Source organism: Neovison vison, chromosome 6, assembly GCF_020171115.1.
Source record: "Neovison vison isolate M4711 chromosome 6, ASM_NN_V1, whole genome shotgun sequence".
Classification (NCBI taxonomy): Eukaryota; Metazoa; Chordata; class Mammalia; order Carnivora; family Mustelidae; genus Neogale; species Neogale vison.
Window position 1 is genome coordinate 163,182,941 of NC_058096.1, and position 144,179 is coordinate 163,327,119.

Genomic DNA, 144,179 nt, shown 5'->3' on the forward strand with positions numbered 1-144,179 from the left:
TGAATTTTTTGCTTTTTTGTTATTATTGAAGAATAGTTGACACAATGTTATATTAATTGCTGATTACAACATAATGATTCAACAGTGTCTAAGGGTTCCTTTTTCTCCACATCCTCACCAACACTTGTCCTTTCTTGTCCTTTTGGTACTGGCCATTCTGACAGGGGTGAAGTGATATCTCATTGTGATTTTGGTTTGCATTTCTTTTGGGTAGCCCTTACTATGCTTCTCCAGTCATTCTATTTTGTGCCATTAAATTTTTTTTAACTAACACACAGCTTAGTTCTACATATTTCTCATCTGAAATTGTATCTTTTAAAACAATTAAACTGCTCATGTTTATTATAAATACCTATATATTTAAGCTCATCCCTGTCATTTATTTTCATTGTCTACTTCACATGTTTCTCATTGTTTCTCTCCCTATCTCCCTTTTCTTTATTGTTAATAACGTTTTCTTTTTTCCCTTTGGTGCTTTGGAAGTTCCAAATCCTATTCCTTTTTAGTTGTTTAAGACAGAGGATTTAATTCTCATCACTGAAAGGGAAATATAATTTTAATCCAAATTTGTAACCTTCCCTCTTCTCCACAGGACAAAATCTGTACCCCATTTTTACCTGTTTTTAAATTTCCAGGGACTGTCTCTTGCTGTCTGATTGCTCCGTCCTCACGGTAGCCTGTTCCTGGGCCATCAGTGTGTCATTCCTGGTGTCAGCCACAATGCGCGTGTGTGTGCATCCCCACAGTATGTGTGTGTCTGTCTGTTTCTGTGCCTTCCATTCTCTGCATTGGGATCTGGCTCAGGTTATTTTACTCTTTCTCTGTTGTACAAATGGTTTCCTCAAAGGTCTCATGATTCTTGTCTGTTCACATTTTAAATGCAGAAATGTGTGGATGGGTGCCTCGGTTTCTACTGTAGATCCCTCCTCCAAAGGAAACGATGGCTGCAAAGCATGTATCCATTAGTGAATGGCATGATGGGATTTACCTTCAGGATGCCTGCGAAGGAGGTAGCCAGGCCAGCGGGGGCCTCATAGGGAACCTTTACCCTGAGGTGGAACCGTTTCCCATAGCTCATATCTGGGCAGAGTTGTGTTTCTCTTTTCCTCTCCTTCCCCCCAACTCTTGCCTGTTGAGGTACCTGTGGTGTCCTCTGGCTAATATTCTATACTCAGTATCTGAGAGAACAGCCCCTCATCCCATCCTAGACCAATTTCCAGCATTCCTTAGGAGTCATTTCCATAGCAAACCACATCCAGCCTTCTATATACTGGGGGTAAGATTAGTCTGAATGTGTGGAGACTATCTTGTAACTAATTTCCCTCCTAAGTGCCCCAACAGTTTCCCCTCTCTCCAAATTTGGATTTTTTCCATCTAACCATTGGGAAGACCTCTTCCAAGCCTACTGCTATACTTGTTTGGGGTGCAGCTTTCACTATTTTCATTTTTTCTATCAACCTACCCCCCCATCTGAGGCACTGATGGTTCCCTTTCAGTGCTATTAAGGATTAATTTTCCTTCTTGGTGGTGGGAAGAAGACCTATGTGCCTGGTTTGCCATTGTGAACCACAAGTTTAAAGAAGGTTTAGGATGCCACAAACAGGTAGCAAATATTTTTAATATAAATAATTCCAAAAGAGACGTCCCCTTTTCTGGTACACAAAAGTCAAATAAACAAAACCTAAGAGTATAAATAGTGTTTTTCTGCAACAAGAATGAAGTAGTAAGCCCTATTGCCCAACAGAGGTTGGGTGTTGGGCTGTGTTTGTATTGGCAGCATTGGTCATGTACACTAGCTGCCTCTATTAAAATGTAACTATTAGCAAATGAAATTAAACACTTCAGTTGCCTAGTAACTAATCCAATCTGAGTAGGAAGCAAAAATAGCATAGATAAATTTAGAACTTTTAGGCCACGTGCCAAGCAAAATATTCTTGCTTCTATCCTTTTGATCATCTGCCATTTGAATGGAAGGAAGAATATTTTAGTGTCAAATAGGCAACATTTATATTGACCTTACTTGATAGAAGTGAATACCCCTTGGTGACAAAACATACATGAGAGATACCTCTAGGCACACCAGCCCTCAAAATTGCCAAGGAGAGGCAGGAGCAGGAAGAAGCTCTGATTAACTACCAGGAATTTATTTTTTCTGACTTCGTTTAAAAAGCCAAAGGGCATTTTGTGATTTAAGCCACATCAGTATATTAGAAGAAAAGTATAAACCATCTGCTTTACCCATTTCCATATAAAAATATCATTTTTCCTCCCAAAGCAGCTTTCGACCAAGACACAGCAAATTAAGAAACAGTGTAAGATTATGTTGTACATGAAGTATTTACTGGAGTCATGTAATAGTAGAGTTTAAAGACATACCATGACAAATAAGTTGACACTAAATGTGATGTCAGTTACTTCAAATTTGACTTTTTCTGTCTCTTCAAAAAAAAAAAAAAAGTGACCAAAAAACCACTAACAATTGCCTGTATTTACAGATGACATACCTCAGCATACAAAGTAAAAAAAAAAAAAAAAGAAAGAAAGAAAAGAAAAGTTATTCCTTCAAAAATAAAATAATGTAAAGCTTAAAACAAGAATTGTAAGAATAGTTCAGCGAAACCCTGTTGGATTCTGGACTCACACTCATTGCTTTGCCATTTCTGTCCCCCTTCTTCTCTCATACACACACACACACACACACACACGTATACATATATGCTTGCACATTTTCCCCCAGACCATTTGAGAGTTAGTTTATCTTTAAATATTTTAGCTTCTATTTCCTGAAAATATAACCAAATACAGTTATTCAATTCAGGAGATTTAACATTGATATAATAGCATTGTATTGATACAAGTATAGTAGAATTGCACTGATATGGGGTCACAGTCCATATTCAAATTGTGTCCTTTGCCTCAGTTATATCCTTTCAAGCAGTGTCTTTTCCCTCCATCCAGGATCCCATCCAGTCGTGCTCATTGTGTCTGGCTGTTGGGTCTCCTTGATCTTCTGTAATCTGAAACAATTCCTCAGCCTAGCTTGTCTTGCCTGGCATTAGCATTTTTAGGAGAATAGGGGAGATCCTTCATTTGGGGTATTTCTGATATTTTGTCATGATTAGAATGAAGACACATCTTCCCATCAATAACTACAATCTTCTTTTGGGTACTCTAAGTCCTTAATAGGATCGTTCAGTAGCTGACGGCCGGCAGACCCTGCAGCCCAGGCCACACAGGCAGTGTGCACTCTGTCTAGCCTCACTACTCAGCACACAGTAGGCATTTTCTGACACAGTACCCAGGGGCTCTTTCCAAAATAGGCGAGCGGCCATTTCAGCTTGAAACCTATATTTTCTCTCCTCTTTATAGGTGTTTCAGACATGTAAAAGCTCCTGAAACAAAAGACCACATACATTAGCAAAAACACTGAGGCTATCTAAATGTTCTTCCGCTGCTGATAGTTAGCAAGTTACATTTTTAAACTGAAAGGTTGGCTGAAATGAAGGTCTGAGAGTTATGAGTGAACATCACTGGCAAGGCAGAGACATTTGTCAACAAGACTTAGGAGAGATGGTCACCTCCAGGCCGGCGAATCAGCACATAGGCTGCCCATCTTCAGGTCAGGGCTTGCCACACACAGGTGATGGGTTCGGTCCGGAGAAGCTTCTGTGGGAAGTGTGGCACATCTGTGTCAGGGTTAATGTTTACACATGGCTGGATCTGCAGGAAGAAATTGTCCAAGAACTGCTTCTTTCTCTTGTCCTTGGCACCGAAGAGGTTTGTGTCTGTCTTCTAGGGCTGCGGCAGCATCTGGGCCCACGGACACATTATAGATTCTGAACAGGATCCCACATCTCCTCTCAGCCTCTCTCTCTGCACTCTTAGCTTAGTGCCCGGCTTCCTTCCTTTCTACCTCTCTTTTCTTCTCTTCCTCCTCTTCCTGTCCTTATGCAATTATTTCTGGTCTTCAAAATCCCAGCCCTGGGACATCATCACAGAGCTGATGCATAGTATATCAGCATAGTATAGAGCTGTCTCTACACTATGATGCCAGGTCTTGGGGCTTCTAACCATGATATTTAGTGCATCCCTCTATTTTATAACTCGTATCTTAGCCCTACTTCTGAACTTAGGTTCTCACCTGCTCTTTTTCGGCTTTAATGAGAATCTCCTGAACAGCTTCCTTATGCTCTGTGCAAAGCCAGGGATTACTGCAGAGATCAAGGAGAGAGTAGGCAGCTCTGTGAATTGTTGCTTCCCATTCATTCACTTCCTTTCATCCATCCATCCATCCATTTATTCATTCAGCAAGCATGACTTGAGTCTCTGTTATGTGCCAGGCACTGTTCTTGGAGCTAGAGACACAGACACAGCTCAGACCTGAGTCCCTACACAAAGAGCTTATGTCCGGTGGAGGGTCAGGCATCATACTAGTAAGTAAAGCCAGGGAACGGGGAACAGGTACAGTCATGAGAATCAAACAGGCTAATGGGAAAGAGAGTGGGGAATGGTTAGGTCACTCACCAGCTCCTTCTGAGGGATGTCCTCTCTGACTGTGGGCTTTGAGCCTTGGTGCTTTTCTGCTCAGACTGCCTGCCTGCTCCATCTTCTCCCTTGGGCTGGATCTAAGATGAGTGTGTGGGGGGATGCCAGCAGGGCCCCAGGAGCTTCTGACTGATGATGTATTGGAGATGCTAAGTCATTTGGAGTTTCTAGGAGACAAAACAGGGTTGTGTACATCTTACAGGCAGAACTGGGTCAAGGAACTGAGAAGGAGTTCATTTGAGAATCTGACCAATTATTTCCTGAATAATAATTTTCTTCAATTATTTCCCGAAGAAAAAGACTTAGTTTGTCCAAGGGGAAGCTAAGAGGGCATTATTATTTGTTTAACCTAATTTTTCTATGAAAAAGAACCAGGATAGGTATTTGTTTTGCTTATGCTTTCTAGCCATGATGTAACTATACCATGGAGTTAATTTGGATGATGTTCTGTACCTTGTAGCAAGTAATTACCATTCCATTCACATCTGACCCTATAATTGAACCATACACAAGTCTCTCTTATGGTATTTATCTTTCATAGCAAAGGTAACAGACTGAAATTATGGCTGAAAACCAGATAGGTGTTATTTTTGTCACATCTCGTGAAAAAGGTCATGCTTTTGGGCTACTAAGGTGTGAATTTTTTTAAAGCCCATGGGGTTAGCCTGGACTGGGAATGAGAGGCAGGAAGAGCTACATCTCTCCAAGGGCTTGATTGGTAACAAGACCCCAGGCCAGCATGATGGACTCTTCTCCTGTGGTGTCATCCTGAGCTGGTCATGTCACAGATGTAGCTGTGAGCCGTGTTCAAGCATGTATTAGGGCAAAACACATGGACCCTTCCTCACGCCTGCTCTGTGCAAAGCCAGGGGTACTGCAGAGATCAAGAGGGGTGCGGGCAACTCCATGGAACAGAGATGTTGCTTCCCACTCATTCGTTCACCCTTTCATTGCACAAGCCTGTCCAGGGTATCTATGCTTTCATCAGGCCGGACTTCAGCCACTCATTTGGTAATTTGTTGAGGGGCAGGAGAGCAGCAAAAAAGTGCAGGTCCAATGGCCTGTGGTGGCACAGAACAAGCACAGCCAGCCAGGCCAGGCCACCAGCCCATATGCTTTCACCGAAGGCGGAAGCTTCCCCCTTCCCCACAGCATGAACCTCGGATTTCCGTGGCCATGCCATGTCATGAGAGCTGCAGGCTGCTGCAGCCCAGGCCAGAACCCCCAAGGACGTTCAGGTTGAACTTCAGTTGAAGTTCATTTCTTGGGGAAATGCCAGCTGAGGACACGAAGGGAGGACGTGAGGTGCTTCTCTCCTTCCCTATCCTTTGCTCTCAACTCCTGATTCCAAAGTCCTGGAAATGGAAAGGCCAATGGAAGGGCTGAAATGAACCCCAGCCAAGGTGGGGGACAACAGAGGCCTCCCTAGAGATGCTGTGGTCAGCAGAGTGAAACCAGATGGTCAAATTTAGAAACAGAAAGTTCCTCAAGAAGCAGAACCCGGGAATGGCCCAGTGCACAGGTTTAGTCACAGGAACACATGGCACAATACACAGAGAGGACTCCTCTACCCTGCCTGGACTCAGACAGCTGCACTTTGCAGCCTTGGGTTTCTGAACAAAGCCAAGCGTCCCTGTGATTCCCTGCTGACCTGGATCTCTCCCCTACCCCCAGCCTCCATCCCGTAGGTCTGCCACCATTTGTCTCTCCTTCTCCTGGATCCCAGCGCCTAACTGGGCCATCCACAATGCAGTGTGGACCACTCACATTGTGCCTCACCCCGGAGCAGCCGCCTAATTAATCCAGAGAGACAGACCCTCCGAAAAAAGAAAGAAGAAAAAATCAACAGTCTTCCATCTCTGAGAGCCTTATTTTGATTTTTCTGATACAATATGGAAGTCTCCCAAAACATCCAAGTGTAACCCTGAGGATCCAAAGAGAAGGAAGCATGGGGGTGGTGAGCACCGTCCCATCGGAATCCAGCAGGGAGAAGCACTGTCCCTTGGTAATTATGAGCAGCCGTGAGCATGGCATCCGCTCTTTGTCAGAAGCCTGTGGTGACGGTCTCTCTGCAGAGAGACAGCTCATGCGAGCTGCCAATGGTTAGATGGCTGCAACATACCTCCTGAGGGAGATGTCGCCCATAGCACCATGTGGAAGGCCAGAGCTGCTGGGGTTGTGTTATTGTCGGTCCTCTCAGATGCTGGCACAGAGTGTTTATCATCATTTTATAGACACAGCTAACAAAAGCTTCCCTCACGAAGGGAAATTAAATGTTAAGGTTTCACGGGTGGTGGTAGCGGGGTGGGTCTGGGAAGCTGCAGAGGGTTGGGAAGGACAAGGGAAGTGTCATTTCCTTTCCTTTAGGAAAGAAAAATATGGGGTAAGCCATAAACATAGCTCCATTCCCAAGCCAGCAATTCTTGCACGTAATCTGTTTTGTCAGGCAAGTCTTCAGTACAGATTAGAATGAAATGCCAAGTAATTTCCACCTCTCGGCCACTCATGTCTGTGAACAATGAAGAGTGTTTTGATGCATGTCAGTTAATGGCACTTGTATGCTTACAGATTTAGTCGTAGCAGAAAGGACTAAGGAGTGGGGGAGGGGGTTGGGGCTATCGTGTGTGTGTGTGTGTGTGTGTGTGTGTGTGTGCGTGCGTGTAGGACAGACATGGGCAAGTGTTCCATAAACCCTTTCTGACTACTTTGGTTCATGACAACCCAAATTGAAAGTGAACCAAAAACAAAATCAGGCCGAGATAAGGTGACCCTTTGTTTTTAATGAGGCTGAAAGCATCAAAGATGATTTCCAAGACCTGAGTCTGCTCAGAGGAAGGGGTCTGTGCATTTAGGATGCTTTGTCGGGCAGATTCTATTTCCTTGGAAAGAAAGGGGGCAGCTGCGTTGCTGGGGCCAAGCCTCTGGTTCGGAGGGCATCTTCCTCACAGATCTCGACAGTTGCACCTGAGTCTGTCTCCATCCTCCTCGGCTTCATCCTGACAGAAGCCAGACCTTGCAAAACCCACAGGTCGAGTCACATCATCTCCTTCCCCCGCCCACATCACTGCCCTTGCAGCTGTGCATCCCGAATCCCCAGTGTGGGGTGAATTTGGAGGGCAGGAGAGAAATGAGCACCCACAGAAGTCCGTCTCCCCGGGATTTTAATAAAACCTCGCCCTTCTCAGGACTGGCATGTGCGGCAGCTTCCTTCACTCATCCTGTTACTCAGTTGGGCCAGGAGGACGAGGTTTGCACTTACCCTGATCTTTAGGAACAGGAGCTTTCGCTGGAAGTTGCAGGCCGATGTGATGGCTGGGTAGGTAACTGTTAACACTTCTGTCTGGCGGTCATGGTGAAGAAGTCTCTGTGCTCCACGTCTAGTAGGTTAAATGGGTTTTTCCTTCAAGGGAAAAAGCTAGCAAAGGCCCATTAACTTGACCCAGGTGCTTACATGTTCCCTGCTTGCTTTTTTAATCACTGGTTACCAAATCTGGTAGCGTCCGGCCCAGTTTTCTCACAGCCAGCAAGGAACTCTTGCAGAAATGCTTGGGACATGCAGAAACCTTCTCTTCCTGTGACCTGCAGGAGTCCCAAGGGCCAGGAGAATTAAAACAGATGTGTCAGGCTCGACTGTTCTCACCATGAGTCGACAGTGTTTACACCCTGGGCTCATCTGGTTCAGTCCCCACGGTGAAACTCTGAGGGGTCACAGTACCGTTTTACCCCAAGGACACTGAGCCCCCATGACTTTCACCAGACTGCACAGAAAGAGGAATCAAGCCTCTGGGTCTGTCTGACCCCAGGTCCCAGTTCTCTGCCAAAGCCTTACTTTTAAGAAAGCTTTCCACTATAACTCAGAATTGAGCTTATTTGCTAAAAACAAAATGGTTGGGAAAAGAAGTAGCTCTCATTATGCCTATATACTGGTGCTGAATTGTTCTGGAAGTTGTAACGTTGTTTCCTTTGGGTTAATGTCAAGCACAGTGTCTGCAACCTGACTGTTGGACAGAGGATTGTTTTGCCTGTAGGAAGTCTGTACTTTCTCAACTGCATTTCAGAAGCAGCATCAGTAGTTGCATTCTTAGATAATCCAAAAGGCCCATTTTACTGCCAGTTCTGGGCTTTTTAAAACTCAGATTTAAGGCAGTGTGTCTAAAGCAGGAATAAATGGAATGGCATGATTTGGTCTCCCTCTGCACCCAAGGAGTTTGGGAAAGCAGTGAGAGTAGGCAGACTGCCAACCTTTGAGAACAGGAAGGGCAATGTCTCCTGACAACACTGGAGGGCTGGAGGACTGGGGCCAGGGCCCAGGTTCTCCCCCATGACTGATCCAGAGCCCCTTCTTCCTCCTCCCCTCACTCCCCTCTGAGATCCAGAGGAATGCATTGTTTTCTCATTATTTGGGGAGTGAAAACAGACCTCTCTGTCATCAGGGGCACACATCAGTGCTGGGGGGGCAGGCACAGAGGTGAGACCTCGTCTCTATTTCCTCACACATAAACCAGGGGCAATGATACTTCCCTCCCTGGGTGTCTTAGAGGGGTATGGAGGGCACCTGGACCACCTGGCACAGTCCAGCTTGGGAAAGGGGGCATTCCAGAAACTGCCATCTTGTCCAGACATCACTATCCCTTCTCAGCAAACTTGAAATCAGTCTGTCTTTGATAACCACTTAAGATCCTTTGACATTTGGAGGGAGTAGGAAGGTGGGAGTATATGGTGCTGGAGGTGAATATCGGGGCCCAGCCTGCAAAGACCGTTTGAGAGGCAATGCTGAAAAGCAGTGCTCTTGGGTCAGAGAACTCCAGGGCATCTCCTCAGGCTCTTTCCTCTGGGACCCTTCATGATCAGAAGGACTCTTTAATTTCAAAAGCAAAATCTCTGGCAAAACACCAAAATAGAACTGAGCACCTCAGTCAGCAAATTGCTTCCTAAGGAACTGTCTCCACGGGTGGAAACACTAATGGTAACTAAGGGAGCAGAGGGAGTTGGGGCCCAGTAGTCCTGCCTCCACCAAGGCCCCACCCCCCATGGGGTGGGCAGAGAGACTTCTGGTCCCCAGGGCACAGGAGTGGGGAGAGCCCAGGAGAGACATTCCTCCAAAAGGATTGCAAGATCTTGCTAAATTGTATTGGCAAAAGCCTGAGAAATGTCCAGAAATGAATTCTAAGGGTGTTAGACTAAGGAGGATGGAAGAGAGAGATTCTGAATTTATGTGTTAGAGCAAGCAGCTGGAAGTGGCTCTAAAAGGTTGCTTTGCTGATTGGCCATAAGTTGGACTCAATGGCTCTACATTCAACAAGGTTCTAGAACTTCCCTGGCATAATGCAGAAGGAAGGACTGAAAGGCTTAGGAAGCCTAGCAGGTTGGAGTAGATTTATCATGGGTGCCCTGCATACCCACTTCCTCACCATCCCCAGAGTAGGCTCAGAGGACACTCTGCTAAGGCCCTAAGAAATATGTTAGTGAGGCGGCACCAACTGCCTTGAAGAGCTCTGTGGGGGCCGAGATCTGTAGGCTGGGCATGCTGGTGGGGATTCTGGGGTCACTGAGTGGCAGAAGCCAAGGACAGAACTTTACCTCCAGAGACAAGGTCATAGTAACCTAATGGGCATCAGAAAACTTCCCTGATATTGCCATCCAGCTCTCCTACCAACATTCATCATATCATGTTTCCCTTTTCCATTATTTTTCTGTGATTTCGCTATAGAAACACCTGAACATTGTGTAGCCCGTGTTGGCTGTGAATCGACTAGATGCCTCTACTTGGATCCTTTTTAATTTTTTTTCCTAAAGTTTGATATTGGAGAAAAACACTTCCAAGGACATGATGGGTTCTACCAACAAGTTATCTTTTCACATAATGAACTCTGAGCCCCGGGGCATTATTTAAAAAGAATGTTCCAAAGCATACACTGCTCCTCTGGGGATCCTCAAGGCAGAGCTCTATAGGACCTCTCTACTCTGGCATTTGGGTTATTTCTGTGATGCGCTGCTGGTGACAGTGATGGTGATGATGGTGACTGTGACTGTTTATGGAGCCTGTGGATTATCTCTTTTTTTCCCTCTGACAGCCAAGGAGAAGTGTTGTGCTGGTCTTTATGTTACAGATGAGGAAACTGTCAGCTAATCATTGATACTTTGTCTCACTAACCCCTACATTTTACCCTTCCACCCCAGGTACCACGCAGGTTCTCTATGGGAGTCCCCTCTGAACTCCAGCCACACTACCCTCTACTTGATGAGTACTAGGTGGTCAGACCCTCAGAAGCAACCACAAAAGGTGGCCAGTGTTTTACAGTTAACTGTGCTGAGGCATTGGTGGGGGAGGGTGGATTTCATAAGTAGCAAAGCCTCATGTAGACATACTGTTTTGTTCAATTACAATAATCTGGTTCCGTGTTCTGTGGGATGCAGCTGAAAAGCAATGCTGAAAAGGCATAGATGGGATAGATGAATGAGTGCCTCAGGGTCATTTAGGGGTGAGTGATGGTGACTCTCACCTTCTGATTCCAGGACTTCCCTAGAAGAAGCAAGATCATAATCTCATTATACCTGCATAATCTGCCCATGGTCCTATTAACAAGTAATTTACACTGGAAGAGGCAATAGAAGTGGGGTTTGGAAATGTCTGCCAGTGCTCTGGGTGTTAGTATCCTTCTGGCAGTAGCCTGCTCAACTGAACTTCCTGGCCATTCAGTCTGAGTCTGTGTTGTGGACAGGCTGCCTTGTTCTTCATTACCGTTTCTTTGCTGTCTGAACCCATTGTGGGAGTAAAGAAAATAAAAAGCATTAACTATAAAGCTAGCCCCTAGCAAATTTTTATAAGGATTAATAGGCAGCTCCCCAGAACAGTTTTCTTTAAGACCCACTGCCTCAGTTTATCCCATCTACAAAATGGGGACAACACTGATCTTTTTTGGAACCTCTTGAGGACAAAGGGAATGAAAGTCAGGTATATCCTCAAATGAGAAGACAAGCTTTGCAGAGGGTCTTCTCTTTCCAGCCCTTTCTTCTCAGGTTCCTTTGAAAGCCCCCTGACCTCCCACACTTCTCCTGAGCCCCCAGGTCTGTAGCTGTTGCGTCTGAGAGTGAGAGGACAAAGGAATAACATCAGCAAATTTGTGGGCTTGGTGCTTTGTCTAAAGAGTATTGTATTGCCATCCTACCTGGGTTTTGTTTTATTTTCTTTCTAAGAATGAGGAATAGGGTGAGGGGAGGTTGGAAGGAACAGAGCACCTGGACCCTAAAACAGGAAACTCTTCATCCTCTTGCCATTGTGCTTAAAAGACCCATGAAAGCATATCTCTAGAAGCATTGCATGAAGCAAGAGCTAAGAGGCACTTAAAGGTTCCGTGATAATGTTAGCTGTGCCCAACAGTACGTCTTAAAAAATACACAAGTGCAGGAGAGACTTTCCCACTGATCATGCCCACCACCCCTCCCAAATCTTTTCAGCCCAGACTTAAAACAACAGGTTAGCAATGAGGTAGGCCTTCTTTGGTGTAAAGCAAGCAAGCCCCCATGAAATTCAGCTGAGTCCTAATGCTGCTTTTGCTGAGTCTGCTGTTGAGAGGGTGACCAGTTTCTGGAAATTTTTGTAGAATGAAGGAGGCTGGACATCTTATGTTGTGTCCAGAACAAGGATGGAGATGCTCAGCAGTACCTACAGGTGGGTAGGGTTTTGTTTTGTGCCTTGGGACAGGGTGTTTGTACCTTATGACAAGTTGGTTGCAACCTGGCCGTGGGCAAGACACATGATGTTTAATTTTGAGTCTTAAGAGTATTATTATTCCCATGTTAGCAGGAAGGAAACTGAGGCACAGAGTGACCTGAAGCATGTGGACATATTATAAGGCTAATGAATGCAGCAAAGTCAGATGGGGCCACAGCTGTGAGGATGTGGCTTCCCAGCCATCCTGATGTCCACTTTTTATTGCGTCGACATTCATGGGGAAGGGGTCCTCAATCTTTCCATGTCCTGGATGGACCTCTTATCATGATGCTGTCTTTAAATCCTTATATTAAGATACCTAGGGTTTTAAAGGAGCTTAATTTGAAGTCTCATGGATATTCTATTTCATCCATAAAAAATTACATAAAGAATTTTTTTAAAGAGTGTTACTAAGGAAGTTGCATGGACACCCCCCTGATTTCTACCCTCTGCCTTGGTCCATCTCACCTTCCTGTTCCACTGTAAAACCCCTACCCCATGGCAGGTGAGCCCATTCATTTGCCACCAGGCCTCATAGGCATTTTTGAGGTGTAGTGCAAAGGGCCAGGGTCCCAGAGGAATTCACTAGCTCCAGCTGATCTTGGGCTCCTTTAGGAGCTAATAGAAGTGGGTCCTTGAGCTACTCCAATAATGACATTCTGCAAAAGTCATATCCGTGATGTGCTCGGTCTAGAGTCTAGGGAGTGGGCCTTCCGGGAGGCAACTGCTCCCAGCCCCCAGAAACTGTCAGAAAGATTCAGACTCGTAATGTGTCCTTCTGTTTTGCTAGTGATCTCTAAATAATGGCTGGGAGATCTCCTAACAGACTGTGAATGTGACATTGCAGCAAGCCATCAAAGGTGGGCGAGCCCAGGTTGAGTGTGTGCACCAATATTTCCCCCAGCTCAGGGCTGCCAGTGCAGAGGAGCGGTGACTCATCATTCTCAGAAGCCTATTCTTGTTATCTTTTCTGGAGTGTTTTCTGTTGTTGTAGAGGTAGCTCATTCTGTTCTACAGAACCTCCCCTCATTCCTGTGTTAAACCACATTTCATTGAAACATTTTCTTCCTCCAAGACTACATTAGTTGCTGCATTTTGTAAGAGATCATTTTGGGAGAAGTCCTGGAAAGAAGAGAATGCAAATCTGATGTGATAGAGGCCAGCTACTGTGGGAAGGATCAGGACTTCCAAAAAAAAAAAAAAAGAAAAGAAAAGAAAATCAGGTCTGTGAACCAGAACTGGCCAGCAAGGCCTTTGAAGTCTCAAGGTTTTCAAACAACAACTTCTCTTCTTCCCTGAGAAAAGCTGCTCGGTCAAGCTTTTCCAATATATATATTTTATCTGACGAGAGAAATTTTGTCCCCTGCAGTGGACATGACAGGAATCAAGACAGGAGGGGCACACAAAGCAAAAAACAGCCCACCTGACCTGGGCGGCGGGGCTGGCCCTCAGCCACTGCTGTCTGGGCGGCAGATGCTCGGGCACAGTGGGAGGGCTTCTCCCCAGTCCTGGGCCGGCAGCACGGGGCAGAGGAGAGGTCAGCAACCCTGTAGATGCCTCAGCTCTGGCCATTGGGCGATGGGGCTTTGTGTTCTAAAGAAAATGGAGACAGGACTAGCTTGTTCATTTATTAATAGGCGTTTGTCACACACCAGGTTAGGAAATAATCCCCCTATTGTCATTATGTCTTAATCCTCCTCTTATCAATATGTCTTCCGAGGCTTGCAGGGTAGGGAGGCGCTTTTCAGAGAGAAATGCGGTTGGGCTTCTTTTTATACAATGGGGCATGGCCCTAAAACAGAATGTGTTTGAAACGTATTTAAGGTATGGAGGAAACTTGCCTTTTCAGTGGAGTTCTAGATCTCTTGAAGAAGTCACTCCTTCCGGGTTTTTTTGTATCAATAAAGGTTTCTGTGTATTGGGTTTCTTTAAAGCCAGTTTTTTTCCTGTATTTTGCTTGGATCCTAAAATATTAATAAGCAGCATCATTTGGGAAAGGCAAGCAGCTGATAACCCTTTGGAAGCTCTTAGTGCCTCAAGAAAGTCTTACCCACGTCTGATAAATTCATGGGGGACTTCACCCCCCTGGAGCATTCCCTCCCACACCCCTCTGAGACAAGCCTAGTCACTAAGATGACCCCAGTTTTTAAAAAATGCAGCAGCCTTCAAGCATGGTCAAACTCAATGAAGAATTACGAAAGCAGAGTCCCGAGAGCAAAGTCAGAAACAGGCCTCTTTCAGTTGTTTGTCAGTTAAATCTTCTAGAGTAGCACAGCATAAGCACTTTCTGTCCCTCTGCCGAGACCTGAATGCTGAGTACTTTTCTAGAACTACTGAAGGACTGGAGGTAGCCAACTTTAATTCAGCTAAAAAGAAATGGGGAAAAAAAAGACAAACCCACAACTAAGACACCAAAGTCCGCATAGAAAAGAAGAAATCCATGATGCTAGCTAGGTAGCATTCATGGCAAAAATGAATCTTCTGGCAGTGAATCAACCACTAAAAAGAGCTTCCTGCAGCACACGGCACAGAGCAGCCTTCTCAAAGGCAGTCGTGTGCTTATTCTTCTGCTCCCAGCCTTTATTCCCCCTTCCCCCCACCCCATCCCAAGGCTGCACTCCAATACAGCAATTTAGTGCAAGGAGGAGCTTTGCCTCTGTGAGATTAATCACCAACAGGGGCCACACACGTCTTGCTGGGATGTGTGATTGATCCTGCTGGAGGAAATGCAATGGGAAGCTAATGTTGCCTGGTACTCAGTAAGCAAAGTTCAGAGATGTTTGCATTTTGCTAGGTAAGCATGACTCTCTCAAGACCCAACCTACATGGACTGCCCACTCAGCAGGAATTCTTGCCAAGGCAACACACAGTTGTGCCTCAGTGGACTTGCCTTAGCCATGGAAGCCAGAAAGTCAGAGCTGCTCGTTTTGCAAATAGCAGGATTCCATCATGTATTAATTATAAGAAGTATCACAAACCCATTCTATTCAAGAGACTGGCAAATGAAAACTGGATTAAGATCTGTACAGTAGACTTGAGGTGTATCGGATTTTTCTAATCTCTGGAGGGTGCCAGATGCTAGAATTTCCTAGTTTTTGCAGAAAAAGAGTCCTCAGGTTTTATAGGGATTTTTGTCACATTCTCCCTTCCCTACCCCACTCCCCTTCAACCTCAAGTATAGGATTTACAAACAACTAAAATGAAAAGGAAAATATTGTGTTTGGCATAGCTGTAACTTGGAACAGATACATGCTAAAGAGAGTTGGTAATTCAAGAGGTCTACCTTGACTCAGATGCCAGCAGAACGAAACGTATCATGCCTATGTATCATGCCAGCGTATATTGTAGCCTAGGGGGCTGGAGAGCCAGGAACTCTGGGCTCAAACCATGGCTATGTGGCCACTTCCCAGCTACAGCTTTGGGTAAGTTAGTTGCCATTTCCAAGCCCCCATCTTATTTATCTTTTTTAAATAATTTAGTACTTTTATTTCTCCACTTTCTTAAAGTGGGAAATTGGGAAAATAGTACATCTCACCTCAATCAGAATTCAACCAGATAATGAATGTGAACCATCAAGCCTGGCAATGAGTACATAGTTAAGTCCTCTACTAATGATTGGACTTGATTTATTAGAAGACCCAGCAGGATCTAGGAGAAATGAAGTGGTGGTTGGTACCTGGGATGCCAAGGGAGGCATATGGCTCTTCCCAGTAGCAAAATACTCTTCTTGCATCAAGAGCAAAATCCTGTCTTGAGACTTCCAGTGCCAAACATGTCTAATCCTCTGCCCTCAAGGTTATCATAAAAGGGTCTTAAGTGCTCACCTCAGAATCACACTCGGCTCTGTCCAAACACAGGGGCAGTTTGAAAGCTGCACCATTGCTCAAAAACCACTCATTCCCATACATGGGATGGTCCGTACACATAACTGCACATTCCCCACTCACTACAACATACACATCCTTCCATCACTTTAAATTGCAGCGTAGTTATCTAACCAGTAACTTCTGGATGTTAAGACTATTTCTCCTTTTTTTTTTTTTTTTGCTATCAGTATCTCTGCAGTTACTTTTTTTTTTTTTAAGATTTTATTTATTTATTTGACAGACAGATCACAAGTAGGCAGAGAGGCAGGCAGAGAGAGCGAGAGAGAGGAGGAGGAGGAGGCAGGCTCCCTGCCTAGTAGAGAGCCCGATGTGAGGCTTGATCCCAGGACCCTGGGATCATTACCTGAGCCGAAGGCACAGGCCCAACCCACTGAGCCACCCAGGTGCCCCTGCAGTTAACATTCTTAAACAAACATCTTTGCATACTTCTTCTTAGAATAAAGTCCTACAAGGGGTATTGTCAAGTCAATCATACTTGTTTAAAGGAACTTTGTTTCATTTTGCTAAATTATTTTCAAGAAAGAGGGTAATTAACACTCTATAAACAATAAGTGAAAATGCCAGTCTCCTCATATGCATGCCAACAGGACTTAATAAATTTTAATCTTTCAGTAGCATTTTGAACATCCTAGAGCAGTTGAATTTGGATCATTAGATAAAGCAAAACACCTGAGGACATTTCTGTATTTTTCTATAATGGCCTTGAACTATTTAGGGGAATTCTTTTTTTACTCTCTCTCCCCCCTCCTCCCTTCTTGCTTTCCTGCCTGTCTGCCTCCCTTTCCTTTTGAATCATAGCTGCACTGACATATTTTTCATAAAGTTGAGTAAGAAATTCAAACAAGACTACTGAGAATAACTAGTGCTGTCTTAGAAAGTCAAACATTCGCGAGTCTCTGAACCAGGCATCCACGCTGGAAATGCCTGCACAAGAGCAGAAGACTACCCAAGAGAGCACACAGCAGCCTTAGTCGCCAAGCTAAGGAACTGACCTTACTGTACATCTTCAGGAAAACGGATGTGTAAACAGTGCCATATTCCCACAGTGGACTTTCATGTGGCAGGGAAATGCATGGGAAATGGCTGAACCACCACTAAATGCAACCACGTGGATAAATCTTGGAAACAACTTTGAATGAAAATAGCAAGTTGCAGAACATTAAGTCCAGTATGATGCAATTTGTATAAAGCTCAGAAGCAAACAAACTTAAATAACATATTGCTTAGGGGGACATACATATGGGATAAAAGCATTTTTTCATCAGATAAATTAAAAACTAAAGAAAGGAGTGCCTGGGTGGCTCAGTCGGTTTAGTGGCTGCCTTAGGCTCAGGTGATGATCCCAGGATCCTGGGATCAAGCCCTACATCGAACTCTCTGCTCAGAGGGGAGTCTGCTTCTTCCTCTCCTCGCTCTGCCTTTGCCTGACACTCTGCCTGCTTGTGCTCTCTTTCTGATAAATAAAATAAAATTTAAACACACACACACATGCTAAAGAAATCCACACATAAGTCTTAGCAGGGCTTGGACTAGAGGTCGAAGCTCTCACACTGATGCAGCAGGGACTCGGTGGGGTCGAGGGCGTTCAGGGGAAGAAATGATTCAGGCTGGTGTATGATTTAACAGCAGTGAGTAGGACTTCGTGCCCTGCACTCATGTTGAGCAGCATGCCAGCTGCCTTACCCCTGCATTTGCACATATCCCTCACAATCACCCTGCAATGTAGAACCAAGTCCCCTGTTTCTAATGTCAGGACTGTGAGAGTCTTAAAGCCTGAGTACCTTGTCCAGGGTCAGGTGGAAGCAGAGCCAGGACTCAGTCCCCAGGAATCTCACCAGAGACTGCTGTTTACCCTGGAATGCCTCTTCACACCCACCCGAGCTCCCAGGGTTAACACAGAAACCAGGGGTAGGGACACTAGGAAGTTCTCCAGATTTCTGTAATTAGCAGGCGAGAGAGCGGAATTTACATCTGAAGACCCTAAAAGACTCCCCAGGTGGAATTCTACCACATATTTTGCATATGTGCTATAGTAAACTGTAAATGACAGTGAGTTTTGACAAATTCCACAATCTATGCTACGATTAATTTGTATCTACCCAGTGCCTGCTGTGTGTGTGTGCTAGCTTCATGCAGAGTAATTAACAGGTATTAACTCACTGAATCTTCACAGCAATTCTATTCATTGGGTACTGTGGTTATGCCCATTTTGCAGATGAGGAAAGTGAGTCCAGATAGGTAAAGCAATTTGCCTTAGCTGTTGCAGAGGTAGAAAATGGGCCAGCTGGGATTTGAGCAGGACCCTCTGGGGCCTGGAGGCGCTTTCCCCTTGTCGGCTGCATGCTGGACAAAGGTGCTTGCAGGAAGGGGTATACCTCCTCTAATAACTCATGTTAATGATCCCAGTAAGCTGTAAAGAGGTTGGCATAAAAAATAATGGGTGATATGTATTTGCTCCATTCAGCCATCTTCAGGCCTTGGAGAGCCTAGGAAAAAGACATGCTTAGCAGATTTTTCTTTTTAACCCTTCCCATTATCCTGTTCAGCTGGCAGCTGGGTGAGGCCACTGGAAAGATCCTGGAAGCCTGCTGAGAGCCTTGATATTCTTGTCTGAATGACATTGGCAATGGCAGCTGTCCAAACACTGTGGCTGACTTTCAAACCATTTAATTGAAACCATATTTAAAATTTTTTAAAAAGGAAGAAGAAGAGAAAGAGGAAGAGGAAGAGGAAGGGGTGGGTGCCAGAATAGGAGAAAGATCTTGGCAGAAATTCTCATCTGCACTTTTTCCACCATGGGCTTGACCAGACAGGGCCACAAAGCTGATACAACAGGATTAGCAAAATTGCATTGTTGGACATAGGCACAGCGTGACATGTGCTACAGCAAAGGCATTTGGCAGGATTAACCTGCCAAGGATAAAGATGTAGCAGACAAGGGGCTGAATTAATGGACTGGCATGACGGAAGCGGGGAAATCTATTTGCATGCAGTATTAACTGTGCTAATAAACTCTGGGCTGTGCGCAGCAGGCCAGGCAGTCCCCGAACCAGGGGTTTTATTTTGAAGCCCACCTAGAAGGCATCAGCCAAGATGAGCTAAAGAAAGCCGAATTCACAGCTTGCGTTTGGGTTTATTTTTGCCATCATCATAGAGTAGACATGCTGTCTTAAATGCCTGTAACGGTATTTGTGACTACTGACTGTGCCAGATGATCCTAATTCCTCGGAGCTTTGGTGCCAAGGGTCCTCCATTTAGAGGGTTATTGTCTATGAAAAAGCAAGGGAGAGTTGTAAGTGCAGCATACTCTAGAAAGTACCCCCCTGGAGTGGGTGTTTTGCCTGATTCATGTGTTCTGATTCCCTGAACATCAGGATGGGAACAAGGTGAGCAAATGAATCCACCCCAGATGCAGAATTTGAGGAGGTGCTCACGGCCTGCATCTGAGAGCAGGTAACTCCTTGCTCCCCTCACGCTGGCCCTTGCTGACTGAAAGTGACTGCAGGAACAACATAAGATATACCTGCTCAAGTCATGGGTGCACTTAAGTGCACTTAACACGGACACCAGTGCAAGCTGGGTTATGGAGGTGAGAGGGGGAGGGAGCCAGTAATGCTTGTGTTGTCCACCAGGTTACTGCTGTGAGCAAGTGGGGACCTCTGCTCCTTGGGGGGCAAGAGAGCAAGGTATTGCCCACCAACTCCACTGTGTCGCCGGTGGGGGCTGCTTGAGGATGCTAACTCCCTGACATCCAGCTGATGCACTCCTGCTCCGGATCCGAGGAAGCCCCCCAGGCCTACCACATCCTATATATGGGAATGCTGGTGCTGGACGCTAATAGCACCTGCCACGTGGGTGAGATTTAATTTGCCTCTGAAGATGCTGAAGCTGTATCAGATTCCCAAACAGAGCCCTGGATTTAAAGCAGTCATCCCCAAATCTGGTTTATGGAAGTCCCTGGGGTGGGGCGTGGATACCTGAGCTTCAGTCCCAAACTGGCAGAAACAGGATCTGGAGTGGGGGTGGGACCCCACGCCAGCCAGAAGGAGCTGATCTCCAAGGCTGAACGAGTCTGTTGACCCTTGTTCAACGAGGGGAGGTGGTTGATGAGGAACCACCTGCATTTCTGTTGCTATCATCTTTTCCAGAAGTCACAGGGAGAAAAACAGTTCATTGATTTGAGACCTCTGATGTTAGAAAGCTAGATAAATGCCATGTGCTTGGAATTGCCAACGCAAGTGGTCATTATGTGACTAAAACCAAAACAAAACAGAATTAGCTGCTTGACCCAACCAAGTGTGTAGTGAAGGACTAAGAGCAGCAGGCCAGAGTAGAAGATAATGAGATAAAAGGCTTTGGTTACAACTGGTGCAGAATTTTGGAACACCAGAAATCTTAACATGCCCCCGGGTCTTCAGGAAGGCAGAAGCAGGTAAGAAGGCCCTGCGGTGGGAGAGGACTGGGTGCCCTCCAGCAGGGCTATTCCATGGGGCTGAATGACACTCAGAGCCCCCAGTCTTGGGGAAAGTGGGGGTTGTCCAAGGCCACTCACCAGTTCACATGCCCTGTTAGACATCTCGGTCGGCCCAGGGAAAGGGATACCTTCTCGAGCTCACAAAAGCTTTCATCCACAGGAAACGCCCGACTGTTTACATTTCAGAAGGCACCATATGGTCTAGCCCTGTGTTCCAAGATCTGAAAGAAAGGGAGTACGGCTGAGTCCTCAGGGAGAGGAGGTGATGGTGGACAGGTATGGGGACGGAGATGCCAGGACCTGTGGGATTTCACACGGAATTTGAATTTTATTCTGGGTGTGATGGGAATGGAAGAAGGGTTGGAAGTAGCAGAGTGACACACTGTGATTCATATTTTAAAAGGATCTCTCAGGCTGCGGAGTGAAGAGTGACTCACAAAAGGACAAGTTGGTTGTATATTGTGTGTCCTGGTGAGAGGGTGGGGGTCTGCTGGGGGTGCAGGGTGGGCATGGAGATGAAGAAATGTAATTCAGAGACAAAATATTGGGATTTCTGGACACCTGCGATTCACAGGGAACAGGAAAGACAAATAGTTACCCATTGGTGTCCACAGCTGCCCAGCTTTGCAGGACTTCCTCTCTGAGTGAGAGCTCGTCGAAGCTGAGAGCCCTTGTGTTCCAGGTGCTGTGCGGTACCCAGCTACCACGTGACTCCACGGTGGCCTCTGCCCTTGGGATTGCTGTCTCCTAAGACTGAAGCCCGGATCAGAAATGGAAACAAAAGGTACAAAAGTCATAAATGCCAGCCCAAGAGCTTAGGCTGAACACGGGGCCAGGAGGACCTTCTTGAGGACTGAACCTGAAGCTCACGTGAAGGAAGAGAAGTGTGCTGGGTAGAAAGAGTCAGGGGCATTCACATGTGATGTATACCATGGGTATTCCTGCTCTATAATGGGTGGGGGCAGGCAGGTAGGGCAGGTGGGGAAGTGAGGAGCCCAAGGACCTGAGACTCTATCCTGGGCACAAAATGAGCCCCGGAGAAGTTAAGTTACATTAGACTGACCCTCTGGAAGAATCCCTGTGATTCCCTGTGTATCAGCATGGGGTCAGCCTGGAGGCGGGGAGCTGAATTAGGAGTTCCAGCAGTCAGTCTCCTAACATAAATAGCGCTGTGTATGCTCCTAAGATTCTTAGTGCCATTTTGACCTGTCTGAGGGATTCATCTAACTGCTTGGGAAAGAGTCATTGGAACACAAGAGTCTCAGTTTAAATCATACATTCACCCAAACAGTATTTATCAGGTATCCCTCATGTAGCCAATGCTGGGGACCCAGTGGCAAGCTTCGAACTGCATGGAAGAGATGTATGCTGTATAACAAGTGGCTTGAAGGAAAAGTACCAGATGCCTGAGGAGCATGTCTTGGAGGAGTCTAGTCTGGTCTGGGAGATGGGAGTCAGTGCAGGAAGTGACTTTGGAGTTGAAGTCTGAAGGAGGAGTTGGTATTAAACTGTGGAAAATGGGGAGACAGGGTTCCAGATGAAGGAAGAGGCTTGTGCAAAGGCCCTGTGGTGGGAAGGAATATGGCATAATTGAGAAATTAAAAGAGCACAGAGAGGGAGGAAGAGGGCAGTGAAGGATAAGGGGAAAGGAAGAGGGCCAGGCTGCTCTTGCACGGGGCCAGCTTCTTCAAGCACGTAAAGTTAAAACATGAAGGTCACTTGTGGCTTCTTTTTTGTAATTTTTTTTTAAGATTTCATTTATTTATTACTGAGAGAGAGAGTGACAGTGAGAGAGAACATGAGAGGGGAGAAGGTCAGAGGCAGAAGCAGGCTCCCCATGGACCTGGGAGCCCAGTGTGGGACTCGATCCTGGGACTCCAGGATCATGACCCCGAGCTGAAGGCAGTTGCTTGACCAACTGAGCGACCCAGGCATCCCACTTGTGACTTTTGACACAACCATTTCTTCATCTCTCTTTGACCCCCTGAGCACTGGTGGGTTCTGAATAGAACCAAGAAGAGGTGGCTGCAGATAGCTGTGTTCATGGCCCCTGCTTCTCACTTACTTCCAAGTCACCTTTTGCCCCATGGATGCAGAACGGGATAGTGCCTCCCTAGATTCCTGGTGTTTTGACTTCATAGGAGTCTGTGCCAGTTTCAGCTGGCACCAATACAACCTTCCCACGCACACGGTCTTAGCCAAAAAAGCACATTAACTTTGCCAAAGGCTCTGGCCACTGAGCAGTAGCAATTAATAGTCCTCCTGCTTTATTTTACGAGGAACAAATCTCACTTTCTAGAATTTGCTCATTCTCAGAGTATCCTCAAGATAATCTATCCTCAAGATAATCTACTAGACAGTCCAGCACCACTGGAAAGAAAAATTTAAAAACCGTCCTCTACCCAAAACTCAGAAAGGCAGCCATATAACTCAGCACCCAGAATGATCGAATACACATGTATATCAAGCATTTGCTGTATGCAACGTTTTCTAACCTTATTACATTGTTTTGCAGATACTAAAACTGAGGCCAGAAAGTTCTGCCACTGGCCCTATGAACATGGGAAGGGACAGAGTCTGAAAGCACACCCTGGGGTCTGGCACAGGGAACCCACATGTGGTGGACACCTCAGCTTAGCAGTTCTGTGGACCACAGAGGCCCCAGTGTAGATATTATGGCCTAATATCCCAGCAGGGATTCTTTGGGTATAGACGTTAAGAATCTAAGGCTGTAGCGATTTACATGGCCCAGGTTGGTTGATCAGTTACTCAAACTTTCTGCCTTCCCCAGTTCTGGCAAGAAGTTTGGTGGAACTTCTGTGCCACATCCAGTGGTAGGAACTTGCCAACTTTGCGTCCCTAAAATAAAGCAGGTTCCAAGATAGATGGAAGAAAGGAAAATATGTTTCTTGTTTGGGTAGCTAAGAACCACGCAGCAGGCAGGAACCATTTTGGGCCAAAGAAGCTGTTCATTTAAAAGTGTTTATCGACACCTGGAAATAGGGATTCAACTTCAAATGCTATTTGCCTGTCAGTTTATGTTACAGAATTTCATAATGGTGATAAAACCCAGGCAAATACCAAAATGAGAGTTCCAAAGTCATTTTTGTGCTCAGACATTCCATATCTGCCCACTGAGCCTGAGGGATGGAGGGCCAGGCAGGTCACCTGCTGGTGGGAAGGCAGAGTGCAGTGATGGCTAATGGTTTTCACATTGACCACCAGTTGCTTTTCAGTCAGCCTTGGCTTTTGTTTGTTTGCATGAAAGCTCCAGATCCTCAGTGATCACCCTTTGTGCTTAGAATGTGTTTCCACCCCGTGGAGGATGAGTCAAGAAATATTCTCTATCCTTGGAGGATTCCGTTCGGACTCGGGTTATTCTCAGTGGATGTGGGAAATATTCTGCGCAGCCTTCAGGGTCTGGGACAGACAGATGGAAAGGGAGGAGGTAGGGGGTCTTGGCAGAGTTACTACCCAGAACATGAAGTGAGAATTGTCTCTGGTTTCTGTGTTTGGCAGTGCAGTAGTGGGAGTCCCTGCATTCCTGCCATGTACATTTCATGGAGGAAAACTCTTTACAGCAAACTTTAACCTTACAAATGTTTGGTTATTATTCCACCTTACAGGGCAGAGATATGCAAGCCGGAGGGGTGGGGGTGTTTCCCTTTGAGGATCTGTGCAGGGCAGTGGATCCCCTTCCCAGAAATGCACCAGTGCTTGGGTCCAGGGGCTGTGACTCCTTGCAGCCACTGGTACCACCATGACTCTGGGGGATGGAAGGCTGGCAATGGACATGACAAACAAAAGTCTGTGGCAAAAGAACAGAAGGGGAAGGACATGTTGATTCTGCAAGCATTCAGTTCTAACCCACAGCTGCCTCTGTCCCCTCTCCACATGCCAGCAACAGCACTGAGGAGGTGACCTGCAGGACCACCAGCCACTCCAGAGACCTCCAGGCATGGTGTGGTGGGGCAGCTGGTGTTGTGAATCAGGCCGTTGCCAATGAGAGAACGGCTACTTCACAACACCAGGGTCACACCTCACCACGGGCACCGGCTGTCACCCAGACTCCACATCGGCTTGTCTCAAGGACGTGTCCAAGCCCTCCAGAACCCCAGCCTGCAGCTGTGGCTCCTCCTGCGTGTGCTGTGGACTCTGCCGCACAGGTGCCTGGGGCTGTGTGTTCCCCGGCACAGACAGCTCCACTGAGAAAGGAAAACCACTCCCAGCAGCACTGGCATCCTCAGAGGAAGTGGTGCTGTGGGCTTCCCACTGTGAAATGGGGGCTCAGCCCCTCAGAAGGATTAAGTGCCGCTGAACTGAACATTTCCTTCCTTCACATGGGGTGAACTTGGGTCTTGGTTTTGAGATGTGGTGGTGGGAGTTTTGAAAGGGACAGGCAGTGGGAAGTGAAGTCCTAGTCATGGAGGGTGGCCTCAGGGGACACTGCTGGAGAAACAAAGGCCTTTGGTAGCCACACAGACAGGGAGCACATCTGTTTCCTAGGTGGTCCCAGGTTCCCTGGAGAGTAAATGCCTTTCTTTGAGTAGGAGAGTGCTGCCCACAGCTCTGGGTCAGGCGTGTGTTCCCAGCTTGGCTGGATTTGTCTGACACTCTGGTCTTGGGAATGTGGCCTGTCACTTGTGCTGACAGGTGAGCTTTCTTTACATGGGGCCTTACAGCCAGGGACCTGAAAGAGTGGGAACGAACAGAGGTCTCTGGAGCTCATGTCTTTTTATGCCCGACTTATATCTTACACATGACACCGTATTTCAGAGCCAAGCGGGGAGTTTAGAGATGGAGTGGCTGCATTGCCCAGTGTCCTTTCTGAAGCACTAAGGGAAAGGAAGAGGTCTACCAATGGCTCGCTGTCACAGCCAGAGGTATACCAGAGCCCGTCTGGTTAATCCAGGCTCTGGGTCCCCTCAGTGCTTTACCACCGTCCTGTAGGAAGCAGAGGGATGGACAAAAACAAGCATGGTGGAAACACTGCACAGAACAAGGTTACCTGGAGCCTGAGTTAAGCAGAACAGCCCTGGGTCTCTGTCCTGTTGGAGTTCCGGGACGTGAGGCTACTACTTCCATGACGTCTGCCCCTCACCCATCCCTAAATCTCTGTGGCATCTCTGAAATGTGTACTAAGTTATGCTTAGGACAAGTATCTTAGGGTTAAGAGTTCCAGTTTTTTAGAAAGGTCTTCCTGCTTTCTCCTTAAAGCAGATAAACTGCGTGTCTCTGAGAATCCATCCACCTACCACTTCCCCTACCATCAGTGGAGTCCAAGCTGGGACACCTGGGTGGCCCAGTCCGCTAAGTGTCTGTCTGCCTTTGGCTCACTCAGGTCATGATCCCAGGGTGCTGGAATCGAGTCCCACATGGGGCTCCCTGCTCCACAGGGAGTCAGCTTTTCCCTCTTCCCCTACCCCCTCATTCTCTCAATCTCTCTCAAATAATTAAAATCTTAAAAAAAAAAAAAAAAAAATGGAGTCCGGGCTAGTGACACGCACGGCCTGGTCCACAGTGGCAGCTGCAACGCATCGCAGTGGTGGAATCCTGGGCCCACCGTACACCCCACTCATCACAAGTTTGGATGGGGGGCAGGCAATGCATTAACAGGCCCTTCAGAGGGTTCTTCAGAATCCCAGCCACCCCCTTTTTCTCCCCACTTCCTCTCCGGCTTCCATTTCAACCCCTTGCCTTTTGCATGTCATGCCCAGAAGGATCTTTTAAAGATGCACGTGAATCCCTCCACCCCTGCCTTGAAACTCCTTAAAGAGCTGGCCTCACTCTAACTGTAGTTAGACCCCACCAGTGGCTCATACGCCCGAGCCACATCTCATACCAGCCCTTCCTCCCTCTGCCACACCTGACACAAGACCCCTCCCTAGGTCCTCACACTCCCTCCGGCCCTAGGGAGTGGGATAGAAGGGGAAGGGCATGTCGTCTCTGTGTGCATTCAGTTCTAACCCACAGCTAGAAGCACCTTCCGGCCCCATTGTGTGGCTCAGCCCCGTCTAGAGTGCTCCAAGCCCTCCCCATCCTCCCCAGGCTGGTGTCTAACTGCCCTGCAGTTTTCAGACAGAGCCCAGCTTCCCGCGTGCTGACTCTCCAGCCGGGGAGGCCGGGAGAGGTAACGTTCAGTGTACTTAGTAAGCTGAATTCCGCTTTTTCAGAGCACTCCTTTCATTCGGCCGTGGTGCATCCATTCCTGGGCCTTGCCAGCGGAGTGTGCATCTTCTCCCCACCGTTTGCTCCTTGAGGGCAGCGACATTCAGATTTGCTCATTGCTGCCCCTCCAACTCATCAAGCAATAATCTATCGTTCAGTAACACGAATGAGCATGGCTTGAGCTGCGAGGGTCCTTCAAGGTCACACTCTAGCTCTCTTGTCCATCGGAGGTCCGGGTCTTTTTTCCTTTCAGGGACACAATAATAGCAGCAGGCACTTATAGCAGAGACAACAGGATGGGCAGTGCTCTGAGCATTTCGTGTCCATTTAGCCACTTACTGCCTCAGTTTCCCCATAATGGGCAGGTCACTATCAGCCAGGTACGGAGACCACACCATCCATACTGCTGGTAATGAGTAGCACTGCTATTCAAACTGCGGTAGTCTGGCTCCACAGTCCACACCCTGAGCCACGGCTTCACACTGCCGAGGAACCGGAGTGCAGGGGACAAAGCTGAACGTGGGAGTCCCCAGGGCTTGCTCCCGGGACAGAGCTAAGCCTTCTCCATTCTCGGAGGCTGCCACTCTGTTTAGCCAGACAGACCAGGCCATATTCTCCCTTGTTAGTGCCTTTCTAAAAGGTTAGATTCTAACCTTGTTAAAAACACTTCATAGTGGAACCTGATTAAAAACCTAATAAAATAAAAAAAAATGGGGTCAAGTCCAGAGAGAGAGAGAGAGAACTGTTTAAGAAGCAGAGGAAGCTCTACTTTCTTTTGTTGTTAAGCCGTGAAATCATGTGAGGTTTTCACAGTTCCCTTCAGAGGTCAAGGGCTGCAGAGGCAAATGTGTGTACTTGGAGAACCGGGTGCTTCTGAGGCCAGCTGAGGCCCAACCCCAGGCCTGTTTACCCAGTGCTTAGCCCCAGGCGTTGCCCTATGCCTCCCCTCCCTTGCTCTCTGCACAGTATGGCTTCTTCTCCAGAATGCATCCTGCCTCACTGAGGATGGCCTGCCCCCATTCAGCACGTCCCAGATACTCCACTTAGGGAGACTTGATGCCACCTGGGCAGAAAGAAACTGGAGTGTGCATCCCCCCACCCGCTCCTGAAACCTTGGTTTAGCGACCTGTACCATCTAAAGCTTTATATTCAGAATCTTTGTAACTCCCCGGAGGTTCTGTCGGGGGCCCCACTGCAGACAGCCTTGGTGCCACTGGTGAGAGGCACACTTCTGCCTCCACCACCTTGTGCTTTCAAGCTGGCCGCCACCTGTTGACCCTGGTCAGTGCTTCCGGGGAAAGCTAGGTTTAGAAAGGACATTTTCTGAGTCAATACTTCACTATCGAGAAGAACAGTGGCTCAAAGTGTGAGCACCACTGGCTTCTTCACCTGGTAACCAGACGTGCAAATCCTCCATATCACCCCCCATCCTTGCTAAATCAGAAACTCCGGGCAATCTGTATGTGAACCAGCCCTTCGGGAGATTCTGAAATGCCCATTTCAGTGCCAGATGATAAAAGGGCACAGTAATGGAGTGCCCTTGCCTACCATCCACAGTGGTGTGGAAAATAGGGCACTTAGTATATGCTGAATAATGTTTTTTAGACCCACTTTCTGATTTTTATTTTATTTTTAGAGATTTTATCCATTTATTTGACAGACAGACTTCAAAAGTAGGCAGAGAGAGAGAAAAAGAAGCAGGCTCCCCGAGGAGCAGAAAGCCTGATACAGGGCTTGATCCCAGGACTCTCGGATCATGACCTGAGGCGAAGGCAGAGGCTTTAACCCACTGAGCCACCCAGGCACCCCTAGTTTTCTAATTCTTAAAAGCAAGTCCTCAGATGTTCTGGAAGGGAACCTGACCCTTCCCTTCTTCACCTGAATAAACATGCCCAGAATACCCTTTTCTCTTTCACAACAGGGACATTGGAAGGTGAGTTATTTTCCACCAATTTAAAGGCTTGGTTTTTTTCCTACAATTACTGAGAATGAACTGAATTCTTAACACAGTATATGGCATATTTTAAAGGCTTTACATTTCTTTAATCTGCTCTCACAACCACCCCATTTTAAGAAGGAGAGGTTAAGCAACCTATTCCCACCCCAGGAGAGTCATATACATGCTAGAACAGAGCCAAAGCAGCGGTGGGAGCCCCATGGTGTCCCCAGACCCACACTCAGACCAGCTTTTGATTTTCTACCTCCACAAGGAACAGTTGGGGGCCAGGAAAGTTAGCTGTGCCTGCTCAGAGCACCTGTGTCTGTCTGAGCAATGACAAGCCATTTATGATTGGCAGCTAACCTGGGGAAACCCTGACTCCAAAATGTAATGCCATAGAGACAAAACATGTCAGGCAATTGATGAAAATGAATTTGCTATTCTTTTACCTTGAGGTCAGTTTTTGTTTTTGTTTGTTTGTCTTTTGATGAGCAGATCTTCTTGTTTTGTTTTTCTTGTTTTGTTTTTCTTGTAGTCATCACTAGATGTTTACCTTAGGCCCCATGGATGGTCTTTTATGTATTCCTTGTGCAAACCACAGCCAAGGACACTTTCAGCTCCATGCATCTGTCTCTTGGTAGGTACTGGCCCCAGGGAAGTGGCTTAAAAAAAAAAAAGATAGTAACTGGAGAGTTTCTCTTCATCATGCAACAAAAGTTCCCACACACTGTAGTGAGACGGTCTGCAGGAAAGCTATGCACATACACCCTTAGCGGGAATTTCAGGAAGAGTCCAAATGGAACATTATCACCATCATAGCTCTGTTTTTTAATAGTTGGAAAGTGGAGTTTCAGGAAGGTTAAGTAACCTTCATTAGGCCACACAGCCTAGCCCTCTGGGGCTTTCTGCTCCAGAATGGAGACAGTGACCCAGCTCCCCCGCTGGTGCTTACTGCCTGCAGGCATTGGCTGTGTGGTCTCCTTGAGACACCCGGAACTCTGGGAAGGGAAGCAGTGTTGTCATTCCTGTTCTTCGGGTAAGGAGTAGGCTCAGAAAGGTCAAGAAACTTGCTCAGGATCTCCCAGCTGGTGAGTGGACTGTCAGGCTCCAGAGGTGTCTTTTTCTGACCCTGCTGATGGGCTTCATCCTCCTCCTCCGTGGGCAGCTCTCCCCCTACCCTGCCAACAGGCCACACTGTGGGATTGCCTGCCTTCAAAGTGTTCCAGCTGTCTTTGGCTTGAAACACTGGAGCTTGGGGAGAGAAAGCACTGGAAGGGGGTTGGGGGGAGTCATGCCCTCCTGTAGTGAACCTCTAAACTTGTTCCCTGGGGCCTGACTCAAATGGAAGAGGGCGTGGGGGTGTGTGTAATTGACTTTTTGACTGTGAAATTCACTTAATTCTCTTCTGTCTTTGCCTGTGCAATTTCTTCTTGTACATTGCCTGGAGGAATACCCTTCAATGTTCAGAGGCACAAAACAAGTAAACACTGTTTACTTGAAAACAGTTAAAAAAACACTGACCAGCACCAAACCATTCAAAATAAGAAGTGTTAACGGATAGGATAGAATGTGAAAGTCCCTTAGGGTTAATCCCCAGAGATTACCACTTATTTTTTAATGACTTCTTTTATTACAAAAGCCATACACATTGAACACTACATCAGAATGAATTAAAAGCAAATGCATGCTTCATTGCTCAGACTTCCTTGGTAGGCACAGGGTCTGAGACCACATCCATGCATACAGCTTGCCACATGGTTTACCATGTCTCCCCCCCATTGAGCCCCTTGATTTTTGACTCAGAGTATATAGGTTAGGCAAGCACTGACTTGTAGTCCTTTTGAAACAAATCAATCATGAGGCTCTGACCTTCACAGCACACGGCCCCCTGGCATCCACCTGCACCCTGCACCCACCTTCCTGCTTCCTGCTGGTCCTCAGACTGTCTGCCCTTAAGGCCTTTTCACACACCCTTCCCTGCAGAGGCTTCTGGTCCCCCCAGGTATCAGCTTGACTCTCTCCCTCCTCTGAGAGCCACCCTGAACTTACCCACTGAATGTGTGTGTGCCACTGGCCACAGCACACCCCTTCCCTCACATCTCCTTTTCACCTTTAGATTCTGACATAATTGCCCTGTGATCTGGTCTCCTCCCACTAGACTGGAACCCCCTGAGGGCAGGGATGATTTGTTCACTGATAGAGTCCCAGCACTGTGCCTGGCACACAGTGTTCAATACACGTTCATTGGATGAGCAAATGTTGGACCCATCTTTGTCAAGGCCGAGGAGTAAACAGTCCTTCTGCTCTGTCCCCCAGCTTCTCCACCCCACCCCTCTGCACTTCTCGCATCAGTAGCTTCCTCTCAGCTGCTTTCATGTGGCATTTAAGCTCTGGGAAGCTCAAGGTTTGTGAAGTCCACTGCCCTCATTTTATTTGTAAGAACCCTTACGCCCACAGGTGAGGGCTCTTGGCAAAGGGAAGAATGACTTCCGTGGGGCATTGTCACCAGAGATTGTCATAGACAAGCCCAGGAATTTTAGATGTATTTTGCCAGCCTTAAGGACACACAAAATAGCTTATAAGTCTGCCTTCTCTGAGCTCCAGACCAGGTCAAATTACTCACATGGCACATCACTCACACGGCACCCTGTACTTTAAAACACTTTACACTCATAACTAAGGAAAGAAATAACTGTGATTTTGCAATATCCTCTTTCTCCACTAAGCAGTAAGCTTCAGAAGCCCAGAGTCAGTGTCTATTTCACTCTTTGGTCTCCCTGGGACCTGGCACAATGCCAGGCATATGTAGTAGTGTTTTGAGGACAGCTGACTCACTGTCTCCTGTAGTGCTTTGCTCTGTTCTGGCACACTGGGATGATTGACACTTTGCCCATTCTGCTAAAGACATCCAGTGCCCCTGCCCTCCCAGATCCATGAAACAAATTCAGAGACTACTGCCAAATGGATAGCATTACCAGCTTGGGAATAGAGTGTCTCCGTGAAGATGTCCCTATTTCTCTCTGTGGAGTGGTAGGAGTGACCTAGGAACTCAAAGAGAGACCTACACTCTCACTTGCAGCCAAAAGCACTCACAACTCCTCTAACCAGAACTGTTACATCAGAATTATCACCATAACAAGAAGTCTGGAGGTAGGGAGTCCAGGGTTGATGCAGTGACTCAACGATGCCATCAAAAACCCAGGCTTATACCGTTCTATTCCACCACCTCATGGTCACAAGAGGGCTGTTACCGTTCAAGGCATCGACTCCACATTCCAGGAGGAAGAAAAAGGAGGCAAAAGGGCCAGAAATCTCTCTCCATTCAACAGGACACATACCTTTCCCAGAAACCTCCACATAGCCGACTTCCACCTACATCTCAGTGGCTTGAACTCTATCCTGTGGCCACACAGGGCAACTAGAAAGGTGAGGATTCACCTGCTGAGAGTGGGCAAGCTGAAGCGGTGAGGGAGGAGTGCGTATTAGTAGCTGTAGAATTAGCCAGCAGCATCTGCCAAGACTAGGAAAGTTATTTTTTATACAACTGTTTTTGTGGGCTTTTGTGTTACAAAAGCAATGAGTACACATTGTTACTTTAGAAAATAAAGATTTAAAAATCTCTACAGTCCCATCACACAGAAATAACCACTGTTTATTCCTGGTTCATTATCCTTCCAGTGGGATATATATATATATATATATATATATATATATATATTTTTTTTTTTTTTTTAACATGGATAAACCACACTATGGGATGTCTTGTAATTAGCCTTTTCACTTGATTTGGTGAAAAATCTTTCCAAATCATTAAATATTGTTTACAGAATCACATTTTCTGTCTCTCTGTTTCTTGAATTAGGTACCATGGTTTGTTTACTAGGCCCCTTCATGTTGGCCCTTGTGATGTTTATAAGGGCATCGGGTGACAAGCCGACCCTGGTGACTCTCCTTGGAGCTAAATTTTTGTTCAGCACTTCCCCCTTCCCAGACAGTATCATAAGGGAATAATCTTGGACATGCACCATCTGGGGAGCTTTGAGATACCCTACCAAAGAGCTTTGGCCTGGACAGATGGTTTCAATGTATCTCCCCCTCCCCCCCAGCAGATTCCAGTGCCCCTCTCTCCACCAATCTTTCACCAACCCTGACAAAAAGACTGAGGCAACAGGGACAGTAACCTGACCCAGTCCCCTCTTTTCTCAGCTGACGGGACAAAGGAATGACTTGCACTATGGTCCCACAGCTCAGCCAGCCCTGGAACCCAGGCCTGGGCACTGTATCAAGCCACCTCCTGGAGCACCCATGGGTAGAGAGAAGCACTGGGATACAGGAGAGTCCGAAGGGCCTCGCGAGGCAGGAAGAGGGGCCAAGCATTCTCAAGAGAGGCGTTGGGGGCACAATGCCCAGTAGGTCATGGGTATGAGCAGTTCTAGGTCAGGGAGTCACCCTGGCAAGACAGATTTGCCTCTGTCATACCACCGCAGTGCTATTCTAGCTGTGGGACCCTAAGCTGCTCACTTCCTTGTCTCTGGGGCCCATAAAATGGGGGAAAGAGGGTTCGGGTCCAGATTCTCTTGCCAGCCATTCATGCCTGTTAGGAACTGAATTGTCTTCCTTAAGTTCATATGTTGAAACCCTAACCTTTAGTGCCTTCGAATGTGACTATACTTGGAGATAGGTCCTTTAAGGAGGTAACTGCAGTCAAATGAGGTCCTAAGGGTGGGGCCTTGATCTGAAAGGACTAGTGTCCTTTTTAGAAGAGGAAGAGATACCAGATCTCTCTCTCCCTGAGTATGCACTGAAGAAGGATGATGTGAGGACACAGCAAGAAGTTGGCTATCCATAAACCAATTTAAAAGGCCCCAGAAGAAACCAAACTTGTCATCCCCTTGATCTTGGGCTTCCAGGCTCCAGAACTGTAAGAAGTAACACTCTGTGGTTCAAGGTCTCCCATGCACGGCACTTTGCTATGGCAGCCCGAGCAGACTAGTCTGATGGGAGACTAGTCCCCCAAGGTTCCCCATGCGCGGCACTTTGCTATGGCAGCCTGAGTGGACTAGTCAGGTGGGGGGATTGTTGTTGCCTCTTTGGCGTTCTGAACCACAGGTATCAGATACTGAGAAAGTGGAGGCAGATTCTTTCCAAGCCATGAATACTTGGTGTGGCAGATGCTGTGGACACCCACACACTCTCCAGGTGGACTCTGGTTCCCGTGGTCATAATGAGCAGTTCCCTGCATGCTGACTGCCTTCCCCCTTCAGTTCTATACCTGAGGCTCTTCCTGGGGTCCCCTGAGCCTGCTCGGCCTCTGCACAGACCACATTGGCCGGGATCAGCAGGGAGACAGTGCCCCTGGGGCTGTCTTCCACCAGTGAGGAAGAGAAGTCAGAATGGTCCCAACATTCTGTACAGTTCTTCAGACTGTCCCCAGCAGGTTCAAGCACATATTGACCCACTCACTGATGCCCCTTTATTGGCTCATACTCCTCCTCTCCCTTACTCCTCCCATTAGCTCCTGCTTCTTGAGATCTCTTCTCAAATAAACCCCTTGTCCTAGTACCTGCCTGATTCAAGGGGACTCAAACTAGGCACATAGGATATCAACTGCTGTATTTTGAACTCATGACATACTAGGTGCCTAAACATACACACTATCCAGATAGAATGTATTCTTTGGGGACAATGAGCAGCCACTGCAGCTGTAGAGCCCAAGTCCTTATCACGGGGACTATGACAGCTAAATTAATGACCACCCCCACAGAAATGGAACCGGGAGTGTTCAAGCTGCACAGACCTGGGTTCAAATCGCAGCTCTGCCTGCCTCTCACAAGCAGGGCTATCTCAGGGTAAATAACTGGCTAGGTCTCCATGTTATTAACTGTGGGAGTGGTAGTAACACCAGTCTCACAGGATTGGTGAAAGGCCCAAGGCAGATAACATGGGAGAAGTGCCTGGCCCACAGGGTGTGCTCAGCAAAGGTAGCCAGCTTTTGTTTCTGAGGCAGCTATGGAGATGTACTGCTCAGCTCGGCTTCCAGAAAGAACTTGCTGCTCCGTGGCAAGGAGCACAGTGAGCTGCACTTTCAGCTGTGTCTCAGTCTCCAAACCGGCCTCTGCTCAGGCAGCCCCCAGCCTGTGGCTGAGCACAGCAGAGCCCCAAGGCCAGCCCTTTCCTTGCAACCTGAAACTTCTCTGAGGGGAATCTTTGCTCAGGAGCTCCCCACTAGACCAGCTGAGACTGCATCAGACCTATCTGGCAGTTGGAAGTTCTCCTGCCCAATTCTGCTTTCTCCCCTTTTTACCCTTCACTGGCATTGTCCCTCCACTCTCCCCATCCACACTCCCAAAACCTCTCTCATTCCTACTTCCCTCTCAGGTGGGTCCTCTCAAAAAATGACGCTAAGGCATCTTTCCCTTCCTCCCTTATTTCTGAATAGACCTATTACACAAAATAGCAGCGACACAGAGAGGTTTTCATAGGTTTCCATCTGAGGGTCCCTAGTCTTTTAATCCCAGGGGAATCCCTCCAAAAAAATTAGGATCACTCAGGGCCCTTCCACTGCAAACAGCAGAAATAGACCTTAGTTAATTCAATAGGAAAAGGAACAAGAACTTATTGGAATGCCATGGAATACTCAGTTATTTAAGGAAAAGCCATTAAGAACCAGACTCCAAAAGGATTGGGACCCAGTAGCTCACAATCTCCAAGAATTATGAGCTCTTTTTTTTTTTTCTTTCAGGACACCACTGTTGACATCAATAAGCTCCAGTCAAAGTTCAGTCCTTGTAACACCCTACTTAAGGTTCAAATTCCAGGGAAAATGTGTCTAATTGGCCCAGGAGGTGGGGGAGCACCTTGCAAATCAACAATTTTTTTTTTTTAAGATATTTTCACAATGCGTCATTTTATTTTTCTTTTCTTTTTAAAGATTTTATTTATTTATTTGACAGAGAGAGGGATCACAAGCAGGCAGAGAGGCAGGCAGAGCGGGGTGAGGGAGTTGAGAGGGGGAAGCAGAGAGCTTGATGTGGGGCTCGATCTCAGGACCCTGAGATCATGATCTGAGCTGAAGGCAAAGGCTTAACTCACTGAGCCACCCAGGCACCCCTCAACTCTTTATTTATTTATTTTTTTAACTGATGAACAGAACCCCTGACATTCATCCAAAGCAAGACCAAGGTGTCTTCAGGAGGTGAATGGATCTACCATTGTAGTAGTATTGTAGTGAATGGATCTAACATGGCTGTTAGTTTTGATAGAACCAAACAAAAGAAGCGATGCCCACACTGCCGCAAATCATGCCAAGAGCTCAAAAGCAACGCATTGCTTATATATCTCCACCCCCCCACTCCTGCCCAACCACCAACCATTCCTTCCCTTAGTGTTTTGAGTTTCTTGAGCTCAGTATCATTGTACCTGATCTTAACATTTTCATCTCCCCCAAAGTATCAGATGTGCAGTCAAGAGGAACCTACTCAAACTATTTCAAGAACACCTGCTTGGGCATTAAACTGCCTCCCTTGCCTCCAAAAGAAAAGCAGCCCTTCCCTAACCCCTCCCTCCACTCCCCACCCTGATGCAAGACATTCCTGACAGCACCAATTGCATCCTTAGGCTCTCGGGAATTTTGGCAACCTTTCAAAGGTTTCAGGATTTATTAAGATCTTTAAAGGCTATTTCACCATGCTCTAACTTTTCAGATTAAGCTCCTTACCCCAACCCTAAAGTACTTTTGAGAGTTGAGGATATTCATTAACATGCAAGAAGGCTTACAGTTGGGCCAGGAGGGCCCCAGCAGGTGAGGGTGTGCCTGTCCATTTTCTTTAGGTAGGGATTCACCTTCAAACGTGGAAGGCTGTTGCCTGCCACAACCTGTGATTCTCAGTCCAAGGACTTGTGGGGTTTTGCTTTTGTTTTGACTGCTCACAGGTCAAGCTGCAAGTGTAGAGCTAAAGCCTCTGGGAGGAGCAAAAAAATCTTCCTGTCACCCAAAGACAGGAAGATTCGCTGCACAAAACCACCACCGTCCTTGCCCCTTGGGAGGGTAACAAGATCTCCCAAAGTTCCTCAGGAAACAACCCCTTGTCCTGAACTCCCCTTGTCTGCAGAGGTCATTTCTGAAACCTCACCAGCTGCCCCCTCTTCCCTACTTCACTGCCCCATTCTACCGCTGATTCCTTAGATCACCTCCCCCCAAATTACTTGCACATAAAACCTTGTCTTAGTTTATATTCCCCTAGAAGCAGACCTCAAGACAAAGCCTCTTTGAATCTGTTTGTTTCTCTCCAGAAAGACTTCGAGAACAGCAGCACCCCTCCGCTGCTGGTGGAGGTGAGGGAAGGAAGCATCAGGCAGAGGCCCCCACCAGCAGGGGAAATCCAAGTGCAAAAGCTACCGCCTTGTCCCCTGAACCACCCAGGAGACCCGCCTCTGTGTACAGAGCTGCAGGTTCTGCCCTCTGGGCCTGGGAGGACCCAGGAGGCTGCTTCTGGGAATAGAAGGGATGCAGATGCCAACAGCCTTTCACTGCCTATAGGCGTATTTCACACTGACAGACTACCGGGGGTGTAGGACTATTTTTATTTAAAACACCGGTTGCCATGGTAACATCCACATGACCCAATACTTATTCTAAGTCACACAGAAAATACCCTTGGGAAGGGAGAGAGAGAAGCCCTGTGAGAATGCAGTGCAGCTCTGGGACTCAAGCAGCCAGCGGCAGCTCCTGGGAAAAAGAAGGCCACCCCAGCTCCTGTGTCTGAGATCATGCTCTTCCCCCTGCCTGAGTCCTCCAGGACTTTCACTTTGCAATCAGTGAAGAGGTTTAAAGGCCTGTGACGGGTGCGATGATCTGCCGACGGGCTATAACTCCTTCTAGAAGTCAGAAGCTCCCCTGGAGTGACCTACTTCACCAGTCAAGACGGGTGCTAAGAACGGGCCCTGGGCACAGGGTGGGGACACTGGCAGGGGAACCAGCGCCCAGCCCTGCTCAGCTTTCCAGAGTCTGCTTGGGCTGCAGGGAGTTCACAGGGCTGCACACAGCCTCTGGGGCAGAAGAATGGGGGCTGGGAAGGCAGGGCGTGCTGTGCCACCTGGAGGGCACCTCCAGGGAGAAAAGGAAACCCTGGGAAAGGAGTTTCTCCAGAGGGAGAGCTCATTCTGCAGCAGCCTCTACCTGCATGCCTCCCTGACCCCGGTGCATTTCGGCTTCCTCGCACCTTGAGTGGTTTCTTTACCTCCCCGTGAGCCTCAATCCCCGCTGGCAATGGTAACAATGAGGCCCTCAGAGACATGGAGGACCCAGGTGGCCTGGCCAGACCTACCAGGCACTGGTCAGAGGCCATGTAGCTGTGCTGGTTCAGTGCAGTAATTAGTGTACTTCATAACTGTTAACTTTAATATGGGGGGGGTGGGGACCACCCTTAAGAAACACCAACAAAGGCAAATGACACTATGCCCTTCCCTTCTCCAGGCAATTCAGTAGTGATAACAATTAAAACAACATCTCACACTGATTGAATACTTAATATATATGAGAGTTCCTGGCTCATTTGACCTTCTCAGTAACCCGAGAAGGAGCACAGTAACATGGAGTCTGCAGATGACAAACTCCAACAGTTTTCCATCAGTGAGCTTTGAGTAACTAAGTAACTGCTGAAGCCGCTGCCACGCTGTGGAGCCTCATCCTGAGCCCAGATCTGTCTGACTCCGCAGTAAGTGCTTTTCTATCCCCATCATGCTGTGAAAGTAACCACCTCGGACTGCCTGGCCCAGGAAGATGGTAGCCAACGAGCGGATGTTGGAAGTGCACATGGAAGCAGGGAGGGGCGGATTCTGGCTTTGTGAGTGATGATTGAGCTGGAGGGTGTTAAGGGCTGGCCGCTGGTCTGTTGGTCTCAGCTCTTTGTCCACTCTCGTTATGGTCTCTTCACTGTCCAGGTCTGGTTTGGCAGCCATCATGACCCCTCCACATGGTCCACATCTATCATTCTATTCTGAGACCCCAAGGAGGGAGGAATGGCCCAGGAGGTACTGTTGAAAAGGTACTACTATATTTTGAGGCAGGTGAGACATTTGACCTGGGTGAGGAGCGTAGGGATGCTGAAGTCAATGCCCTTCTAGGCTCCAGCCCTATGAGGCAGATAGGGGCTCTTGTGGGATGGCTCCTGCTGGTTGGGTATGGCCACCAAGAATGCCACAGAAGTGCAAGAAGGTTTAGGACTTTAGCAGGACCATGACTTCCTTAAAGTCTTTGTTTTTCCTACTTTTAAATGGATGTGATTTGTACCTGTAGCAGATGCTTAGTGTCCCACTCACAGCTGCTTGGCTTCCTCAGGAAGCTGCCTAGGGATGATTTCACAAAGTCCATGGCTTTCTTCCTGACAGCATCCTCCAACCACAGCAACGAGCTCAGCTGAACACTTGGTGCAGGCCACCACTGCCCAAGAGTTAAGTCTCCAAAAGCAGCCTTAACCAGTGAGGATGTGGCTGGCAGAGATTCTTTCAAAGAGTCCTCACAGGGCTAGAGCCCTAGGTGCCCACTATGTAACCTGCACATTCATGCCCACCCACGTCCATTTTTCTCCCTTCTCTCTCACTCCCCCACACTATCATCATGCTTCCTGAGACCACCTCCCAAATAAATCACCTGAGTCTTTGTCTCAGGGTCTGCTTTGGAGAGAACCCAAAGTAAGGCACCACCTCATATGGTTCAGGGAATCGTGAATGAGGATGCATGCCAAGCTCTGAGTACAGGGAACACTGTAATGACATCTCACATCTCTTGTTATATATCATACATATTTGGGGGCTGGAGTGGTGTGTTTGGCTGCAAGTTTACTTTGTACATTTTGGGGCTGTACATTCCCTGAACTAGAAAGCCCCCAATCTGGGATCTGGTTTGGCTCTAGTGATCAGCCACCAAGTTCTTGATCCTCACATGGATCCTTGAGAAAGACTTTGCCTTCTATGTTGGTTTTTCTAATAGAATTCCCCTATAGCCCAAAGGAGAAGTTGGGTGGAGTAGAGCAGGCATCAGACAAAACGGGCAGTTGGTGATCTCTTCTGTTACCCTGCAGGCTCATGGCGCCTTCTTGCTGCCCAAAGAGAAACCTTCCCCCATACAGGAGAGCCCCTGGGCTTCCTCAGTCTAACTTACCTCCGCTACCTGAAATAGAGCTGTACGGTGAACACCCGTGTCCTGCTGCTCTCCCTCACCGCAGGCACCTCAGCCCGAGGAGCAGGGCAGGCATGTACCTGGCTATTCAGGGGAGAGCTGGAAGCCAGCCATTCCTTCCTTCACACTTCCCCCAGCCTTCAGGTTTCTTTTGACTCCTGCTTTCAGCTGCAACTTTCATATGCTTTTTAAATTCTACTCCATAATGTTTCCATATCTTAGAAAAATAGAACCAAGGCCACACCCCTGCCAACATGTTGAATAAGAGTCACATTTCCTGCCCTCTAATATAAAACCCCTTGATTTTATTTAAGCTGTTGGCTTTTGTGTCCTCTAATTCCATAGGCTGCTTTGTGTTTTCAGAAAAGAAAAAAAAGAGAGAGAGAGAGAGAGAAATCAGAACACATGTGACAGGATATTTGAATCAGAAAATTAAAAAGAGGTTTTCTCGTCCACCCACAGCACCCTCTCCTATTTAGAGCAGAGAGCCTCAAACTTTCGTTTAGATGAGAGCCACGGGGAAGGGAGGAGCTTTTTAAATGCAGCTCCTTAGTCCCACTCCAGGAGGCTGATTTTAGGCTTTGAGATTCTTTTTTTAAGCTGGGACGCTGGTCATTCCAATAAAGGTCATATTTGGACTCTCACTTTGTTCCTTTAAATCATAGTTTCTCAAAGAGAGGTGTCCCCAGAACACCCCCATGTCCACCTCTGCCCTAAGCTCCCAGAGACGTTCAGAGGATCAGAGAATGCCGCCTCTTTGCCTGTCAAAGGCAAACAAACAGCTTGAAAATCTGATGCTTCACAAAGAATGATGTCCTTCAAGGATTGAAAGCCCACAAATGAACCAGTTTGTTCATTTTTATTCTATTCTACTGCATGCATATGATTTTTTAAAATCCATGATTATTTATAGATATCCTAGGACTATGAGGTACCTATCATGCCCATTCCCTAAAGATGAAATTTATTATATCAAACAGTAACAGAAAAAACACTCAGGCTCCCCCTTGGAAGGGTTTGGTATAGACATAGCAGGTATATATCCTGCAGAAAGAAGTCCTTGGGGGCTTCCTGGCATCAGAAGGGCAGCATCTCCACCTCCATCCAAGATTCTTGGTTAATTCTGCTCAGAAATATTCCACCTGCACAATTCCCAGGCTTCTTGTTTGACACTCAATTGTCTCCATTTGGATCAAGACTTAGGAAAAACACACACACACACACACACACACACACACACACACACACATGCAGCACACACATATACATGTATGTGTATACATGTATACATATATGTATGTGTGTATACATGTATACGTGTGTGTGTGTGTGTGTGTATCAGCATCAAAATAGCTAATAATAGAAGAAATTTTTCAAAAATTTCAGACAGGCTCATAGTGATACAGTGATCACCTTTCAGAAGACCCAGCCTAGCCTACCACCACCACCCAGAGAGGCTAATCTATTTGTTACCTACAGGCACCTAAGCAAAAGCTTGCTCCTTCACACTGGATCTTGAGAGAGATTCTAGGGGACAAAAGTTTATGCCTGCTTTAGATTATGTTGCAGATTTAACTAATAGACAGGGAAGGAAGTTAGGAAGCCCTGAAATTCTAGTTAGAAGGAGTTAGGCAGAAATACATTTCTGTCCTCATCAACCAACTCTGTCACAGATACGGAGGGAGTCATAGACTCACACACAGACATGGAGGATAACCTCTCATTAGGCCTGCTAAGTCCCAAAGGAGGCATAGGCCCCTTTCCAGGAAGGAGTCATTCTTAGAATTAGAAGATTTGAGCACATTATTTTTAAATTTTCTACCATGTTTCCATCAGTTCTCATGAGATGGGTGTCCGGGAACACTGCATCACTGTTTCCGCTGGCTAAGGGAATGAAGAAGTAGGACATGGAAGGGTTCTTTATTGAGCTAGTTTACTCCTGGAGGTCACCAGAGCTTAATGCCACCCCCAGAGACACTATGGGAGCTGGTGTAGAAAAAACATTTGAAAGAACCGGAGTATCTGTTACTTGAGTCCTACTCCCAGGGGCTGTTAATTTCCTGGAGCCTCAGGCCTGCCCACCACAGTTAGGAAAAATGTCTTCTGCCACCAGACTAAGTTAAGTCGTCAGGTGACAAAATGTAGATGCAGGCAGCTGGAAGTCTGATGGGAGGGTGGTTAAGAGCAAGGGGACTGGGCACCAGCAGAGGGCGCTACAGATTCTCAGGTTAATAGAATTATTTTACTTCTTTGCTGTTATTGTCAGTAAGACCAAGGGAAGGAAAGAAAGGGATGAAGGTGAGAAAGTTCACTCTAGTCACCATATTTCTAATGTAGCAATTCTCAAGATGAACTGGTATGAAAACATTGTGATATAATTTCACATGAAGCCAGAGCATACTGCTTTTTTAGAATATAAGTATAGAAAGAAAAGTTAAGTAAAATATGTTTGTCATATATAGGAAATGAAGTAGTGATCCCCAAATTGATAAGTCTTAAGTAAACTGACTCCTGGGACAGGTGGCAGATCCTGAGAAGTTTGGTGGTTAATAAATAGCTGCATGGGTTTTAAAGGTTTGGAAAACACTGCCAGTGTGAGTAAAAGCTGCACAATTACTCCTAAGTCCCTGTCCCCCAGAAGCATGAGCTCCCTTGCACTTCTGGGCTGACTGCAAGTAAAAATTCCATGGACCTCGCCAGGTTTGGAGAAACCTCAAGGGCAAAAAAGCAGAAAGAAGCTGTGGGACCATTCATGCTGTACATAGAGGTTCACTGCTCAGATATCCTTTAATGAACCTGATGCAAGTCATCTCCTGTTATTGCATCCTCGTATCTACCACAACACTCACCCCAAAGCCATGCTGTCCCTGGTTGCTTCCCTCTAACAAAAGTACGAAAGAGCCACTGGAACCAGATCATTCTTACCCAAAGCAGGAATCCTCTAAAAGGCAATCTCTGTACACGAACTCCCCATTGCCCGGGCCGAGATTACCTGGAATTATACTGTAGTCTGAGGAACTCCCTGCCTACTTTTGCTTCTTCCCCTTTATGCTTCACAGAATTTTCCCCTTATAAACCTTTTGTTCATCTAACCCTGCTTTGGCATCAGCCTCTAGGAGTACCTGAAGTGACACAAAGCTTTGAGAACATTATTAGTTGGCATGGAGCTGTCCAGAGCCATAGTGCTGAAATCAGAAGTAGGCCAAGGAGATGTAATACAGGAAAAAAATATATCTGTATTCTCCCTCCTAGCTGTGAAATCATTAAATGGTGTAAATATTCCCTTGGTTCTTCTTAGCTGGGGGAAGTAGCTGATACTTTCAAAAGGCTTCTTTAAATGCCATGAGGTATAAAATGAGATTACCACAAGACCACATAGAATAGTTTCCATGAGTGTTGCTCCCAGGAACACAAATGCTGCTAAAATCTGCAAAGTCACTCTCAGTTGTTCACAGCTCCAAAACCAGAAGTAGGGTGGCTTCTACCCCTTCTGATTTCCAGCTTCTTACAACTGTCTTACAGCAACGATGCCTGACAGGAACCCAGTTGGCAAGATTAACTGGAAATGAAGCTCCCTATTTTCAGCCTTCAGAGTGCAAACTGGAAAAGAGAGCACTGGAGAATGTGAATAAGGCTAAGTCCCACATATGATTCCTGGGATGAAGGGCAACCATTTAATGTCACTAGATGGCACTGTCTCATGTGGGGTCAGGTGTCCTTGCCCCACAGAGGTGGTGACATAGAAAAGAGAGGGCACTAAGCTTGGATTCTGTCGACAAGACTTAAGTCTCACCTCTGCTGGAGACCGGCTATGTGACCTTAGGAGAGTAATATGATCTCTCTTAATCCCAATTTAATACCTAATTTGTAAAGGAGAGGTGGGGGCTGGACCAGAGATTCTCAAACAGTGTTCCAAGGAACCCTAGGAGGGTATCAAAGAACATTTAGAGGTTACCGTGAGTCTAAAAGCGGAGAAGAGACCAGGACCACCTCAACTAGAGTAACCTCACCTTTATCTGATTCTCATTCTAGGGTTTTCCAGGTTTTTCACTGAAACTTAAAATAAAAATTTGAAAAACTTATGCCCAGATGGTCTTTAAGACCTTTTCTACCCTTATCTTGGAAAGGTCTGTGGGACTGTTCAAAATCTGATTCCTGCCTCACAGAAGTATATGAACTTTGGAAGCTACCTAACTTCTCTGACTTACACTTCTTATCTGTAGAATAATGATATTATCACTAAATAACTACCTGTGATGTTATTTCAGGTGATTTTCACACACACCAAAGCCATACCCATCCCTCTAGGAGAGTTGCCATCACTATCCCCATTTTATAGTTGAGAAAGCTGAGGTTCAGAGAGTGTGAGTAACAAATCCCATTATTCAGCAAGCAAATAGCTCAATATCCGTCAGACTCTAACATCTATGTTTTCTCAACTCTATTGCCTGTATGTTTTGATATGAGGATGAAATAAAATTATAAATGCTATAATGTTTTAAAAATCATGATATAAAGCATAAAGAACTACTATTCTATGGATTAAAAAAAAATCAGACCCATCTATATATTGCTTAGAAGAGACTCATTTCAGATGTAAAGACACACACAGACTGCAAGTGAAAGTATGGGAAAAAATATTCCATGAAAATGGAAACAAAAAGAAGGTTGGGGTGGCTATATTTATTTCAGACAAAATAGAATATGAAACAAAGACTGTAATAAGAGACAAAGAGGAGTATTACAAAATGATAAAGGGATCAATCCCACAAGAGGACATAAAATTTATAAATATTTATGCATCCAACATAGGAGCATCTAAATATACAAAGCAAATTAACAGAGCTAAAGGGAGAAATAGCATTACAATATTAAAGGGGACTTTATTATGCCACTTACATCAGAAAGATCATTCAGAGAGAAAAATCAATAAGAAAATATTAGCCTTAAATGACACATTAGACAAGATGGACTTAACAGATATATGCAGAACATCCCATTCAAAAAGCAGTAGAACACTGATTCACATTAAACATTCTCTAAGATAGACCATATGTTAAGCCACAAAACAACTCAATAAATTTAAGAAGACTGAAATCCTATCATTTAACCATGTGGTATGAAACTAGAAACCAATTACAAGAAGAAAACTGAAAAATTCACAAATATGTGGAGATTAAACATCTTTGTGAACAACAAACAAGTCAGAGAAATCAATAGAGAAATTTTTTAAAAATCTCGAGAAAAATGAAAATGGAAACACAATATAGCAAAACTCACATAGCAAAAGAAGTTTTAAAAAATTCATAGTGCGGGGGACGCCTGGGTGGCTCAGTCGGTTAAGCGGCTGCCTTCGACTCAGGTCATGATCCCAGCATCCTGGGATCGAGTACCACATCCGGCTCCTTGCTCGGCAGGGAGCCTGCTTCTCCCTCTGCCTCTGCTGCCTCTCTGTCTGCCTGTGCTCGCTCTCTCCCTCTCTGAAAAATTAAAAAAAAAAAAAAAAAAAAAATTCATAGTGCGGGGTGCCTGGGTGGCTCAGTGGGTTAAAGCCTCTGTTTTCTGCTCAGGTCATGATCCCGGGGTCCTGGGATCGAGCCCCACATCAAGTTCTCTGCTCAGCGGGGAGCCTGCTTTCCCCCCTCCCCCACCTACTGTCATCTCTGTCAAATAAATAAATCAAATCTTAAAAAAAAAAAAAGAAGAAGAAAAGAAATTCATAGTGATAGGGCACCTGGGTGGCTCAGTGGGTTAAAGCCTCTGTGTTTGGCTCAGGTCATGATCCCAGAGTCCTGGGATCAAGCCTCACATCAGGTTCTCTGCTCAATGGGAAGCCTGCTTCTCCTCTCTCTGCCTGCTTCTCTGCCTACTTGTGATCTCTGTCAAGTGAATAAATAAAAAATCTAAAAAAAAAAAAAAAGAAAGAAATTCATAGTAATAAATACCTCCCTCAAGAGACAAGTAAAATCTCAAGTAAACAGCCTAACTTTACACCTTAAGGAACTAAAAAAAGAAGAAAAAACAAAGCTCAAACTTAGTAGAAGGAGGGAATAAAACACTGGAGTAGAAATAAATGAAACAGATTAAAAAGAAAATAGGAAAAGTCAATGAAACTAAGAGTTGATTCTTTGAAAAGATAAATAATACAGAAAAGCTTTAGCTAGATTGACCAAGTAAAAGACAAGAGTCAAATAAACAAAATCAATAATGAAAGAGGAGACATTATAACCGATACCACAAGAATACAAAGGATCAGCAAATTATATGTCAAAATTTAATAATCTAGAAGAAGTAGATAAAATTCTAAAAACAATCTTCCCAGACTGCATCATGAAGAAATAGCAAATATGAACAGATGGATTACTAGTAAGGAAATTGAATCAATAATCAAAAACTTCCAAACAAACAAAAATTTAGGACCAGACAGCTCCACTGAAGAATTTTACCAAATATTTAGAAATATTGGTGTTAATAAAGAATTAACACCAAACATTTTCAAACTCTCCCCCCAAAAATAGAAGGGGGGGAACACTTTTTAACTCATTTTATGAGGCCAGAGTTACCTTGATACCAAAACAGACAAGGACACCACAAGAAAACTATAAGCCACTATTCCTAATGAACATAAATGCAAAAATCTTCAAGAAAATATTAGCAAAATGAATTCAACAATACATTAAAAGGATCATAAACCATGATCATTTGATATTATTCCATGCAAGAATGCAAGCAGATTCAACATCTGTAAATTAGTCAATGTGATACATAGTAACAAAATGAAGGATAAAAATCATGTGATCATCTTAATAAATGCAAAAAAGCAATTGACAAAATTCAACATCCATTTATGGTAAAAACTAGAGTGCTTATAAAGAGAATGTAACGGGGCACCTGGGTGGCTCAGTGGGTTAAGCCTTTGTCTTCAGCTCAGGTCATGATCTCAGGGTCCTCAGATCAAGCCCTGCATCGGGCTCTGCTCAGCAAGGAGCCTGCTTCCCCCTCTCTCTCTGCCTGTCTCTCTGCCAACTTGTGATCTCTCTGTCAAATAAATAAATAAAATCTTAAAAAAAAAAGAGAATGTACCTGAGCATAGTAACAGCCATTATGACAAGGCCACAGCTAAAAACACATTCAATGGTGAAAAACTAAAAGCTTTATCTCTAAGATCAAGAAAAAGACAAATATGCCCACTCTTGCCACTGATATTCAACATACAATTGGAAGTTTTAGCCAGAGCAATTAGGCAAGAAAAAGAAATAAAAGGCATCCATATCAGAAAGGACAAAGTAAAATTGTCACTATTTGAAGGAGATGTTACAAACCCTAAACCCTAAAGACTCCACCAACAAACTGTTAGAACTAATCAACCAATTTAGTGAAGTTGCAGGATACAAAATCAATAGACAAAAATTTATTGTGTTTCTATATACTAATAATCAGCTATCAGAAAGATATATTAAGAAAACAATCCCATTTACAAATGCATCAAAAAGAATACAATACCCAAAGGAGGTAAAAGACCTTCACACCAAAAACTATAAGACACTGATGAAAGAAATCGAAGAAGATATATATCAGTAGAAAGACATTCCATGCTCATAGATTGGAAGAATCAATATTGTGAAAATATCTGCACTACTCAAAACAATCTATAGATTCAATATAGCCCTTATCAAAATTCCAATAACATTTTTCTCAGAAATAGAATAAATAATCCTAAAATTTGTATGGAAGCTCAAGAGACCCTGAACAGCTAAAGCAATCAAAAGAGTAACAAAACTGGAAATATCAAACTCACTGATTTCAAACTATACTACAAAGCTATAGTAATCAAAATAGTATGCTATTGGCATAAAAACAGACACATAAATCAATGAAAAAAAAAATAGAAAGCCCGGAAATAAAATCATACACATAAGGTCAGTTAATTTACAATAAAGAGGCCATGATATACAATGGAGAATGGATAGTCTCTTCAACAAATGGTGTTTGGACAATTGGGCAGTCACATGCAAAAGAATGAACAATACTATCAGGGCACCTGGGTGGTTCAGTGGTTAAGCATCTGCCTTCAGTTCAGGTCCTGATCCCGGGCTCCTGGGATCGAGCCCCATGTCAGGAAGCCTGCTCAGCAGGCCTGCTCCTCCCTCTCCCTCTTCCTGCTACTGCCCCTTCCTGTACTCTCTCTCTCTGTCAAATAAATAAATAAAGTCTTAAAAAAAAAAAAAAGAAAACAAAACAAACTACTATCTTACACCATACACAAAAATTAACTGAAAATGGATTAAAGACTTAAATGTAAGATCTGAAAGCAGTAAGTTTGGTCTTGTCAATGATTTTTTTGGATTTGACACTAAAAGCAAAGGTGATACAAGCAAAAATAAACAAGTGAGACTACATTAAGCCAAAAAGCTTTTATGCAGCAAAGGATACCATCAACAAAATGAAAAGCAGCCTACCAGGGTGCCTGGGTGGCTCAGTCAGTTAAGTGTTTTCCTTCAGTTCAGGCCATGATCCCAGAGCCCTGCAATGGAGTCTTGGGATCAAGTCCTGGCACTGAGCCTCCCACTGAGCCCTGCACTGAGCCCACACTGGGCTCCCTGCTCCCTGCTGAGCAGGGAGCCTGCTTCTCTCCCTCTCCTCCCCACTCCTGCTGTCTCGCTATACCTCTCTTTTTTTTTTTTAAGATTTTATTTATTTATTTGACAGACAGAGATCACAAGTAGGCAGAGAGGCAGGCAGAGAGAGAGAGGAGGAAGCAGGCTCCCCACAGAGCAGAGAGCCCAATGCGGGGCTCCATCCCAGGACACTGGGATCATGACCTGAGCCAAAGGCAGAAGCTTTAACCCACTGAACTACCCAGGTGCCCGTCCCTCGCTATCTCTATTGCTATCTCTGTCTCTCTCTTTCTCAGATAAATAAAAAGTCTTTTAAAAAATCTATCAAAAATGGGATAAAATATTTGCATATCATATATCTGATAAGAGATTAATACCTACAATATAATGAAAACTCATACAATACAATAGCAAAACCCCCAAATAATCCAACTGAATAATGGGCAGTAGATCTAACTAGACATTTTTCCAAAGAAACTATAGAGATGGTCAACAGACACATGAAAAGATGCTCAACATCACTAATTATCAGGAAGTTGCAAATAAAAATGAGATATCACCTCACACCTATTAAAATGCCCGATGTCAAAAAAAGAAGAAATAGTAAATATTGATGAGGACATGGAGAAAAGGAAACCCCTGTTGCTCTGTTTGTAGGAATGTAAATTGGTACAGCCATAAGGGAAAACAGTATGGAAGCTCCTAAAAAATTTCAAAATAGAACTACCATATGATCCAATGATTTCACTTCTGGGTATTTATCTAAAGGAAATAAAAACATTAACTCTAAATAAATATGTATCCCCATGTTCATGATAGCATTATTTACAATAGTCAAGATATGAAAGCGACTTAAGTGTCCACTGATTAATGAATGGATAAAGAAAATGTGATATATATATGTGATATATATATGTGTGTGTATATATGTGTGTGTATACATATATATGTGTATATCTACATATATATACACGTGTATATATACACACATATATACACATATATATGTGTATATATGTGTACACACATATATACACATATATGTACACATATATACACGTGTATATATACATATATATATGTATATATATATACACGTGTATATATAAACATGTATATGTGTATATACACGTGTATATATGTATGTATATACACATATGTGTGTGTATATATGTATACACACATATATATACACACACAGAGATATACAATGAATATAACAATATAATACAAAAACACAACACAATATAATCCAATACAACAATACAACGAATACAACAATACACATATATACAACTGATGGGGTCCGTGATCAAAGGAGAGAGACTGATACAAAGCGAAGGTCAAACAAAGCTTTATTTCGTGTCAGCACCGAGAATCAAACTGACCAGCTGAGGCCGTCTCTTATGGAGAGAGCGTCCGCCCCCAGCTTCACAGACTAGCTTTTATAGAGCAAAGGCCATGTGGTTGAGCCTGGCCAATGAGATTGTCTCCACCTGGCCTGACTCGTCCTTACATTCTCGGCTCTGTTATCTCCACCTGACCTGACCCGTCCTTGTATTTGGGCTCTGTTATCAGGGACTGGTCGACCATATTTTACTGGGTTCCCAGACTTGCTTTTAAGTAAGTTTCGGGGTGGGGGGGGCGGGCAGGTCAGTTTAAGTTTTACTGCACAAACAACAAAATGGCTGTTTAACTGAGATGGAGTCACTCTGGCAAAGTAGGCCCCTACACAACGAAATATTCAGCCATAAAAAAAAGAAGAAAGTCTTGCTCTATGCAATAACATGGATGGAACTTCAGGGTATTACGATAAGTAAGTCAGACAGATAAAGACAAATACCCTATGATCCCACTTAGATGGGGAATCTAAACAAAGAAACAAAATGAGCTTATAGATACAGAGAACAGATTGGTTGTTTCCAGAGGTGGGGGATGGGTGAAATGGGTGATGGAGGTCAAATGTACCAAAAAAAGAGAGAAAGGAAGGAAGGAAGAAAGAAAGAATTATTACTCTGTTTTAGAGTCAGAATTACTTTTGTTCAAGTGAACCTAATTCCCTTCCATGGTACAGTATCATGTTAAAAATCTCTCTGGATTATAACTCACTTTAAACAGGATTTACAACACTTGCCCATCATTAATTCTGGATTCAGTTCATGCACCACATCTGACAAGCTGGGCCCTGCCTCTTCTTTCTACCATGGACCTCTGCCACCTTTGTACAAGTGTCAAATGGTGGTTAAGGACTAGTTTGGTTCTGGCGCCAGATGGCCTAGGTATCAAGTGGCTCTTGCATTTACAAGCATTTTGGCCTAGTTTAAGTTACTTATTTTCTTTGCCTCAGTTTTCTCTACTGGCAAATGGGGATGCAATGAGTTTAACCAGCGGTTCAGTTTGAGGGAACAATGCTCCACAGAAGACTTCCCTCACTTCTGACTCCAACTACAAGCTGGAAAAGTTCCCAAACTATCCCCAGGTTCAACAATTTGCTGGTAATATTCACAGAACTCACTGAAAGCTTTTATACTCACAGTTTATTACAGTGAAAAGATACAAGTTAAAATTAGCCTAAGGAAGAGACTCACAGGACTGAGTCTGGGAAGGGATCCAAATGCAGCTCTTCCAGTTGTCCTCTTTCCATGGAGTCCTGAATGGCCTTACCTTTCTTTAGCCATGATGTGTAACAATACACCAATCAGGGAAGGTCACCCAAACCTTTGATGTTTGAGTATCTACTGGGGCTTCACGAAATACTGATTATGTGGCTAACCTTTAGTCCTCAGTCCCTTCTAGAGGTTGGGCTAATACCTTTAGTCCCCAGTTCCTCCAGAAGTCAGAACTGATAAAGCATGACCCAAAGTCCCTATCATAAGTCACATTGCTGGACTGCCTGGTGGCCAAGGCCCCCAGGCAAACAAAGGCACTCCCATCAGGCAGGCAAGACATTCCAGGGACCTAAAGATCAGCCAGAACTTTCAGGGGTTCATTGTGAGGATTAAATGAGTTAACATGAGTCTACTCAATGCAATTCCAATATCCCAAGTACTCTGAAAACTGGGGTTTTCTCATAAATCATTTAGTGGCAAAACCTTCATCCCAATTAGTGAGAATTTTCATTTTTCCACAGAAATATCCCACATTTTCCTACAGAGAGATCACTTGCGTGTGATTTAGGAAATAGTGCCACAAATCCCACTGGGATGTAACAGTATAATCAGCATCTATCACACATTACTTTTCTAAAACCCAAAAAGCACACCTGGCCCTAGGGACTTGGATAAGGAGTTGTGGGCTGTAAATGTTGGTACTAATAAATTTTTAGCATATAGTAACCATTCAATAAATGCAAACTATTATTTTTTACTATGATAAATAAAAATGTAGTAAAAGAAGAAAACAGTCCCAGAAGTGGTCAAGATCACTGATTGAATATCCCTCTGGCAAAATTTTACCCTAACAAATTTTCACAAGGAAATTCCAGGAGGATATGTGGTGAAAATAAATTTTGTAGAAGATTAATCTTGCTGGGTTTAGTGCCATAACTTTCTTTTTTTTTATTTTTTGACATAGCAAGTAAAAATTAAACATTACCATAGCCAAGTTAAGCAGGGATTGATTGAGGACTGGGGAAGCAGAGATGGTACCATGGTAGTTTTGAGGGTTTGCCACAGGCTTTCAGCCCTTTATGTTTATTGACAAACTTGCTGTATATTTAGTTCTGAACTTCCTGAAACTTGCCATCTGGAGAATTTCTTAGCACTTCCTACCAATTTCTGGACAATTCCATTTGTTGCTTCATGAGGCTACCAATTAAGTATTTACATTATTGTTTTTTCCTCTCTAAAAAAAATTTTTTTTAAACCATCTCCGCATCTGTTTATATCAGAAGAGTAGAGTCATGCCTGAAATTAGACCACCAGAAAAGGCAAATTAGGATGAAAATGTCAAAGAAGAATGGAAAATTCAAAAGAGCCCACTCACATCACAAACAGGGAGGAAAACAGAACCATCTATGAACCAGCCTTTCCACATGCATCAGTATATTGCTTTCAGTCCTTTCTAGAACCAGTAGGAAATGGATGGATGAATGGATGGACACAGAGATCCTCTGATCAGAAGACAACAACTTCTGATTCCCAATCCCCAAATCCCAAGAGCTCTGAAAACAGAAAGATTTATTTGTAACTTAGTTACAAACTTTCCCTGGACTGATGAGAGGCTATTTTTAGTCTTTAGGCTACTCGGTGTGAATATTCATAGTTTTGGCTGCAGAAATATTAATGTCTTTGATTACTGGGTGCTTCCCCAGATTCCACTGGGGGTATTAAATAATATATGTGCTGAGTTACCTTTATAAATATCCCCAAAATTCTGAATTGGAAATGCATCCAGATTTTGGGATAAGGGTTTACAAACAAAACTGTATGAAACCCCAAGGAGTAGATACTATCTTTTATCTTAAGGATAATAAAACAGATTTAAAGATGTTAAGTAACTTGCGCAAGGTCACACAATAAGCAGTAAAATATATTACACTTTGAGTGGTGGGGGGGTGGGAGGTTGGGGTACCAGGTGGTGGGTATTATAGAGGGCACGGCTTGCATGGAGCACTGGGTGTGGTGAAAAAATAATGAATACTGTTTTTCTGAAAATAAATAAATTTAAAAAAAAAGAAAAAAATATATTACACTTTGATAGAACAACTATGTCAGTTGTGCCTTCCAATGAACAAGACTTTACATGATGTAATCAGGAAGCTGATAGCACCTGAAGGTACACTGAAAATTGTGAAGAGAGCTTTTGCTGTTAACAAAGTTAAACTGTTGAGATTTCAGACCAGGTCTTGGAAAGGCCTTCCAATTCCAATTTCAAGGAAACCAGGCCCTCTAACTTTAAGAAAATACATCATCTTATCCCTTAAAAGTGGAGGAATTTGATAAAGAAGTTGCCTGGCAAAGGAAAAAAAAAATACCAGACTGAAATCAAAACAAATCATTTTTTGCATATTAATCAGGCTCCTGATTGAAACTGTGCTGGCTGCTTCGAGAGAGGAATATTAACAGTAAAGCACTGCTAATTAAAGCACAACCAATTTAAAAAGATGTACCTAGAAACGGCCACATGGGAGAATCACTTAAGCTGCATCAACCACCCACTTTGTTTGGTGGGATATGCCTGGGTTGGGAGCTCCAATGTCATGACATTTTCTCTGTCCCCAAGGAAGAGAATGAAGTGATCTACATTCTGTAACCTTCAGATCTCTGGTTTTCAAGAACCCATCCCAATTTATGCCTTCCAAGTAAACAAGAAGGGTCCAGAGGAAAGTGCCTGATCCAAGGCTAAAAAGAATCTCTAGGAACAGTCACAAAGCTTGAGCCCCACCCCCATGATGCTGGAAGGCCACTCCTTCCAAGAAGGCAGTACCATTAAGAGCAGCAACAGGGCTCAATGAAAAACTTCACCTGTAGCAGACACTGCTAGAGCTCTTCTCAGATCCCCTCAGACCCCTTTCACTCGTTCTGTTTGCCCCTCCATGAGCATCTTGATGCTTGTACATATAACTCTCTTGGGAAGACTTCTGGAGCTACAGGTGCAACTTTGCCTGCAGGCACCAGGCTTTCATCCCTTAGGCAACTGTAGCCAAAACCTGACCTAACGCAAGAGTATGGAAGCTCAGGTCCCTTGTGTCCAGTCCAAGCATAACTTGGTCCCAGAACTCCTCTGTGGGATCAAGTCAAGGATACAACTTTGCCTAAAATCGACTCTTTCTGGACTGCTTCTCTTTACCACCTCTTTCCCCCACACTTCCTTACTTCTTTCTCCTAAGAGCTCATCCTTTTAAAAAATCACCACTTATGAGGGTGCCTGGGTGGCTCAGTTGGTTAAGTGTCTGCCTTTGGCTCAGATCATGATCCCAGGGTCCTGGGATGGAACCCTGAGTCAGGCTCCCTGCTTAGTGTGGAGCGCACTTCTCCCCCTCCCTCTGGTGCCACTCTGCTTACCTGTGCTCTCTTACTCTGTCAAATAAATAAATAAATAAAATCTTAACAAACAAACAAACACAAAAAAACCTCATGTGTTATCCCATCCAAGACCCTGATATTCAAGGTTTTGAGCTCTCCACACAGAAATGTGGAGATCTCCACATGCTATATTTGGAGGTGAAACGTGGACCTCAAGTAAATTCTCTAGACTTCTGGAAAGGACCTGCTTAAAGATTATTCCGCAGGTGACTCATCATTTGCCACCTGGGTCTGAATGGGGATGAGGCAAAAGAGAATAAGCTAGAACCAGAGCAGAAAACATGACCTGTCGAGGGCAGATGCTCCAGGGGCCCGGAGATCCCTCAACCGCAGAGCTTTGTAAAATGGCACCTGGCGATTTGCCAGAAGGTGTGTCTAGAGTGACTGATCGTAAACAGGAAGTACTACCTATTGGCTGTTGAACTATTGCTATGCTGTGGGTACTTGGTAACAAGCTTAAGATTGGTGGATGCATATCGCTGTCTATGCTGATTGGCTTAGCTCCCCTATATACGCAATGGCCATAGGAAATAAAGGGCTTTTTTGAAACCCAACCAGATGTAGGGTCATTATTATCGCTGCTGGATGGCGATAATGACCCTGTCAGGTGCCCATCTTTCCTCTCTCTAGAACTATGGATAACACAAAAGTATATCTGTGGCAGAGGCTAGGAGCTATCCCAAGGACTGCCTTCCCTTCTCCCTCACAACCGTGGAACCATAGTTATAAACTGGACACACTCCTACCCAGGCAGCTACCATTTTAATTAAATGTGGCCAGGTAGCTAGCTTCTGGCCAATGGGGTATGACCTTCAGCAATATGCTCTTCTGAGACATGGCTATCACCTTATGTGGACATGGTGGGAAGCCTTCATAGATGGATGAAGGATACACTGATGAATGTCAATTATTTCTCAATAACACCAGAACGCCCCCAAACACACACACACACACACACACACACACACTCACTCACTCACAGGCCCCTGATAATCTCTTCCTTTTTCTACCGGGCTCACTAGCCACCAGAACAAGTGGATTCCATTTTAAAAACTCTAATCATTTTGTTGATAAATATAATTTTTTTTTTTTGTTCCCAGAAAAAAGTTCCCTGGCACTAGCAGCTATCCATGTGCAGAGAGGCCCCAGCAGCCTGTGGGCAGGTGCTAGCCACTGGGAGTGAAAGCACACTGGGGATCACATGCATACAAATGGTATTTGAGTCCAAGGGAACATGGTAGAGGGCTGACAAGGCCTACTTACAAAGGTCCTTTTTAAAATTTTGTCTGGGGGTCCCAAGTGATTCCTTGTGGCCCTTATTCATGTGATCATTTCCATAGGAAACAGGTCTTTCTTTCACCTGGACATCTCTATTAGTTATATCTTACATTTTCAAGGGCCTAACATAGCATTTTTGTGGCAGCCACAATGAGAGATAAAGTTGTATTTCATAGGCCTCTGCAAATCCTAAGAGAAAGAATAACAAATTTAAGGAGTTCCTGATTGGACCCTTTATTCCCCACTCACAGTTCAAAATATCCAGCAGCAGAAATCATCTACCTGATTCCTGAATATAGAATGACCAGATTTATTCCATACTTATTTAGGAACAAGCACAGGAATTTCATAATATAAAAAGGAACTTAACAATATAGCCTGAAATGGATACACTCAACTCAAAACAAACTAAGCCTGAATGATCGATTGCTACACACACACACACACACACACACTGTCTCTCTCTCTCTCTCTCTCTCTCTCTCTCACACACACACACACACACACACAACCTCTCCCTCCCTCTCCCCATCCCTCTCTGTTTCTCTCTTTTAAAAAGCTCACCTAGAGGCGCCTGTGTGGCTCAGTGGGTTAAAGCCTCTGTCTTTGGCTCAGGTCATGATCTCGGGTTCCTGGGATCAAGCCCCACATAGGGCTCTCTGCTCAGCAGGGAGCCTGCTTCCCCCTCTCTCTACCTGTCTCTCTGCCTACTTGTGATCTCTATCTGTCAAACAAATAAATAAAATCTTTAAAAAAACAAAATAAAAAGCTCACCTAACATCATTTATACCTGTTAACTTGATAAAGAATGATAGTAGGTCCTGGTGATGGTGAGTGGGGGAGCAGGAGCACAGTGACTCTTAACATGCTGCTGATTGGGATGCAAATTATTGCAACACTTCTGAAAGCCAATATGGGAATGCTTCAAAAGACTAAATATAGGGGGTGCCCGGGTGGCTTAGTGGGTGAAGCCTCTGCCTTAGGCTCAGGTCAGGATCTCAGGGTCCCAGGATAGAGCTCAGCATTGGGCTCCCTGCTGAGCCTGCTTTTTTTTTTTTCCCCTCCCACTCTGCCTGCCTCTCTGACGACTTGTGATCGCTCTCTGTCAAATAAATAGAATCTTAAAAAAAAAAAAAAAAAAAAGACTAAATATAGGGGCGCCTGCGTGGCTCAGTGGGTTAAAAGCTCTGCCTTCAGCTCAGGTCATGACCTCAGGGTCCTGGGATTGAGCCCCGCATCAGGCTCTCTGCTCAGCAGGGAGCCTGCTTCCTCCTCTCTCTCCGCTCGTCTCTCTGCCTACTTGTCATCTCTGTTAAATAAATAAATAAATAATCTTAAAAAAAAGAAAAGAAAAGAAAAGAAAAGGTGTGCCTTCAGCAAAGGTCATAATCCCAGAGGCCTGAGATCAAGCCCCAAATCTGGCTCCCTGCTTAGCTCTGCCCCTCACCCAGCAAGAGCTCCCTCTCAACCTCTCAAATAAATAAGATCTTTAAAAAAAAAAAAAAAAAGACTAAATATATGTATGTACTTTGACCCTCAAAAGATTCATGTTTAGGAAATTTGGGGGGTGTAGAGTTCAGTAAGTTTTGTACATATGTAGATTCAGGTAAACACCAATAGGATAAATTACATTAAAAACCTCTGGTGCTCTTCCTTGTTCACCTTTTCCCACCATAATTCCTGGCAACCATTGATTTATTTTTCAATCCCTATAGTTTGTCTTTTCAAGAATGTCCTTACTTGGATCAGTGATGAGGGAACATAAGACTGGCTGAGGACAAAGCAGAAGCTGACACCCTCCAACCTTCCCTCATCCCCACTCCTGGGTGGGACGTATGTGACATTCTTTAGGAATCTCCCACCCATCTTAATGTCAATACCTTGCTAGAGGGCAAAACTGCCTAGGCAATGGCAAGGCCTCTGGTATCCAGTATCTTGTAGATCCTCGTTAGCATATGAAAGTTCTATTGAAACCTCCCTTTTCCTTACCTCCCCCTAACTCCATGGTACTTAATCTGCCACCCCTCACAACCCCCAGACAGCAGCTTTTCCTGCCCACAGATCCTGTCCCCGTGCCTTAATAAACCACCATTTTGCACCAAAGATGTCTCAAAAATTCTTTCTTGGTCATCAGCTCTAGACCTCACCCCACCAAACCTCACCTATATTCTGAAACTTTATCAACAGTATGCAATCTTAGTTCACTCAACACAATCCATTTCATGCTCATTTAAGTTGTTACATGTATTAATAATTTCTTTTTATTGCTGGCAGCATATTCCATTGTATACATACACAGCAGTTTATTTATTCACTAATTTAATGATACTTGGGCTGTTTAGTTTTTGGCAATTATGAACAGAGCTGCTACAAACATTTGTGTACAGGTATTTTGTGAACATAGGTCTTCGGTTCTCTAGACCACCTCTAGTGGATTGCTGAGTTATACAGTAGGTATGTTGTTGACTACTTAATAAACTGTATTTTGCAAATGGCCAAACTATTTTCAGGATTTACATTCCCACCAGAGTTTACATTCCCCAATGAGTTTCAATTGCTTCACATTCCTGTAACGCTCAGAATTACATTACCTGTTTTCATTTTCTGATAGATGTGTAGTGTTATCTTGATGTAGGAAAGAACGTCAGGGCTCCAAGGCAACAGCAATTAAAGTATTGCAAAAAAGTGGTTTTATTGAAGCACAGGGACAGAACCTGTGGGGAGAAAGGGCAGGGGCACCAGGATTGTGAGGGGTGACTGATCTTATACTTTGGAGTTGGGGGAGGTAAGGAAAGGGAGGTTTCAAAACAACTTTCATATGCTAAGGAGGACCTACGGAGAGGCCTTGCCATTGTCAAGTTAAGGTTATTTTTTCCTCTAGCAAAGCATTAAAGTTAAGATAGTTGGGAGCTGGGCACCTGGGTGGCTCAGTGGGTTAAGCCTTTGCCTTCGGCTCAGGTCATGACCTCAGGGTCCTGGTGATGAAGTTCTAGAACCTAGGTGAGGTTCGGTGGGCTGAGGTCCGGAGCTGATGACCAAGAAAGAATTCTTGAGACATCTTTGGTGCAAAATGGTGGTTTATTAAAGCACAGGGACAGGACCTGTGGGCAGGAAGAACTGCTGCCCCGAGTTGTGAGGGTAGGCATGTTATATACCTTGTGGTTGGGGGAAGGTGAGGAGAAGGGATGGGAGGTTTCAGCAGAGTTTTCGCATGTTAAGGAGGGCCTACAAGGTGCGGGGTGGGGGGGAGGCCTTGCCCTTATGACTTGATCAATGTCGTCTTTAGGTCAGGCATTAACATCAAGATAGTTGGGAGATTCTTGGTGGGGTATTATGATCCTGCTATCATTTACATTCCCTTCTACCTCAGCCTCCTCCAGTTTATGGTGGGGAGGGAAACATTAGGGCTTCAGGAACTGAGAGTTATTTGCCTCTGGAAATTTGTGCTATTGATAAGGTAACCTCCCTGTTTAGATCTCTAGGACATCTGTAGAGCAAGGGAGATTCCTGTTCTGCAGGATTTTGATCCCTGCAAGTTAACTATTTATCGTTTTATGGCAGTCAGGGGTGCCTGAGGAATGCTACACATATGGAGGGGAGCAGGTGGAGAGGGGGTGCAAGGCGCCAGCTTTTGATCTGTCCTCAGCCGGCCTCCTACTCCCTCATCACTGGGATTAAGCCCTGCATTGGGCTCTCTGCTCAGCAGGGAGCCTGCTTTTCTCCCTCTCTCTGCCTGCCTCTCTGCCTACTTGTGATCTCTCTGTCAAATAAATAAATAAAATCTTTAAAAAAAAAAAAAAGATAGTTGGGAGCTTCCTAGAAGATGTTACACGGATCCCATCCAGGAGTGGGGGAGGGGGAGCAGTTTGCTGGGTGTCGCTTGTGCTTTGTCTTTAGCTAGACTTCTCCTCCCTCATCAGTCTCATGAGAGTTTTAAAATATGTTTAATGGCACCTGTGTAAGGACCTATTTAGCCAGAGCACTTCCATCCAGGTTAAACAATAATTTTGTTGTTTAAAACTTAACTGTCCCTGCTCCCCTTCCCCCAGGGGACTTACTTAAAAACAAGTCCCAGAAACCAGCCCCAGGTAACAAAGCCCAAATACAAGGGTGGGTCAGGCCAGGTGGAGACATCCGATCAGTGGGGAGATGCATACTGTCTCCCTAGTTACCAAGGAGTATGGGCCCCACCCTTTGGGCACCTTTTGGATCCAATTCTGACCAAGGTGATAGGCTGATTCAAATGTTTACTATAGGGTAAATTGTAATTCAATTGGTCACTTATGTGTGACCTAGCATGATTGTGCAGCTTTCTCTGTGTGTTACAATTTCATTGGCCACCTGTGCGTGGCCAGGCCCAACCTCATGGCCTTTGCCCTTAAAAGCTAGTCTGTGAAACAGAGGGAGGTCGCCCTCTCTTGTAAGAGGTGCGACCCCGAACGTTCGGTCTGATTCGTGATGCTTGGCGCAGAATAAAGCTTTGCTTGACCTTTGTTTTATATCAGTCTTGCTCCTTTAATCACAGACCCATTATTGGGGGCACCTAACACCTGAGTGGCTCAGTACGTTAAGCCTCTGCCTTTGGCTCAGGTCCTGGTCTCAGGGTCCTGGGGTGGAGCCCTGTATCTGGTTCTCTGCTCAGCGGGGAGCCTGCTTCCCCCTCTCTCTCTGCCTGTCTCTCTGCCTACTTGCCATCTGTCAAGTAAAGTCTTAAAAAAAGATAAAATGGTTAGTGATCAATTGTGTTGAATATCTTTTGTTGTGCTCATTTACCACCTGCACATTATCACCAATGAAATATCTGTCCATGTCTTTTGCTCATTAAAAGAATTTTTTTTTATTGTTGAGTTTGAGAGTTCTTTATATCTTTTGGATATAATTCTTTTGTCGAATATATGGTTTGTAAATATTTTCTACCAGTCTGTAGCTTCTATTTCATTCTTTTAATAGTGTTATTTGCAGACCAAAATTTTAAATTTTAGTGAAGTCCAATTTATCAATATTTTCCTTTATGGATCATGCTTTGGTTTCATGTCTAAGAGCTCTTTACTCAAGTTTAAGTCATGAAGACTGTGTCCTATGTTTTATTCTAAAAGTTTTATAGTTTAATGTTTTACATTTGAATCTTTATTATTTCAGTTAACTTTTGTATAAAGTATAAGGTGAAGATCAAGGTTTATTTTTTTTAACCTGAGGATGTTCAATTCTTCCAACACTGTTTAAAAAAAAAAAAAAAAAAGGAAAAAAAAAAAACCCCAAAACAAAAAAACAATCCTTGCCTCCACAATTACTTTGGGTCCTTGTAAAAAATCAGTTGGGCATATTTGTGGGAATCTCTTCCTGTACTATCTTGTTGGGTACACCAAAATTGAGTACCCCAATAATGGGTCCGTGATTAAAGGAGCGAGACTGATACTAAGCGAAGGTCAAGCAAAGCTTGATTTCGCGCCAAGCATCAGGAACCAAACTGACCGTCAAACAGACCGGTCAGGGCTGCCCTTCCAGAGAGGACGACCCCTCCCTGCTTTCCAGACTAACTTTTATAGAGCAAAGGCCATGTGGTTGTGATGAAGTTCTAGAACCTAGGTGAGGTTCGGTGGGCTGAGGTCCGGAGCCGATGACCAAGAAAGAATTCTTGAGACATCTTTGGTGCAAAATGGTGGTTTATTAAAGCACGGGGACAGGACCCGTGGGCAGGAAGAGATGTTGCTGCCCAGGGCCTGTGAGGAGTGGCTGGTTATATACACAGGAGTTGGGTAGGTGAGGACAAAGGGGTGTTCAGAAGGGCTATTGGGGTAAAGAAGACTATCAGGATATTGAAGGCCTGGTTACTATCAAGCCAAGGCCACTTTCCCTCTAATGAGGCATTAACATAAAGACAATTGGGAGTCTCCTGGTGGAATGTTACATTCCTGCTATCAAGCATCCTTGTTAATGAGATTTAGGTTTAGAAGAAATTTAACTTTATTTACTTTTCCTTCTACCTCCGCCTCCTTCGGTTTTTTATGGAGGGGAGGGTGATGCTAGGGCTTGAGGAACTGAGTTATGTGTCTTTGGAAATTGGGCTATTGATAAGGTAACTTCTTTGTTGTAAATCTCAAAGACATTTGCAAACCAAGGGAGACTCCTGCCTTGCAGGACTGTGATCTCTGCAAGTTAACTATTTATTGTTTTATGGCAGTCAGGGGTGCCTGATGTATGCTACACATATTACGGAGGGGAGCGGGTGGAGAGGGAGTAAGGCACCAGCTTTTGCTCTGTCCTCAGCCAGCTTGGGCCTGGCCACACACAGGTAGCCAATGAGATTGTAACACACACAGGAAACTCCACAGTGATGCTAGGTGACCAATTGAGTTACAATTTACCCTAGTATACATTTGAACCAGTCTATTACACCTTGATTGGGATTGGCGCCCAAAAGTCTCCCAAAGGGTGGGGCCCATACTCCTTGGTAACCAGGGAGACAGTATGCATTCCTCCACTGATCGGAAGTCTCACCTTTGTATCTGGGCTTTGTTACCTGGGACTGATTTCCGGGACTTGCTTTTAAGTAAGTTCCCCTGGGGGGTGGTGCCAAGGTCAATTTAAGCTTTACAGCAAAATGGCAGTTCAACCGGGGTGGGGCTGCTCTGGCTGAATAGGCCCTTACAGTCTAATCTATGTTTCTTTGATTGATGTGTCTATCGCTTCATCAGTATCATACTCTCATTACTAAGCCTTAAAAACAAGTAGTCTAGTTTTTCCAACTATAGTCTTTATCAAAATTGTTTTAGCTATTCCAATTTATTTATTTTCCATAATATTTAGAATAGTTTTGTCTATACTAACCAAAAAACCCTGCTGGGAATCTGACTGATATTAGATTTCCATTATACATTGTTTGTGTATAGAAATATTGAAAGACTCCGCATATAGACACCCCCCCAGCCATTGATTAACTAACCGCTCTCTTGCCTTTCTGTAATCGCTTGGCTTCGCCCTTCCCCTGTTAGACCCTTCCCCCAGTTGTTAATTGTTTAACCGCTCTCTTGCCTTTCTGTAACCGCTTGGCTTTTAGGGGGTAATACTGGTCTCCTGTTTAACCAGGATACCTTATGTGCATAGTCACGTAGGCAAGGGTGGTCGCCTAGGTACGTGGGCCTAGTCACGTAGGCAGGATGTTTCTCTGCTGAGTAATAAGGTCCAACTCCCCCTCCTCACTCCCCCTCCCCGCCTTTTTCTTCGCGCGCGGGGGTCCTCCAAAGCCAATCCGCAAACACCGAGTATGCCTTTACATTCAAACCAGCCAATGAGAACCTTGTAACTATGCTTCTGCTTCTGTACGTATGCTTTCGCTTCCCCAAACCCTATAAAAAGGCCCTGAACAAAGGGCTGGCGCGCGAGTCCTCCTAAGACTTGATCGCCCGCAGGTACCTGTGACTACTCAATAAACCTCGTGCTGTTTGCATCTGATCTGTGGCCTCGGCTCGGTTTTTGGGTCCCGGGGTCTCCTCCTGAGGAGAGGTCCATTCCGGGGTGCTTAAAACCCGGGGGGATCTTTCAATATGACTAGTTTTTGTATCTTGACCTAGTACCCTACGAACTTGCTTACCTCACTTATTAGTTCTAGGAGATTATTTGATGATTCCTTGAAATTTACTACACAGAAAATCATGTTGTCTATGAAAGGGGATCACTTTATTTCTCCCTTTGTAATCTATATGGTTTTTAAGTGGTTTTGTTTTGTTTTGTTTTGTTTTTTGGGCTTTTTGTTTGTTTGTTTGTTTTTTCCCAATTCCATTAGCTAAGGCTTACATTTTGAGTAGCGGTGGTGAGTAGACATCCTTGCCTTGTTCCCAATGCTAAAAGGAAATTATTCTACCTTTTACTAATGAGTATGTTAACTGTAGATTTTTTTTTTTATAGGCACCCTCTATCAGGTTGAGGAGATTCTCTTCTGATTCTGCACCTAATTCTGATGTGTTTTGTACACCACTGAGAAATTCTCTGACACCAGCTGGGCATCTTAAATTTCAACTCAATCCTAACATTGTCTGTGTGGGGATAGCATCAGATCCCTTGGGCTCAGTCCCACTTCAGACACAAATCACAAAATCAAGTTATCACCTGCGCTTCTGACCAGCTGGCTAAAGAATGAAAATTACAACAAACTCCTGCTCGGGTTTGACTAATTTGCTAGAGCAGCTCAGAACTCAAAAAACATTTTACTAGATTATCAGTTTATTATAAAATGATCTAACTCCAGAACAGCCAGATGGAAGAGATGTGTAGGGCAGGGTATGTGGGAAGGGATGTGAAGCTTCCATGTCTCCAGGCATGCCACTCTCTCAGAACCCACCTCATATTCACCAACTCAGAAGTCCTCCAAGTCCAAACCTTTTGGGGTGTTATGAAACTTCATTATGATGAGGAAGCAGAAGGCTAGTTGAGGACAAAACACAAGCTGACACCCCCTCTCCCCATCATGGATTCTGTGCCACGTTCCTCCAGGAAACTTCCAACTCTTTTAATGTTTATGCTTTGCAATAGGGAAAAACAATCTTAGCTTGATAATAGTAGGCCTCCAATATCCTGAAGGTCTTTAGCATATGAGAGTCCTTTTGGACACCTTTTTTCCTTACCTCCCCCAATTCCCAAGTATATAACCAGTCACCCCTCACAATCCTGGTGCAGCCCTTCTGCTGAAGTTTTAGAATGTAAGTGAGGTTCACTTGGTTGAGGTCCAGAGCCGATGGCCAAGAAATAATTCTTGAGACATCTTTGGTGCAGAATGATGGTTTATTAAAACATGGGACAGTACCCATGAGCAGAAACAAGCTGCTGTCCTGGGGTTTTGAGGGGTGGCAGATTATTCATGTAAGGGTTGGGGGAGGTAAGGAAAAGGGAGGTTTTAATAGAACTTTCACATGCTAAAGATGGCCAGACCTATAAAATACCAGATGCCTTAAGGCCTTGTCATTGTTAAGGTTTTTCCTTCTAACAAGGTATTAACATTAAGATAGTTGGGATATTCCTAAAGATTGTCACATATGTCACATTGTCACATATGTTAAAACCTGTTTAACTATTAGGGCCTGCTTAGCCAGAGCAAATTCCTATTGCTTAGGTAGCCATATTGTTGTTTACATCCACGGACTTCATTCTGGGAATAAATACCCCTGTAGTTCCTGGTATAGGTTCTGGGTATCAATTCCAGGAGTAAATGCCTTAACAGTAGAAACCATGTACCTTGGGTCTGTGGTTATGCCCTATAAAACCAGCCTGTGAGATTGGGAGGGGGTTGCTCTCTTTGGAAGTGGAAGTGGCCCTGCCCGGTCAGTCTGACTTCTAATGCTTGGCATAGAATAAAGCTTCACATAACTTTCACTTTGTCTCAGTCTTGTTCCCCTGGCTGGTCAGTCTAACTTTTAATGCTTGGCATAGAATAAGGCTTTGCATAACTTTCACTTTGTCTCAGTATCATTCCTTTGATAAGGGACCCCAACAATGTCCCACCTAGGAGTGGGGGTAGGGGAAGGTTGCAGGGTGTCAGTTTTTTCTTTGTCCTCAGCTGGCCTTCAGTTCCCTCATCACTTCTTTCTACCCATGGGTCTTGTCCCCATGCTTTTTTTTTTTTTTTTTTAAGATTTTATTTATTTATCAGAGAGAGAGAGGGGGAGAGAGCGAGCACAGACAGACAGAATGGCAGGCAGAGGCAGAGGGAGAAGCAGGCTCCCCGCCGAGCAATGAGCCGGATGTGGGACTCGATCCCAGGACGCTGGGATCATAACCTGAGCCAAAGGCAGCTGCTTAACCAACTGAGCCACCCAGGCGTCCCCCCCATGCTTTAATAAAACCACCAAAGACATCTCAAGAATTCTTTCTTGGTCTTTGGCTCAGGACCTCACCCCACCAAACCTCACCTACATTCCAAAACTACATCAATTACATAGGCATGTTGACTAAATCATTGGTCATTGATGCTTGAACTGAATTTCTGGCCTTTATCTCTTCCCAGGAGGTATGGGGGAAGCGGGTAGGGGTTGAAAGTTCAATCCTTTTTTTTTTTTTTTTTTAAAGATTTTATTTATTTATTTGACAGGGAGAGATTACAAGTAGGCAGAGAGGCAGGTAGAGAGAGAAGGAGGAGGAAGCAGGCTCCCCGCTGAGCAGAGAGCCCGATGCGGGACTCGATCCCAGGACCCCGAGATCATGACCTGAGCTGAAGGCAGCGGCTTAACCCACTGAGCCACCCAGGCGCCCCTTTTTTTATTCTTTAAGATTTTTATTTATTTGAGAGAGAGAGTGAGAGTGAGGGAGAGCAAGTGCGCAGCTGTACAATCTAGGGAAGGGGCAGAGGGAATGGGAGAAGCAGACTCTGTGCTAAGCTCAGAGGCCCCTGTGGGGCCTGCCCTGGTGATAGCACCCGGGATCAAGCCACAGCTTTTGATCCCAGGAACCTGAAGATCAAGATCTGAGCCAGTGCCAGAAATTGACTGATGCTCCCAGGTACTCCTTCCAGCAACCTCCCCTATCCTTAGGTGCTATGTAGAAGTCATCTTGATGAGGTAGCAGGAGGCTGGCTGAGGACAAAGCAAAAGCTGGCACCTTGCAGCCCCCTCTACATCTGATCCCCTAGGTAATGTGTGTGACATTCCTCAGGCACGCTTGACTGCCATAAGCGAGAAACAAATAGTTAACTTGCAGAAATCACAATCCTACAAGACCCGAGTCTCCCTTGGTTTACAAATGTCCTAGAGATCTACAAACAAAAGAAGTTACCTTATCAATAGCACAATTTCCAGAGGCAAATAACTCATTTCCTCAAACCCTAATGTCACCCTCCCCTCCATAAACAAAACTGAGGTAGAAGGAAATGTAAATATTGTTAAATCTCCTCTGAACCTAAATCTCACTAACAAAGACGCTTGATAGCAGGATTGTGACATCCCACCAGGAATCTCCCAACTATTTTGATGTTAATGGCTGGCCAAAAGACAACATTGATCAAGCTGCAAGGCCTCCAGTATCCAGGCACCTAGTAGGCCCTCTTTAGCATAGGAAAGTTCCTTTGAAACCTCCCTTCCTCTCATCTTCCCCCAATGGCAAGGTACATAACTTGCCATCTCTCACACCCCGGAGCAGCAGCTCTTCCTGCCCATGGGTCCTTTCCCCCATGCTTTAATAAACCACCATTTTGCACCAAAGATATCTCAAGAATTGGCTCAGTGGGTTAAAGCCTTTGGCTTTGGAAGTGCTCTGGCTAAATAGGTCCTAAATAGATCATGATCCCAGGGTCCTGGGATGGAGCCCCGCATAGGGCTCTCTGCTTGGTGGGGAGCCTGCCCCCCACCTCTCTGCCTGTCTCTGCCTACTTGTGATCTCTCTCTCTCTCTTTCTCTGTCAAATAAAAAATAAGATATTAAAAAAAAGAAAAAAGAATTCTTTCTTGGTCATCAGCTGTCGGGGACCGCCTCCGGCCGGGAAAGTCCCCACCATTACACGATGGCGCTTGGCTCACTGCCAGCAAAATACGCTGCAAGTGAACAACGAACTTTCTGGTGAAGCCCGCCTAAAGGAGGACATAGTCATCGGCTGTTTCAAATTTAATCAGCATAGTAACAGGACTCTCATTGGCTCTCCCCATTGTTTGGCCCCTGACACATATAAACTAAGAAAGTTGTCGAAATAAAGAGACGAAGCATTAACACCATGCCAGGCTGGTTGTCATTCTTGCGGGCCGAGGGCGACAATCGGCTCCGGACCTCAGTCCACCGAACCTCACCTAGGCTCTAGAACTTCATCAATCTCATTAACAGATTAAGAGACCCCTGCTCTTATCACAGGAAATTCCAAGGGTTTTAGGAGCTCTGCTTGGAACTAGGACCTAATATATATTTTGTTATAAATTCCAATATCATACCTTCTATTCTTTTTTGAGAAATATTATCAGGAATGTGATGTGGGGCCAGAGTGAATGGTCAAGAAAGAATTCTTGAAGAAGTTTTTGGTGCAAAAAAGATGCCTTTTACTATGGCACAGAGATAGGACCAAGGGCAGAAAGAGCCACACTGTGATTGCACAGAGCAACTGATTATACACTTTTTAAGTTGGGTAGGGGTAGAGATAACAGAATTCTCTAAAGGGATTTTCATTTGTTAAAGAAGACTTACAGGATCCTGGAGGTCTGGCAGTTACCAAGCTAAGGTTTCCTTTGTCTCTAGCAAAACATCAACATTAAGACCACATTGAGTCCCTTGAGGAATGTCACACTCTGCAAGTCTCAGGTATTTATCACTGGGCTGCAAATTGTAAGGAAATTTAATTTTTTCTACATTTCTCTTGCTTTTGTTCTAATCAGAATGACTGTTGGAATTCGTCAAAATGTCTTTTCTGCATCTATTGATTTGATCATATGGAGTGTTTTTTCTTTAGACTACTGATGGTGAATTACAGGGATCAATTTCTGAATATCGAGTCAGCTTGCATTCCCAAACCAAACCCCACTTTATCACTGTGTATTATCCTTTTTATATATTGTTTTTCATAATTTGCAAATATTTTCTTGAGCATTTTTATATCTACTTTCATGAACAATGTTAGTGTGTGTTAGATCCCCCATAATGGGTCTGTGATTAAAGGAGCGAGACTGATATAAAGCAAAGGTCAAGCAAAGCTTTATTCCACACCAAGCATCAAGAATCAAACCGGGGCACCTGGGTGGCTCAGTGGGTTAAGCCGCTGCCTTCGGCTCGGGTCATGATCTCAGGGTCCTGGGATCGAGTCCCGCATCGGGCTCTCTGCTCAGCGGGGAGCCTGCTTCCCTCTCTCTCTCTCTCTGCCTGCCTCTCCGTCTACTTGTGATTTCTCTCTGTCAAATAAATAAATAAAATCTTTAAAAAAAAAAAAAAAAGAATCAAACCCAACGTTCAGGGTCGCACCTCTTACAAGAGAGGGCGCCCTCTCTCTGTTTCACAGACTAGCTTTTAAGGGCAAAGGCCATGAGGTTGGGCCTGGCCACGCACAGGTGGCCAATGAAATTGTAACACACTCTGTGTGCACAAGCTGCACAATCATGCTAGGTCACACATAAGTGACCAATTGAATTACAATTTACCCTATAGTAGACATTTGAATCAGCCTATCACCTTGGTCAGAATTGGATCCAAAAGGTGCCCAAAGGGTGGGGCCCATACTCCTTGGTAACTAGGGAGACAGTATGCATCTCCCCACTGATCGGATGTCTCCACCTGGCCTGACCCACCCTTGTATTTGGGCTTTGTTACCTGGGGCTGGTTTCTGGGACTTGTTTTTAAGTAAGTCCCCTGGGGGAAGGGGAGCAGGGACAGTTAAGTTTTAAACAACAAAATTATTGTTTAACCTGGATGGAAGTGCTCTGGCTAAATAGGTCCTTACATATGTACTTTCATTTTTGTACTGTCTTTGTCCATTGTATCAGGGTAATGCTGGACTCAAAAAATTCTGGGAAATACTTCCTTCTCTTACTCAAAATTGATATTTGGTTGAATTTGCCCATGAAAGCATCTGTATCTGTTGATTTATTTTTTTTGGAAAGATTTTAGCTATAAGTTCAATTTCTTTCTTTTTTTTTTTTTAAATTTTATTTATTTATTTGACAGAGATCACAAGCAGGCAGAGAGGCAGGCAGAGAGAGAGGAGGGGAAGCAGGCTCCCTGCTGAGCAGAGCTCCCAATGCGGGGCTCGAACCCAGGACCCTGGGATCATGACCTGAGCCAAAAGCAGAGGCTTTAGCCCACTGAACCACCCAAGTGCCTCTAATTTCAATTTATTTAATAGCTATAGGACAATACAGATTCTCTATTTTTATCTTAGGTGAGGTTTGATTGTGGATTTTGAGGAATTGGTACATTTCACCAATTGGTACATGTTTAGGGCAGCTTATAGTAGTCCTTTTAAAGCTTGTAAAGTCTACAGTGACCCTTTTTAATTCATTCCTAGTGATGTGGTTTTGGAATATAAGTGAAGTTCGGTGGGGTGAGGTCTGTCGCCGATGACCAAGAAAGAATTCTTGAGACATCTTTGGTGCAAAAAGGCGGTTTTATTAATGCATGAGGACAGGGCCCATGGGTAGAAAGAAGGGTTGCACCAGGATTGTGAGGGGTTACTGATTATATTCTTGGGGGTAAGGGGAGAAAAGAAAAAGGAAGGTTTTCAAAAGAACTTCCATATGCTAAAAAGGACCTAAGAGATCCCAGAGGCCTTGCCATTGTCAGTTTAAGGTTGTTTTTTCCTTCAGCAAGGTATTAACAGGAAGATAGTTGGAAGCTTCTGGGAAGAATGTCACACGGTTTGTAGGGTGTCAGCTTGTGCTTTGTCCTCAGCTTGCCTTCTGCTCCCTGATCACTAATACTGGTAATTTGTGTCTTTTCATTTTGCTTTTCAGTCCTGCTAAATGCTTGTTAATTGTATTAATCTTTTAAAAATACTAGCCTTTAGTTTCATTGATTATCTATTCTTTTTCTTTTCCAATTAATTTCTGATCTTTCTGTTAGACTTTTAAAAAAATATTCACAGTTCCTGTGGTTTATCTTTTTTTTTTTTTAAAGATTTTATTTATTTATTTGACAGAGAGAAATCACAAGTAGATGGAGAGGCAGGCAGAGAGAGAGAGAGAAGCAGGCTCCACGCTGAGCAGAGAGCCCGATGCGGGACTCGATCCCAGGACCTTAGATCATGACCCGAGCCGAAGGCAGCGGCTTAACCACTGAGCCACCCAGGCGCCCTCCTGTGGTTTATCTTTTTCCCCAATCTTTTTTCTGTTTTTCAGATAAACATAGATCAATAGAATTTAGCCAAAGCTCATTGACCCTCTCCTCCCTCTATTTGCTATTGAGTACATCCAGACAGTTTTTTACTGTTGTTGTTGTAATTTTCTTTACAAAATTTACACCTAATCTTTCCTATGTACTCTGTTTCTTTGCTGAGACTTTCTATTTTTAGCATTTGTTTCAACGTGCTCACAATTGCTTGAGTAATTTTATAATGGCTGACTTAAAGTCTTTGTCAGATAATTCTGTCATTTTTTTTTCTATGCATCAGCATCTGTTGATTGTCCTTCTCGCAAATTGAAATTTTTGTGGTTCTTCATATGCTGAGTAATTTTGGACTGTCTTCTTGATGACATTTTAGAATATAATAAGGTTCAGTGGGGTGGAATCCAGAGCTGACAACCAAGCTTAAAAGAATTCTTGAGACATCTTGGTGCAAAATGGTGGTTTCTTAAAGCACGGGGACAGGATCCGTGGGCAGAAAGAGCTGCTGCTCTGGGATTGTGAGGAGTGGTCCGTTATATACTTGCAAGTTAGGAGGCGGTCAGGAATAGCCTAAGTCTCTAAGGAATTTTGAAAGCAAGGTTTCCAGGATGTTGAGGGACTAGCTGTTGTTGGGAAAAGGTCATTTATTACTGTTTAATGAAACCTTAGTCATGAGACCCTTCATATATATATCGGTGGGCCATATGCTTGGGGATGATTGCCAGCATGTATCTTGGAGTGTTCAGAGATAAAGGAACTTTCTAAAGGAATTTTTATATGTTAAAGTAGACTTACAGGATCTTGGTTAGGGGACAGGGGGACATTCAGGCTAGGATTGCCTTTTGTGCTTAGCAAAGTGTTAAGGTGGAGGCAGTTGAGTCCCTTGAGGAATGTCACTCTGCCTGTTTCAAGGACTTGTCAGTGGGCTCTCCAGAGCAAGGAAATTTAGTAACTTTTCTTCTGCCTCTGTTTCCCACATCATCCAGATATTTTAAGTATTATATTTTGATACTCTGAATCTCGTTCAAATCCTTTGGAGAGTGCTAATGTTTTTGCTTTTGTTGGGTTTTTTGTTTTTCCCCAGATCTAATGTTTTTGTTTTAGCAGGCAATAGATCTGATTGGGTTTAGGCTAATAGTTTCAACTGGAAGCTATGTTTTCAGTATCAGTTTAGTTGTCAAAATCCTTGCAATGCTCTTCTTGTCTGTCATGAATGTGTATCACCCAGTCTGGAACCCAGCATTGTCAGTGTACTCTACCCGGGTAATCTATCCATTACTTTAGCTGTCAAAATCTTTAATATGCTATTTGGGATATCATGCACAAGTCAAGGCTCAGATGAGAGGCTGGAGTTCATAAACAACTGTTTATAACAGCTCTTCTCATTAACATTTGCTTTTCTGAGCTATTCCATCTCTGTAGTCTCCCTGGTACTTTCTGATTTCTTAGAGCTCTCCTTTTCAGTCTTCTGGCCAGAAAACTGGGAATGTAGTTCTAATACTCAACTACCCACTTCTATGACTGGGTCTGCATTCAGGCCAAATGCTGAGAAGATAGAGATAAAAAATCAACAGGGGTTGGCTACATCATTTTGGTATCAAAGTCAAATACTGCAGCACTTGACAGGATTACCTGGGGGCTGCGGTGTGAGAGAAAAAAAGGGAAGATTATCCAGGAGGATTTCTGGATTTCTTTCTTTCTCCCTCTTCCTCACCCCCAGCTCTGTGTGTGTGTGTGTGTCTAACTTTCCAACTTCTCAAGCAAAAAAAAAAAAAAAAAAAAAAATTCTTCTGAAGCTTTTCTGTGCCACAGGGCTCACTTCTGAGTTTCTGGCTATGTTGAGTTTGACTGGGAGATATTGCAGGAGAAAAGAAAATAAACCCCTTACCAAATTGATGGTCGTTTGTTTCTGAGTTCTGCCCCAGTCAGCCTTCTGTTATTTACTTTTTGAAGTCCTCAAATAGCTATCTTATGCACTGTGTTCAACTTTCATAGTCATGTACAGTAGGAGTGATGGGTAGATGCTTATTCTATCTTATTCAAAAACTGAAAACCAGGTTTAAGAACTTATCCCAAGGAAATAATCAAAATGGTGTGCTGAAAATTTTGACAGTAGTCCCCCTTATCCATAGTTTCATGTTCTACAGTTATACTTACTCACAGTCAACCACAGTCAAGAAGCTGATGATGATCATCCTTGGGACATATTGTCAGAAGGCCAGTAGTAGCCTAACACTACATCACAATGCCTACATCATTCACCTCACATTTTATGTATACATTTTATCATCTCACATCATCACAAGAAGTACAAGGGTGAGGTACAATAAGAGATTTTGAGAAAGAGAGAAACCACATTACATAACTTTAGAGTATATTGTTATAATTTTTCTCTTTTATTATTGTTAATCTCCTACTGTGCCTAATTTATAAAGTAAACTTTATAATACCTTTGTATATATAGGAAAAAACAGTAAAGTTTAGGTACTAATTGCAATTTCAGGCATCCATGAGGAGTTTTGGGATGTATCACCTATAGATAAGGATTCAAGGATTTTCATCACAGTAGTGATGAAATATAAATATATATATTTATATATTATATATAAATACATAATATTTATATATTTGTATAATTTATATAATTCATATTTTATTTTACATAATATCTTTATTTTATATTTATACCAAAAAGGAGAATTACAGACTAATATCCCTGATAAACATGGATGCAAAAGTTCTTAACAAGATACTAGCTAATTGGTTCCAATGATAGGGAAAAACTGTACTCTAAGATGGCTGACCAAACCATAAAGGGAATTCCAGTTCCTGTCTCAAAGCCCTTCTGGGTTCTTCTTTCCTACCCCGCTTCCCACACACACACCAAAAGTACTAAGTATGTGGAAGTAGAAGGGTATAAATCCCCTTCTCTACTTGGGCTCAGGGCTCAGACCTTTGGAGAACAACCTCATCTGAGCCCACCCATGTTAAATAAACCTCCCATCCTCCAAAGTTTCCAAGTGCCTCTTGGTTCTTCCATCAGGATCCAGTCCAGGTTCTGCAACACCAATGGTACATCAAAAGGATTTTTCACCATGACCAAGTGGGATTTATTCCTGGGTGGTAGGCATAGTTTGACATCCACAAATCAGTCAACGTGATACACCACATTAATAAAAGAAAGAATAAAAACCATATGATCTCTCAATAGATGCAGAAAAAGCATTTGACAAAATATAGCATCCTTTCTTAATAAAAACTCTCCACAATGTAGGGATAGAGGGAACATACATCAATATCATAAAAACCATATACAAAAACAAACAAAAAACCCAAAAAACAAAAACAAACAACCAAAAACCTATAGCAAAAATCATCCCCTTAGGGCGCCTGGGTGGCTCAGTGGGTTAAGCCGCTGCCTTCGGCTCAGGTCATGATCTCGGGGTCCTGGGATCGAGTCCCACATCGGGCTCTCTGCTCAGCAGGGAGCCTGCTTCCCTCTATCTCCCTCTCTGCCTGCCTCTCCATCTGCTTGTGATCTCTCTCTGTCAAATAAATAAATAAAATCTTAAAAAAAAAAAAAAATCATCCCCTCAGGGAAAATAGCTTTTCCCCTAAGATCAGGAAGGAACATGACAGGGATGTCTGCTCATACCACTGTTGTTCAACATACTACTGAAGGTTCTAGCCTCAGCAATCAGAGAACAAAATGAAAAGGTATCCAAATCATCGAATAAGAAATCAGACTTTCACTCTTTGTAGGTGACATGATATTCTGTAGGAAATCCAAAATACTCCACCAAAAAATTGATAGAACTGATACAGGAATTTAGCAAAGTCACAGGGTATAAAACCAATGCATAGAAGTCTGTTGCATTTCTATACACTAACAATGAAGCAGCAGAAAGAGAAATCAAGGAATCCATCCCATTTACAATTGCACCGAAGCCTTAAGACACCTAGGAATAAGGCTAATCAAAGAGGTAAAAGATCTGTATTCTGAAAACTATAGAAAACTTATGAAAGAAATTGAGGAAGACACAAAGAAATGGAAAATCCATGCTCATGGATTGGAAGAACAAATACTGTTAAAATATCTGTGCTACACAAAACACTCTACACATTCAGTGAAATCCCTATCAAAATACCATCAACATTTTTTATAGAGCTGGAACAATCCTAAAATTTGTATGGAACCAGAAAAGATCCTCAATAGCCAAAGGAATGTTGAAAAAGAACATCAAAGTTGGAGGCATCATAGTTCTGTACTTTGAGCTGTATTACAAAGTTGTAGTCATCAAGCCAGTATAGTACTGGCATAGAAATAGACACATAGATCAATGAAACAAAACAGAGACCCCAGAAATAGACCCACAACTCTTTGGTCAACTAATCTTTGATAAATTAGGAAAGAATATCCAATGAAAAAAAACAATCTTTTCAACAAATGTTGTTGGGAAAATTGGACAGTCACATGCAGAAAGAAAATGGACCGCTTTCTTTCTTCTTCTTCTTCTTCTTCTTTTTTTTTTAAAAAATTTTTAAATTTACTCAGGTGAGATATTTTGTGGTTTTGCTATATTTCATCAAGGATTTGAGGGATCATGTGAAAGGGTCTCATCTTAAAATACATGGCCTTCAGCCACCTCAATGGCTATTTTCTCTTCCTCTTCTTCTCCCTGCCCTTCTCCCTTTTTCATTAATTTCCACTTCCCCCTTCTCTCAACCCACAAATCTCTTCTCTGCTCTTTCACTAACCATTTTATGCTCACCCTGTCCCCTCAGGGTCTCACCTGCTTATTAATGGCTTAACAAAGTATTTCTTTCAAACATACCCTGTACTCTACTCAAGAGAACACTTGGTAGAGAATATTCTCTCTCAAAGCAATCACAGTTATGTGTTTTTCTTCTATCTCCAGTCAGTTATTCTTACTCAAGTTGTTATTATCCAAGAATAACTAGGCATTCAATAAGCAAATTATTTGTAGGAGATTTAACCTACTTAAAGGCTTTAGGGGGAAGAAATGAGATGTGGCTACCTGTGTACTATCCCTTGAAGAAGCTTATAAAAGTACAGTCCCAGTAGCTGGTATGCTCTGAGGAGAACCCCAGTGGGGAGAACAATGGCTAAAAATAGGACTTGACCTTGGGTATCTGAAAGGAAAATGATAAAAAATGTTGACCGAAGAGTTTAAAGTATCTTTGAAGAAAAAAGAAAAATAAAAGCACACCCACTTTTTTAAAGTGCATGGAAGTCACCTTCTGCACTTTCTGGAAAGGAAAAGCTATTCAGCCAAGATGTAGGCTTTCAGGTATGACCTTCGACAGGCAAGGGGCAGCAATCCATGTACCAAGAAGATGGTGGAGGCAACAGAGCAGTAAAGGAGAGTGATAGATGCCCACCCCAAACTTGAGAGATCACAAAGTAAGTGGCCAGATTGGGAGGCAGAGCTATCATGTAATCAAAACTTTTAAAAAGGCTACTTTCACTGTCGGCAAAGAGATACACATCAGATGGGCTGCAGGTTCTGGGGTTGATGGCATTAATGGGAATTGAATGTTCCCACAAAGGAATAAGGGAAGAAGCATCTGATTCTAATGCCTTCTTACAAATGTATTCACCAACGCCAGCACCCCACCCTAGCCACTTTGCAATGGAGATTCTTATTAATGTGAGGAAATGAAAGACTGAAAGAGGTTTCTTTTTGATTCTCACACTCCCCAGTTGCTGTCTTGCTCTGATCTTTCCCTTTGCTCTTCCCCTTTACTCTTAACTACATAAAAGCTTACCTCATGCTAGCAGCTATGGAGAACTCAAAAATGAATGAGGCAGTCACTATCCAGCTTGTCCATAACCTAGTAAAGTTAACAGGTTAATGAAACATATGTTGGAAAAAAACATTATTGTGCCCACAGAAATAAGGAGGAAGACTTCGGTTTATGTAAGAAGTAACTTTAAGCAAAGCCTCAAAGAACATTCTGACTATTTTGGGTGGGAAAAAAAGACATTTAGTGGGTAAAGGTAAGTGTATCTGTCACGTGCTAGAAACTGTTACTATCCATGGGTTATGTTATTTAACTTTGTTTCAACAATTTATTGAGTAACCTAGATCTGGATCCAGTTATGAACAGAGGACTCACTTTCTTTATGGAAATTGGAGTCTAATGGTATGACTGTCAGAACAATGGCCTTCCAATGTGTCTACATCCTAATCCAGAGAACCTGTGAATATGCTGTTGTTATGTTATGTTTTATGTTATGTTATGTTATGTTATGTTTTATGTTATGTGGCAATGAAGAATTAAGGTAGCAGGTGAAATTAGACTCAGCTTAAAATAGATTGATGATCTTGAACCAGTGTAATGACAAGGATCCCTAAACATGGAAGAGGGTGGCAAAAGAAAAAGTGTCAGTGATTGCTGTGAAAGACTTGACCAGACATTGCTGACTTTGAAGATAGGAAAGGCCATGAGCAAGGAATGCAGACTGCCTTTAGAATCTGGAAAAGACAATAAAATGGATTCTTCCCTAGAGCCTTGAGAAAGGAACAGAGGCCTGCTGGCACATAAATTTTAGCTCAGTAGCATTCATTTTGGACTGCTGACCTCCACAGCTATAAGACAATAAGTTTGTGCTGTTACAAGTCACTAATTTTGGGGGAACTGCATGTTGCTGCCAAAGCTTTTATCTGGTAAGGAGTAAGGCAGAAAGGGCTATAAAAGGTGTGTTGCAGTGAGAGATAGCAAACCATTGTGTTCATTCCAACTTTCTATTAATTCATAGATTTACTCATTTAGCTGGAACCATGTGCTGGGCAGAATGCCAGATGCCAGAATACAACACAAAACAAGACAAGAAAGTTTCCAGCTCTTAAGGAACTTGCAGTCTACTTAGAGAGAAGATAAAAAGTCAATGAAAAGATAAATAATCCAAATTGTAATAAACCCAATGAATAAAATTAACATCATAGTGCCACAAGAAATATAATGGTCAGGGAAGGCCTTTCCTCGGATGATATTTAAGTCAAAAGCTCTTAAAAAGAGAGAAAATAGAGTATATGTGCAAACAGGAAGAACAAGGTCTTGTGGCTGGAAAGAGCTGTTACCATGATCTAAGATTTGAGAGGTGACTTATGAGACCGGAAAATAGCAAGCAAGGGGAGAAGTGGATAGGCACTGGCTCATACAGACTTTGTAAGCTGTATAAGAAATTACTCTTGAGAGCAGTGGAAAAGTACTGAAGGGGTTATAAACAGAAGAGTGCTATAACCCTCTAAATATTTCATCTTATTGTTTGTTAACTTTTTATTTGAAATAATTATATACTCCCAGAACATTGCAAGGAAATATAAGAAGTTCCATGTATCCTTCACTCAGTTTTTCCCAGTGGAAAAATCTGGCACAACTACAGCACAATTTCAAAACCAGGATATTGGCATTGGTAGAATAAGCAGAACTTACTCAAATTTTACCAGTTTTACATGTATTTATTTGTGTATGTGTATATATAATTTTATGCAGTTTTGCCACACGTGTAAATTCATGTTACCACCCTCATAGTCAATATACAAAACTGCTCATCAGCACAGTGCTCTTATACTACCCCGTTATAGCCACAAGTATCCCTCTTCCTCACCTAAACCCTTGGCAACCTATAATCTCTCTATCATATCTATAACATTATTATTTCAAGAATGTTATATGAATGGAAACATAGAGTATGTAATTTTTTTTTGAGACTGGCTGCTTTCATTCAGCACAATGCCCTCAAGATTTATCCAAGTTGGTGTTTGTACCGATTTATGTTCCTTTTTATTGCCAAATAGTATTCCATGGTATAAATTACCACAATTTGATATCCATTTACATACTGAATGAAATTTGGGTCATTTCTAGTTTTCAGCCTTTACAAATAAATTTGCTGTTGAACAGGTTTTGTTATGTGCAGGTTTCTATGTGATATAAGTCTTCATTTCTCTGAGATAAATGCCCAAGTGTGTAGTTACTAGGCTCTAAGGTAGTTGCATGATTAGTTTTATATGAAACTTCTAGACTTTTTCCCAGAGTGGCTATACCATTTAAAATTTTCACCAGCATGTATGAATAATCCAGTTTTTCTACATCTTCACCAGCATTCGGTGTTTTCACTATTTTTAGCTAGATGGTGTATGGTGTTAGCTATTCTGATAGGTATCATGGATTTAATTTGCATTTTCCAAAGGGCTGATGATACTGGGCATTTTTCATGGGCTTATTTGCCATCTGCTATCCTCTTCAGTGAAATGTCTGTTCATGTCTTTTGCCCAATGTTTATTTGGATTATTTTCTTACTGTTAACTTTTGAAAGTGATTTGTCTTATGTATTCTATATACAAACCTTTTGTCATATATGTGCTTTGAAAATATTTTCTTCTAATCTATGATTTGTATGTTCTTCATTTTATTTTGTTTTATTTTTTAAAAGATTTTATTTATTTATTTGACTGACAGAGATCACAAGTAGGCAGAGAGGCAGGCAGAGAGAGGGAGGTGAGAAGCAGTCTCCCTTGCCAAGCAGAGACCCCGATGTGGGGCTCGATCCCAAGACTCTGGGATCACAACCTGAGCCAAAGGAAGAATCACGCCGGTGCCTCTGTTTTCTTCATTTTAATAAGCCTTTCACAAAGCAGAAGTTTTTAATTTTAATGAGGTCTGATTAATCAGTTTTTCTTTTTATAAGTTGGGTTTTTTTTTATAAGTTGGGGTTTTGAGTTAAAAATAGAACTCCCTACAACTCAGCAATTGCATTACTAGGTGTTTATCTAAAAATACCAAAATAATGATTTGAAGGGACGCATGTACCCAAATGTTTATAGCAGCAATGTCTACAATAGCCAAGATATGGAACCTAGCAGTCCATCAACAGAAGAAGGGATAAAGAAGGTGTGGGGGATATATAGATATTATATATTTATATATTCCATTATCTATATCTATATCTATAGATATATTTATATATTCCATCATACATATAGGATACATATATGATGTATCATATGATATGTATGACGTATCAAACATGTATGATACACATATCATGCATATATGATGGAATATTACTCAGCCAACAAAGACTATGAAATCTTGCCATTTACAATGATGCCGAAGGAACTAGAGGGTGTTATACTAAGCAAAATAAGTCAGTCAGAGAAAGACAAATACCATATAATTTCATGAGTATGTGGAATTTAAGAAACAAAACAGGTGAACATAGGGAAAGGGAAGGAAAAACAAGAGAAGACAAAAACAGAGAGGGAAGCAAACCATAAGAGGTTCTTAACTACAGGGAACAAACAGGGTTGCTGGAGGGGAGGTGGGTGGGAGGATGGGGTAATTGGGTGATGGGCATTAAGGAGGGCAATTGATGTAATGAGAACTGGGTGTTATATGCAACTGATGAATCACTAAATTCTATCTCTGATTCTAATGAAACACTATATGTTAACTAAGTTGAATTTAAATAAAAAACGAAAAATAAGTTGGGCTTTTGGTGCCAGTTCTTTAGCTCTAAGTCCCAAAGATTTTTTACTTTTTTCTAAAAAGTTTTTAAATTTTTTTTATACTTAAGCTTAGAATTCATTTTGAGAAATTTTTGTTTTGTTTTGTTTTTTGTTTTTTTGTAAGATGAGAGAGTTAGGTTGGTTTGGGATTTTTTTGTTTTTTGCCTACGGAGGTGCATTTATTCCAGTTCCATCTGTTGGTGCTCTCTCTATCCCTCCAGTAAGTTGCTTTTAAACCCTTGTCAAAAACTGGGTTGAGTTGGTATGCTCAGTATTGTGTTCCATTGATCTAAGTTTCTATTCCTCCACAATTACCACACTGTCTTCTGTATATCTATCTATCTATCTATCTATCTATCTATCTATATATACACTCTGTGTGTGTGTGTGTGTGTGTGTGTGTGTGTGTGTGTGTACTGTAGCTATATAATAAATTTTGAAGTCAAGATTGATTCTTTCACTTTATTCTTCTTTGGTATGGTGTTTTTATCTGTTTTAGCTCCTTTGTCTCTCCCTGGAAATTTTTAAAATAAGTTTGTGTATGACTACAAAAAAATAATAAAACCTTTCTGGAGTCTTGATAGGAATTTCAATAAATGTATAGAACAATTTGGTCAGAACTGATACCTTTATTATGTTGGGTCTTCTACTCCATGAACGCAATATATCTCTCCATTTATTTAGATATCGGATTTTGTGCTTCAGCATTTTGTGATTTTCAGCATACCGATTCTGTACTGTTTTGTCAGATTAATAGCTATTTATTTCATTTTCCTTGGTATTATTTTTGAATTTCCACATGTTTGTTGTTAGTATATAGAAATGCAATTGATTTATGTATGTTTCTCTTATAGCATGTGGCCTTGCTAAAATCACTTATTAGTTCTGGGAGTTTTACAGATACTCTGGGATTTTTAACACAGAGAAACATCATCTGCAAATAGTTACAGTTTTATTTCTTCATTTCTAATCCGCATGCTTTTTACACTTGATCTTAGCCAAAAGGCCAAGAAGCAATTAATCTGCATGCTTTTTAAATCGTCAAAAGATTTCTCTGCTTCTTAATAAATGGAGTATAGAAGGACAACTGATTTTTGGATATATGAAGTGAATGGAGAGTAGAGGTGTTTGTTAAGATTGGAAAGACTAAAAGAGAAGGTCGAAGGGAGAAAAATGAAGAGTTCTGCCTATTGACAACTAAGTGGAAATGTTGCATGGGAGAAGGCTTCAGTGCTTGGTGCTTTGACAATGATAAGGATATGACTTCCATGGACAGATAGCATATCCTGATTAAGGAGACATCTATGTGTTGTGGTTTGAAGTGGTGGGGTTCAGAGCCAATGGCCAAGAAAGAATTTGAAATGTCTTTGATGCAAAAAGTGGTTTTATTAAAGTATGGAGACAGGATCCGTGGGCAGAAAGAGCTGCACTGGGGTTGTGAGGAATGATTGATTATATAAAATTTTCTGTCTTATGGAGGGGAGGGTGAGGTTAGGGCTCCAGGAAATTGAGCCTATAGGTTTCTGGAGATTGCTTTTTTCTTATACATCATTAAGACAGTGAAAACTGATGGAGACTCATATCCTGCATGACTATGATCTCTACCAGTTAACCATTTGTTTTTCCCTTTCCTTTTTTCTGGGGTAGCCAGGAGTGGCAGAGGAATGTCACAACAATTGCACCTTGGGGTGGGGGGAAGGGGGTTTCCAGAATGTTATCTTGTGGTTTGCCCTCAGCTTGCCTTCTTCTCCATCATCATATTAGAGCACTTCTCTTACCGGGCTCTTTGGTCAGCCATTAATAATACATCCCCACAAGTCAATGGATTCCTATTAGCAATAAAGCAAAGCATTTTGCTTGATTGGAAAAGCCAATCAGGTTCTCTCAATGCTCTGTGAGCCCAGCCACTCCTGATTCCACACCGCAGCTCAAAGGCTGGCACTGCCCTGCCCCAGTTTGCTTTTCCTCCCCATACCTCTTATCCACTTCAAATGCAATAAACATGTTAAATAGGTAAATATGATCACGTTTATTTGTCTCCAACCAGAATGTTAACTCCTAGTCATAGTTCCCAAAAACCTAGACATGTGGCCAACACATAATAGGAGTTCTAACATTTGTTAACAAATTTTGAAATAATGTAAATTACCTCCAAATTTTAAGTCCAAGAATTACCGTCCAAAGCTGGTGGGCTCAGTGTCAGTGGTGTTTGTTATTAATATTTAGAGAAACCACTTGAGTATAACTATTTATGAAAAAGAGAGTCTGGAATTATGCAAAGCTTAAATTATGCAAGATTGTCATAAATGCATCCTCATTTAAAATATAACAAGTTTGTAACTTATTACATACTTGTGCTATAAATTGGTGTGCAATCATTAAATAAGATATAAAATACATTTAATGATATATGGAAAATAACCTTAAGTTACAATTTTGAGTTCAGATGATGGGACATAAAACTATATATAGAGGGGTTCCTGGGTGTCTCAGTTGGTTAAATGTCCGACAATTGATTTCGGCTCATGTCATGATCTTGGGGTCATGAGACTGAGCCCCACACTGGGTTCTGTACTCAGTGGGAAGCTGCTTCTCTCCTTCTCCTTCTTCCTCTACCCCTACCCCATTCCCACATGTGCTTGCTCTCAAATATATGAGTAAATCTTAAAACTATCTGTAGAATATGAGGAGCATATTTTTGAAATGGGAATAAAATGAATCAGAAACACACATAATACCCATTGTGTACACCAGAACAGTTGAATACTAAGGTTACCAGGTTTTTTGCTTTTTTTTGCATCCTTTTGTCTTTCTGCTACTAACATGTAAAACTTGTATGATCAGAAAACACAAACCATCAATAAGTCGAGAGTGCTTGGAAGAAAATTTTATCTAGGAAATGAAGGCACTTTTAGGACCATCAAAGACAGCACCACAGACCTCATCTGAGAGGTCCTTAGGCCTCCTAGAAATCAGACATGAAATGAAGGAGGAGCCAGCAACCATGGGAAAGAGTATATCTCAGCTGGATTGGGCCCTCCGCATTTAAAGCTTTGAGGTTGCCCCAGGGCCTTTCCAAAATACCAGAAATTCACCCTCACTTACCCTTCTAAATAATACCTATAGCTATAGGTAACAGAAAATAAATTTAGCTGGTTTCAACTACAAGAATATTTTTTCACATAAAAGAATCCAAAATGAGCAGGGCAGCTCCTGGATTAAGATTATAAATGCGGGGTTATGGTCTCCCCTTTCAATCACTCCAGTGCATTCAGTCTACCTCTAATTCTGATGCTGCAATAGCTGTGGTCATTTCTGAGAAGAGGTCGAAGAGGTTCTGCTTCTTTCTTACACATAAATAATGAGGCTATCTTTCAAGAAAGACTCCAGTTGGTGAGAGCCAGGGAGAATGGTAGAGTAGGAGGATTCTGAGCTTACCTCCTAACATAGACACATTGAGGCAACAACTACATATAATGCAATTCACTCTGAAAACAACCTGAAGACTGGAAGAACAGATCACCCATAATTAAAGACATAAAGAAAAAGCTATATCTAGAAGGGTTGTAGAGACAGAAACATGATCAGAAAACAAACCTCCAGGGTGGTGACCAACAAGGAGGAGAGATATCAGTGGTGTAGAAGTCCTCCTTGAGTAGTGAGGGGGATCAAGAACCATATCAGGTACCCCCAGCCCTAGAGGCCCAAACCAGAAAGATAATCCCCCATAATGTCTGCTTTTGAAAATTGGTAGACATTAACTCAGGGAGAACCATAGGGCTACAGGAACCAAGTCTTCATTCTTCTTCTTTTTTATTTTTCCCCCCAATTTAAGTTTGTTTGTTTGTTTGTTTTAGTTTTTTAATTTTTTTTATAAACATATAATGTATTATTAGCCCCAGGGGTACAGGTCTGTGAATCGCCAGGTTTACACACTTCACAGCAGTCACCATAGCACATACCCTCCCCAATGTCCATAATCCCATCACCCTCTCCTTACCCCCCTCCCCCCCGGCCACCCTCAGTTTGTTTTGTGACATTGAGAGTCTCTTATGGTTTCTCTCCCTCCCGAGCCCATCTTGTTTCATTTATTCTTTTACTACTCCCCAAACCCCCCAAGTTGCATCCCTACTTACTCATATCAGGGAGATCATATGATAGTTGTCTTTCTCTGATTGACTTATTTTGCTCCAAGTCTTCATTCTTTTTTTTTTTTTTTAAAGATTTTATTTATTTATTTGACAGAGATCACAAGTAGGCAGAGAGGCAGGCAGAGAGAGAGAGAGGAGGAAGCAGGCTTCCCGCTGAGCAGAGAGCCTGATGTGGGGCTCGATCCCAGGACCCTGGGATCATGACCTGAGCCGAAGGCAGAGGCTTTAACCCTCTGAGCCACCAGGCGCCCCACAAGTCTTCATTCTTAAAGGAGAAGCATTCTGTATCATTCTAGCACACAGGCAGCAGTTTGAAAGGAGCCTGGGTGGGGTACCTGGGTGGCTCAGTCAGTTAAGCATCTGCCTCTGGCTCAGGTCATGATCTCAGGGTCCTGGGGTGGAGCCCCATGTCAAGTTCTCTGCTCTACAGGGAGCCTGCTCCTCTCTCTGCCAGCTGTTCCCCCTGCTTGTACTCTCTCTCTCTTTTTCATTCTGAGAAAAAAGAAAGAAGAAGAAGAAGAAAAAAAGAACCTGACTTACACCTAACTATTTACTGACTAATTTTAGGACATGTGCCAGAGGGGCAGGGATCTGAAGAAGCTTTCTCTGGAAGTAGAAGTGCCAGTCACCATTTTTCCTTTTTTCCTTCAACCAAGCTGTCTGGACACTTGTGGGAGCCAGTTCTGATGCTTTCCATTTACTTTACTAGTACTGTCCAACCTGCATTAGTGTTCCCTTGTAGACCCACCTCACCCAACATTCCTGTCCCAGAAGGTACCCCTCCAATGTGGCTTCTTCCCTGCCACATTCAGCAGGCAGTCTCAGTTAGGACCAGTATCCCTCAAAGTGACTACTGTCTGACCAAACCCAGCAGACAGCCTAAGTAAGCCATACCTGATGCCCTTCCAGGGGATTCCTAACCCAGTGAGTGGGTCAGCCCCATACTTGCAGCAGTTATAGCTAGGTCTCTAAGCCAGCCACACCCACCAGCATTTTCACAGCAGTTACAGCCCTGTCACAATAGGAGGGCATGTACAACCCATATGGTAGACACTCCTGAAATACCTTGTTCTTGTGGCAAGAAGAATTGCACTACAGGGCCCCAGAGGATGCCTTCTACATGAGGCCACTACTTTTAAGACCAGGAGGCATAACTGAACTACAAAATACATAAAAACAAACAGATAAAATGGAGACAAGTGTATTTCAGATTAAAGAATAAGACAAAACCTCATAAAGAGCCAAACAGAATGTAGATAAGCAATCTACCTAATAGAGTTCAAAGTAATGGTCCTAAAGATGCTCACCAGACTTGAGAGAAGTGTGGCTGAATTCAATGAGAACTTCAATAAGGAGAAAGAAAAATATAAAAAGGAACCAACAGAGCTGAAGAATACAATAACTAAAATGAACTAGAGTGATTCAACAGCAGATTAGAAGATACAGAAGAATGGATCAACAATCTAAAAGACAGGGTAGTGGGGACATCTGGCTGGCCTAGCTGGAGGACTCTTTTTTTTTTTTTTTGATGTGTCATTTTGGTCCATATTTGGACTTTATATGAATTTAATTATACTATATGTATTATTTGTTTGTTTCTTTCTCCCCCTACCAACAATTTTGTTTGTGAAATTTATCTATCTTGTATGCAGTTGTAGTAATCAATTTTCATATGCATCAGTTTTATGAAAATGCTGCAACATATTTTCCTGTTGATGAACATAGCTGGAGGACTCTTGACTTGGGGTCATGAGTTCAAGCCCCACATTGGGTATAGAGATTACTTAAATAAATAAAATGTTTTTAAAAATCAATAAATAAAATTATACAAGAAAGAAAGAAAGGAAGGAAGGAAGGGTGAAAAAGCTGTGGAAAGCAACCAAGCTGAAAAGCAAAAAGAAAAAAAAAATTTTTTTTAAGTATGTGCCACACTAGCATGGAGCCCAATGCAGGGCTTGAACTCACAACTCTGAGATTAAGAACTGAGCTGAGAGGGGTGCCTGGGTGGCTCAGTGGGTTAAAGCCTCTGCTTTCAGCTTGGGCCCTCATCTCAGGGTCCTGGGATCAAGCCCCGCATCATGCTCTCTGCTCGGCAGAAAAGAAGAACTGAGCTGAGATCAAGGGTGGCTCAGTGGGTTAAGCCGCTGCCTTCAGCTCGGGTCATGATCTCAGGGTCCTGGGATGGAGTCCCGCATCGGGCTCTCTGCTCAGCGGGGAGCCTGCTTCCTCCTCTCTCTCTCTCTGCCTGCCTCTCTGCCTACTTGTGATCTCTCTCTCTGTCAAATAAATAAATAATCTTAAAAAAAAAAAAAAAAGAGGCAAACACTTAACTGACTGACCCACCAAAGTGACTCCCCCAATTTTTTTTATTAAGGATAGTTTAAGGGACTTCTGGGACAATCCTGAGTAACTAACATTCACATTTTAAGCATCCCAGAAGGAGAAGAGAAAGAGGAACAGAACATTTATTGAAGAGATAATAGCAGGAACCTTTCCTAACTGCAGAAGGAAACATAGCCAGACCTAGAAATCAATGAAAGCTCCAAACAAGATGAACCCAAGGAGGTCCATACCAAGACATAAAATAATTAAAATATCAAGTCCCCTCCAACCAGTGGTGCCTGGTAGGTGTCTGTAGGTGGGGGCAGCCACCTGGGACATGGGGGTTGCATGCTGGTAACTCCAGCAGCCGCAGCAGCAGCAGCAGCAGTAAGGATGGCAGTAGTGTCAGGGCACGGAGGATGGTACCAAGGACGGCAGGAAGTGCAATGAAATGGGCTAGGAAGGCAAGTATCCCTAGATTGTCAAGGAGAACAAGCCCTTCCAGCAGTACTACCAGGAGCTCAAGAATACCCAAGGGCAAATGGGACCAGGTCATGGAAGCACTCAGGGGGCCCCTCCTGGCCACTTTAGAATTACTGATTACAAAAGTCACACACAAAAAACCTCTTTATTGCTTAAAGAGCAAGTATTTCAAGAAATTGGAGGACCTGAAGCAGAAGGTCAGGAAGCTAAAGTTCCACCGCCCATGAGTTGGTATTCTAAAGAACATGCCAGGCACACAAATTTAGGTGGAAACATCTGAAAAGGTCCCCACACTTGGAAAAGTTTCACTGGTTTCTGGTTAGTGAAACTGAATCTGGAAATATCAGTTGTCAAGAAGCCGTTAAGCCTGATTCCACTACTATTACTTAATACTCATCCTCTCCATAAGATCTTAGATATGTGTGCAGCATCTGGATCAAAGACCACACAATTAATTGAAATGTTATATGCGGACATGATTGTCCCTTTTCCTGAGGGGTTTTTCATCATAGAGATGAGGTCAATAAGCATTACTATCTGCTCCTTCATCAGGCCAAAATTCTGAGCAGCCTCTGCATCTACGGTGATCAACCATGATGTATCCAGCATATCCAGACTCAAAATAGACATTAATAGGAGGAAAGAAATTCTCTTCTATAATTGCATTATATGTAGTGCCCCTTACAGTGGAGATAGGACTATGAGGATATAAAGCCACTGATGTTTGGAAAAAGTGGAAGACATCATATAACTTGCAGCTGCATGTGTTATAGCTGTGGATTGTTAGGTAAGGCACTGAGAAGCTAGTGGAAGGTGGTAGATTGGTGTCTTCTATATGTTCACTAAACCCCCATTAAAGATGAAGTAGTAATAGTATCTTTACTGGAAAAAAAGTGAAGGTGCTTTGGAGCTGGCTGATGTTTTCTGAGCTGCCAGGACTTAAATGGTTGCCTGGAATTACATAGTGGAAGGTAATGATGAAAGATGGACAGTGGTTTAGAGAGTGAGAGGGTAGTCCTCACAGCAGACATACCCAGATTTGGCCTACCAGGTTCCACTGAAGGAGCAAGAATACTTACAGGGGATGGACCTAGAGTGGTATCCTAGAATCTTACCACATCATCAAAATACTGGAGGGTTCTTTGTAACAGTGTTAGTGAAAAAGTCTTCAATGACGTGGCATAAACATCCACCAAAGCTGGAGGGTAAATCAGTGGTGCCCGGAGAAACTGGTCCAACTCTGCAAATCCCACAGAAGGAAAAACTACAAACTCTTTCTGAGCTGGAAAGTAAACCAGGTAGTGGAATTGACAACACAGAGATAATGGAAAGAACTGAGAATTTAGAGAACAATGGAAATAAGAAAGATGGAGTGTATGGTCCTTCTCCATCTAAGAAAGTGAAGTTATCTGGAAGAATTTAAAGATGATCCATTTGTATTTGTTCTTGAAGATGGACCATTATTTCCACCTATCCAGAAATTCTTTTTTTTTTTTTTAAGATTTTATCTATTTGACAGAGAGACAGTGAGAGACAGAATATAAACAGGAGAAGTATGAGAGGGAGAAGCAGGCTTCCTGCCAAGCAGGGAGCCTGAATCAGGGCTCAATCCCAGGACCCTGGGATCATGACCTGAACCAAAGGCAGATGCTTAACTACTGAGCTACCCAGGCACCCTTATCCAGAAACTCTATGCATGGGGTCCTTCATTCCCTAAGATGAATTTATTAACTCAAACTATGGACGGGAAGAAAAGGCAACTCTACATAGTCTCCAAGGAGCTGAACAATGATGTGCTGCTAAATAATAGTGAGAGGATGAAGGTTGTAAACACTGGGATATAAGTCTGGTATTGGAATAACAGTGATCAAGAGTCTGATTGTGCTTTTCAGTTAGCACAAGAGAGAGTATACACGTTATATCCATTTATTAATTCAAGAATGATCATTGTATCAATGGAAGATGTTAAAATTCTATTGACCCAGGAAAATCCAATTTTTAAGAAAACATAGCAGTAAGACATACAGCCAAGCCAGGGACTTGGCTAAGGGGAGCATCATCCTGAAGTATGAGCCAGGCCCTTCTAAACCAGATACCCCTCAGTGTCCCATTGTGTTATGTGGATAGCAGGGAAAGTCCTCCATTTGGACTTTTATGTTCAGGAATGAATGGCTTCACCATCTCAGAATGATGGGATTAGAGGTGTTGACAGAAAAGAAAAAAGGGACTGTTCTGGGTCATAAGAATACAAGCAGTTCTGGGCTGCCTGAGGAGAAAGTGAGTGCCAAACATGGAGTGGAGCAGGCCACCAGCACAGATGCCATTGTGAGACCTGATCTGATCCATGAGGGGCTGCCCTGCCTCAGTGAGGACACCCAGGGAGAGCCTGCCTCGACCCTGGCAGGGGCCTTCACCTTGGTGTTCAAAGCCAAACCCAGAACTTCTGACCTATAAATATGTATTTTTGAAGACTGGAAACAGATGGAATGATAAAACAGTCTGTGAATCATCTCAGTACTGCTTTCATATATTTTTTTAGATTGTTAGAAGTTGCTCATTTTACCTTGTTTCTTTGGAAAAGCTGGGTCCAATGTACCTATTGTAGGAAGTAGACTTTGACCATTAAAGTCTTACTTCTATCAAGAAACAAAACTGCCCTTGCAGGAATTTTCAGTTCCCTTTGTTAGGTCTATATTGGTCTTAAGTTCCAGTAATTGTTTTAATTACTACTTAGAGAAAGAATCTATAACCATTATGATTGTTGGAAAATCACACTGTAAGTTTTAATAATCATATTAAATGGCACATTCGTAGTGTGATATTAGTGTGCAACAGGTTAATATCTGAGGTCTTAGATGACTTCTTTTAAGATTTTATTTATTTATTTGATAGACAGAGATCATAAGTAGGCAGAGAGGCAGGGAGAGAGAGGGGGAAGCAGGCTCCCTGCTGAGCAGAGAGCCCAATGCGGGGCTCTATCCCAGGACCCTGAGATCATGACCTGAGCTGAAGGCAGAGGCTTTAATCCACTGAGCCACCCAGATGGCCTTGGATGACTTCTGTACCTTTGTAATAAAAGGCATTTATTACTTTCTCAGAGTTCAAAAAATTAAAACCTCAAAAGCTAAAAATAAAGAATCTTAAAAGCAGCAAGAGAAAAGCAAATAGTTACATACAAGGTAAATCCCCCTAAGGCTATCAGCTAATTTCTCAGCAGAAATTTTGCAGGTCAGAAGAAAGTGGCATGACACATTCAAAGTGCTAAAAAGAAGAAAAAAACCTACAATCTAAAACACTCTACCTAGCAAGGTTATTATCAGAATTGAAGGAGAATTAAAGTGCTTCCCAGACAAGCATGTTAAAGGAGTTCATCACCACTAAACTGGCCTTACAAGCAATATTAGAGGAATTACTTTTTTAAAAAAAGATTTTATTTGTTTGTTTGTTTATTTATTTATTTATTTGACAGAGATCACAAGTAGGCAGAGGCAGGCAGAGAGAGAGTTAGGGGGAGGGGGAAGCAGGCACCCCACTGAGCAGAGACCTGATGTGGGACTCAATCCCAGGACCTCAAGATCATGACCTGAGCCGAAGGCAGAGGCTTAACCTACTGAGCCACCCAGGTGCCTCTAGAGGAATTACTTTAAGGAGAAAAGAAAAAGCCATAAATAGAAGTAACACAATTCTAAAAGGAAAAAATTTCACTGGCCAAAGCAAATATATTCTAAAGGTAGTAGATAACTTATAAAGCTAGTATGCAGAATAAAAGACAAAACTAGTAAAAGCAATCATATCTACAAAAGCTAGTTAAGGGATATGTAAAATAAAAGGTAAAGTATGATATCATATGCATAAAATGTGTAAAGGAGTAAAAATGTAGTACTTTTAGAATATGTTTGAACTTAAGCAGCCATCAACTTAATATAGACTGCTAAATATGTAGGATGTTATATATAAACTTCATGGTAACCACAAACCAAAAACCTATAATAAAAACACAGAAAATTAAAAAAAAAAAGTAACCTAAGCATAATACTAACAAAAGTTATCAAATCACAAGGAAAATATAGGAAGAGAAGAAAGAAACAGAATAATACAATAATACAACAATACAAAAACAACCAGAAAATAATGAACAGAATGGCACTAAACACATATTTGTCAATATTTACTTTGTAAATAGACTCAGTGCTCTAATCAAGAGACATAGGGTGACAGAATGGAGAAAAACACAAGATCTATCTATATGCTCCCTACAAGCAATTCACTTCAGACCTACAGATATATACAGACTGAAGGTGAAGGGATGGAAAAAGATATTTAATGTAAATAGAAACAATAAAAGACTGGGATAGAGGTACTTTTTTAAAAAGTGTTTTATTGGGCAACAGAGTGCTCAGTGGATTGGGCCTCTGCCTTCAGCGCAGGTCATGATCTCAGGGTCCTGGGATCGAGTCCCGCATCGGGCTCTATGCTCAGTGGGGAGCCTGCTTCTCCCTCTCTCTCTGTCTGCCTCTCTGACTATCTGTGATGTATCTCTCTGTCAAATAAATAAAATTTAAAAAAAAATTTAAAAATTTTTGAGAGAGAGAGAGAAACATTTGAGAGAGAAAGAGAAAGAGCACAAGCAGGGGGAGAGGGAGAAGCAGACTCCCTGCTGAGGTGGGAGCTTGATGTGAGGCTTGATCTCAGGACCTGGAAAGCATGACCAAAGCTGAAAGCAGATGCTTACCCATCTGAGCCACCCAGACACCCCAGGATAACAAGACTTACATCAGACAAAATAGACTATAAAATAAAGACTGTAACAAGACAAATAAGGGCATTATATGATGATCAAAGAATCAATCCAATAAGAGGATGTAACACACAATACTGAAACTATGCAACCAATACTGAAACATCTAACTGTATAAAGCAAATATTAACAGAACTAAAGTGAGAAATTGACAGTAATATAATAGTAGGGGACTTTAATGCCCCACTTACTTCAATGGATAAATCATTCAGACAGAAAATCAATAAGGAAAGTGTGGTTTTGACCAACACATTAGAGCAGATGGGCTTAACAGCTATATACAGAACATTCCATCCAAAACAACAGAATACACATTCTTTTCAAGTGCACAGAGAACATTCTCCAGAATAGATCACATGTTGGGGCACAAAACAAGTCTCAGTAAATTTAAGAAAGCTGAAATCATTTCCAGCCTTTTTCCCCGCTACATGGTATGAAACTAACAATTAATTACAAGGAAAAAAAAACTGGAAAAAAAAGAAACACGTGGAGGTTAAACAACATGCTACTGAACTACTAGAAGGTCAATGAAGAAATCAAAGAGGAAATTAAAAGGTACCTGAAGACAAATAAAAATGGAAACACAGCAGTTCAAAATCGTCGGGATGCAACAAAAGAAGTTTTTAAGAGGGGAAATTTGGAGGAGCTTAGGAAGATGGCAGAGTAGCAGAGTAGGAGGACACTGAGCTCACCCCATCCCACTTTTTCAACTGGATATTGTCCATTTTCAAGTCAACAAAATGGAGAGCAATTTGAAGACTGGCAGAATAAACTCCACAACTAAACATAGAGAAGAAGCTGCATCTGAAAGGTTAGGAATGTCAGAAATGCAGAGGGAGGCTGCCCACAGCAGGGAGGGAGCTGTGCATCTAGAGAGGGCAGAGAAATGGGCCCTTGCACTGGGGAACTCATGCAGGGAAGATTAATCCCTATAACACTTGGCTTTAAAAACTGGAGGCTCTGATCTATAATGAACTCCTTAAACTCAACACGCATGAAACAGACAATCATATCAAAAAATGGGCAGAAGATATGAACAGACACTTCTCCAATCAAGACATACCAAGACATACAAATGGCTATCAGACACATGAAAAAATGTTCATCATCACTAGCCCTCAGGGAGATTCAAATTAAAACCACATTGAGATATCACCTTATACCAGTTAGAATGGCCAAAATTAACAAAACAGGAAACAACATGTGTTGGAGAGGATGTGGAGAAAGGGGAACCCTCTTCCACTGTTGGTGGGAATGCAAGTTGGTGCAGCCTCTTTGGAGAACAGTGTGGAGATTCCTCAAGAAATTAAAAATAGAGCTTCCCTATGACCCTGCAATTGCACTCCTAGGTATTTACCCCAAAGATACAGATGTCGTGAAAAGAAGGGCCATCTGTACCCCAATGTTTATAGCAGCAATGGCCACGGTTGCCAAACTATGGAAAGAACCAAGATGCCCTTCAACGGACGAATGGATAAGGAAGATGTGGTCCATATACACTATGGAGTATTATGCCTCCATCAGAAAGGATGAATACCCAACTTTTGTAGCAACATGGACGGGACTGGGAGAGATTATGCTGAGTGAAATAAGTCAAGCAGAGAGAGTCAATTATCATATGGTTTCACTTATTTGTGGAGCATAACAAATATCGTGGAGGACAAGGCGTATTAGAGAGGAGAAGGGAGTTGGGGTAAATTGGAAGGGGAGGTGAACCATGAGAGACTATGGACTCTGAAAAACAATCTGAGGGGTTTGAAGTGACGGTGGGGTGGGAGGTTGGGGTACCAGGTGGTGGATATTATAGAGGGCAAGGATTGCATGGAGCACTGGGTGTGGTGAAAAAATAATGAATACTGTTTTTTCTGAAAATAAATACATAAATTAAAAAAAAACAAGAAAACAAAAAACTGGAGGCTCTGAATTCCATGAGTTTATACAACCACTGGTACTTAGAGCCTGGAGCTTTAAAAGTCTGCTGACTCAGGACTGGGTGAGGAGGGAGGGTGAGTGATAGCTCTGCCCACCACCTTTAGAGAGAAAGAAGCCTTCATGGAGAAGCAACATAAAAATGGCAGTTTACACAAAGCCACGGGCAAATAGGAGACAGATCTGTTTATACTGATTTTGCAGCATGTTGGGTACTTCTCCAAAAGGTGAGGGAAGTGGCAGGTGCCATTTTTCTCCTTTGCTTCCCAGCATAAACAGAGCCACCTGTAAGAGGTTGGACTGCATAGACACTTGCTACCTAACTGACTAGTAGTGCACCACACCCACAAGTTCTCCTGAGGACTAGTTCACTCCAAGCCTGCTGGCCTCAGCTCTGGGTTGAGGACAAATTTGGTTAAAGCCACGGATCACCCTTACAAGCCATTGGATGCACAGCTGCTATTCACCAAGCAGAACCACCATTCTAGGCCCACTTCTGACTCAGTGCCTAGTCACCATACTGTACCCAGCAACACACCCCAGCTACCATCATATACCAGGTCCAGCCTGGCCCAGCCTTGTGCCCCCGACAGCCCTGACACACAGCCTCCAACCAGCAAAGTGCTTGGAGGAATATCACATTTGTGTAGTCCAGCACAAATTTTACTAACACCATGGCCTCACTTCCAAGTTCTCTGGTGGGCACACCCCTTAAGAGCTGGCCTGCCTGGGTCCTACTAACAACACAGAGAGCAAACAGCCCACAACAGACAGAGTACAGATGACTGCACTAAAAGGAAAAGTGACTCAGACACAACAGTAGGGTATAAGCAGCACACATAGGACACTCTCCTGAATTCTGTGAACAGGGAACAAGGCAGTCTAGAAACTCTTCTTCATAAAGTCACTACTTTCAAGAGCAGAAGATACAGGTGACTTTCTTAACACAGAGAAACAGACACAGAAAGACAGAAAAAATGAGGAGACAGAATTTTATCCCAAATTAAAGAACAGGACAAAACCACAGCCAGACATCTAAGTAACATGCCTAATAGAGAAATTAGAGCAATCCTCACTGGACTTGGAAAAAGAGTGGAAGACGTGAGTGAGACCCTTAACACAGAGATAAAAAATAACATTGCAGAGATAAATAAGCTTAATGAAATGAGTAGCAGAATGGAAGAAGCAGGGGAATGAATTATTGACCTAGAAAACTGAGTAATGGAAAGTATTCAAGCTGAATAAAAGGAGAGAAAAGAATTTGCAAAATGAGAATAGTCTCCATCAAACATAATAACATATTATAGGAGATACTGAAGAAGAGAAAGAAAAGGGGGCAAAAAATTTATTTGAAGAAATAATAGCAAAAATTTCCCTAATCTGGGGAAAGAAACAGATATCCAGATCCAGAGGACACAGAAAAACCCCAACAAAAGCAGGCCTACACCAAGATATATTGAAATTACCTTGCAAAATATAATGATAAAGAAAAAAAAAATCTTAAAAGCAGCAAGATAAAAGAGTTAGGAACTTACAAGGGGAACACATAAGGTCAGCAGATTTTTCAACAGAAACTTTGCAAGCCGGAAAAGAGTAGCATGATAAATTCAAGGTGAAGGGGACAAATCTGTAGCCAAGAATACTTTATCTAGCAAGGCTACCATTTGGGATAGAAGGAGAGAAAAAGAGTTTCCCAGACAAACAAAAACTAAAGGAGTTCATGACCCCTAAGCCAGTCCTGCAAGAAATATTAAAAGGGACTCTGAGTGGAAAGGAGAGACCGAAGGTGACAGTATAGAGGTAGGAGACACAAAAGCAATAAAAATAAATATTTCTGTAAAAAAATCATGGGACCCACAAGGATATAAAATATAATAACATATATCTAACGCATGGGGAGGAGAGAAAAGAATGGGTTCAAATATAAATGACCACGAACTTAATATAGACTGTCAAAAACCACTAATAAATATGTAAAGAATAAAGAGAAAGAAATCCAAATATATCACTAAAGAAAATCATGAAATAGAGACAAAACATGAAATAGAGAAACACAAGAAAGACTCAGAGAAAGTCTTTCTAAACAACCACAAAATAAGTAATAAAATGGCAATATATGCATATCTATCAATAATTACTTTGAATGGAACGACTAAACACTTCAATCAAAACACATAAAGTGAGAGAATGCATGAAAAAACAAGACCCATCTATCTGAAACCTACCTGAGATCAATTTTAGACTAAAGACACCTGCAGATTGAAAGCCAAAATATAATAGCAGAGGGCATACTCTGAAACATTTCCTGAAATGTTAAGCCCTGGACAGTACAGAACCTCTTCTTCAATATAGCCATTACTCTCAGGAGCAGAAAATTTAATAGGCTTTCCTAACACACCAAGAAAAACAAAACAGTGACTCAGACAAAATGCCAAGACAGAGGAATTTATCCCACAAGAAAGAAGATGACAAGGTCACAGCCAGGGATCTAATTAAACAGAAATAAGTAATATGCTTGAACGAGAATTTAAAGCAACTATCATAAGAATACCAGTCGGACTTGAGAAAGGCATAGCAGACGCTAGAGAATTCCTTACTGCAGAGATAAAAATTAAAAACTAGTCAGGCTGGGGTGCCTGGGTGGCTCAGTGGGTTAAAGCCTCTGCCTTCAGCTCAGGTCCTGGGATCGAGCTTGCTTCCTCCTCACTCTCTGCCTGCTTCTCTGCCTACTTGTGATCTCTGTCAAATAAATAAACAAAATATTAAAAAAAAAAACTAGTCAGGCTGAAATACACAAGGCTATAACCAAGATGCAAAACTGAACAGATGTTATGACAGTGAGGATGGACAAAATAGAGAAATAAGTGAGACAGAAGATAAAATCATGGAAAATAAAGAAGCTGAAGAGAAGAGGGAAAGAAAAGTATTTGAGCATGAATGTAGACTTAGGGAACTCAGCAACTCCTTAAAGCAAAATAACACTCATATCACAGGAGTCCCAAAAGAAGAAGAGAGGGAAAAGGGGCAGAAGGTTTATTTGAAAAAAAATTATAGTTGAAAACTTCCCTAACCTGGGGAAGGAAACAGACATTGAAATCCAGGAGACATAGAAAACTCCCATCAAATTCAACAAAAGCTGGGCAACACTAAGACATATTTTACTAAAATTTTAAACTATGGAGATAAGGAAAGAATCCTTAAGATTCTAAGAAAAGAAAAGAAATCCATAACCTACAAAGGAAGACAAATCAGGTTCTCAACAGATCTTTTCACAGAATCCTGACAGGCCAGAAGTGAGTGGCATGATATATTCAAGGTGCTGAAGAGGAAAAATATGTAGCCAAGAATATCTTATCTAGCAAGTCTCTAAATAGAAGGAGAGATAAAGAGTTTCCCAGAAAAACAAAAACTAAAGGAGTTCCTGACCCCTAAGCCAGCCCTGCAAGAAATATTAGAGGGGACTCTTTGAATGGGAAGGAAAAACAAAAAGCAACAAAGATTAGAAAGGAACAGAGAAAATCTCCAGAATCAATGTAATTTTACAATGGCATTAAATTCTTATATATCAATAATTACTCTGAATGTAAATGGACTACTTGCTTCAATCAAAAGACACATCAAAAGACACAGTGTATCAGAATGGATTAAAAAAAAAGACCCATCTATTTTTGCTTATAAGAGACTTATTTTAGATCTAAAAACACCTGCAAATTGAAAGTAAAGAGATGGAGAACCATCTATCATGCTAATGGACTTCAAAAGAAAACCGGAGTAGCCATACTTATGGCTAGATTTTAAAATGAAGACAGTTATGAGAGAGGAAAAAGGGTACTATATCATAATTAATGGGTCTGACCAACAAGAAGATCTAACAGATACATATTTATGTATGCCCTCAACTTGGGAGCTCCCAAATATGTAAATAAATTAATAACAAACATAAAGAAACTCATTGATAATAGTACAATAATAGAAGGGGATTTTAACACCCCACTTACAGCAATGGACAGATCATCTAAACAGAAAATTAACAAGGAAACAATGGCTTTGAATGATACATTGGACCAGTTGGACTTAACACATATATTCAGAACATTTCACCCTAAAGCAGCAGAATACATATTCTTTTCAAGTGCACATGGAACACTGTCTAGAATAGATCACATACAAATCACATACAACAAGTACAAAAGGATGGAGATTAAACCATGCATATTTTCAGACCACAACGCTATGAAACTTGAAGTCAACCACAAAAAATTTGGAAAGGCCACAAATACATGGAATAGCCTACTAAAAAATTAATAGGTAGACCAGGAAATTAAAGAAGAAATTAAAAAATACATGGAAGCAAATAAAAATGAAAACACAACAGTCCAGAGCCCTAGGGATGCAGCAAAGATGGTCCTAAGAAGGAAGTATATGGCAGTACAGGCCTTTCTCAAACAGAAGAAGTCTTAATTACATAGTCTAACCTTACACCTAAAGGACATAGAAAAGGAACAGCTAATAAAGCCTAAAGCCAGCAGAAGAAGGGAAATAATAAGGATGAGAACAGAAATAAACTATATAGAAAGAGAACAAAACCCAAAAACCCAGGAGAACAGATCAGTGACACTAAGAACTCGTTCTTTGAAATAATAAAATTGATATATCCCTAGCCAAACTTCAAAAAGAAAATAGAAAGGGCCCAAATAAAATAAAAACACAAACGAAAGAAGGGAAATCATAACCAACACCATAGAAATATAAACAATTATAAAAGAAAAATGAAAAACTGGGCAATCTGGAAGAAATAGACAAATTCCTAGAAATATATAACTATATATAACTATATAACTACCAAATCTGAAAGTGTAAGAAATAGAAATAGAAAATTTGAACAAACCCATAGCCAGCAAAGAAGTTGAATCAGTAATCAAAAATCTCCCAAAAAACAAAAGTCCAGGGTCAGATGGTATCCCAGGGGAATTCTGCCAGACTACTATGTATTTATCTGAAGGATACAAACAATGATTTGAAGGGGCACATACATCCCAATGTTTATAGCAACAATGTCCAATGTAGCCAAATTATGGAAAAAGCCCAAACATCCATTGACTGATGAATAGATAAAAAGGTGGTATGTATACGCATGGAATAGTACTCAGCCATCACAAAAGAATGAAATCTTGCCATTTGGAAAGATATGGATGGAGCTAGAATGTATTATGCTAAACAAAATAAGTCAGAGAAAGACAAATACCAAAGGACTTTACTTATATGTGGAATTTAAGATACGAAACAGATGGACAGAAGGGAAGGGGGGAGAAAAGACAGAGGGAAGCAAACCATAAGAGACTTAAAAAAAAATACAACCTAAGTGTATATTTATAGAAAGATATAAATAGAAAGATAAAGAAGATTATGGAATATTACTCAGCCATAAAAAAGAATGAGATCTTGTCATTTGTGACAAAATGGATGGACCTAAAGAGTATTATGGTAAGTGAAGTAAGTCAGATGGAGAAAGACAAATACCATATGATTTCACTTATATGTGCAATGTTAAAAATCAAAAAGAAAAGTGGAAATAGAGTCATAAGTACAGAGAACAAATTATGGGTAGCATAGGTGGTAGGTGTTAAGAAGTACAAACTTCCAGTATTAAAATAAATAAGTCAAAAGGATGAAATAGGGAATATTTCATTGGGAATATAGTCAATAATACTGTAATAACTTTATATGTGACAGATGATAAGCATTTTGTAACGTATATAATTGTCAATTCATTATGTTGTGCAACTGAAACTAATACAGTGTTGTTTATCAACTGTATTTTAATAAAAACAAAAACCTTAACACCTATTTCTCATATTCTTTGTGTCATCCAACTTTGCCAAATCCAATTACTTACGAGAGAATAGTTCTCTGATTACACCAATCAAATCCACCCGTGGGGGTCAGTGTCCTCTGAAATCCAGTATGTATGAACATTAAGGGTTATTTGGGAACACAAGAAGTGTGTGTGTGGATGCCAAACCAGCAGTTGACAGCATCTGCTGTGACTACTGGATCCTCCCTACCAGTCAGTAGGCTTTCTTCTTCCTAACTAGAGGAAGCTATAGGTAGGTTCTCTTTGGATACATCCAGCCTCAAAACATGAAGCCTTCCCAGAGATCCACAGAAATTACTTCAAAAGACATTTGGAAACAAGATTTACAACATGGAGGACTTTCATCTCTGTTTCATAATGTCTACTTAACCTGCGTTTCCTTCTTCTGACAGTTCTTTTTATTAACTGAGCTAAGCTATGTATTTGTCCATTGTAATATTCGTCGTTTGCTCAGGGTTAGACCACGGTAACATCTCCCAAGGAGTCACAACCTACATCCTTGCTTCAAAGAGCAGAAGTGCTCATAGTTGGATGTGGACTACAGAGAGCACAGCACAGGTATGGAGTGGAAAATCAAGGTCTTTGGAAAAAAATAAATAAATAAAAATTCTAAAAAAATCTGGGTTTGAATCCTGCCTTTGTTAGTTAATTGCTGATTAATTTTAGGCAAGATATTTAGCCTCTCTGAAACTACTTTCTCATCACAAAATAGAAATAACTACTGGGACACCTGGGTGGCTCAGTGGGTTAAGCCTCTGCCTTCAGCTCAGGTCATGATCTAAGGTCCTGGGATCCAGTCACGTTGGGCTTTCTACTCCACGGGGAGCCTGCTTCCCGCTCTCTTTCTGCCTGCCTCTCTGCCTACTTATGATCTCTCTCTTTCTGTCAAATAAATAAATAAAATCTTAAAAAAAAAAAAGAAATATTACTACCCACCCAGAGGGCCATTGATGTGATTAAATGACTACCAATCTTTTCTCTCCTCATTTTCTTAGAGAAGTCTATATAGGGAATTGTCAGATCATACAGTGCAACCAATACACAGTTTCAAAACTATTGAAATATTGAAAACAGTTTTCAACATTTGGCTTAAATTCTCTAACACAAAACAAGTTGACTGGCTTTTAGTAATTATACTATAGAGAGTGGGACTTCATTGCACACATGGCTGAGATCAGAAGGCAATCTATAATTCAGAGAAGTCATTAAGTGCTTGCCTGGCATTTTGATTTTTCTATAGATGAAAAGTCATGATGTTTTCTAATATATTTGGAGGCATTTATGGAATTCAAATGGTGTGAACAGCAACTCTGAGCACTGTCAAAACTGAGCATTCTCAGTGGGGTGGATAAGTTATGTGGTTACTACTTAAATTATCACCTGTTAAACACAAAGTGTGCTACAAACCAAGTTATCTATAATATGTAAGATAAGAATAAATGTTTCTGGGACGCCTGGGTGGCTCAGTTGGTTAAGCGGCTGCCTTCAGCTCAGGTCATGATCCCAGTGTCCTGGGATTGAATCCCGCATCTGGCTCCTAGCTTGGTGGGGAGCCTGCTTCTCCTCTGCCTCTGCCTGCCACTCTGTCTGCCTGTGCTTGCTCTCGCTTCTCTCTCTATGACAAATAAATAAATAAATAATCTTAAAAATAAATAAATAAATGTTTCCATCAGGAGCATTAATTTTCAGCCAAATTCTCTTTATCTGCATTGAAGTCCCAAGTGGAAATTTCTAAAAGTCCATAATATCGTGAAATTTATTTCCCCTTCAAAATTTAAAAAACAAAACAAAACACAAACTTTAGTTGTAGTTTTCCAAGTAAGTTTGTGTACTTGAGTTTTAATTATTTTGCAGTTCTCATTTGATAACCAACTATTACAAGTTGCCTTTGGGTCTAATGACATATGCTGTTAGTAGTACTGAGCGCTTTATCTGCCCTCCATTTGAACAAACCCTATGTTGTCACAGGAAAAGAAAGGGGAATTCCCTCAAGTTAGCCTCCTTTATACCTGTCTGCAAATATCCATCCAGAGCCAAGTGTATTAGTGCTCAGTTAGCCTCACCGTGTAGATCCTGACACGCTTGCAGCTGAGGACAAACCAGGTTAGGGACACATATAGAGCTACGAAGTAACCCATAGCTGAAAACTGATTGGTGGGTGTGTGTGGGGACAGTGGGGGTTATGAATGAAATGATGGCTTCCAATTTCCTGGAACAATAAGTGAAGTTTTCTCTTTTTCAAAAGGCAGCTTTTTTAGATGAATGGATAAAGAAGATGTGGTATATATACACAATGGAATACTATGCAGCCATCAAAAGAAATGAAATCTTGCCATTTGCGACAACATGGATGGAACTAGAGCGTATCATGCTTAGTGAAATAAGTCAAGCAGAGAAAGACAACTATCATATGATCTCCCTGATATGAGGAAGTGGTGATACAACATGGGGGCTTAAGTGGGTAGGAGAAGAATAAATGAAACAAGATGGGATTGGGAGGGAGACAAACCATATGTGATTCTTAATCTCACAAAATAAACTGAGGGTTGCTGGGGGGAGGGGGGTTGGGAGAAGTGGGGTGGGGTTATGGACATTGGGGAGGGTATGTGCTTTGGTGAGTGCTGTGAAGTGTGTAAATCTGGCGATTCACAGACCTGTACCCCTGGGGATAAAAATATATGTTTATAAAAAATAAAAAAATTATTAAAAAAATAAAAAATAAAACAGCATTAAAAAAAGGCAGCTTTTTTTATATTACTGTTCATTGATTATATAATATTAACTCCTGAGTATAAAAGAAAAATACTATTTTATTAAAGCTTTTATTTATTATTTTTTAATTATTTTATGTTAGTCACCATATAGTACATCATTAGTTTTTGATATAGTTTTTCAAGATTCATTGTTTGCGTATAACGCCCAGTGCTCCATGCAATATGTGCCCTCCTTGATACCCATCCCTGGGCTAAGCCATCCCCCCACCCCTTTCCCCTCTAAAATCCTCAGTTAGTTTCCTGGAGTCCATAGCCTCTCATGGTTCATCTCCCACTCTGATTTCTCCCCCTTCATTCTTCCCTTCCTTCTTCCAATGTTCTCCATACTATTCCTTATGTTCCACAAATAAGTGAAACCATATGTAAATTGACTTTCTCTGCTTCACTTATTTCACTTAGCATAATGTCCTCCAGTCCCATCCACGTTGATGAAAAAGTTGGGTATTCATCCTTTCTGATGGCTGAGTAATATTACATTGTATATATGAACCACATTTTCTTTATCCATTCATCTGTTGAAGGGCAACTCAGCTCTTCCCACAGTTTGGCTATTGTGGACATTGCTGCTATGAACACTGGGGTGCATATGGCCCTTTTTTTCACTATACCTGTAACCAAAAGGCAGCTTTAAAACATCTTTAATTTCCCGCAATTCACCTTCAGAAATGCTAGTGCTAAACTCCTATCATTTATTATATTGTGCGTACAGAGATTTTTACACTATCCAGCAGATAAACATGGATACTTCCTCCTGTGCCTGGGGAGGAACCTGAATGCTCTCCTGTGTGGCAGTCTCACATCGATGCAGGCACGAAAGCTTTCAGGCTTGAAACTCATATAACCCTGATGCAAATGCTGGGTACATCACTGCCTGAGTCTGTTTCTTTTTCCTTTTTACCTAGTCATCTATTTTTAACAAAGAGTATATGACCTGTTTATTTGTCATAAAAACTGCAAGGCTGAAGGCAGTTGAAAAGGACTGAATTTGATGGGAATTTTTTTAACTGACAGAAGAGCTGCCCAAATGTAAGGGCAGGGCTCCTCAGTGGTTGTGTTTGTGCTATGTCCAATCTTGCCTTGTGTCTGTGTTTCCATGTCACTGGGAGGAATGAGAAAAAATGGAGAGCAATGAGTATCCAGTCTTCCAACATCTGCTTTGGGGACCACACTCTGAAAGAAGAGTTAAAGTTCTAATAGCTGATAATAGCAGATATCATTTATGGACTGTGTTGCATGTACTAAACACTGTGCATTAGTTTTGCATGTATTATATCATTGCTTTCTCTGTGAGCTGCTGTTCTCTCTATTTTAAAAGTGGGATGGGAAAGCTGTGAAGAAGAGAGGCTGGGTGTCTTGCTCAATGTTCAAGAGTCATGCCATAGAATTGTATCATGCCTTCCTATGAGGCAATGAAGGAGTGTCTTGTTAGAAGATTTCCACTCAAGGCATAAGCTTGCAGTGGAACTGTCAGTGCGCCACCCAGACCCTGTAGGCAGCTTTCCAAGCTCATAGAACAGATTTCTCTCTTGCAGAACCTGAAAATCTTTGCCAAAGGTCATTCTTTGGCCACACTGTCCATGTGTTCAGCAGGCTGTAAGTGCTAAAAAATTAATGCCCAATGATTGACCAGGACAGTTCTGAGATATGTGTTTGTAATACAATTCTCCAGAGAAGCAGAACTAATGAGATGTGTGTGTGTGTGTGTGTGTGTGTGTGTGTGTGCTGATACACATAAAGACAGACAGAGACAGAGACAGATTTTAAGGAACTGGGTCACATGGTTGTGTAGACTGGCAAGTCCAAAATTTGTAGGATTGGCTAGCTGGCTGGAGACCCAGAGAAAAGTTGCTATTACAGACCAGATCCAAAGGCAGACTGCTGACAGAACTCTTTTTTGCTTGGGGGAGGTTAGTCTCTTTCTATTCAGGCCCTCAACATTACGGAGAGTATATCTTCTTTACTCAAAGTCTGCTGATATAAATGTTAACCTCATCAAAAAAAAAAAAAAAAAACCTTGGCAGAAACATCCTAAATAATGCTTGATTAAATATCTGGATATGGTGGCCTAGCCAAATTAACACATAAAGTCAGCCATCACAATGTTCTGCCCTATTCCCCAGGTTTCCCAGCAGAACTATGCTCCAGGTACTCACAGTAATCACTGACTTGATGACAGACGGCATTGACTCCCTCCGCTCCTCTCTCATTTCTCCAGGTCCCTGTCTAGTGCCTCCTGGGCGCACTTCCCAGATAAAATGTAAAATGTGGCTAACTCCACATTTCCTAAAGAGGAATGTGATCGGCTGTACTGATGCTATCAAATCAGGCCACTTGTTCGTTGACTGGTGCATAATTGGACTTCCCTTGAGTCAGACACTTTACTCAATGTTCAGATAGCCAAGGACAGAGAGGTGGGTTCGGAAAGAACAGACATGGCAAATGCTCACTTGCCCCTCGACAGATTATGCTGGGAGTCTTCCCATCAATAGGAAGAGGGGCAGAAAGACCCAAAACACAATGTGGACATAAATCATTGTATAAATACTTGGCAGACTCCCTAAAGAAAGACTTGACTGGCGAGGATTCATTTTCATGGTCACATTTAAACATTGGACTAGGCATAATAAGAAATAATTAACTTGTTTTCATCTAAAGTGCTTTCTTCCATTTTATTTTTTTGAAGGGATGCCAACTTGATAGGAAAGGTATTTGAAGTTAATACAGCCTTCAGCATCCAGGAGTGATTAAATCACTCTTGCAAAGTCATAGATATTAAATCAGAGACAGAGTCAGGACTAAGCCTATAGACAACTGAATTCACATGTCAAAGTGGAAATCAAAATATACCAAACTTACAGTCATTTCACAATAGATATGTGTATCAGGTCATCACATTGTACATTTTATTTTTTTGCATGTCTATAAAAATTATTTTTTTAGCTTATTTTTTGTTGAGGTATAATTGAAATATAACATTATATTCATTTCAGGTATACGACATGATGATTCAATATTTGTATACACTGAAATGATCACCACAGTAAGTCTACATGATTCATTTACATTAACTATAAGAACAGAAAAAGCTAAAGTGATAGAAATCATAAAGGGCTGAGGAGAGATAGGGGAGGGCCTGAGATGTTCTGAAGTGGTGGAAATATCTATACCTTGTTTTGGTTGCTGGTTATAGTAGAGGTTATCTGGGTCTGTACCATTTTTAAAACTCAGTAAACTGAACACTTAAGATGTTATACTTTAACTAAAAGAAAGGAGAATCCAATATAATAATTTAATCAGTCAAGAAACATCAATGGACACTGAAACAATCAGGAAAAAATTGTTGGGGAATAGGATATCTACTTGATGTCAAAGTAGCATGCCTAGGGAAAACCCTACCTATTTCATGGCAGTCACCACCACACCCAAAGAACCAGGCAGAGCAGCATTCCCAGCAGAACAACTGTTTCATGCCTTGTGGTACAATGCAGTAGGAATTAGCACCACCTATGAAATATCTTTGCCAAAATGTAGGACTTGAATCTAATTAAGCCTCTAGACCAAACCTCCAGGATACAGAATATACAGGAAATAGAACAGTTAAGTGACATGAAGAAACAATCAGACAAATCCAGAATGTAGGATATTCTTCAAGTGGCTTGGATCCAAAATCAGTATCACCAGGGGGAAGAAAGAAGTAGGAGGACTGTTCTAGATTAGAAGAAACTAAGCACACATAAAAACCAAATGTGGGTGCCTAGCTGGCTCACTTGATAGAGCATGTGACTATTAATTTTGGGCTTGTGAGTTCAAGCACCATGCTGGGTGTAGAGCCTACTTAAAAAAAAAATAGGGAGATTATTTTTTTTAATGCAATGCACAAACTTTAATTAAATCCTTGTTTTTAAAAAAGTTACAAAAGGGTTTTTTTGGGACAGATGGGAAAATTCAAATTAGGGAACCAAATATTAGATATTGCATAATTATTAATTTTTAAGTAGTGGTAACAGACCATATTTATATAGGAGAATGTTCCTATTCTTCGAAGATTAATGGTAAAGGCTAAAGTATTTAAGGGTGGGATGTCATGAGCTCTGCAACTTACTTTCATGGTTGAGAAAAAATTTTATTTACACAAATATATGGTATAATTTAAGAAATGGCAGAATGTTAACAATTGCTGATGCAGAATATATGGGTGTTCATTATACTCATTATTCCACTTTTCTATATATTTAAGCAGTTTTATAATAAAAACACTGGAATATAATACAGTTGAAAGGAGTCTAAAGGCAATATAGTACACAGAATAGTTCCTTAAACAGAAAAATGACATTAGCAGAAAATCTGGTAAAATACAAATTAAGCCTATAAATTATAGTTAATATTATTGTGCTAATTTCCTAATAAAAGTACTATGGTTGTATAAGATCTTAACATTAAGGGAAGCTGCACAAAGGGAACTCCTTTTTCTATCTCTGGGAATATTCTGTAAATCTAAAGTTATTTCAAAATAGAAGTCTTAAAAGTGGCAACCAGTAATGTAAAAGCTAGAAATTTTTATTGTATTTTTATATGCATAAAATCAAACAACTTCAAGATCCAGTATCTACAACAATGACCTTCCACAAATCTCTAGTTTGGCGCAAAGAGACTTCAGGCATAAAAAACATTTCCTCAGGACCATGTATCAGACAGAAGGGAAGCAGTTGGTACCCACTGCCTGGACATTAGTGTGGCCGGTCAGACAGTAGCCTTGATCCTTGTGGGTGAAACTGCCATCTGGGCAGCAGCCAGCCACCTTGTTTTCCAGGCTCAGTGGAGCTTTCCTCAGTTCAGCAAAGACATGGGGTGAGCTGTCTGCCTGTGCAGCACTGGCTGAAGAACTGACAGTGGTGCTAAAAGGCTCAGTTTCTCCCCAAGCAGTGGATGCTTGGCATGCTTGGGATGGGGGCATTCCAAAGGAAGAGGTCTCTTGGAGGGAGCTGTTGGAAGCAAGAGAGGTAGAATCAGACTTTGGGGTTGATCAGTCCTGTTGTGGAAGGAGAGCCCTTCCTGGTTTGTCCCCTAACAGTAGGGATTTGGCAGAAGTGGTTGGGGATGAAGGCCTGAGAAGAACCACTTTCCAGGGGTTGGAAGAAGTGGAGGTGGCTTGCCCACAGTGGGGGTATTCCTGCCTTGAAATGAGGCATGACCACTGCTAGACAAAGACTCCAGTGTCTCCAAGCCTTCTAGTTGCACTTTCCTGGTCTTCAGGTAGTCAAAGAGGAGGTTCAATTCATTTCTGTACAAATGCTTTCTCTCAGTCAACAGAAAGAGAAGGTCCTGGATGCTGGAAGGGGTGGAATAACTCTTAAGACACTCCCAAGCCTAGATGTTGTCCACCAGATCTCCAGGCCACAGAGCAATTCAGCCATTCCTACTGCTCCCATTTAGAGAGAAATCTGTATTCTTTACCCACTAGTGCCAAGGCTTCTTCCAAGGATATATAAGATGTATTTTGATTGACCCAAGAAGCATAGATCTATCATTAGACTGTTCAGTAAGAATGCAGTCCATCAAAAACTAATGATGTACTCTATTTTGACTAATTGAACATGATTAAAAAAATAAACTTTTAAAAAATATTTAAAAAGGGAGAATACACCAAAATCTGAAGAAAATTATTACATGTGGAGATCAAAATGGCATCAGGTGTGGGATAATAATTGGGAATTTTACTTATTTTGTTGTTTATCATTCAGTGTGTTTCTACATATATGGGCATACCTCGGAGACATTGTGGGATGGTTCCAGATCACCTCAACAAAGCAAATATCACAATAAGGAAGGTCAAATGGAAAAAAAAAAAAGGATGCAAATGGGGGACCCATCATCTTTAACTTCCTGGAGTGCTCATGTAAGACTCAACTTGGCAGAGAGGTGAGTCATATCCATCACAAGGCTGAGATCCTGCCACTGATGACCTATGACTGCTGTGTATTCCCTGCATTCTTCCTTGATAGAAATAAGAACACTCTCTGAAGGCCTCTCTTGATCACCTTCTTTCTGAACCACTTGACAAAAATGCTGGAAAAGCCCTTCTTTCTGAGCGTCCCTGCTACTGGCGTCACCAAACTGAGTGGACTGGTATCACTCTTGGTTCTCTTCATTCATTGAATAATCAGCCACATTCTGCCATAATTCTTTAATGCTAAGCATGTTTTCAGTCTCCTTTAAGCAGCTCTCTTTGGGAGAATAAGAAGTTGGAAGAAAAGTTTTATATGGCTTACTGCTAAAACTTTGAAGACAAAGCATAGCGTTCTCTCCTGAGCATGAAGCTGGCTCTGTGGGGTGCTCCTGCAGGTGCCTTTTGACATTGATGATCATTTTCTTCCTTTTAGCCACTGAAGATCTTCCATATTGTCTTCTGAGAATCCTGGCCAACGAAGACATCTAAAGTCCTGAATGTCAATGATGCAAATACTCTGGGAGGGAGATTCCAGAGGTCTTACAGGAGTATACGGTTTCTTCATTGAGAATTTAAAACTGCCAGTGAGGGCATCTCAGTTGGATTTTGGTGAACCTCCAGAATTATTGAATGTCAGCACCTGAGATCATACAGCTGGTAAGTGGCACAGTACTGATCAGCTGCGGAAACTGTCCACGGAAATGTGATGAAATCCGTGTGTAAATCTCAGCCTGCTGAGGATTCCCAGAAGCACTACCCACATTGTAAGCTTTAAACTTATATATGTTGTATATCAATAATGTCACAATAAAGCTGGAAAAATAAATGAAAACAAAGCAGTAAAAAAAAATATATATATACCATACAAAGCAGACACACATACACGCGCACACACACACTCATAAGTACATACGTCTTGGCCAAGTACAGCTCTAATCAAACTTGGAAAGTCTTCACTGGCTTTGCTCCTCTACTGATTACATTGCAGCTCGTTTTTTGTTTTTGTGGGGTTTTTTTGCAGCTCTTGTTTTTAAACATTTTTCAAGTAATTGTGAATATGTCTATATTTCAAGTAATGTGAAAACAGAAGATAGGAAGTATACTGCAGCATTTTTAAAGATAATAAAGATAAATCATTATATTTTGCCAGCATTATATACATGATTAAAATGGTTTTCTTTCTGCTAAATGTAGGGTGTGCATAGTGCACACCCTGTACATTGGAGATCTATTCTGACTTAACATGTTTCCACAGGTTCTCAGTCCAAGAACTTCCCAAGTGACTTCCCAAGTGACTGCAGCCATCTGCTGCTCTGTGAGGGCAGTCCTGGGTCTATCTCGTTCACTGTTGAGTCACCAGTGCCAATCAACATTTGATGAAGGAATTAACAAAATGCCCACTCATGTGCCAGGCTCTGTGAAGGATGAAGAGGAACCCACCATACCCAATAATAAAGAAACTCACAGAGAAATTAATCATTCTGTCATTATTATGGATTTTCCAGTTTCTCTCTGTAGTTCTATGGTTTAGCTATCACTTTCCTATCATCCCCAAACAAGCAACCTCTAGTGTACTTTATGTACCTATAGATTTACCTTTCTGAACACTTCATTCAATGGAATCATGTAATATGTGATCTTTTGTGATTGCCTTCTTTCACTTATCATGTTTTTATGTTCAGCCATACAAAGCACATATAAGCACTTTATTCCTTGCTATGGATCAATAATATTCCAATAAATAGATATACAATATTTTGTTTATACATTCATCTGTCAATGGACACTAGGATTATTTCTACTTTTGACTACTATGAATAATTCTGCCATTCATATTTGTGTATAGTTTTGAATAGATAATGTGTTTTCAGTTCTCTCAGGTGGATACCTAGGAGTGGATCAAATGGTAACTCTTTGTTTACCATATTCTTGCTATCTTGATTTTGCTTTTTCTTTTCCAAGTTATCAGTTTCTTAAACCAGAACTAACTGATAACCAAGTTATCAGTTTCTTAAACCAGAACTAAACCACATACATTTTTTTTTCAATTTATTTATTTTCAGAAAAACAGTATTCATTATTTTTTCACCACACCCAGTGCTCCATGCAAGCCGTGCCCTCTATAATACTCACCATCTGGTACCCCAACCTCCCACCCCCCCACCACTTCATACCCCACAGATTGTTTTTCAGAGTCCATAGTCTCTCATGGTTCACCTCCCCTTCCAATTTACCCAAATTCCCTTCTCCTCTCTAATGCCCTTTGTCTTCCATGCTATTTGTTATGCTCCACAAATAAGTGAAACCATATGATAATTGACTCTCTCTGCTTAACTTATTTCACTCAGCATAATCTCTCCCAGTCCCGTCCATGTTGCTACAAAAGTTGGGTATTCATCCTTTCTGATGGAGGCATAATACTCCATAGTGTATATGGACCACATCTTCCTTATCCATCCATCCATTGAAGGGCATCTTGGTTCTTTCCACAGTTTGGCGACCATGGCCATTGCTGCTATAAACATTGGGGTACAGATGGCCCTTCTTTTCATTGCATCTGTATCTTTGGGGTAAATACCCAGGAGTGCAATTGCAGGGTCATAGGGAAGCTCTATTTTTAATTTCTTGAGGAATCTCCACACTGTTCTCCAAAGAGGCTGCACCAACTTGCATTCCCACCAACAGTGGAAGAGGGTTCCCCTTTCTCCACATCCTCTCCAACACATGTTGTTTCCTGTTTTGTTAATTTTGGCCATTCTAACTGGTATAAGGTGATATCTCAATGTGGTTTTAATTTGAATCTCCCTGAGGGCTAATGATGATGAACATTTTTTCATGTGTCTGATAGCCATTTGTATGTCTTGATTGGAGAAGTGTCTGTTCATATCTTCTGCCCATTTTTTGATGTGTTTGCCTGTTCCATGTGTGTTGAGTTTGAGGAGTTCATTATAGATCCTGGGTATCAACCTTTTGTCTGTACTGTCATTTGCAAATATCTTCTCCCATTCCGTGGGTTGCCTCTTTGTTTTGTTGACTGTTTCCTTTGCTGTGCAGAAGCTTTTGATTTTGACGAAGTCCCAAAAGTTTATTTTCGCTTTTGTTTCCTTTGCATTGGGAGACGTATCTTGAAAGAAGTTGCTGTGGCTGATATCAAAGAGATTACTGCCCATGTTCTCCTCTAGGATTCTGATGGATTCCTGTCTCACGTTGAGGTCTTTTATCCATCTTGAGTTTATCTTTGTGTATGGTGTAAGAGAATAGTTGAGTTTCATTCTTCTACATACAGCTGTCCAGTTTTCCCAGCACCATTTATTGAAGAGACTGTCTTTTTTCCACTGTATATTTTTTCCTGTTTTGTTGAAGATTAATTGACCATAGAGTTGAGGGTCCATATCTGGGCTCTCTACTCTGTTTCACTGGTCTATGTGTCTGTTCTTATGCCAGTACCATGCTGTCTTGTTGATCACAGCTTTGTAATAAAGCTTGAAATCAGGTAACGTGATGCCGCCAGCTTTATTTTTGTTTTTCAACATTTCCTTAGCGATTCGGGGTCTCTTCTGATTCCATACAAATTTTAGGATTATTTGCTCCAGCTCTTTGAAGAATGCCGGTGGAATTTTGATCGGAATGGCATTAAAAGTATAGATTGCTCTAGGCAGTATAGACATTTTAACAATGTTTATTCTTCCGATCCAAGAGCATGGAATGGTCTTCCATCTATTTGAGTCTTCTTCAATTTCTTTCATGAGTGTTCTGTAGTTCCTCAAGTACAGATCCTTTACCTCTTTGGTTAGGTTTATTCCCAGGTATCTTATGGTTCTTGGTGCTATAGTAAATGGAATCGATTCTCTAATTTCCCTTTCTGTATTTTCATTGTTAGTGTATAAGAAAGCCACTGATTTCTGCACATTGACTTTGTATCCTGCCACGTTGATGAATTGCTGTATGAGTTCTAGTAGTTTGGGGGTGGAGTCTTTTGGGTTTTCCATATAAAGAATCATGTCATCTGAGAAGAGAGAGAGTTTGACTTCTTCATTACCGATTTGGATACCTTTTATTTCTCTCTGTTGTCTGATTGCTGTTGCTAGGACTTCTAATACTATGTTGAACAAGAGTGGTGAAAGTGGGCATCCTTGTCTTGTTCCTGATCTCAATGGGAAGGCTGCAAGCTTTTTCCCATTGAGGATGATATTTGCTGTGGGTCTTTCATAGATAGATTTGATGAGGTTCAGGAATGTTCCCTCTATCCCTATACTTTGAAGCTAAACCACATACATTTAAACCCACATACATTTTTTCTTGCATTTTCTTGAATTAAGTCTCCTAAATTCCAGTTTTTTCTTCTACTAGTTAGAAGTTATATATTCCATATTATTTTAACTATTTATCCCTTAACTTTTACTCTTTAATTTTAAGCTTTAAATGTTTAAGTCACATATATTTTTTTTCTAATAAGTTCCTTCTCTATATTTCCCCCTTCCTAGAGGGCAAGAAGCCCCACATAGGCAAGAAGCATAATGTACTTCTTTATACCTTCTACTCCCCCCCACCACCTATTGCCTTATCTCCATATTGAAATCATCTAGAATTCTAATGTCAGATAATTCTTTTAAAACATTTTCTTAATTAGTACTAATTTGGTTCTAGATTTTACTCACAATAGCATCTCTCCCCTTCCTCCTGGACTAATTCTTCTTGACGAGTTATAGCCTCCAGTATTTTTTCAGAGTCCATGAGTGGTATGCTTTAAATCCACACCTTTGAAAAAAAATGCATGTAAATTACAAATTCAAATTTCCCTTCTGTGATTAAACCATGCAATCAGCTCTGATTTTACTCACAGCAAAAGTCACACTTTTCAAATCCTAGCATGACTTGGTGCCCATTCTTCTCAGTCCATGTTAGTGACTGCTCAGATTCATTCATTGCTGCAGTAGCCCTCCTCACTATTCCTCTAATATGAGCAGGCAGGCAGGTGCCATCTCACCTTGTGCATTTGTTCTAGCTCTTTTCTCTTTGGAATATAATATTCTTCCCCCAGACAATTATTTAGCCAACTTTCTCACCTCAATTCTTTGCTCAGATGTCACCTTCTGAGTGTGGTTTCCTCTATATTTACTTCTTCCTTTTAACCTGGAATACCCTGTTCCCTTTATTTCATTCTACTTCTTTTTTTCCATAGGAAAACAAAAAGTTTATCTCCCAACAAATGAAAGTCTAGGACCAGATGGCTTCACTATTGAATTCTACCAAACATTCAGGAAGAATTAATACCAATCCTTAAATTCTTCCAAAAAATAGAAGAGGAAGAAAATTCATTTGATAAGGGCAGCATTACCCTGATAGCAAAATCAGACAAGGACACCACAAAAAAGAGAGAGAGAGAGAGAGAAAGAGAGAGAGAGAGAAAATTACAAACCAATATGCCTGATGAACATAGATAAAAAAATTCTCAGCAGAATAGTAGCAAACTGAATTCAACAAAATAGTAAAGGGGCCATATACCATGATTAGGTGGGATTTATTACACAGATGAAAGGTGGCTCAACAGCCACATATCAATCAATGTGAGACACCACATTAACAAAATGAAAGAGAAATATCATATGATCATCTCAAGAGATGCAGAAAAAGCATTTGACAAAATTCAACATCCATTTATGATAAAAACTCTCCACAAAGTGGGTATAGAGAGAGCATACCTCAGCATAATAGAGGCCAAATATGATAAGCCCGTAGCTATCATCATACTCAATAGTGAAAAGTTGAAAGTTTTCCCTCTAAGATGAGAAATAAGACAAGGAGTCCCACTTTCACTGCTTTTATTCAATACAGTACTGGAAGTCCAAGCCATAACAATCAAACAAGAAAAAAAATTAAAAATCATCCAAATGTAAAGGAAGAAGTAAAACAGTCACTATTTGCAGATGACACTATTTGCAAATGATATTATAAATCAAAAACCCATAAGACTCCACCAAAAAACTATTAGAACTAATCAAGTTCAGTAAAGTTGCAGGATATAAAATCCATTGACCAAACATGTTACATTTTTTTTAAGATTTTATTTATTTATTTGACAGATATCACACGTAGGCAGAGAGGCAGGCAGAGAGAGAGAGAAAGAGAGAGAGAGGAGGAAGCAGGCTCCCCGCTGAGCAGAGAGCAGGAAGCAGGGCTCTATCCCAGGACCTTGGCATCATGACCTGAGCCAAAGACAGAGACCTTAACACACTGAGCCACCCAGGCACCCCAAACATTTCTATACACTAATAACAAAATATCAGAGGAGAAATGAAGAAAAAAATTCCATTTATAATTACCCCAAAGAACAAAATATCCAGGAATAAATTTAACCAAGGAAGTGAAAACCTGTACAATGAAAACTAGAAGGCACCAATGAAAGATGGTGAGGATACAAAGAAATAGAAAGATAATTCTGTGCCCATGAATTGGAAGAATTAATGCTTCAAAAATTTCCATACTACCCTAAGCATTCTACAGTTTCAATCCAACCCCTGTCAAAATTTCAATGCCATTTTTTTTTTTTTTACAGAAATAGACCAACTATCCCAAAATTGATATGCAACCACAAAAGACCTATGAATGGGCAAAATGCAAAATGAATGCCTGGTTTTGTCTTTCTGCCCTAGAAGTGGCAACAATTTTCTGCTCTTGCTAACTGTGGGTAACCTACACCCTGTTTAGATTCCCTACTATCTCAACAATTGTTAAAATCTTTTACAAAACCCCTTCCATATTAAGATTCTAACATGGTTTATTTATTCATTTTTTACTGAAGTATAGTTGACAGACAATGTTACATTAGTTTCAGGTTTACAACATTGTGATTCAACAACTTTATACATTATGCTATGCTCACCACAAGTATAGCTACTATCTGTCACTATATAACATGGTTGCAATCCCATTGACTACATTCCTTGACTTTCATCCCCATAATTTATTCATTACACAACTAAAAACCTGTACCACCCCCTTCCCTTTACCCATTTTGCCCATTCCCCACCCCTTTACTCTGGCAACCACCAGTTTGTTCTATGTATTTATGGGTCTGTTTCTGTTTTTTTTTTTTTCCTATTTATTCATTTGTTTTGTTTTTTAGCTTCTATATGTAAGTGAAATCACTTTTTGTGTTTCTATGTTTGACTTATTTTGTTTAGCACAATACCCTCTAGATCCAGCCATGCCATCACAAAAGGTAAGAGCTCACTCTGTTATGGCTGAATAATATTCCATTGTATACATATACTACATCTTCTTTATCCATTCATCTGTCAATGGACACTTAGGTTGTTTCCCCATCTTGGCTACTATAAATAATGCTGTGATGAATATAGGGTGCATATATCTTTTTAATTAGTGTCTTCATTTTCTTTGGGTAAATACCTAGTAGTAGAATACCGAATTATATGGTATTTCTATTTTTAATTTTTTTAGAGATTTCCATACATTTTCCACAGTGGTTGCACCAATCTACATTCTCACCAACAATGCAGGAAGGTGTCCTTTTCTCCACATCCTTGCCAACCCTTGTTATTTCTTATCTTTTTGATATTAGCATTTCCAACAAGTGTAAGGTGATATCTCTTTATGGTTTTGATTCGCATTTTTCTGATGATTAAGGATATTGAGCATCTTTTCATGTATCTGTTGGCCATCTGTAGGTCTTCTTTGGAAAAATGCCTATTGAGGTTTTCTGTGCTTTTTTTTTTTCTGTGCATTTTTAATTGGATTTTTTGTGGGTTTTTTGATGTTCAGTTATGTAAGTTCTTTATATATTTTTATATTAACCCTTTATTGGATATACTGTTTGCAGATATGTTCTCTTATTCAGTAAATTGTCTTTTCATTTTATAAATGGTTTCCTTCACTGTACAAAAGCTTTTTACTTTGATGTAATCCCAATGAAACCACAAAATACCCCAAACTGCCAAAACAATCTTCAGAAAGAAGAACAAAGCTGGAGGTATCATAATCCCAGGTTTCAATATATACTACAAAGCTATAAAATCAAAACAGTATAGTACTGACACAAAAATGGGCATATAGATCAACCGAACAGGGTACAGAGTCCAGATAAAAATTCATGCTTATATGATCAATTAATCTACAGCAGTGGAAGGAAGAATACATACAATGAGAAAACATCTCTTCAATAGGTGATGCTAGGAAAACTGGGCAGCTACATGCAAAAGAATGAAACTGGATCACTTTCTTATACTACTCACAAAAATAAACTTAAAAATAAAAATGGATTAAAGACCTAGAGCCTCCCAGGCTAGTCAACTTTCAAGACAAATGGAAGTACTTAAACGGTTCCATATAAGAAACATATCCTGTGTGGGACTTGATATGAAAAAGGATGGGAGGCAATGGCTAAGAGTAATTCATCTGTGTTCCTGGGGCTAGTTAAGAAGACCATCTCAGACACCTGAGTACTCTGGTTCTCTCACTGGGTGTTATATGCAACTAATTGTTGCACACTACATCAAAAACTAATGATGTTCTCTAACTGAACATAATAATAAAAAAAAAAGAAAAGAAAGAGTAAATTTAAATTTATAATTTACTTACATTTGTAAGACCTGAAACTATAAAACACGCAAAAAAAACCCATAGGCAATATTCTGTTGGACATAGCCTTAGTACATCTTTCTAGGTACATATTTTTAGGTGAGGGAAACAAAAGCAAAAATAAACTTTTGGTTCTAAAACGGTTTTGATTTTCTTGGCAAGATACTGATTGATACCCAACTATATAATTTACTTATTTATTACACTTACAGTTTGTCTTCCTATAAGCTCCACAAAGACAGGGATATTTGGGTTTATTTTATTTACTGATATGTGGCAAATGCCTAGAATAGTGCCTGGCACATAGTAGGTGCTAAACAAGTATTCATTTACTGAATAAATGTTAATTTCTTTGCTGGATGCTGGAATGTGACTCCCCAGATACCTTTGTTAAGACTGAAGAACTTACTGCCAGTGCTATGGGAAGACGTACCTTAGTTTTCAGGCTTCTCCAGAAATGGCCCTAAGCTAGAAAGAGCTGCTCCATCCAATGCTGCACTCTTTTCCTGGGAGCATCCTGCATCCAATAATTGATGCATATTAGAGTAGAAAGATCCAGTCCCTCACTATAATGTGGGACAACTCTGAAGTCCATCCCACCTCAGAGCTCCCCTTGGGTTCAGCAGAAGCAATTTCCAGGGCTTCATTGCAGCCCAACTTTTCTCTTTGCCTAATCCTATCTCCTTCTCTTCCCCCAGGGGTGTTGACCCCTCATAAAACTGAATACAAATCATCTCAGTGTCTGCTTCCTCGTGAGTCCAACCTGAAGCAGTTTTTTGGGGGCTATAAAACTCTAGGTAAAGTTCTTTTCCTTCTTTGCTTTAAAGCAATGGTTCTGTTGTCTTGTTTCTAGTGATACTGGTAAGTATTTTAATTCCACCTGAATCTAGATATTTTATAGTTGTGGTAGATGTTCAGTTGCCTTCCTTTTTTTTTTAATTATTATGTTCAGTTAGCCAACATATAGTACATCGTTAGTTTTTGATGTAGTGTGCAACAATTAGTTGCATATAACACCCAGTGAGAGAACCAGAGTACTCAGGTGTCTGAGATGGTCTTTTAACTAGTCCCAGGAACACAGATGAATTACTCTTAGCCATTGTCTCCCATCCTTTTTCATATCAAATCCCACACAGGATATATTTCTTATATGGAACCTTTTAAGTACTTCCATTTGTCTTGAAAGTTGACTAGCTTGGCAGGCTCTGGACACCGTAGGTTCCACCTAGGCTGCCCTAAGCACCAGTAGAATAAAAATCTCAGAATTGTCACCCACTTTCAGCACTGGTCTACCAGCTGAGACTCTGATCCAAGTCAGTCATTCAGTCATAATAACACCATTCTTCCTGGCCATACTTTTGTTAAGAAAGACAGAGTTGCCTTTTCTAGCCTTCGGTCATTGTTGGGTAGAAAAGTGATGTGTGCAGATGTACCATCTTGTAACCATGGGGTACCAGATTAGAAACAAAAGGCAAATACTCTATGGGATGCAAAGCCAAAAAACAACAACAATAACAAAACAAAACAAAAAAGGAAATATTCTGGATATCTGATGACATGAGTCACTGAATTAATACTGGAACCTTCTTACCCAGGACTTGCATGTAAAGACTTTTCCTCACTGGGTGTCTGTGTGGCTCAGGTGGTTAAGTGTCTGACTTCAGCTCAGGTCATGATCCCAGGGTCCTAGGATCAAGTCCTGCATTGGACTCCCTGCTCCTTGGGGAGTCTGCTTCTCCCTCTGCCTCTGCCCCCCTCTCTCTGTCTCTCATGAATGAATAAATAAAATCTTAAAAAAAAAAGAATTTCTGCATTTTAAAAATCTTCTTTTGATTCTTCTATTTTTTGGACTGAAAAGCATCCTGTCTGATGCATTGAGTAATCTTGCTTTTTTCTAGTCAATTTGGGGGTAGCATCTAAAATAGCAAAATCCTTTTTGTCCTTTTCCTTCTGTCTCCTTCCTGAGGTCAGAATGTGTGCATCTTGTCAGAAGGTCTAGCAGTCATTTCTAACTTTAAAAGAATAGCCAAGCAAATGAAGAAGACACCTCTGTCCTGAACCAGTGGCAGCAACATCCTCCCTCTGAGCATATTACAAAAGAAAACAAATCCTCAAGTCTTTAAGCTAGTACAGGTAGGTCCCTGTCAATAGCAGTCAAACATTAACTCCTTATGGATCAAATATCCTTTGCATATTCATGTAGTAGGTTATCTACTTTTTGTCAGGTTTTAGGAGCTTTTTATGTATTATAAAGATTTGGGGCACCTGGTGGCTCAGGTGGTTAAGCTTCTGCCTTCCACTCAGGTCCTGATCCCAGGGTGGAGTAATCCTCTGCTCAGTGGGGTGCCTGCTTCTCCATCCTCATCCTCCCCTTCCCCCGCCTCAAGTTCTCTATCTCTGTCTCTCTCCCAAATACATAAATAAAATCTTTAAAAGAAGAAAAGATTCACCCTTACTGTATTACAAACTTTTTCTTCCTTCCTTCCTTTCTTTCTTTGTTTCTTTTTTAAAGGAGCCTGATGTAAGGCTTGATCCCAGCACCCTGGGATCATGACCTGAGCTGAAGGCAGACACTTAACCAGCTGAGCCATCCAGATACCCCTACAAACACTTATTCAAGCAGTCTCTTTTCTATTAACTTTTACAGTATTTTGCCATGCAAATGATTTATAGTTTCATATAACCAGATTTTTTTAAGCTTCTGAGATTCTCCTCTTGGTTAGTGTGGTAGTGTTAAAGATTAGCCAAGAATTCTTTGATACTCCTCCCAGCAAGAAGTGGAGCTCAATTCCCCTCCCCTTGAGTATGGGCTGAACTTAGTGATTTATTTCTAATGAATAGAATATGGCAGAAGTAATGAGATGCCAGTTTTAAGATTAGGTTATAAAAAGACGGAGGCTTCTATCTTGGGTGTTTATTCTCTCTCTCTCTATCATGTCTTACTCTGGGGAAAGCAAACTGCCATGATGTGAGCAGCCCTGTGGAGGTATCATGGTGAGAAGTGAAGGCTTTCTGCCAACTGCCAGCAAGGAACTGAAACCTTGTGGCCAAGAGCCACATGAGTGAGCTCAGAAGTAGATCCTCTAGCCCCACTTGAGCCTTCATATAACTACCATCCTGGCCAATAACTTGGCTGCAATCTCATGAAAGACCCTGAACCAGAACAATCCAGTTAAGTGACTCCAAGATTCCTAGGAAGTCTGTGAGATGATAAATGTTTGGTGGAGTGTTGGAGTGATCTGTTACACAACAAAAGATAAGGAATTCAGTTACAAACCATGTCTGTTTTCCCAGATTATATCTGTACTGTCCTGCATTTTCTTGCAAGATTTTAACTTTTAAAAAGTATAAGTTAGGTCTTGATTTAAAAAAACAAATTTTATTTCTTGAATCTACTTGATTTTATTTTTTATATGGCATAAAATAAATTCACATACTTTTTCTAGTATGAGTATCATGTATTACATAATCTATTATAAATCTCTTAATTCCTCAAAGTATTACATTTTTATAGAAGTCAGGATTTCGGGGCACCTGGGTGGCTCAGTGGGTTAAGCCTCTACCTTCGGCTCAGGTCATTATCCCAGGCTCCTGGGATCAAGTTCCACATCGGGCTCTCTCTTTGCTCAGGAGAAGCCTGCTTACCCCCTCTCTCTGCCTGCCTCTCTGCCTACTTGTGATCTCTCTCTCTCTCTCTCTGTCAAATAAATAAAGTCTTAAAAAATAAGAAATCAGTATTTCTTTCTAAATTCTCTCCTGGAACAGAGACATCACTTATGTATTTGCCAATCTCTAATCTAATAGAAATCATTTGATTACAGATCAGAGGCCACCAGATGAGTCTACAGGCTCAATGGTGGTAGTATAGAGGGGACCGGACGGTAGAAAAAAGGGGTATGTTATATCAAGGGAGATACAGACATGGAAGAAACTTAGGGAGACATAGCTGGAGGTGCCATGGGAAACAGAGAAAGGAGGAAAAGGACCCTATCTTTTCTTTTCCTCCCATTCCTGAATCTTCTGCCAATGACTCAATTTCAATGAACCTTCCAGAAAGAAAGAGGAAGGAGATCAAGATAGGGTAGGAAAAGTCAAAGATTTCAGTATAGCTCCAAAAAAGTTTCAATCCAGCCAATCAGGAATCCTCAAGTAAAAACTGTTAGGGGGTTCCAGCAACCACTAGAATGCCCACTATATGTGGTCAATGTTGGGAGTAACCCCAGTAAGCATGATTTCAATGCAAACGTGGGGAATCCAGAAGAGTAACAGCTAGAATAGTCAGTCAACTACATTTCCCTTGGTAGGATATCTGATCACTGTATTTCCATAGTCACCACTTATGGTTTTAAAATTCAATATGTATTTAAATCATTGAAACAGAACCACCAGTGGTCTCTAACTGCAAGGCTAGAGTTACATACTTTCTGACTATATAAATACTTAGCATTGTGCATCTTGTCAAAATACCATGTTATTAAAAAAATGCACACCATACTCTATTTTCATCAATTGTCACAGCATAACTATCTTTTATACCTAAGGGAAAATCAAAAATATTTGGTATGCTCAGATTGAATGGCTATCATGTTTCAAGCAATGTTCTTAGGCTTGGGGTGAGGGTGGGAGAGATACAGGGATTTAAAAAGAAAAAAAAAAAGGACAAACAGATTCTGCCCAAGTAGAGCTTATATTCTAGGGAATATGGCAGGATACAAAATAAAAGAAGGTAATATAATTAAAACCCTGATTTGTAGGGTGGATTGTACCCAAAGGGAAGGAGGCAGAGCAGGACATTAGATAGAGTAGTTCGGGCCCCTGAAGTGATGAAAACTGAGTTGGTGCTTGAATGAAATCACTTTTACTGTCTCAGAATGTTTCATAAGTTATGTTCAATGCTTTAACTACTTTTGGACAGTCTTAATAAGTAATAAATAGCAGTCAATATATTAGATATTTAGAATTCTTGATTTTGAGATAAAATCAAATGGCTTCTTTTTATAATCTTTATGATTTTCTGTTAAATGACAAATTTAGAAAGTTTTAGGCTACTTGCAAGCATTTCTCTACAAAGAACACATTATAGATGTGGATAATATTAATTCACAATAAATAGCCAAATAGAAGTAATTTTCACATTTTCTCTTAGCATTTGTTGCCTACGTCAGAGAGACATGTTGATCTGCTGTATAAAGATCTCGATCAGATAAATGCAATTTATAGATCTGAGAAGACTGTCTTGAGGACAATTTGAGGAATTATCATTTATCTTCTGGAACATACATTTCAACAGCAATGTTCCTCATGTCTCCTACCTTCCATCAAGTGTTCATTAGAGCTGTGAATTAAATACTATGATTAAGAATAAAACAAATTGGAGGAGGAGTCAAGATGGCGAAGAAGTAGCAGGCTGAGACTACTTCAGCTAGCAGGAGATCAGCTAGATAGCTTATCTAAAGATTGCAAACACCTGCAGATCCATCGGCAGATCGAAGAGAAGAAGAACAGCAATTCTAGAAACAGAAAAACAACCACTTTCTGAAAGGTAGGACTGGCGGAGAAGTGAATCCAAAGAGTCGGGAAGATAGACCCTGGGGGGAGGGGCCGGCTCCCGGCAAGCGGCGGAGCAACGGAGCACAAAATCAGGACTTTTAAAAGTCTGTTCCACTGAGGGACATCTCTCCAGAGGCTAAACCGGGGCGAAGCCCACGCGGGGTCGGCGTGGCCTCAGGTCTCACAGGGTCACAGAAGGACCGGGGGTGTCTGAGTGTTGCAGAGCTTGCGGATATTGGAACGGGAAAGCCGGCTGCAGAGACAGAGCCGACAGTAAGCTCGCAGTTCGGGGGTACCTTGAACCGGCCGCAGGCTCGGTGAGCTCAGAGTGCGGCTGGAGGTCAGGCAGACGGGAGTTACTAGGAGCTGTTCACTGAGGGCGCACTGGGGAGCGGGACCCCGGGGCTCTCAGCTCCTCCGGGCCGGAGACCGGGAGGCCGCCATTTGTATTCCTGTCCTCCGGAACTCTACGGAAAGCGCTCCAGGAACAAAAGCTCCTGAAAGCAAAGCCAAGCAGATCACTCAGCCTGGCTCCTGATAAGGGCGGTACAATTCCGCCTGGGGCAAAGACACTTGAGAATCACTACAACAGGCCCCTCCCCCAGAAGATCAACAAGAAATCCAGCCAAGATCAAGTTCACCTACCAAGGAGTGCAGTTTCAATACCAAGGAGAGCAGCAGAATTCCAGAGGAGGAGAAAACAAACCACGGAACTCATGGCTTTCTCCCTGTGATTTTTTAGTCTTGCAGTTAATTTAATTTTTTTCTTTTTCATTTTTTTTCTCTTCTTCTGCTAAAATTTTTTTTAACTTTTACCCTTTTCTTTTTTAACGTTTTTAACTAGTTTATCTAATATATATATATATTTTTTCTTTTTTATACTTTTCTTTATTCGTTTTCTTTTTTTTAATTCTTTTTTTTCTTTCTTTCTTTTTGAACCTCTTTTTATCCCCAAATCAGAAGAGATCCCAATCAGAAGAGATTGGGAGATCCCAATCAGAAGAGATCCCAATCAGAGGAGATCCCTCACCCAATCGTGAGGGGGCAGATCTCATGATTTGGTTAAAGCATATTTTCCTGCGATTGTTGCCACCCTTTTAGTATTTTACTTGCTCCTTCATATACTCTTAGCTGGACAAAATGACAAGGCGGAAAAATTCACAATAAAAAAAAAGAACAAGAGGCAGTACCGAAGGCTAGGGACCTAATCAATACAGACATTGGTAATATGTCAGATCTAGAGTTCAAAATGACAATTCTCAAGGTTCTAGCCGGGCTTCAAAAAGGCATGGAAGATATTAGAGAAACCCTCTCCAGAGATATAAAAGCCCTTTCTGGAGAAATAAAAGAACTAAAATCTAACCAAGTTGAAATCAAAAAAGCTATTAATGAGGTTCAATCAAAAATGGCGCCTGGGTGGCTCAGTGGGTTAAGCCGCTGCCTTCGGCTCAGGTCATGATCTCAGGGTCCTGGGATCGAGTCCCGCATCGGGCTCTCTGCTCAGCAGGGAGCCTGCTTCCATCTCTCTCTCTGCCTGCCTCTCTGCCTGCTTGTGATCTCTATCAAATAAATAAATCTTAAAAAAAAAATGGAGTCTCTCACTGCTAGGATAAATGAGGCAGAAGAAAGAATTAGCAATATAGAAGACCAAATGACAGAGAATAAAGAAGCTGAGCAAAAGAGGGACAAACAGCTACTGGACCATGAGGGGAGAATTCGAGAGATAAGTGACACCATAAGATGAAACAACATTAGAATAATTGGGTTTCCAGAAGAAGAAGAAAGAGAGGGGAGCAGAAGATACACTGGAGAGAATTATTGGGGAGAATTTCCCCAATATGGCAAAGGGAACGAGCATCAAAATCCAGGAGGTTCAGAGAATGCCCCTCAAAATCAATAAGAATAGGCCCACACCCCGTCACCTAATAGTAAAATTTACAAGCCTTAGTGACAAAGAGAAAATCCTGAAAGCAGCCAGGGAAAAGAAGTCTGTAACATACAATGGTAAAAGTATTAGATTGGCAGCTGACTTATCCACAGAGACCTGGCAGGCCAGAAAGAGCTGGCATGATATTTTCAGAGCACTAAACGAGAAAAACATGCAGCCAAGAATACTATATCCAGCTAGGCTATCATTGAAAATAGAAGGAGAGATTAAAAGCTTCCAGGACAAACAAAAACTGAAAGAATTTGCAAACACCAAACCAGCTCTACAGGAAATACTGAAAGGGGTCCTCTAAGCAAAGAGAGAGCCTACAAGTGGTAGATCAGAAAGGAACAGAGACAATATACAGTAACAGTCACCTTACAGGCAATACAATGGCACTGAAATCATATCTCTCAATAGTTACCCTGAATGTTAATGGGCTAAATGCCCCAATCAAAAGACACAGGGTATCAGAATGGATAAAAAAACAAAACCCATCTATATGTTGCCTCCAAGAAACTCATTTTAAGCCCGAAGACACCTCCAGATTTAAAGTGAGGGGGTGGAAAAGAATTTACCATGCTAATGGACATCAGAAAAAAGCAGGAGTGGCAATCCTTATATCAGATCAATTAGATTTTAAGCCAAAGACTATAATAAGAGATGTGGAAGGACACTATATCATACTCAAAGGGTCTGTCCAACAAGAAGATCTAACAATTTTAAATATCTATGCCCCCAACGTGGGAGCAGCCAACTATATAAACCAATTAATAACAAAATCAAAGAAACACATCAACAATAATACAATAATAGTAGGGGAGTTTAACACTCCCCTCACTGAAATGGACAGATCATCCAAGCAAAAGATCAACAGGGAAATAAAGGCCTTAAATGATACACTGGATGAGATGGACATCACAGATATATTCAGAACATTTCATCCCAAAGCAACAGAATACACATTCTTCTCTAGTGCACATGGAACATTCTCCAGAATAGATCACATCCTCGGTCCTAAATCAGGACTCAACCGGTATCAAAAGATTGGGATCATTCCCTGCATATTTTCAGATCACAATGCTCTGAAGCTAGAACTCAACCACAAGAGGAAGTTTGGAAAGAACCAAATACATGGAGACTAAACAGCATCCTTCTAAAGAATGAATGGGTCAACCGGGAAATTAAAGAAGAATTGAAAAAAATCATGGAAACAAATGATGATGAAAATACAACGGTTCAAAATCTGTGGGACACAACAAAGGCAGTCCTGAGAGGAAAACATATAGCGGTACAAGCTTTTCTCAAGAAACAAGAAAGGTCTCAGGTACACAACCTAACCCTACACCTAAAGGAGCTGGAAAAAGAACAAGAAAGAAACCCTAAGCCCAGGAGGAGAAGAGAAATCATAAAGATCAGAGCAGAAATCAATGAAATAGAAACCAAAAAAACAATAGAGCAAATCAACGAATCTAGGAGCTGGTTCTTTGAAAGAATTAATAAAATCGATAAACCCCTGGCCAGACTTATCAAAAAGAAAAGAGAAAGGACCCAAATAAATAAAATCATGAATGAAAGAGGAGCGATCACAACTAACACCAAAGAAATACAAACTATTATAAGAACATACTATGAGCAACTCTATACCAACAAATCTGACAATCTGGAAGAAATGGATGCATTCCTAGAAACATATAAACTACCAAAATTGAACCAGGAAGAAATAGAAAGCCTGAACAGACCCATAACCAGTAAGGAGATTAAAACAGTCATTAAAAATCTCCAAACAAACAAAAGCCCAGGGCCAGACGGCTTCCGGGGGAATTCTACCAAACATTTAAAGAAGAACTAATTCCTATTCTCCTGAAACTGTTCCAAAAAATAGAAATGGAAGGCAAACTTCCAAACTCATTTTATGAGGCCAGCATCACCTTGATCCCAAAACCAGACAAGGATCCCATCAAAAAAGAGAGCTATAGACCAATATCCTTGATGAACACAGATGCGAAAATTCTCACCAAAATACTAGTCAATAGGATTCAAGAGTACATTAAAAGGATTATTCACCACGACCAAGTGGGATTTATCCCAGGGCTGCAAGGTTGGTTCAACATCCGCAAATCAGTCAATGTGATACAACACATCAATAAAAGAAAGAACAAGAATCATATGATACTCTTAATAGATGCTGAAAAAGCATTTGACAAAGTACAGCATCCCTTCCTGATCAAAACTCTTCAAAGTGTAGGGATAGAGGGTGCATACCTCAATATCATCAAAGCCATCTATGAAAAACCCACCGCAAATATCATTCTCAATGGAGAAAAACTGAAAGCTTTTCCACTAAGGTCAGGAACACGGCAGGGATGTCCATTATCACCACTGTTATTCAACATAGTACTAGAAGTCCTAGCCTCAGCAATCAGACAACAAAAGGAAATTAAAGGCATCAAAATCGGCAAAGAAGAAGTCAAATTATCACTCTTCGCAGATGATATGATACTCTATGTGGAAAACCCAAAAGACTCCACTCCAAAACTGCTAGAACTTGTACAGAAATTTAGTAAAGTGTCAGGATATAAGATCAATGCACAGAAATCAGTTGCATTTCTCTACACCAACAACAAGACAGAAGAAAGAGAAATTAAGGAGTCAATCCCATTTACAATTGCACCCCAGACCATAAGATACCTAGGAATAAACCTGACCAAAGAGGCTAAGAATCTATACTCAGAAAACTATAAAGTACTCATGAAAGAAATTGAGGAAGACACAAAGAAATGGAAAAATGTTCCATGCTCCTGGATTGGAAGAATAAATATTGTGAAAATGTCTACGCTACCTAAAGCAATCTACACATTTAATGCAATTCCTATCAAAGTACCATCCATCTTTTTCAAAGAAATGGAACAAATATTCTAAAATTTACATGGAACCAGAAAAGACCTCGAATAGCCAAAGGGATATTGAAAAAGAGAGCCAACGTTGGTGGCATCACAATTCCGGACTTCAAGCTCTATTACAAAGCTGTCATCATCAAGACAGCATGGTACTGGCACAAAAACAGACACATAGACCAATGGAACAGAATAGAGAGCCCAGAAATAGACCCTCAACTCTATGGTCAACTAATCTTCGACAAAGCAGGAAAGAATGTCCAATGGAAAAAAGACAGCCTCTTCAATAAATGGTGTTGGGAAAATTGGACAGCCACGTGCAGAAAAATGAAATTGGACCATTTCCTTACACCACACACAAAAATAGATTCAAAATGGATTAAGGACCTCAATGTGAGAAAGGAATCCATCAAAATCCTTGAGGAGAACACAGGCAGCAACCTCTTCGACCTCAGCCGCAGCAACATCTTCCTAGGAACATCGCCAAAGGCAAGGGAAGCAAGGGCAAAAATGAACTATTGGGATTTCATCAAGATCAAAAGCTTTTGCACAGCAAAGGAAACAGTTAACAAAACCAAAAGACAACTGACAGAATGGGAGAAGATATTTGCAAACGACATATCAGATAAAGGACTAGTGTCCAAAATCTATAAAGAACTTAACAAACTCAACACCCAAAGAACAAATAATCCAATCAAAAAATGGGCAGAGGACATGAACAGACATTTCTGCAAAGAAAACATCCAGATGGCCAACAGACACATGAAAAAGTGCTCCATATCACTCGGCATCAGGGAAATACAAATCAAAACCACAATGAGATATCACCTCACACCAGTCAGAATGGCTAAAATCAACAAGTCAGGAAATGACAGATGCTGGCGAGGATGCGGAGAAAGGGGAACCCTCCTACACTGTTGGTGGGAATGCAAGCTGGTGCAACCACTCTGGAAAACAGCATGGAGGTTCCTCAAAATGTTGAAAATAGAACTGCCCTATGACCCAGCAATTGCACTACTGGGAATTTACCCTAAAGATACAAACGTAGTGATCCAAAGGGGCACGTGCACCCGAATGTTTATAGCAGCAATGTCCACAATAGCCAAACTATGGAAAGAACCTAGATGTCCATCAACAGATGAATGGATCAAGAAGATGTGGTATATATACACAATGGAATACTATGCAGCCATCAAAAGAAACGAAATCTTGCCATTTGCGACAACATGGATGGAACTAGAGCGTATCATGCTTAATGAAATAAGTCAAGCGGAGAAAGACAACTAATCCTCAACCAAATTCTATTTAATCAGCAGCATATTATCCCAGTAATTCTTTGAATTTAATATTGCAAAAAGAAAAGATCAGGATTCAAATCCTCAGATACCCCTAAGCCTAGAGGAAAAACTACAGAACCAGCTGTTAACACTTTCTTTCAGTTCACCTCGTGATCCCCATTAAAACCTCCTTGATACACATTTCAGGCATTTTCTTATTCTTAGTACAGCAAATTCTATAATAGTTGTACAAAAAATATATATATACTACAATATAGATAATCACTAAGATTTGCATCCTCCAATGAGGAGTTCCAATTCTTGGGATTCTCTTTGCAACACAAGTCCACAAGACTCTGCTCCATTCACAAGTTTTCTGATATATATTCCTTTACCAATTGCTCGATTCCTCCCTCCTCCATTTTCCTTCCTTGCCTGCATTGTTTGTCCCTTCTTTATAGGTATTGATAGAAACATTCAACTCTGTGATGTCCTCTGGCAAGTTTCTATGGAAAGTACATCAATTGAATTTCATAAGTCAACTCCCAAAAACATCTATTCATCCTGGAGATCATCTTCTACATTGCCTTGATTTTCGTTTAGCTCTATATGTGAAGTTAAAAATCATTTATTTTATTCTGTAACTATAACAGGTTAAAATAATGTTTAATACATCATACATCAGTTAATATCATGGTGTCACTTTTTCAACTTTCCAAGCAAAAACACCTTTTTTCTCAGATACTGCTTATTTCCCTTAACTAAGGTAGTCACTATAGGCCACAGCTCAATAAACTCTAGGTTCCATCTAGTCTGGGGATGACCATATTCCACCCACCATGAAACAAGTTTTCATTATACCAGGCTTCCAGTTTCCACTCTGCCTTATCACCCTTTGCCTTTCCAAATTCCAGAAGAATCAATGGGACATGGCCATCATATCTCACAGATAGTTATCCTCCTGGACATTCATTAGTCTGATTCCATGATGCTTGACTGTATAGTTTGCAGTCATATCCACATCTGACATAGTCAAAAGCAAAGCAGATTCTGAGATACTGTGTAAGCAGCAAGATGCAATTTTTTATGCCCTTAGAGAGAAGCCATCCTGGCTCGTAACAATGTATCAGGTTCCAGAAAAAACAAGACCATCTGTCCACCTCAGTTCAAAGATAGGATTTCTCTCAAGTCTAAAAGAGAACCAATATTACAGTATAGCCCAAACAAACAAAATTAAATAAAAACCATGGAAATCAAGCCTGCTATTATTTAGGTTGGTCATCAAGTGATACTGAGTGATGTCACTTCTTTAAATCAAGCAACTAGAATTCTAAAGTGTAGCCAATGTTCTAGCTTCATTCATTCAAATCTCATTCCCAAGAGAAAGCAAATCCAGAGGTTTCTCCCATATCTGCCATGGTTTAGCACAAGGGACATTTAAGAGCATTATTCTCTTGCTCCAAGATACAGTCTTGGGGAAATACAACATTATCCCTTATCAGCATCAGTAACCATATGTGTGCTCCATTTCCATCTACCACAATTTACCTCTTGTCCATTTGTTATCCATCCCAAACAGTGAACCTGGATCCCTGGATTCAGCCATAATGTCCACTCATAGGACAGATAGCAGGATTAGCCTTGCCATAACTTCCTCTTTTGTCCATTTTCAGGAAGGAGAAGAAATCAAATTAGAAAAGCAAAGGATGAAAATGAAATTAAAAAAAAAGAAAAAGAAAAAAGAAAAGAAAAGAATGAGGGAACTATGCCAGCAGGCAGCTGGGAGGATAACATTTAGAGGCAGTCCTGGTGTAGACGCAAGGTGAAGCCATTAGCTTGCCCTTGTCACCTTTGGGGAAAAAATCACAATTAAATTCCAAGATAATGAAATAGTATCTTGAGTCTTGTCACTGTAGTCTTGGCCCAAGTTATTCCCAAGAACTGAACTGACTGAGCCCTGCATTTTAGCCAGTCCATTGACCATCTTCAGCTGTGGTGTATGTGCTATTAGAGTTCCCTAATTCTCCATTGTTGCTTCTTCTGAAAAGGAGACCATCCTAACATCAATGTGAAACAAACAAACAAACAAACCCTTAGTTTTGTTGGTTGTAAGCATATACTGGAAACTTCAGTTATCCTTGTGGGAAGATGCATTCCTTCCATAAAAACAGCAACAATAATAAATTGTGCTGGCCTCCTTACAAAATTCATATAGAAAAGTTAGCATTAATCAAATCTGTCAATGTTTAACCTGTTCCTAAACTCCTTTCGCTGTGTATAAAACTTACTGAAAAGCTACGATAGCCAACATGTACTCTCCAGGAGCCACCTGCTTTACTCCTAGACCAAAGAGGATGACTAATGTGACAGTGAAGAGATTATCAGTCCTGCTTCTGTTTAATCTTCCCATGACTCAGTATTGCTTAATATTCAGCTGAAAATGTGTGTGGTGGAGAAAAGAAGGAACATCATATATGGGAAATGAATTGCCACTTCTACCCAAAAGTATTCAATAAGCAGCCAAACACATTTGATCTTGAGGTGGGTTTTCTTCCCAGTCACATTGGAATGATGTCAATAACTGTGAAGGGTCTGAGATTTTACCCTACTTGAAGGCTAAAAAATTTAGCCTGCTGTAGTGTCATGGTAGAAACTATGAGATCCCTGGATCAAAAGACTTTATTACTCATAGAACATGAAACATAAGGGGCATGTTTGCATGGTTCCCCTGGCACTAGGTAGATGCTGCACTGCAGGTATCAATTTACTGAAGCTAGGAAAAGCATGATTAAGAACAGGAAGAATACTGGGGTGTCTGTATGTTTCAGTCAGTTGCACGTCCACTCCTGATTTCGTTTCAGGTCAAGATCCTAGGATCATGAGATTGAGTCCTGCATCAGCTCCATGCTCAGCGGGGAATCTGCTGATTCTCTCTCAGAATCTCAGAGAGATTCTCTCTCCCCCTCCTTCTGCCTTCATGCTCTCTATCACTCCCTCTCTAAAATCAACCAACCAATTAATCAATCAATCAAACTTTAAAAACAAAATAAATTAAAAATATATAAGGAGAGTAGAGTGTGCCTGAAGCCGGATCATCAAGGGGAGAAAGAGAATGAAGAGACTATCAAGATAAGCAGAAGCCGGGACGCCTGGGTGGCTCAGTTGGTTGGACGGCTGCCTTCGGCTCAGGGCGTGATCCTGGAGTCCCGGGATCGAGTCCCGCATCAGGCTCCCAGCTCCATGGGGAGTCTGCTTCGCTCTCTGACCTTCTCCTCGCTTGTGCTCTCTCTCACTGTCTCTCTCTCTCAAATAAATAAATAAAATATTTAAAAAAAAAATAAGCAGAAGCCATATTTTCGGGACCTACGAATCATGGTAAGAAGTCCTGAATTATATTCTTTTTTTTTTAAAAGATTTTATTTATTCATTTGACAGACAGAGATCACAAGTAGGCAGATAGGCAGGCAGAGAGAGAGGAGGAAGCAGCCTCCCCACACAGCAGAGAGCCCTATGTGGGGCTCGATCCCAGGACCACAGGACTCCATCCTGGAACCCTGGGATCATGACCTGAGCTGAAGGCAGAGGCTTTAACCCACTGAGCCACCCAGGCACCCCCTGAATTTTATTCTTATAGAGAGGGACCCGTGCAACTCTTCAAAGTAGGAAATACCATAAAGTGATTTATGCCTGAAAAAGATCATTCTAGCTACTATGCGACAAAAAGATAGAGAAAGGTCGAGAGTGAGAAGTTTAGTCCAAGTGAGAGGTTAAGGATGGCTTAATTAGGAGGTGGTAGGAAAATGGAAAGACATAGATAGATTTAAAACCATAAGTAGCTCAAACCAACATGTCCTGCCAATGAATTGGTGGGGGGAGGCTCTGTGCTAGAGGTGAAGGAAGAATTGAGGCTGGGGTCCCTGTTTTTCAGCTTGAAGAAAAAACCAAACATATAAGAGGTGGGAAGCTAGGAAACAAGATTTGGGCAACCAGAGGGATATTGTAAGAGCTCCTTTTGAACAAAAGTGTATTGAAATGCATATAAATTTTGGGGTGTTAGTACTTTGGGTTTAAGTGAAGACATGCAACTAGACAATATGACCCAGTGAATTAGTACAGAGAAAAGACTAGAACAACACCATAGATGTGGGCAAAGATTTAGCTATAAGAGTGGACATCATTATGTTCATCATAACAGAAAAAAAAACAAACCCTGTAGCCCCAAATCCATTAATAGATGAGTGATTAAACAATACTATGCCCCAAAGACTCCACCCCCAAATTATTAGAACTCATACAGCAATTCAGCAATGTGGCAGGATACAAAATCAATGCACAGAAACCAGTTGCTTTTCTATACACTAACAATGAAACTGTGGAAAGAGAATTTAAGGAAACTATCCCATTTACAATAGCACCAAAAAAACCATAAGATACCTAGGAATAAACCTAACCAAAGAGGAAAATTATCTATACTCTAAAAACTACAGAATACTTATGAAAAAAATTGAGGAAGATATAAAAAGATGGAAAAACATTCCATGCTCATGGATTGAAAGAATAAACATTATTAAAATGTCTATCCTGACCAGAGTAATCTACACTTTCAGTGCCATCCTTATTAAAATACCATTGGTATTTTTCAAGGAGCTAGAACAAACAAACCTAAAATTTGTATGGAACCAGAAAAAACCCTAAATCACTGAGGGAATGTTAAAGAAAAACAAAGCTGAAGGCATCACGTTGCCTGACTTCAAGCTATATTACAAAGCTGTGATCACCAAGACACACATTTGTATTGGCACAAAAACGGACACATAGACCAATGGAACAGAATGGAGACCCCAGAAAGGAAATAGTCAACAAAACTAAGAAGCAACCCATGGAATGGGAGAAGATCTTTGCAAATGACATTACAGATAAAGGGCTGGTTATCCAAGATCTCTAAAGACCTTCTCAAACTCAACACTCAAAAACCAAACAAATCCAGTCAAAAAGTAGGCAGAAGACACGAACAGATACTTCTCCAAAGAAAACATACAAATGGCTAATAGACACATGAAAAAATGCTCAACATCACTAAACATCAAGGAAATACATATCAAAACCACAATGAGATACCACCTTACACCAGTTAGAATAGCAAAAATTAACAAGAAGGAAACAGCAAATGTTGGCAAGGATGTGGAGAAAGGGGAACCCTTTTATACTGTTGGTGGGAATGCAAGCTAGTATAGTCACTCTAGAAAACAGTAAAGAGTTTCCTTAAAACATTAAAAATAAAGCTGCCTTATGACCCAGCAATTGCACTACTAGGTATTTATCCCAAAGATACAGATGTAGTGGAAAGAAGGGACACATGCACACCAATATTCATAAGAGCTACGTCCTCAATAGCCAAACTGTGGAAGGAGGCAAGCTGCCCTTCAACAGATGAATGGATAAAGAAGAGGTGGTCCATATATACAATGGAATATTACTCAGCCATCAGAAAGGATGAATACTCATCATTTGCATCAACATGGGTGGAGGGGATTATGCTAAGTGAAATAAGTCAAGCAGAGAAAGACAATTATCATATGGTTTCATTCATGTGTGGAACCATGTGCATGTGGAATCTTAGCATTGAGGAACATGGGAGAAGAGAAGGAAAATCGAATGGGAAGAAATCAGAGGGAGATGAACCATGAGAGACTATTGACTCTGGGAAACAAACTGAGGGTTTCAGAGAGGAGGGAGGTGAGGAGGTGGGGTAACTAGGTGATGGGTATTAAGGAGAGCATGTGTTGTGATGAGCACTGGGTGTTATATGCAACTAAGGAATCGTTGAGCACTACCTCAAAAACTAATGATACAATGGCTAACTGAACATAATAAAAAAAAATCTGTAAACAAAACAATACTATGTCATCACTTAAAATTGTGTTCTATAATGTATTTGCTTATATAGAAGAGGTTTGTGATGTTAAAAGAGGTTATGCAGCTACATATCCATTTTTATTCAAGAACTCCATGCATGTACAAAAAATAAGAGTAAAAGAAATAAGTATACATAAAAATATTAATGGTGGTCTGAATGGCTAGATTATAATTTTTTTCACTTCTACTTCTTCCTCAGAACATGTATCACTTGTATAATAGGAGAATAGTTATGAAAAAATGAATTTACTTCTCAAAACTCATCTTTCTAGGGACTTGTGTATAAGCATTAACCCCAGGAAACCAGACCAGTCCAATCTGTTTTACTTCTTAGCATCATTGGTGTAGTCAGTGGTTCTGACCCCTTGCTGCACACTAGAATCCATGGGGAAACTTGCATTTCTATGCCAGGGCCCTCACCCTAGAGATTCTGATTTAAATGGTCTGGGCTGGGGCCCAGGCATAACTCTTTGGAGGTCCAGGTGATTCTGATGGGCAGGTAGGGCTGGGAACCACTGGCAAACCCTGGCTTGGTCTCCAAAGCACGGTCTGTGAAAATTGGGAGAGGTGAGGAGGGTAGAAAAGAAGCTAAAAAAGGAGGAATTGTGAAAGAAAGAAGACTTGGAAATAAAACATTAGAGAAAAATTAATCAGGACACAAAATGCAAAGAGGAAAAGGTTGAGAACTCCTCCCACCTCAAAATAGCTTTTATTTCACACCAGGCACTAGTTGCAAAAATCTGATCCTTGCACAGAAGTTGATAATAAGAGGCCGTTCCCAAAGCTGCTGGAGCAGGTGTTTCCTCCCAAAGGGGGGCGGGCCAGAACTGTAAATCTCATTTTGGAAGTTTCGATCCCTGGGGATACTATTCTGTGTTGCTGCCACTCTTGCAGCCATCTGTACTGAAACTCGGCTCCCGTTTCTGGGGCAGCCCTCCATCCAACTGGCAGCCCCACGGGTTTGCATTCTTGCACAGTGTGTGAATGGAGGGGGAGAGCCTTTGGCAAGGCAGCCCTGGGGTCTCCTTCCCTCAAAAGATTCGCCAGTGATCCTTGCCCTGCTGGCGTCCTCTTTTAATTGCTCCACTGTGGGGAGCAATTGAGATTAAATGGCTGCTTGCTGGGTGGCTGTGCAATGCTAGGCCTGCATGGCCCTATTTGGAGCATTTGTTGTATCCCGGGATTGAATGAAGCAACTGCTGCTGTTGCTGAAGCTCCTGGGGTGTTCCTTGAAGCCATGTCAAAGCAGGCTCTTAATTTTGCAAAACAGCCTCCAAAGTCAAACTGGCTCTGTACTGGAGCCATTCTAGGTAGAGGGATGTCATAAGCAGAGAAGCCAGAAGGCACAGAAAGAACTGGCAGAAGGAAATTTAGGACTACGAGTCAAGAAGATGGGTTATCCCAAAAGTCCAAGTTGATCCTAGAAGTCCAAGCCAGAAATCCAGAAACCCCTAGCCCGCAAAGGAGAGAGATACATCCCCCTCACTACTCCCAGAGGTCCCACACTTCTCTAACAAAGCTGGGGAGCAGGAGGGGTGTCGGGAGAGGGTGGTGGGGTTATGGGCATTAGGGAGGGTATGTGCTATGGTGAGTGCTGTGAAGTGTGTAAAACCGGTGATTCACAGACCTGTACCCCTGGGGCAAATAATACATTATGTTTATTGAAATATTAAAAAATTAAAAAAAAGCTGGGGAGCCTCTGGGGTAAAGGTCATCCCAAGAGAGCCCAGCAGCTCTGTGTTTGGGATGCTAAGGCCCAGAGTAAGGATCACTAACTATGACCTTGGGCAAAGTGCCAAGCTTCCTGAGACCTCAGGTCAGTAAACCTGCAAAAGGGTGACAAGAAAGATAGGAAATCAAGGTATGTTTACATCTTTTCCTGGGAGTGTTCTCAAAGATGAGCTTTGAGCCATGTTCAACCCCATAATACAGAATGGATTGGGGACCTCATTTAGATTGAACTAATGCAAATGCCAAATCTCTTGGCAACCCCAGAAGCTGACCACTTCCTATTACTTGCAGTCATACTCAGCCTCCTCTGAACTCTCTGGCCTCATTGATTCCCCCTCACTTAGTTTATCCCCACTCCCCCCACACACACACACACCTACCCCAAGACCTTAGCATTCAATTACCTATGCCAGACTCATATTGGAGAGTAAATTATACTTCTAGTAAAAAGAACAAGCATTTCCATTTAGTATGGATCTCTTCAGGCCCTACTGCAAATGAATTACCAAATGTATATATCAAGACAGACCAACCAGGGAATGATGCCTGATTATTATCAATTATTAGCTATAAACCAATTATAAATTGGGAGTTATTTACTACACAGAAAGCTTTGCTTACTCAGACCTTGGATTCTGGGCAAAAATAGTTGACAGGACCTATTATTTACTGACTTCTAACATTTTGATGGTATAGTTCTAGCTTTATTCTGCTTATAGTCTGTTCAGCCCAGTGTGCTGGGTAATCATCAAATGGAAAAGAAAAACATCTCAAACAATCAGCCTATGAGATGTGAGGTAACTACACAAGAAACCAGAGCCAGAGTCAAACAGGCTTAGCAGGTGTTAAGAAGGGTGAAAGGGACAGGTACAGACTAGAGAAAGCAGATCTCATCTAAAGGAGGCACTAACCGATTATTATTCCATGGAAAGGCGGGTTTGGTGCTACCAGGTATGATTTTTCAGTGCAAGCCAGAAACCCAAATTTATGAGAAATTCCTGTTTTAAAATATTGACAATAATTCAAATTGAAGACAAAAAGTGGCATGGGTTAAACTGTATCTTTGGGACAGATTCAGCAAACAGACTGCCAGTTTGTGAGTTCTGAATTGACACAGAGAAGGTTGCAGTAAATAAGGAATGAGACCAATGGAGCTCTATAAAATGTAGAGTGAAGGGTGATGGTCCCTGAACTTGAGATCAGGAAAGGTGTCAGAAAGAAAACAAGTCTTAAACTGCCTGAAGAACATGATTTGGAGTTGCAGGCAAGTGTGTATATGCCTGCCAAACTTCAGAACAGCCCGCAAAGGAATGGAGACAAGATGGACAATGCAGAGCCCAGCCAACTGAAGTACAGCAAGCATGCAAGTACAGCAGGATATTTAACCTTTCCTTTTACTGCCCATGTTTTCACCTTTTAAGAATATAGGCGGCCCTGGGTTCATTGCCTCAGGGCAGAAGTCTCAAGCAGCTGGGACTACAGAGCTTGTTTCCAGAACCCCCTGGGTCTAGGGTATAATTCTCAAGAAAGGTGGTAGTAAAATGAAATAAATAGCCTAGAAAGGGCTTCCCCTTGGCTATGGAAGTGAAAGCAAGCAGAGGAGTTGAGAAGTCTAGTGGCAGAGTTAGACTGCTCTCATTTGCCAGGAAGAACCATCTGGGAAGGTACCAGACCCCAGAAAGAAAAGGGATATAGTACACCCAGGCAGGTAAGTTTCTACATGGCTGCCCAGATAGATTCCCGGCTACCGTCTGGAAGTAGCAGAGAGTCCCCAGGAAAATGCATATTCTGTTTTACCACGTATGAGTGTGTGTTGACAAATGCTTCAAAACCAGGGAGATCCCTCCCCATACCCTGGCTCCCCTGAAAAAGAGTAAAGTTAAAGTTTCTGAGGACCCAGTAAAATGGAGGCTTAAAATAAGAGTTGCTTTGTTTTTCACACACCTGAGTTTGTAGACTGAGATTTGTTGGGTCCCCAGTGTTGTGTCCCCCAATAATGGGTCCATGATTAAAGGAGCGAGACTGATACAAAGCGAAGGTCAAGCAAAGCTTTATTTCACCCCAAGCATCAAGAATCAAACCGACCAGCCGGGGCCACGCCCGGGACCCCTCCCTGCCTACAAACTAACTTTTATAGAGCAAAGGCCATGTGGTTCGGCCTGGCCCCACACAGGTGGCGAATGAGATTGTAACACACAGAGAAAGCTGCACAGTCATGCTAGGTCACACATAAGTGACCAACTGAATTACAATTTACCCTATAGTAGACATTTGAACTAGCCTATCACCTTGGTGAGAATTGGCGCCCAAAAGGCAAGGTCCACACTCCTTGGTAGCTAGGGAGACAGTACACACGCTTTACTGATTGGATGTCTCCACCTGATCCAGCTCATCCCTGCATTCGGGCTGTTATCTCCACCTGACCTGACCCACCCTTGTATTTGGGCTCTGTTACCTGGGACTGGTTTCCTGGACTTGTTTTTAAATAAGTTCCCCTGGGAGGTCAGGTTCAATTTAAGTTTTACTGCATAAACAACAGAATGGTTGTTCAACCGAGGTGGGGCCACTCTGGCTAAATAGGCCCTTACAAGATTCAAACTGGATCCCTTCTAGAGGTATTAAAGGTGAAGGTGAATAGGTCAGAAGCAGTGTCTGAACTTGACTCTAAGCTCCTCTGCCAATGATCAGAGGCAATCACTAACATGACCCCTACCCTGGTATTCACACCCTTATGTATTCCCTTTACACGTTGTACCAGGATTGGTCTGTGCATGACCAATAGCATACAGTAGAAATGATAGCACACCACTTCCAGGACTAGTTTATATGAAGACTGTAGCTTCTATCTCACTCTTGTGTGCTCTCTCTATCTGATCACTCTCTCTGGGAGAAGCAAGCTCTTGGGAACAGCTTTAGGAGAAGCTCACATGGTAAAGAATGAAAGCTTCAGACAACAGCCAGTGAGGTGCTGAGGCCAACCACTGACTATGTGAGTGAACTTGGAAGCAGAGTCTCCATCCTCAAACAAGACTTGAGATGACTGCAACCTCACAAGAGAGACCCTGAACCAGAACACCCTTGCTAAAGCCACTCTCAGATTCCTGACCCTTATAAACGGTGTGATAATAAGTGTTTGGTGTTTCTACCTGTTTAGTTTTGGAGCAATTTATTATACAGCAATAGGTAACTAAAACATTACTCCCTCAAAAGATTCAGCAGATGTTGAACCTAATAAATAGGAATTAAATGACTGGCCACCAGCGAAGTGCAGAAATGTTGTCATTTCTCTACTGAGATGGTGCCACTACCTTCTGCCAGTGGACTGGATTCAGGACAGAGAAATGGACAAGGTGGAGAGTCAAGGATAGATCATCACCTTGAGCTGATTCAAGAGAGAGGATTCAGGTAGATAGTCAGGTATAGATGCTAATCCACACTAAGCACTAGGCACTTCTGGGTGTTACAAATCTCGCACAGAAATTATATGTCATCAGAGGGAAGTTTGCCATCATGGTTTACAGCGTTTGAGAAATGATGTATTAGTTCCCAGGTGTCCTGGAAGCTTCAAGCCAAAGCCCCTCAAGCTGGGCAGCATAGTCACTTGCATTGGGTAATTTAAGGTAAAGACTAATTTTCAAGAGCAGCAAATCTTTGCAAGTCACTTCTTCCCTCCCACTCATTTTTTTTTACACAGAAGGGGAACATTTGCTGTTTTTTTAGTGCCTAGAGCCTTAGCATCTGCCCTCTTGTCATTTGGGAATTGAGTTTTTCAGCACTTGCTGATTTTCAAAGTAGCCATTAATCACCCATGGCAAACCAGAAGTGGTTATAAACTGGAGCACTGAAGGGTTAACCCAGGGATTCTTCATCTCTGATGTGTCTGACATTTATTCTGCATGGTCTTTGAAGCTGGTGTGGGTAAAGTGGATACCCCAGAACCCAAGAGAGAGCCTGTGGGAGGCCTGCAATCTAGGCCTCCCTGGACAGGTTTTCTAAAGTCTTTCTTCCAGCATCAAGTCTGCTCACAGGTATCCTTCTGTCTTAGAAGACCCCACAGAAAGGTGCTTCCAGAATGGTGCCAGTGACTTCCCTCCAGTATGGGCTGGCTCCACTGCTAACTATTCCCACTAGAAATGTTTGCAATCCTAAATGAACCTATTTTGGATCCTGAGACTGAAAGGACTCTCTAAATTAGCACAGGGCTTTTACTCAAGGAGGGTCATTCATATCACCGCACCCTGGTGATTCTTCCTTTTAACCTTCTGACAAGGTATCCATTCACAAAGGACTGAATATTATTTTAAACTCTCTTATCTGGAAACTAGAAAGCAGGGATGAATTAAATGTAGACTTGTGGTGTCAGGGGAAAGGCAACTCATGATAAGCTGCCTCCGTTAAGTGTTAAGAAAATGTCCAAATGACTGACCAGTAGTCTTTATCATTGCGTGTTTGGATGGGCCAACCTGGGCTGGTAGCCAGCAGCAAAAGCTTTCTGTTACCTCCAGTCTCTCTTTGCAAGCAGGGCTTTTGCTTCCTAACTGTAGGAAGAAGAGGTTTAGGCAGGCAAAGGAGGAGAGGAGAGAAAGCTGAGTGGGGCAGAAACTAGGGGTAGTATGGAAACAGCTCTTTTCCTGGACTCTTGGATGGGTTTGAACACCTATGGGTAGGGGCATAAGGAGCAGTCAGAATCATCACAAGAAGCTTGAGGATACTCTGGACACAGGCAGAGCTGCTTCTGAGCCCAGGAGTCAGACACAGCTGTTGGAAAAGGTCCATCTCAGTAGAGCTAAACATGCCTCCGGTCCCTCAAAGAAGGGGAATTCCTGAAACCATTCACATTCCTAACTCCATCTGCTTCTCATAGAATCCAATCTGTGATTTGTACACATTGGTTTTGTTAGAACATTGTTCTACTCATAATTAGAATTATTGTAAAAGATTAAAGAAAAACCAATACCTGTGCTTAAAGACAAACAGGAAGTTTTCATATCACTAAGAGTATGCTTAGCATCCTGGGGCTTTAGAATTTTGACTCTCTAGAACAGCTAGTACATTTCCTTCAGTCTCCAGTGTGGTGTCTGAAAATGTTTCTTTAAAGTGACCACAGACACCTGAAAGAGTGGGAGATGGTATTTGGTTAGCATGAGGCTTGGCCATGCTGTCAACAAAGGCCATGGACCATCTCACATCCTACTTTTTCTAATAACCTATAAGGGTTTTCTAGAAGGGCCTCTATGGCTGGATGCCTAGAAAAATGTTTTCAGAAGCCTCTTCTATCCTCCCATTCCCAGATCTCTTGAGACTTAAAGATGTTTATGTCTACAGGGGAGGGTCCAAAGACAAAATTATAAGAGCCCTATTGTATAGATGAAAATGTAACTTTTGATTAAATGAAGGAACATGGAATCCAGAATCTCACTAAACCCAGTTAGAAACATGTGATAACATTAAAAGGTATCTTTGGATGTGGCCAAATGGACCCCCTTCATTTTGCTGTCCACATGGGTGTCTGCTTTGTTTTTGTAAAATAATAGCCAATTAAATGGGGCTCTATGGCACTGCCAGGGCAAGTAATACCTGTGGGCCCAGCTAAAGCACCACTAGGAAATGCCACCAGAAACATGGCAGGATCTATTCTGGTGCTGGTGATGGCAGCATGGCAGTAGTTTAAGAGGCTACAAAATTTGGGGTCTGGTACAGTGGTTATAAACATTTTCACTTGTATGTCCTTCATAGCTATAAAGGCTCCAAATCTGGATTCTCATCTTTCCTGCAAATTACTTTGTTTTCTGCTTAAGTTAACCAGAGTCAGATTTGCAACCCAGACCCAACTTTCAATAGCCTCCAAGATGTAGACAAAGGAAGAAAACTTATTTCAATAGGAAGACTCAAATATCTCCCAAAACAGAACCATACACCTGTCTGATACACTCTTTCCCCCTGCTGGATATACTCCATTTCTGGTGGCTTGGGGTACACATTTGGTGTTTTGTTCTTTCGATTTGAACCCTGACAACTGTCTCAAAGATAGCGCACAGGCCTAGATCAGGTATTCTGGCAGACACGGAAGAGCCATGTTCTTAAAGGACTAGCTGAAAGGTAGAGGGTGGGTCCCTATGCTAATTAATGAAACTTAAAGAATGATAGAAAATAGCCACTTTCCTTCCACAAAAACAGACTTCTGCATAAAGTACCTCAGATGACATCCTGCCTCAGTCCTGCTCCTTGAGGAGCAGAGCTGAGACAAAACTTGCTTGGGGTAGTTGTTTCGTCCTGGCCTCCCAGGGATCAGCAGTGAAGAGAAAGGGAGCATAAGATGGGGAGGAATGGAGGTGAACCACGAGAGACTATGGACTCTGAAAAACAATCTGAGGGGTTTGAAGTGGCGGGGGGTGGGAGGTTGGGGTACCAGGTGGTGAGTATTATAGAGGGCATGGATTGCATGGAGCACTGGGTGTGGTGAAAAAATAATGAATACTGTTTTTCTAAAAATAAATAAATTTAAAAAAAAAAAAAGATGGGGAGGAATGAAAGCCATCATCAGATGTGCCATCATCATTGAGTAGTCACCACTGTAGGCCAGTGGGGGTCAGCCTTCTAAGAAGACCAGGAAAAGTGTACCTCAGAATTGTCTACCTTGCAGACAAAAGGGAAAAGCATTAACAATGGGCTATGTCCACAAGCCAAAGGTTGCTCCATGGGGTCCTAACCCCACACATCCAGATTGCACATGTAGCTGTGTGAGGTATGCTCTCACAACTCCCACCTCCCTGTCACCCCAGGCCATAACAGTACCTATAGGGCAGGTGTGGCCCTGCCAGCAAAAGGCACTGACACCTGGGAACTGTGCGTTCTAGCTGTGCCTGGAATCAGATGCTAGGCCATAGGGATGTAAGATGTCATGCAAAGCATCCCATCTCATTCCCACTGGTGCTCTCTCATAACCCATCATGCTTTTCAGAAGGTTAGTATCATGTTGCATATTTGCTAAGAAAGATTGTTGCCTAAGTTTGGTCATTTTCAGGGTTTTGTCTTAAAGATTTTATTTATTTTTTTAAATAATCTCTTCACCTGACAGTCTCAAACTCACAACCCCTAGATCAAGTCACTTGCTGACTTGAGTCAGCTGACTGAGTCAAGCTAGGACCCCCAGTTATTTCCAATATTTCTGGGACAAGCCCCACATCATCATGGAGGAAAAGTAAAGATCCTGCCCAGTCTTGGCCTCTTTTTCTTACGTACACTCTTTAGCTTATGCATCATTGCTTTGGATTCATTACCGTGGCCTGGGCACAGGGAATAGTGTTCTAAGATTTGGGTTTGGGGGTTAGGAAAAGAAATCCTATTTAGGTCTAAAGCAGGAGCCTCAGGCTCCAGGCCAGCTTTTTCAGGCTCTGTAAGGAGGTCTGGGGGGTATATATCACAGGCTCAGCTAAAGTGGCTGCTAGTCTCTCATGACCTATTGTTCCTTGTGTGTGGGGCTCCCTTGAGGATCTCCCAGGAAGTATGTTACTGAACCAAGACATGACACAGGATTTCTCACCACTTTGAAGGCAATAGAGCATCTGCCTTTACCCATGACAATTACCTGGGCAAAGACGTGAATGATGATTCCACCAATAACCTGAAGTTCTTTATAGGTTTCATTTTTAGTTACCAGAATTGTTTACCTTATGTTATTTTTCTCCTCATTGTCTTCTGGGGAATGCCCTTTATAAAAATTGTACTGTATTTTGTAACTGTAAAAATTTTGTTACTGTAAAGCAGTAACAAAATGAAGCTTAGGGCTGGAATTCTGGCCATAATTATGTAACAACACCTCTGAATACATTATCATTGACAAAGTATCAAAGTAAATTATGA

General features: G+C 42.0%; 1 pseudogene; it reads left to right on the plus strand.

Moving 5' to 3' along the window:
• Positions 1-38,747: 38,747 nt before the first annotated feature.
• LOC122910173 lies at positions 38,748-89,551 on the plus strand (annotated as a pseudogene).
• Positions 89,552-144,179: the final 54,628 nt, after the last annotated feature.